The 103,524-nt window shown below is 45.3% G+C and overlaps 1 protein-coding gene across 2 annotated transcripts; it reads left to right on the forward strand.

The window, feature by feature from the left end:
* Positions 1-46,851: 46,851 nt before the first annotated feature.
* N4BP3 (NEDD4 binding protein 3) lies at positions 46,852-86,662 on the forward strand. Of its 2 annotated transcripts, none has more exons than XM_066591359.1 (5): positions 46,852-46,957; positions 77,621-78,052; positions 79,940-80,509; positions 81,418-81,678; positions 84,043-86,662. In XM_066591359.1, the coding sequence occupies exons 2-5, from the start codon at positions 77,648-77,650 to the stop codon at positions 84,583-84,585; spliced, it is 1,779 nt and encodes a 592-aa protein (XP_066447456.1). In that variant the 5' UTR covers positions 46,852-46,957; positions 77,621-77,647; the 3' UTR covers positions 84,586-86,662. The 2 variants fall into 2 exon arrangements, with proteins under 2 accessions (XP_066447456.1, XP_066447457.1); XM_066591360.1 differs by lacking the exon at positions 46,852-46,957 and adding an exon at positions 53,845-54,003.
* The last annotated feature ends 16,862 nt before the right edge of the window (positions 86,663-103,524 follow it).

A 103,524-nucleotide genomic window follows, 5' to 3' on the forward strand; every position in this document is an offset into this window, starting at 1 on the left:
CCCCTTAAGCTTTACGTATAAGATTGATAAGTGTGTTGAGTGTACATGTAATGGGTGGTGGAGATAAGTGGCTACTAGAGATGAGCGAGCGTACTTGGCCACGCCCCTTTTTCGCCCGAGCGCCGCGATTTTCGAGTACTTCTGTACTCGGGCGAAAAGATTCTAAGATCATATAGTAGGAAAGCCACAAAAAGCAAAATGACAGCAGGTATCCTGATCACAATTCCATGGCACAAGATCAAGGACTTTGATGATCCAACTGCTGGCCTGTTCTATTGCCTCACTCAGCTATGAAAACTAATGTTTGTCTCACCGATAGAGCACAATTCCGGTAAGGATCTCAAATACGCAGCCTACAATATTATAGAATGAATGGAGTTGGCACCTTAGGAATTAATCTATGTAACCGTCACTTGTCAGATTGCACTATAGAATTTGCAGCTGTCAACTAACTGGGAGTCCCATGCAAGAGGTGCTTATGCCATATTATGGGCTGCTGGTTGAAGAACATTGCTTTGAACACATAAATTATGACATATTATAAAAGCTGAATAGTTCCCAGCAGCACACTTTAGTCATCAAACGGGGTAGGACCACAGAAATGCATCAGCCACAAAAGAACATGAACAATGTCCACAAAATCAATCTAGAGCAAAGGTAGCACGGAAGCATAAGTAGGTGCAAAAAGTTATAAAAAACTTTATTCTCCCATAACAAAAATGGCAGCTACATTTCAACCTATTGGTCTTTAACAAAAATGGAAGTTACATTTCGACCTATTGACAAAGGCCAATAGGTCAAAACGTAGCTGCCATTTTTGTTATGGGAGAATAAAGTTTTATAACTTTTTGCACCTACTTATATTGCCGTGCTCTATATTGTAAAAGAAGATTGATTCTTAAAGGGGTTATACAGGAATGGAAAAACATGGCTGCTTTATTCCAGAAACAGTCCAACATTTGTCCTTGGGTTGTGTATAGCATTGCAATACCACACACAACCTATGGACAGGTGTGGTGCTGTTTATCGAAGAAAGCAGCCATGTTTTTCTAAGCTTATGCAACCCCTTTAAGTGCAGGTGTCTGTCATAGGATAACAATTCAACTATTCATTGAATGAGTCATTGTAGCCAGTGTTACAAGATGGCTTATATTGTGTTTATCTAACAGCCACAAAAAAATGAACCTTCAACTATTAAAATAATAAAGCTTTGATTTTGTTGTGATTTGAAGTATCATGGATCGAAATGTGTTTTCAATATTTTTTCCCACTTGTCTAAGCATGCCAAAAGTGGCACCGACTGTGGGAACCTCAACGTATAAACAAATAATCACTTCTATAGTTCTGGAAGTTTACAATGAGTTTATGATTTCTGTAGTGCTGCAGCATATATTGGCACTATATAAATAAAGAGTATTATCGAACCTGTTTGTTATTTTTCTATATGGAGATCACTGGACTCGAGATAAAAAGTCAGGGAACACAGCCATAAAGCGAAGCAAAAATAGCTGTGAACCCTGGCCAGTTTGGAAAGGGCCTAATGTCTGACTATGAAAGAAAAGATACCCAAATGATCTCATCCAAAGTGAAATAAACTAGGTAAAACATTGTCCCATACGAAAAGTTCAAAGGTTGTATCGTCTAAATGTTACCTAAGCAATCTGCTGGATATTTAAAGAAGCTCAGTTACCTCTCCTGTCTGGTTTAGTAAATCAAGGCAACCAGCAACCACCTTCTTCTATGCCCAGATAATCCAGAGCCCAGAATGGCATAGCCAGGGAAAACTTCTAGTAGACAGAATGTATCCAGCTCTACCAATAGGGAACCAATGCTTCATTGGAGAACTTTAAAATGCAGACACTGACAAACATCCCAAGAAAAAACACAGCAATGAATACGGATGTGTCATATGTCTGACACATGTCTGTGCTTGGAAAGTCAAGGTTTGCACTCTAAAGTTCTCCAATAAAGGATTTGTTCCTTATTGATTGAGTTGTTCTAGTAAATACTTGTATTGCCCATGAAATAACAATTCTGGAGAATTTTTTCTTAGACCTCTGCATTGGGTTGTTCCTCTATTATTTTTGCCAAAACGTTATGAAGAACTTGGCACTGGGTGCTATCAGTTGGGGGTGCACCTACATAGTATGACACTGTCCAATTAGTGCTGACAGAATCAGACTGTAGAGGTACATAACCCTTTGACAAGCCGAATGGTAATGCCCAGTTGTCAATTTATTCTTACATTTCCAGGAGGTATAATAAAGGAAAGGCACAATGCAGAGTTCAATGTAAAGATGTTCCAGCATTATTAATTCACAGAGAATACAATTATTTACTAAAACAAACATGTAAGGAGAGCTAATACCCTGTTTCCCCGAAAATAAGACGCGTCTTATATTAATTTTTGCTCCCAAATATGCGCTACGTCTTATTTTCAGGGGGTGTCTTATTTCGCCGCGGCAAATCCGTCTATGGCCGCTAATCCCTCAATTGGCCAGCTTTGTGGACGAAATTTCTCCGAAATCTCATCCAAATGGGACAGCAAATCTGTCACGGCAAAGCTGGGAGAAGCCGGTGTTGTGGTGCAGATTCACCGGCCACAGAAACGGAAAAGCGTGCAGCCAGGTCGCTTCAAAACAAGCGGCTGAGTGCTGTGGGTTTTGAAGCAGCGCTTTCCCGGCGGAAATCTCGCTGTTTATTGCTGTGGCCAAACCGCGAGATTTCCGCTGGAAATACGCTCTGTGAGAACCCAGCCTTAAGAATCACACAGGGTGCCTGACTCACACAGAGCCATAAAAATATTAAGGGCTGTAAAGTAACGTACCTGTCTGCAGACAGAAGGTCCTGGACCACCTGTAAGCAGGGATGGTATTGCAGCTTCCGGCCACCAGGGGGGAGCTCATCACAGCAGACATGTACAGCAGGAACAGAACGTACAGTATGGACTTTTCCAGCCAGCAAGGGGAGCTCACAACAGCACACTGAACAGCACAGCAGGGACAGGATAACAGCCGACTGTCTGCAGATCTACCTATACATCTGGAGGTAGGAGACAACGGGGATGGCAGCAGGCGACAAGCCTCTTGACTTGGGGGGTGCCTTATATTTGGGACTTCTGCAAATTTCAGGGGGTGCCTTATTTTCAGGGGGTGTCTTATTTTCGGGGAAACACGGTAAGTTCTCTTCACGGGATTTGTTACAAGTAATACATGGGTGAAGTGCAGCAGTTGCCAACAGGATCTGATCAGATTCCTGCTCTCATTTTCAGAGATCATTTGATAAATGGAAGTAGGAACCTTATTCAGGGATGCCATAAGGACATAACAGATGGTAGTGTAGTCAGGGACCTAATGTGTCCAAAAAGGGCGCCACTTACCTCCTGACAATTACTGATTATTTAAAGGAGATGTCCCGCGCCGAAACGGGTTTTTTTTTTTTTAAACCCCCCCCCCGTTCGGCGCGAGACAACCCCGATGCAGGGGTTAAAAAAACCACCCGCACAGCGCTTACCTGAATCCCGGCGGTCCGGCGTCTTCATACTCACCTGCTGAAGATGGCCGCCGGGATCCTCTGTCTTCATGGACCGCAGGGCTTCTGTGCGGTCCATTGCCGATTCCAGCCTCCTGATTGGCTGGAATCGGCACGTGACGGGGCGGAGCTACACGGAGCTACACGGAGCCCCATAGAGAAGAGGAGAAGACCCGGACTGCGCAAGCGCGGCTAATTTGGCCATCGGAGGGCGAAAATTAGTCGGCACCATGGAGACGAGGACGCCAGCAACGGAGCAGGTAAGTATAAAACTTTTTATAACTTCTGTATGGCTCATAATTAATGCACAATGTACATTACAAAGTGCATTATTATGGCCATACAGAAGTGTATAGACCCACTTGCTGCCTCGGGACATCTCCTTTAAGAGGCAAACATGCAAATGTTAATTTCACAGAACCCAGTTAATCTTAAATGGTCAAACAACTTGTGATATTATTATTACCTTTTTCTCCTTAAAAAAACACTCTAAAGTGCTGCCCACGAGGGGTCTCACTTCCTTCTAATTTGATATTCACTGCCAGTTCTCAAGTGAAGTCCATCTCCAATAACAGAGATAACAAGACAGATAACAAGAAGTGGAGGAGAGTGTTGTCCCATGCTGTCCATAGAAGTCTATGGAGAGAGGAGGGGGAGGAGAGAAAAAACGGCAGAGAGACTTAGACATAGCTGCAGCTAATAGTAAGTGATTTACATGTTCTCAATTCACATCTGTGCTGCTTAGTACTGCTGTATAATGTTTCTCCATGATGTGTTCATATCTCAGTGTGTGCTGCAAGCAGTTAAGGAGCAAAATCTGTTATTTTCAGTGTATAGAAAACAGGCTCATCCTACCAGCTCAGAAAAAACTGAAAATTAGATAGAATAGCGAGATACAGTGTTACTAGTTATGTGCACACAAGGCCGCTTATTCTGAAAAGTCAAATAAAAAGTTAGGTACACTTTGAACCTTCAGAGGCTAACTAAATATATGATATAGATCTAAAAGAGTGCACATATTATGTACCATACTATTCTGCTATTCCCTCTTCAGTTTTTACCAGGCTGGCCAAGAATGGAGAGAGGAATTAAATGATCTTTATGCTGCATTATGGTTATATTATTTCTCTCTTCCCCAACACCTTCCCTGAGATGGCGCAGGAGAGAGGATAGGAGAATTCAGTGGGCCCTGACCATTTGACAATATAGGTTCAAATATTTGATATGGTAGTTCTTCTCGGACTGGTTACTATTAGGAAGTGCTAACCTCTTGCCTAGTATCAGTTTTGATAGGGCAGTCCATATACTTTAGATAAGAATAAGCTGAATACTCATTTGGCCAACAGCAATCTCTCACAACCAGCAGTGGAATAGGAGGACTACATGCCCGGGGCTACTTACACAATTTAGCCCACTATTACACACAATGCCTTGATGCACTCCCACTCCCACCCCCCTGCAATCCATTGCAGATTTATCCATGTAGCCATAGGGAAATGTTGTGCTCAAGCTGCTTAACAGTCTGTACAGATAGTGCTGCATTTGGAGGTCCTTTTTTACAGCTAGAATGAGATTTGTCATTTTGGTCTTGCAGCAGGGATCTGATGTTTTGATGTGGACCATGAGATGGTTCTTCTGCAAGCACTGTAGCATAAAAGCATGTGTCTCAAAGTCCTTAAGGGTTATGGCCTCCATTCTTTGGGGTCAGGCCCAACAGTGTCCTCTGGCTGGTACCAACATCCACGTAGAATAGCTGGGGTTAGTGATGGATGGAAGAAATGTTGCATGGCCCCCTCCCCTGCCTCTGGACTTATATTATCCCCCTCCTCTTCTTCCTGCTCCTGCTATTCTTCCTCCATATTTCTTCAGTGAGTGAAGAAACTTGTTGAAGAATATGTCACCCTTTCTTGCCCAAAACCACCCTCTTTACAGTGTTGAGTAATGGCAGACTGGCCAGACATATGGGAAATGGTTATCCTTTCCTCCTCCTTCTCCTCCTATGACAACAACACATAATTGTCCCTTAGGCCTTGTAGCATGTGTTCCAGCAGGCAGACAAAAAAATGGTCATATTGATCAGTATGCTATCACAACTGACCATTTTGGTCACTTCCTCAAAGCAGGCTAAATCATCACAAACATCTTTGATTTGCAACCACTCAAGAGACATCAAGTGACCGACCTCCATACAGTGTCTGCTAAGGACATGCGCAATCTAGTACTCTAGATCTAGATCTAGATCACTATCTGCTGCTGGCTGAGCCTCTGCAACATATGCAACGTGGAATTCCGCCATGTAGGCACATCCCAGATGAGACGGTTGGGTGGTAACCCAAGCTTTCACTGCACCTCCACCACTGTGAATGCTGAAAGTGTGAGCTCAGTTTCCTGGCCTTTTCCAGCACTGGATGTAAACCCAGGTAATTGTTTCAGAAGTGCTGCAAAACCAAGTTCACTACATGGGCCAGAAAATATATGCAAATAAGGAAGTTAGAACAATAACTCTGCAGCGCCACCTATTGGATGGCAGCATTCCTTCAAATTAATACCGTACCCTTCATACAGGTCTTTACAACAATGAATTGAAAACCAAACCAGAATCTATATACATACAGCTATTTCAGGGGTTTTGCCCCTCATCAGTGTCAGTAGGCTAGAGAGAGGCCTATGACGTGGGTCAGAAGGGTTATCATCATCACACTGCCATCCAATAGGTGGCACTGCAGAGGTATTATTCCATTTTCCTTATTTGCATATATTTTCCAGAGAAGCATGAATGGCCTTATAAGTCTCCTCACTCACCATCTAGGTGCTCTCCTTAAAGAGTGAAGATAACTCTCCTGACCCACATCATAGGCCTCTCACTAGCCAAGCCAGAATCCTATTGCTCACTGATGGGGGGCAAAAACTCTGAAACAGCTGTCTGTGTATGGGTTCTAACTTGGTTTAATCTCCAATCATTGTGAAGACCTGCATAAAGGATCAGACATTGATTTGAAGGAATGCTGCCATCCAATAAGTGGCACTGCAGAGGTATTGTTCCATTGTCCTTATTTGCATATATTTCCCATAGGAGCATGAATGGCCTTAGTCTCCTCACTCACCTTCTAGGTGCTCTCCTTAAGGAGTGATGATAACCCTCCTTAACCATGGGCCAGGAAAGATATGTGTGTGAAATCGTGGAAGCAAACCGCTGCCAGCAGGTTGGCCACATTGTTATACAAGACCTTGTCTGACTTCAGATTGTGTGGGGTTAGCCACGTGTCAGCCTGGGGCTACAGAACTGTCAACATCTCATATGAGTTTCAGGATAGCATTTTTCGTTTGCCCCATGCACCGCTCTATGGAGGCTGGTTTTTGTCACATATGGATATCTGTGTGGATGTGGAAGGTGTGAAGAAGTAAAGGAAGAGTAGGAGGAGGAGGGAGGGGGGTGAGGAGAGGACATACAAGGCTGAAACCAAGTAATCTTGTAGGTGGAATACCTTTTAATGGCTAAAAAAAAGAATTATGCTACAACAAGCTTTTAAATCTACCTACGATTCTTCATCAGGCTTCTAACAAGACAAATCCAAAGAATCATATATATATATATATATATATATATATATATATATATATATACATATATATATATATATATACATGCACGTGAAAGGTCCCAGATATAGTGTAATAAATTGCATGTCAAACAATAACAGATAAGAATGAGGGGGAAAGAAGTCCTTAATTAGTCCACAGATAAGAATGTGAAAGTTTTATGGCCTCTAAATGGATGTTTGTTCAGAGCCTCAGTGCCCTCACTCTTGTCCATATCTCTCAGACATTATAGATTGCTATAAAAACCTGACAAATATTTAGACCTGTGTTCAGAGTGTCAAAGATGGTCATAAATGTGTACTCTCAAATTTGTAAATTTCTTGGGGATTTGAAGTTGCTTTTTAATATAACAACCTTCATGTGTCCTATTATGTGTCTCTGCCTAAATACTTTACACGTCAAAGCTATCGCTAATGCTGTCACCTCTGTTCTCATCCTTGCTCTCAGTTTCAGAACTTCTTTAAAGTGCCAAGCTCTGGGGCACTCTATTCACATTAGCCCCTCTCTCCTTTCCTCACCTATGCACAGCTCGCATGCACTCTTCAGCTTCTTGCTTAGCCTCAAACCCCCTAATGCCACTAACAAAAATAACAGTCATCCTCATAAATCTCCTAACCATCTGCTAACCCTCACTATTCTGCTGTTACTAGCTGCTGGGGATATCTCTCCCAATCCTGACCCACCCTCCACTGCTCCTAGCTGTCACCCCCTACCTGACTCACTAATAAAATCCCCGAGCCCAACTGCTAGCCCATGCATACCCTCCCCTGATTCCTTTAAATGTGCGCTCTGGAACTGCCAGTCAGCATGTAATAAACTCCCCACCATCCATGACTTTTTTACTGCTAAATCTTTAATTCTGCTTGCTCTCACATAAACGTGGTTACAGCAGTCTGACACAGCCTCCCATGCTGCACTGTCTTACAATGGCCTGCAGTTGTCTCATACCCCGAGACCAGATGACAGGCGTGGCGGAGGAGTAGGTGCTCTTCTCTCCCCAAAATGTACCTACCAGGTCATCCCCCCTGTACCCTCACTCACTTTTCCATTATTTGAAGTACACATGCTATGGCTTTTTCGTCTGCTCTCCATGCGAGTAGCAGTTAACTACCGCCCCCCAGGTGCTTCTCGTCTGTTTTTGGACCACTTTGCTGCCTGACTCCCCCACTTCCTATCCTGCAAAATTCCAACCCTCATCTTAGGTGATTTTAACATCCCCACTAATGACCCCAACTCCCCATCTGCCTCTCAGCTTCTTTCGCTCACCTCCTCCCTTGGTCTCTCTCAACTCACAGCCTCTCCCACTCACAGGGATGGCAAAACTCTTGATCTGGTCTTCCTCCATCTCTGCTCTGCTTCCAACTTCACTAACTCCCCTCTCCCGCTCTCAGATCATAACCTCCTCTCTTTCACTGTCACGCTCCCTAACATCTCTCCAGACCCACCTACCTACATTACCTACAGGAACCTTAAGACCGTTCACACCCAGGACTTTGCTGAATCCCTACAGTCCTCTCTGTCCCCTATCTCTCTCCTCTCCTGCCCCAACCTGGCTGCCGCTCACTACAACACCGCTCTCAAACATGCCCTGGATGAAGCGGCGCTTCCCATGACCCGAGCCATCCGATGTAGAACGCGGCAACCCTGGCTTACGCCTCATCCGGCGGTGCTCTAGAAGTGTTGAACTTCTGTGGAGGAAGTCGCAAACGTCCGCAGACTTCCTCCACTACAAATTCATGCTCAGAACCTACAACCTCGCCCTCCAACATGCCAAACAAGTCTACTTCATCTCTCTAGTCTCCTCACTATCACACAACCCTAAACAGCTCTTTGATACTTTTCACTCCCTTCTCAGCCCTAAACCGCAGCCCCCTGTGACAGATCTCAGTGCTGTAGAGTTGGCTGTTTACTTTGAAAAGAAAATTGATGACATCCATCAGGAAATAACCTCCCAATCCCAGACTAGCCCTGACCCTAGTCTTGTCAGCACTGCATCTAGCTCCTGCTCACTGTCTGTACTCAGATCAGCGACAGAGAAAGAAGTCTCAAAATTGCTCTTCTCTGCTCGCCCCACCACCTGCGCTAGCGACGCCCTCCCCTCACACCTCCTCCGATCCCTCTCCCCAGTGGTCATCTCTCATCTCACCACTATATTCAACCTCTCTCTGATCTCTGGCATCTTTCCCTCTTCTTTCAAACACGCCATTATATCCCCACTGCTAAAGAAGCCGACTCTGGACGTGACTGATGCTGCCAACTACCAACCCATCTCTAATCTAACCTTCATCTCCAAACTACTAGAACGCCTGGTTTACTCCCGCCTTGTAAGCTATCTATCAGTGCACCCTCTCCTAGACCCCCTACAGTCTGGCTTCTGACCTCAACACTCAACAGAAACTGCCCTTACATGGGTATCCAATGACCTGCTGACAGCCAAATCGAGGGGTGATTACTCCTTACTGATCCTCCTCGACCTTTCCGCAGCATTTGACACTGTTGACCACAAACTCCTCATCAGCATGCTTCGCTCCATTGGCCTAAAGGACACTGCTCTCTCCTGGTTCTCCTCCTACCTATCTGACCGCTCTTTTAGCATCTCGTTTGCTGGCTCTACCTCCCCTCCTCTTCCCCTTGCTGTTGGGGTCCCCCAGGGCTTCGTCCTCGGCCCCCTTCTTTTCTCTATCTACACAGCCCCTATTGCACAAACCATCAGGAGATTTGGCCTCCAATACCACCTGTATGCTGACGACACCCAGCTATACAGCTCTCTGACATCTCTGCACCTTTCCTCCAAAACATCACCGTCTGTCTGTCCGCTGCCTCTAACACTATGTCCTCTCTCTACCTAAAGCTAAACCTCTCTAAAACTGACTTACTGATATTTCCACCCTCCACTAACCGACCTCATCCTGACATCTCCATCTCAGTGTGTGGCGCCATCGTAACTCCTAGACAACATGCCCGCTGCCTTGGGGTCATATTCAACTCTGATCTCTCTTTTACCCCCTACATCCAATCTCTCGCCCGAACATGTCAGCTGCACCTCAAGAACATCGCAAGAATCCACTCTTTTCTCCCTGTGGACACGTTAAAAATGCTTACTGTTGCCCTCATCAACTCCCGGCTCGATTATTGCAACTCGTTGCAGATCGGCCTCCCCTGCACCAGACTCTACCCTCTCTAATCCATTCTGAATGTGGCAGCCAGGCTCATCTTCCTGTCCAGCCGCTACTTGGACGCCTCTGGCCTGTGCCCGTCACTGCACTGACTGCCTCTCAAATAAAGAATTAAATTTAAACTCACTACCTATAAAGTTCTCCATAGAACTGCACCGCCCTACATTGCCTCTCTCATTTCAATCTACCACCCAGCCTGGGTCCTACACTCCGCTAATGAAATCAAATCCCTGCTAGCCATCATAAACGGCTCCTGCAGTCATACCGTTTCTGCCGTCACACGGCTTAATGTCTGACCATTCTCTATGTCTATAGCATCATATTATTATGTGCCTTTGGCTACAAAAATGTTCAACTCGATCTTTCTTTCTTTAATCATGTAGCGATGAGATCTCATCCTCACTTTGAGTTTTTGACCCTTTTTTAGCAACAAAAACCCCCCAATGGGACATTGGCTAATTGGGTGCACAAATTTAGGTATACAACATCGGACGTGGAACACATGAATGTCCCAAGGATCTTATAGTCCTGCTGTGTGTTGGGAATCCGTATCCTGTCTGTGGTCAGTATATGTGAGCAGGTTTTGCAGGTCTTTATATTGCAGGCATAAGTTTCTTTTTGTGTGTTGGAGGGTAATGTGCTTATGATTATAAAGTTTCTCAAATTCAAAGGTTGTCTGAAGCATAAGATAGGGAAGGGGGCATGAGCCAAGAATATGTTTTTAAGCGGTTATCCTTGTGTAGGGTATAATGGAGTTTCCTTGCCGTTCTCCTTAGTACCTGTAGCTGTGGACTGAAGGTCACTATTAGAGATGAGCGAACGTACTCGTTACGAGTACTTACGCACCCGAGCGCCATTTTCGAGTACAGCGGTACTCGCGTGTAAAGATTCGGGGGGCGCCGTGGCGGCACGGGGGGTAGCTGTGGGGAGTGGGGGGGAGAGGGAGAGAGAGAGGGCTCCCCCCTGTTCCCCGCTGCTCCCCCCGCACCGCCGCGCCTCTCCCCGCCCCCCGGCGCCCCCCGAATCTTTACGCCCGAGTACTGAAGTACTCGAAAATGGCGGTACTCGGGTGCGTAAGTACTCATTACGAGTACGTTCGCTCATCTCTAGTCACTATTAAAGGCACACAATTGTTTTTCTCTTTGTCTCTGTATTGGAGCAGTTGACTTCTGGTAATTTGATCATCAATTGAAGATGGATGGTAGCCCAGACTTATAAATGTCCTTTTAAAATAGTGTACATATGCATCCCTGTCTGTTGGGCTGGAACAGATCTAGTTGTATCTGATGGCCTGGCTGTAGACGATGAACCTTTTAATGTGTTTGAGGTGGAAGCTGTCCCATCTGAGGTATGTGGACTGATCAATGACTTTGTGGTACAGGGATGTCTGTACTGAGTTGTTCTGAATTTTGATGGTGTCCAGAAAGTTGATTTCTGTATATGATCAGCTTAATGTCAAGATTATGGTGGGGTGAAATGCATTGAAGCTTTCATGGAATTCTATTAGTTATTGTTAAGAGTTGGTAGAGATGATTGCAGTGTCATCAATGTAGCAGAAGTAGACCAATGGTTTGATGGAGCAGGATGCCAGGAAGTCACTTTCCAGTTTGCCATAAAAAAGGTTGAAATGTTGCACTGCTATTTTGCCACCCATGATGGTTCCAGTGATTTGGAGATATGTGTCTTTGCCAAAGAAGAAGTTGTTGTGCGTAAGAATGAATTTAGTGAGTTCTAGGACAGGCTCAGAGCCAGTGCCATTAGTTCCAAGGTAGGCCTTGTGTGGGATGTTGGGATATAAGGATTCCACATCCATAGTGGCTAGGATGGTGCCATTGGGCAGAGGACCTATGGTTGACAATTTGTTTAGTAGGTCAGTGGTGTCCTATAGGTAACTGGCTGTGTTCCTTATCTGTGGTTTGAGAACCCTCAGCTCATTCTGAGATTCCTTCAGTTAGGGTTTTCACTAGCCTCCCTGTGTTTCCAACTTTGTGTATTTTGGGAAGCATTTAGAATATTCCAACCCTGTGATTTTCAGGTACAAAGTCCAAAAGTAGGATCACCAAGCAGACTTCTGATGACCCTTCTTAACTCCCTCATATATTTCTAAATTGGGTCTTGATTCAGTTAGTCATTCAGCTGTCTGTCTGCTTCCTTCATATAGTCCGATGCGTTCATGAGGACTATAGCACCGCCTTTATCTTCAGGCTTAAAGGGGTTGTCCCGAGGCAGCAAGTGGGTCTATACACTTCTGCATGGCCATAATAATGCACTTTGTAATGTACATTGTGCATTAATTATGAGCCATACAGAAGTTATAAAAAGTTTTATACTTACCTGCTCCGTTGCTGGCGTCCTCGTCTCCATGGTGCCGACTAATTTTCGCCCTCCGATGGCCAAATTAGCCGCGCTTGCGCAGTCCGGGTCTTCTTCTTTTCTGAATGGGGCTCCGTGTAGCTCCGCCCCGTCACGTGCCGATTCCAGCCAATCAGGAGGCTGGAATCGGCAATGGACCGCACAGAAGCCCTGCGGTCCATGGAGACAGAGGATCCCGGCGGCCATCTTCAGCAGGTGAGTATGAAGACGCCGGACCGCCGGGATTCAGGTAAGCGCTGTGCGGGTTGTTTTTTTAACCCCTGCTTCGGGGTTGTCTCGCGCCGAACGGGGGGGGGGTTTAAAAAAAAAAAAACCCGTTTCGGCGCGGGACAACCCCTTTAATGATGATCTCCTTGTTATTTTTGAGGCCCTTCTTTCCTGCATATTGATGTTAAAGGTTTCCTTTTTCTGCTTATACAGTATGATAGACTGCACCACAAGTCTGAAGGAGTAAATGTATAAGTCCAAAGTGGCATTGCGGCCAAGTGGCCATGTCCAGTTAGATTTCTTCTTGGCCTCTAGTCACTCCTGGATGTTTGAAAGTTCTTTATCCTCATTATCATGAAAGAACTCTTTGGTTGGGTTCACACAGGGCGGATTTGCAAATCCGCCTGCGGTCGATAATACAGGAATTAGCCAGCCATGTGGAGGAGATTTCTCAGAAATCTCGTCCACACGGGACGGCGAATCCGTCGCAGCAAAGCTGGCAGAAGCCGGCGTTGCAGCACGGATTCGCTGGCCGCAAAATGTCCTTTTTTTTCTGCTGCGGCCGCGCTCTCCTCTAAGGGAGCGCCAGCCACAACGGAAGAGTGTGCGGCCAAGCCGCTTCAAAACCCACGGCTAAGTGTCGGGGGTTTTGAAGCAGCGCTTTCCCGGTGGAAATCTCATGGTTTTTCGCTGTGGCCAAACCACGAGATTTCCGCTGGGAATATGCCGTGTGAGAACCCAGCTTTTTAGTCTTAATTTGCTGAAGTATTCCTCCATGTCAACGCAGAATGCTGTTTTATCCAGCGCTTCAGTAGAACAGTGCACAGTCACCTACAAGCATCACTTTCACCTATCACTGCTTGAGTTCTCAGAGAATACAATGCACACTGTGTAACAAATACCACTAAAGTCAATAAAATGATTTCAAAAACTGGGATTGGCTATTTCCCAACACACCTCTGGCAGACATACTGCATGTTTATCTTACTTGGTGGAGTCACAGAACCTAGACATGGAAGCTACATCATGTGGGAGATGAGCAGAACATACTACTCATTGTCCTATTAACTGTGATTGTTGTAATTTTGGTTTCCATTTGAAGCCTCTATTGGTGATCCTGATGGATGTACCAGGAATAAAAGAGTTCTGGTAAGAAAAAACTTTTGAAGGAGAGACCGGTACTTGAGCTCAGTAAATCTTGTTGCCGCAGAGACCAGAAGAACAACTCCACACATTGTGTGGGAATGTTTTCAGTTGCTGAGGGGTTAATAGGGAACTATTTGTGGGTAAGAGGAGTTAATGTTGCAACTTTGATCTCCAGGTTCACAGACAGAAACACACCTGACCTAGTTCATAACAAGTGCTTGTATTTGCCATTCCTTTTCAAGCAGAACAATGGCCTTATTGCTGTGTCCAGTGCGGAATCCAGTGGAGAAAGAACAATGATGCAAAGTTGTTTGCAGTGCGAGCACGGGTGATTGCTTCAGAGAGAAGACTGGGTTGCTCAATGCAATTGAATGTCGTCTGCAGCCTGTCGTTATTTAGATGCTATTAGGCTAACTTCAAATGGGCAAGCGCGATATGGGGTTGTGAATCCCACCCCCATTTTGCACTCCTCACTATGTGAAATACCCAGGAATGCAAGGCATTTTCATGACAAAACAGCCTTGCAGCACTTTGGGGTGCAGGGATCCTGCGTGGCTATCACAGCTGCAGCGAGGATCGAGGAGTTTCTCCCATTGCTTTCAATAGGGCGGGCGATGCTGCTGTCTGCCCTATTGAAAACAATGGGCGCTAAGATGCGAGAGCACGCAGGGAGATAGAACATGCCACAATTTGTTTCCTGCATAGCATCGCATCATGGTGCCATGAAGGAAAATATCGCTCATGTGTATGATGACCCCATTGAAAAGAATGGGGTTCATATTTGCGCGAGATTTGTGCGTCTAGCAACACACAAATCTTGCATGATTTTAACGCCCGTGTAAAGCTGGCCTTAGTAGTAAAGGCGCTAGCATTGCAGTGTCAGTGTGATTTTTACATCACCCCTTATATTGCATATAAGTACACTATACACTTGCTACATCTGTAGGCAATGGCACAAGGTAACGGTTTCATGTTTTTGTGTTTGCCAAATTTAATTGATATTTTCCTCCCAGTAGAGTCAACAAAAAATGTATATAACTAGAAGAGACCCTTTCATGTGTTCTACTACAAGTCAACGGCACATACTGAAGTGACACATGATACTTCTGTGCCATGAAAGAAAGACTAAATTCATGTAATTTATTGCTGAGCCTCATAGATCCCTGTGCTAGTATTAGGAATAGAATAGAAAATAAAATAAGGCGGAGAGATAAGAGTAGAGAATACCTTACAGAAAGTTAAAGGCCATGTTTATACTGTATGGGGTTGATTTGCTCTGGATTCTGCATGCAGACCCTCCGCATGAAAATCTGCAGCATTTATAGTAGCAACAATGTGGATGAGATTTTCAAAATCTCATCCACACACTGCAGAAAAAAATCTGTACAGAACCCGTGTGGAAATTGACATGCGGTGCGGAATTTAAATCCACAGCATGTCAATTTTATCACTGTTTACACTACGGACATTCTGTAGCAAATCTCCCCCATGTGAACATGCCCAGAGGGATTTTACGAGAGGTTTGTATTATATAAAATCCTGCTCCGCCTGTCATAAAATAACAAATAGTCACATACTCACCTCTGCCCACTCCCTGCATCTCCCACGCTGCTGGTGCTTGCTTACAGACTGCAGTGCCGCCCAGTTTACGGAACGTTACAGGTGCTGCAGCCAATGACGGAGCTCAGTGCTTGATCGCTGAGCTCTATCATTGGCTGCAGCGCCTCGCCTGTGACATCCCGTAAACAGGCTGGGGAAGCCTATAAATGTGATGTCGGAGGGGAAACCCAGAGCAGCAGGGAGAGGTGTGTTAATGAATATTTCTTGTTTTATGGCAGGGGGAGCTGGATTTTATATAAAACAAAAATCTCGGAAAACCCCTTTAAGAAAAACTAGATGTTGATACAAATATGTCAGGAATTTCTAAATATTGAATCAAGACCCTTCAACTAATATTTTTTCCTATTTTGCTAGTAAGCATGATCGACATAATCGTCTGCTTGACCAACTAGAGTCAACAGATTGGGACTTCCGAAATAAGCTATAGCTATTTAAAGGGAACTGGTCACCAATCTACTGGTATCATGTTATACAGTTAGAGGAGCCGAGTAGATTGATATACATATTTAAGTGAAAGAATTCAGAAAAACTTGCGTTTTAAAATAATGAATAAAATGATTAAAAATTCAGAAAAAAATGAATAAATAAATAATAAAACAATTAATAAATACATTTAAAACTCTGCACTTTCATTGTTTTGGGGTCCACTGTGCGGCCTTACTTGATCGGCAGTTTACCCTGTATGAGAGTTTATACATGGATAACTATCAATCACTAATAGGACCTCCCACTAGACTCCTAAACCCAGAATGAGTAGAGATTTCAATTAATATGATACAATATTTTCCTACAAATATGTGTCACGGCTGGTCCGACTTTCAGTTCAACTGAAGGTGACGAATTCCGGATCCGAAGACACAATCAAGATCCGAAGACACATGATTCAGGACTTTCTGGAGTAGCAAAGAGTGCTACAGCAAAGTGCAGTGGGAAATGGAAACATTTGCAAAGTAGTATACCAGAACCACCCAAACTGGACTGGTCCCTTAAGTGGAGCACCCACCCTGAAAAGGGTGATCTCACTGCAAGAGAGAGACTGAATACCAGAAGAGTAATGGCAACACCTGACACTCAACACTAAACTATGGAGACTAAAGAAACTAAGAAGGTAACTAGCTACATTGAAAAACTAAAACATAAGAACTCTCAACTTTAAACCACTGAACACACTTTAACAGCTTATAGCCAGCTTACAGGAAGTGTAACCAGTTAAATACTTCTACATTACAAGAATAGAAAAAGGAATAGGTTGCAGGAAGGTGTAAAACGTGAGCGTGTAAAATGAGATTTAGGGCCAAAACACACGGGCCTATGCGTAACTACGCTCGCCACCACGGAGCATAGTTGGTGGACAAGGTTTTTTTTCCCCTTCTTGGGCCATTCAAAGTCCGCACTATAGCACAGGAGCTTGAAAAAACTGTGGGAGGATAGGTCCTGCCCTATCTTTCCTGCACGTAGTATTAACATACAAAGGAGCTAGTGAAAATGAAAGCATTGAAATCAATGGTTTCGTTTTGTAAAAAAATATATAAAAATTTAATCCGTTATTTGTAAAGCACCAACTTATTCCACAGCGCTTTCAGGTAATTTTTATTTATTACTCCCCACCAAGCTGGGTACTCATTTTACCAACCTTAGAAGGATGGAGGGCTGAGTCAATCTTGAGCTGGCTACCTGAACCACACAGGAATTGAACCCACAGCCTTCAGGTTGTGAGCAAGGGCTTAACACTTTTGTCCCATTATGCAGCTATGACAAAAACATGCCCATGTGTTTAGGCCCCTATATTTTAAATAATTTAAAACCTAATTTAAGGCGATATGTGCAATAACCCAGAGAGCGGCGGATAAACTACACTATGGTTCCACAATATAGAACTGGAGGTGCTTTGTTGTGCCTCCATATTTCTGTACCTCCATACAGCATGTACTGTATTGTGCCTTTTTTTCATAGAATCTCACAGAATCCATGAGAAAAAAATCCTGCGTGCCTCAGAGAGAGGCACACTGAGGTATAATATGGACCCATAATTGGAATCCGCGTGACACAATTCCGTAATACAGTCATGTGCATAGGGCCTTAAAGGGATTCAATCCAAATAATCCATGAAGACTATAGCTGAAAAATTGTACAACATTCTTAAATATTTTTGTGTTTTAATTCCTCCCTAATTTCAACATACTGCATTTGTTTGTTGTCAGTGAATGAATATGTCCTTGTTTATATTCAAAGGCAGTAAAACTCTGCATGCCTAGTCCTGCTCTTAGAAAAGTACGTAGATACAATTGTATCCAGTCTAGGCAATACTTTGTGAGATCAGCCTGTACTCAAGACTGATACATTGTAGCAGAACTAGTTGTGTTCACAAAAGGGCCCTTTCATACCTGCATTAGGGCTCTGTTTGGGCTTTCTGTCTCTGTTCCACTGTTGAAACAGAAAAACGGAAATAAACATTTCTATTTTTTCCCATTAATTTCAGTGGATTTTCAAAAAAATGGAAAGCAAACAGAATATTAATAATCTTTATTTGTATAGCGGCAACATATTCCGCAGCGCTTACATAGACGGGGGATACAGAAAGACAAAAAAATACAAAAATTACAGAACCACGGTTACATAGTAATCAATTGATGGAAACAGTAGGGGTGAGGGTCCTGCTCCAACGCGCTTACATACTACAAGTAGTGGGGTGATACAGAAGGTAAAGGGCTGGAGATGTGCATGGTATGGCGGGGTGGAGAGTGTGGGATGCTATACACATAAACAATGGTCAGACATTTAGCCGTGTGATGGCAGAATTGGTGTGACTGCAGGAGCGGTTTATGATGGTTTCTATTAAGGTCTATTAAGGTTTCTATTTGCTTCTGTTCCATAAGGTTTCCATTTTTTACAGAATGATAGTATAACATCCATTTGCCAGGTTTTAAAAATTTTTAAACCCATTGTATTAAATGGAAATATTTATTTGTGTTTTAATTCTGTTTCTCTATTCCAGAAATGCGACAAAAAGAGGGAAGCCCCTAACGGAGTCCGAACACAGGTGTAAAAGAGCACTAATTCTTTTCCCACTATAGATAACATTTACAACACAGATGAAGAAAACTATCCAAAAAGAGCCAACTGTGGCATTAGAATGAGGGCTTTTTCACATGGGTTGCATTTTCATTAGCGGTACCCTCGCCCGTTAACTGTACGGATGATAAAAGATAGGACTTGTTTTTTTCCTGCGCGGATGTACGCAAATGCAGTGTCAATCATCCACGTGGCAAAAAAATCTGCAACCCCACCTCCAAGCCTTTTTCCCACCTCCCTAATTACTTCCAACCTTCGAATCCGTAGCAGATCCGCAAATGCATTTAAATGTATTTGCGGATCGCTGCGGATTCGCGACTCCCATAGACTTTAATGGAGCCAGATCCGTGTGGGATCCGCGATGAAAATGGAGCAGGCTGCGATTTTAGATCTGCGCGGATAGTAAATAAATACCATAAAATCAAATCCGTGGACCTAAAATCAATCACGGAAGCTCCATTCATTTCTATGGGCGGCGATCCGCAAATAAAATCAACCCGTGGACATTGGGCCTAAGTCAAGCATTTCTGGATGTGTGATGGAATCCGAATATGTTTTCCTACTAAATTCTTAACCAGCTAGCCAGGGGCGTAACTAAAGGCTCAGGGGCCCTGATGCAAAAGGTGAGCTGAGACCCCTTCTCTATCTATATCTGTACCCAGGGGCATAACTAAAGGCTCAAGGGCCCTGATGCAAAAGGTGAGCAGCCCCCCCCCCCTATCCGTATCTGTACCCGTACCCATACCTAAACCATGCTGCACAGAGACATAACTTGAAGCTTCTGGGCCCCAATGCAAAACCTGTAACAGGGCCCCCAACTATAATGCTTTATTCATAGTACTGGGTTCCCTATATGGAGAAGAGAGGCTTTATGGGTCCCCTAAGGCTCCTGAGCCCGGGTGCAACCGCATCCCCTGCATCCTCTATAGTTACGCCCCTGCAGCTAGCGCAGCATGAAGAGTACTGAGCCATTTACAACTGCCATTACACTGTTATTCATTCCGTCCTATTTTCCATTCATTCCAATGCAGAAGAACAGTCATTATAGATGGACTGAGCGTCAGCAAAATCACACATATAATCCACTTCCAAAATGTATGTTTACTGTCTACAGTTTACCAACCAGTTTCTTCTTTCAGATCTGGATGCCCTCCAGGCTCTTGAAAGCCATCAATACAGACTGACTAATAGGCATTTTGAGCAGGTGAAGAAGTGCTTGGATTATAGGCGTCTGCATGGAGCGAGGATTTGTTTACATCTGTGGAACAATTTGTACATTTTGTTTTGTGCTATACTTGCAGAAAAAATTCTGAGCTCTAGAGGCAGCTAATTTACTGGACCGTTCGGCTGAAAAACAAGAAATGTCACAGTCCAATATTTGGTTCATTGTTCTGATGGTTTGGATTATAGATATTTGAAATAACTGAGTAAAACTGCGGAAATGTAAAATTTATTCTATATTGGTTCTAGGTGAATAGTAGTTTATTGTGGAGCTCAAATTGACATAATATCACCTAGAAACAGACAGTCACGTTATATGTCATCTAGCGATAGGTCATGTTATACATCTCCTACGGACAAGCAGCCTTGTTTTACAAGTGTATCTATACACACAAGGAAGTAGTTGTTGCAATAAACATAATGATACTCAGGGGCATAACTATAAGGCCTTCTGTCCACAGGCCATATTTCACTGCGTTACCTGCGGCGATAATCTGCACGTGGGTAATGCAATCAACGCTTTCCATAGGCTATGATAGGTTCATCATGGAAAATCATGCGGAAAATTGCAGTGAGATTATGCTCCCCTGCGGCGGCTCCCACGGTGGAAATCTGCGGCGGTATATTGCACCGCCCGTGGACAGCCAGCCTAATTCAAAGGGCCTCATAGCAATTAAAAGGGGTTCCCTCAAACTAATGACATGAAGCTAAAAGCAGCAGCATAATTAGCAATAATTCAAGGTATGAATAACAGCGCCATGTACAGTATAAGAGTGCTAGATAGCCGAAAGCCACCAATGTCTTATTCCTTCAAGGCACAATGTTCTCGCACTTGAGTGGAACCCCTGAACCTCTGAGTCCAATAGCAGCCACTATGGCTATAGTTACACCCATGATAATGATAGTCATTACTCCACCATTAGATCTGTTTCACCCATGGATGACATGCAACCCTGTTGCTGACTCATAGCCACAGGTCACATGATGTGTCATGGAGGTCACATGACTGATACAATGTTCAGTCCTATTCAGTTGTATTAGCAAATTGTATGATTTCCTATACTATAAATACACTTTTTTACATTCAAACCAGATAATCTTTTTAACATTTTTTTTAATTTTATCTATGGCCATTGAAAGGGCTATTTACTCAACATGTTAGACTACATGGTGAATCATGGCATTCAGTCCGGCCTACATGACCACTGCGCCCTGTCATTCGGTGCTTCGTAACAATAAGTGCCTTCTTCCTGTCACTGCAGAAGGTCCCTGAGGTGCCGTCTGTTGGAAATCCCTCAGTGCATTCAGTGTATAATGTGCCCTTCTTCCCAACTCTGCTACAACCTCTCCTGTGGTGCATGGACTGATTGGCTGACAGGGAGGTGTTTCACCTATCCGACCAATCAGCCATAACGGAAGTGTATTTATTCTGGGCCCGCCTCTACATGGGCGCCAGTTATTGTTCTGCCTGAGGTGTTTAGTGAGACAGCTAAGTACAAGTGGTTATTTATTCTGTATGAGGCTTCTTCAATTTGACCAAATACTGTGTTATATACATTGCTCTTTCCATCTTAATTAAACATTTTCTCTATCCTCCGTCTAGGGACAGACTAGGCCCCCTAAGTTCCTTCTGTTACTGTTATTTGCTCTATTTTGTGTTCCCCGTGTTTTAATGATATAATATAGGTCTATTTCGATTGATTGAGGTAATTAATTACGTCTTGGTCTGACGTGTTGGTGACGTCCGTGAAGGGTGCCGTATTTGCGCCCTGCACGAATGTAACACCCAGGACATAGTCTTAAATGTGGAATGAGTATATCCTGAAGTGTATGGCAGCAGTTTACCAGGCAGTGTTTTTCAGCAGCTATTTTTCCCCTCTTCCCAGTGAAATAAATGTGCACACTAAGCTTATGTCACTTTATGAAGGTGGGGGGTATTACCTGTCAGCTCAACAATTGTGTATGGCAAGCTTAACATTTCAAACACAAGAGTGTCAAATAAATTAGTGAACCCGCTCACACTCTCTCTTTGTATGGGATTTAGAGTCTGATTATCTTTACAATAAGGAAACCCTTTATTATGTTGATAGAGAAACTGCTTCTCTTCCTGCTATAATGGAAGTTTTCCTTTAACCAACAGGATCTGGTATAAGTAAAGTTCATTAGTCACCTGTTTGTATTGACTGAAGTCATATTCTGTTAGCACCAGATCTTGTAATGAAGATGAAGGTTTTGACTTGAGAATAATTTGAAATATATAATGCACAAACTTGTACTTTTTCCCAAGGCCAACATCTGCCCACGGTGCTAAAAGTCAGACGGCACTATGACCATTCGACTCTTTGCCATAGCTTGCTTCACTCACCCTACTGACACTCCCTTAGAGACTATTTCATATTTTACTAACATTTTATTACACTAGTTCCACTGAAAGTAAAAAAAAAAAGAGAGAACTTACTTAAGTATCCTACAATTTTGTGAATGCGGCATGGAGAATATGTGTCTCCATAGTAACAGACTACAAACAAACCCGTGTAAAGCCGTCTGCACACAAACGGATCGGATTCCGCAGCAGAATCCAACCCCGTGCCCGGCTGCCATCCGTGCCTACCTATCTACAATTGATTTTCATGAGTGTGCAGGAAGAATTGATTTCCCACAGCATGTTATGGACAGTATTTGCTGCGGTGAGCATGCCGACCACGGATTCCGCAATGCAAATCCATTCGTGTGCAGGTGGCCAAGTTATTTCTGCAGTCATATTCTCTTCCATTTATCTTCTACTTCTTGGTAATATACATTTAGTAGATCAAGGGCGCACTTGAAAGAGATCAGGAGAATGTGTTCCCAGGGTCCTGAGTATCCCTGAATAAATGTAGTGGTCGGCATGCGCACTCTTGGTTGTCCAGTACAAGTGCTGGACTAGCTGCAGCAATGAATAGAGTGGTAGTACAGATACATTTATACATAATTATTCTTTGTTGCCACACTTGTTTCTGAACAGGGAGAGGCCTGTCAGACAATATTTTGCCCAGGGACTACCACAAATGATAAGACACTATCCCTGCTAAGGCTATTATACTGTAATCCATAAAAATTAACCACTCATGCTGGATTTTAAACTGGGTGTACATCATATTTGGGCTAACATTTAGGGAAATATACTCTGGTAAAGTCTCCTGACCTTTGTTGGAGTAATCACCATATTTTTCGCTGTATAAGACACACCTGATGATAAGACACAACTAGGTTTTAGAGAAGAAAGATAGGAAAAAATATTTTGAACTCACCCAGGTGACAGTGCAGGTGATGGTACAGGGCAATGGAGGGCCACTATAACTCCTTTTCTTTCTCTTCCACAAGAGGAGCAGCAGAGCTCTGTAACAGCGGAGCTCATGGTACGGCGGGACCTAAACTGATTGGTGGAGATGGGGGACCAGCAGCAGTTCCTGTTGGCGCTCACCACCAATCAGCGTTATCAATGGGCGCGAGTTCAGAGGAGAAAGAGAAATGCTCTCTACCTTGCTATGGTGCCTACACGGCGTGCAAACGTGCGGATGTGCATACCTGCCAGCCAGCTTGAATTTTGGCACATTTTCTCTATAAGACACACTGACTCTTCCCTCCAAGTTTGAGAGCAAAGTGTATCTTATACAGCGGAAAAATAGGGTAATTTAGGTGATACTCAAAGGGTATTGTAGCCTTATTAATCAGGTGTGCCTAATTGTATAAATATAACACATCGAAGAAGAACACAGTGAAAAACACTCAAATGAGTTTTCCAAGATCTTCTGAAGCATGTTTATAATTGTACACTTTATACAGAGAAATGCAAAGCAGTGCTAATACTCATCCGTCTATTGTAAGTAATGTAAGTGAAGTGCAGCCATTCTCTCCAGCTTTTTGCTATTAGTTCATTCCCCATCCCCTCCACAAACTGGTTCTAGCCAGCCTGACTTTCATGAGTCTTTTAAGTGAACTATATTAACCCTGGGGGACAATGTCCAGAAGTCAAGTGAATTCTATTAGCCTGGGGGATAATCTGCAGAAACAATTACTAGGTTACTCTTACACCTGTATGTTTAAGGTACCCATTATTCAAACCTAAGCCAAAAAGTGTCCTTTAGGCCTTTTAAATAAGTCCCTTAGTAAGCCATAATTTGAAACACAGCCTGCACAGAAAAAAAGTATAATGGAAAGATTTACATCTCTTCTTTGTTCTGGACTCAGTCCTAGTTTTGACATATACTAATGTCAAATTGTAGCAGCAAGTCTTCTTTCGAAGACCAGCAGGGACTGTTCAGTCAAGGATCACTCGCACGTATTTGTGTTTTTGGAAACCAATGAGCATTAAGGTGGTTTTCCAGAGACTGGCAAGAATTTCCAAAATTTCCCTACCGTTTCCACTTACTGCCGTTTTTTCAAAGTCCATCTAAATCATCAAACTGAACTCCAGTAACTTTTTTTTGCCAGCCTGCGCTACCGCTGCATTCTAGCCAGCGCCATATTTCTACATCATTATTTAAAATGGCCACCAGGGACTGCAAGAACTACATCTCCCACAATGCGCCATTTACAGTTACTGACGTGTGCATATTTACAACTGTATGAACTGTATCGTCATTAGCAAATTTGAAAGCACTACACATGCCTGACTAGTAAGACAGTAGAGCATATAGGTCATAATCATTGGATACTAACTGAGAACTAAGCGGGGGCAGACCATGGGTAAAGCAATATCTCTGCCGCTTTGTAAAATAAGTAATAATATTATACTGCAAAATTACATGTCGCATTCTTTATGAGGCATATAACTTTTATTTTGAATCCCAGAGATACCCCTCTTAGTGGGAGGACAAAATGTTTGAAAAAAGGTGGGAGCCAATCAACATACAGTGGGAGATGGACTCCGAACAAGCGCACACCCCCCTTCAAAGTTCTGGCTAGTCACTGAAAGAAAACGATTACCTGTTTACACCCAATGATAATTGACCAGGGATTATTTTTAGGTGAGCGGAAATGAAGCGACTAGCACCTATTGAATGAATTGTCGCTCTTTACATAGTTCGTGGCCTTGTTTCCATGGAACAACTGTTGCTTACATTCATTCTAAAGGCCCATTTACACGGAGTGATGATCGCCCAAAGATCGCTCAAACGACAGTTTGAGTGACAGCTTTGAGTGATCATTTTGCATAAACTATTAAGTAGCTATTTAAAGGGGTTGTCCCGCAACAGCAAGTGGGGTTATACACTTCTGTATGGCCATATTAATGCACTTTGTAATATACATCGTGCATTAAATATTGGCCATACAGAAGTTATATACTTACCCCCTCCGGCGTTGGCGTCCCCGTCTCCATGGCTCCGGCATGCGCAGAAGACCTGTGCAGCGCGAGCACGCCAGAGCCGGACAGAAGAGGGAAGACTGCGCAAGCGCGTCTAATCGCGGCAGGAGAAGGCTTTAGTCGGAGCCATGGAGACAGGGACGCCAACGCCAGAGGGGATAAGTATATAACTTCTGTATGGCCAATATTTAATGCACGATGTATATTACAAAGTGCATTAATATGGCCATACAGAAGTGTGTAACCCCACTTACTGTTGCGGGACAACCCCTTTAAGAGCAATTTAGTGTGCAAATGAAGCCTTAGCTGAAAGCAGTTACTAGCCCCAGGGCTCTTATCTGCTTTTAGTTATTTTGTTCTCCAGTGGGAAACAATGCTATCAGCACTACCCGCGGAGAACTCCTGATAAGGCTGAAGGACGATTTTTAGGTTGGCTGAGTTTAACGATCAGCTACAAAAAGTGCACGATGGCCACGCGTTTAGACGCAACGATTATCGCTCAAACGATCGTTATTTAGCAATTTTTGAGCGATCATCGCTCCGTGTAAATGGGCCTTAAGAAGTGACGATTCAGACATTAGCTGTCACTTGTAAAGCCACCCTAGGTAAAGGTTAAGTCCCCTGGTGCAAGCACCGAGTCGTGACCGACTCCTAGGATGACGTCACATTGTGACATTTTCTTGGCAGGCTGTTTTTGCGGGGTGGTTTGCCATTGCCTTCCCCAGAAAGCCACCCTAACTTAGGTTACATACCTTGCTTGCACACAGCATAATCAACATTTAAGTGCTAACTGCAACCAAATGGGTTTAACATTAACAACTAAAAGCTATTGATACTTGCAAACAAAAACTACTCTAATAATAATAATTTGGCACAATTTAAAGGAACCTCAACTTTAATTACTTCATACAAGATTTAATTTCCAACCTTACATAAAACTGCATTCCTACATAAAATGTTATTCTATAGAATGTTACTGCTATTGTCCCTTTCATTAAGTGAGCATATGGATGAGAGCTGTAGTGGTGGAAGCAAATCAGCATGTGTAGACTATCACACAATAGAAAGAATGTGTTATGTGAGAAAAGACGGGATGAAAGGCAGGAAACAGGATGTTATTCAGTGATTGCCATCTTTATTTTACTAACACTTGCTGCTCAGAGCAAGTGCACATCTACTGTATATATACAACAGTAACGTAGAAGAGAATTATAATATATGCACATATGGTGCTATATGTTATACTTTTGTCCATCAACTGGTGCCCAGCCATTGATTAAACTAAAAGTGACAAAAGTAATTGTTTTCCATTTTACCCATGTCTAATCTGCTGAAGAATGTGAAGAAGAGTGGTCAAGAAAGAAAGAACAGAACTTCTTATCATTAAATAAGACTTTTCCCTTTTGATGATGTCATGTATTCAGCAGTCATTGACATAATCCACATTAATAATCAACCAGTCAGTTGAACAATAAGAAAACAGAAGCTTTGTGCTGGACTGATAGAAGCCCTGTTTCATCTGGTTTATTCAGCTTCTGGCCTTTAACCTTAAATGGGGGATGGTATGGAGTAGTGATTGCCAACCATTGTGCCAGGACAAGTCTGTATCTCAATATCTGCCTGGATGCATACTATAATCATCACAAAGGGCAAACTTGCAATATGGTGCGACCATTCTAAACATATGTGAAAAATAGATGGCTGAGAGGTATTTCAATCCGCTGTATATAAAGTCACCATAAGGCTAAGTAAAAAAATTACAAAAAAGCTTGTGTGCGGAAATTCATTCCATGGGTGCTAATTCTGCATCATTTTTGGACCGATTTTTCGGTCTGAAAATCGGACAGAAAAAAATACAGTGTAAATGTACCCTATAGGTACATGCAAACGGGATGTATAGAAAGTTGCGGCTGAGTTTCTCGGGCGCAACTCGGATTGGACAGCACATGGACATCCCATCTCTGTTTTGTCTAATGGGTGGTATAATGCACATTAAAATGTACTATTTTCATCTGAGAATTGGTAAAAAATATGACATGCTCCATTTTTTTAGTCCTACTATTCGTCCAAGTGAAAAGAGAAGTTCATGTGAATACACCCATTCAAATGAAGTCCTATCTCCATCTGATTTTCGGACTGATTTTCTCTTCAAAAATCAAACATGTACATCTACCCTCAGGATGAATTTAATAGATTCCACGCCGGGCACATCCGCCAGCCCGAAGAAAGAAGATCTGGCCGTGAAGAAGAGAAGATCTGCCCGGTCTGCTGCGGGTAAGTTATTCTTATTTTAGGTCTCCCGCGGATCCGGACGGCTTCCATAGGCTTCAATAGAAGCCTGCGGGAGCCGTCTGTGCAGGAGACCCGCACGAAAATGGAGCATGTCCATTTTTTTTCATGCTCCATTTTTTTTTTATTCACTTTTATTGACCATCCGTGGGTATTTATCTACCCGTGGGTGGTCAATGCATCCCTATGGGATGCGGATCCGCTGCGGATTTAAAATCCTATTTTGCACGTGGACATGAGGCCTAAGGACTCCTTCACAGGGGCGTATTTGTGCACATATTTGCACATGCAAAAATTGCACACCACAATTCGCAAAGAATAGAGCCCATTGAATATCAGTGGGTTAGGCCGCCTGCAGACGAGCGGGTCGGATCCGGCAGCGAGAAATCTCGCCGCGGGACCCGACCCGAGAGCCTGCTGGGATGAGCGCGTACTCACCTGCGCCTGGCGGCCCCGGCTCTTTCATGTGCCGGCTGCCGCGCAGCCGGCGCATGCGCAGACCGGAGTCGGCGGCCGGGTGAGTGCGAGCCCCGCACAAAAATAGGACATGCCGCGGTTTGTTTGCCGCGCGAGATTTCGCGCGGCCAAACCGCGGCCGTCTGCATAGGAGTGCGTTTTGTAATGCACTCCTATGCAAACTTTCAGTGGCGGAAATCCCGCGGGAAATACCGCCGCGGGATTTCCGCCCGTGTGCAGGCGGCCTTAGTTCACATTTCCATATTTTGCGTATGCATTTCGGTCACGCAACAAAACTGACAGCATGCTCTACTTTTCTGTGCATTTACGCTCCAAAGGTCCCCATAGAAGTCTATGGGGGATGCGCATATGCATACATATTACGTTGCGTAATTTTGCTGGAAAAAGAGCAGATCTGGAACTCTGTAGACGAATTAGCCATTTCAAGTGGTGAGTCTTTGGATGACAAGCACAAATGAACATGCCCTGTGGGTGAAAAAAGTAGAGTAAAATATGCCAATATGCACGCAAAAAAGGCATAGTTCGTGTCGCAAATACGTTGCTCTGAAGTGCGTGCAAATACGCATACGCCCATGTGAAGAAGCCCATAGATCTTTTTACATGTCGATTATCCTAATGACCCAAGCACCAGTCAATGAGATTGGTGTATTTGAGTAGCCTTCACACACTGACTGATTCAGACAGTATGGTACATGACTGATTGTTCATCCCCCTTACAGTCTCATCAATGTTTTACATGGGAAGATGTGATGTCGACAACAATGATCAGGACACTGAATGTTCAGATGAATATTAGTTTACGATGATCTGCCTGTGTAAAAGGCACTTTAGAAATTAGTAATTGCTGTGTCTTGCTAGCCAGCACATATTTTGTACATTATGGTGTATTCTCTGCAGTAACAGCTATCAAAACATGAAATGCAGTTAATACATAAATTAATTGAATATATATAATTATTGGCACGGCTTATCGACATGTGCTCCCTGTGATACTGGTGCTAGGGCACTTCTATACAGGTGTTAGGTTGATTTTATTGGTTGTGGGGTGGATTTGCCCAGCTAATCCCCGTTTGTGTGTGCACATTTATTCCTGCCCCTCCTTTCAGATAGCACCGGTTATTCTCCAGTCTGTTTTCAGCATGCATGCTGGTCAGATCTCTGTTTGTCTATTTCTTGTTTAAGTCTTATCTGAACCCAATGAGATGTCATGTCTGACTTCTGTATGAATCCACTCTGATTCCTGTCTGAGTCCTGTCTGAAGATTCTCTGTCTAAATGTGTTTCTGGTCTCATTGTCTGCACCTGGTTCTGTACTGCAGCTCTATAAAAACAAGTTTGTCCGTAATTTTACTTATATGTTGGGAGTCTTAAAACTACATGTTCTTTGTACTCTGGGGTATTATATTTTATGTAATCTTTGCCACTGTTCCCTGTTATCATATAAGGAGTGTCATGGTCACCCCAACTTCCTAACATGGGGAGGCCCTTATCAGGGCAATCACTCCACTTATAGATAGGGTTTTCTGTACTTAAAAGGTCAGGGTTGGTTTACCTTTATTTCCTGTATTTATGTTGCCTTATATACCGTTTTATGTTTTCCACATTTGTTCTAATAAAGTCTTTACATTTTTTCTATCTGTGTTTGTCATGTTTCTATTAGTTTGTATATCGGTCCTTTTAGAAAATTTTATTTATGCCCATGTAGGCCATATAAGACTAAGCCCTGCAAGGACATAACAATTATATTCCTGGATCTCCATAAAAAAACTAAATAGAATGTTCAAACATTTACTAAAGTCCCGCCTAGCTGTGAGTTTTCCAAAACTGTCTAGGGGTTGGGAATAGAATAACAAACTAAAAAGCATTCACCAGTTAAATGTCCAGCCGTTCCGGTCCCTGCCACTCTGGTCCCAGAAGCTCTTGTAGTGAACATGAGCATTCATCATTATAGCTTCAGCAATTATGTTGCCATCTACGGCATCTAACTTCTGAGGGCAGTGATTGGCTGCACCAGTCACATGAATGATGAATGGCATGGGGCAGCTGCAGGAGTATCTGGGACTTGAGGGATGGGGACCAGAGTAGTTGTGCTGGGGCAGCATGACATTTAACAGTTAAGTGCTGGACATTTTATTACTTTACTCCATTCCCTGCCCCTAGCCAGTTTTTGAAGTCCCGTAAACCCCTTTAAATATGGGCAGTGAAATAATACAATTGACGAAGAATGCGCAGCAATTTCACACTAAATCAGATTTCAATCTCAACAATCAGCTAAGTAATAGGAGCTAAAAGTGACAACCATTCTACACAATTCCTCAAGTGGATTTCACTTTAGTTCCCTAATCAAAAGGTTTGGAGATTTCCCAGGCTGAGCAATTTGAAATAATGTTACCGCAGAGAATAAGTTAATGCCAGAAATTTTTCTCTCCCCATTGAGATAAACATGCACGCTCTGCCAATACAAAAAAAGGGGTTGCCTACAGCAACATAAACTAACTAACTTATTGTGCTTTTAGGGGTGGTAACAGGGAGCCAGGTGATGTATTTTTTTATACTGATCTGCTCCCTGGATCCCGCCACTGAAGTCAACACGGCGCACAGAAATCTCATTCTTTTCAGAGTTCCGTTTAAGCCCCTTTAACACAGGTTGACCACAGCCATTATAATGGGAAACAAGATCTTAAAGGGGTTTTCCAGGGAAAGGTCATCAATAGTTGATCAGCTGCGGTCCGTCGTTTGGGAGCCTGAACGATCAGATGATTGTGCACCCGCTGACAGCACTGCAATCACACAGGTGTAGGAGCGGAAGCAGAGGAAGCCTCTGCTCTGACCCCTGTGTAGTGGTTGATGCTCGTAACTGTAGGCTCAGCTCACATTGATTTCATTAAGAGCTGCAGTTACAAGAGCCAGCTTCCGAGCGACGGACCCCAGCTGATCAACTATTGATGACCTATCCTGAGGACAGATCAGCAATAGTATTTTCCCTGGAATACCCCTTTAATCAACAACATTAGCACTTGTTTAAATGGCTTTACACATTATCATCATTTTTCAGCACATACCCCATTCACATGGGGAGACATACCACAGACAACAATGATTTTTTTTTTTTGCAGCATAAACAACCCCATCAGCTGACAAATCAGTGTTTTGCCCATTCATCAGCTGACTGGGCACATAATGATCTGACATGATCTGATGATTGGGTGAACTAACATTTAGACAATTATTCTTGCCTAATAATCAGGCCATGTAAAAGGCTCTTTAGGCTCCACGTAAGAGCAGAGATGTGTGCCTGGTGCCTGTGTGCAAAGTCATGCACACAGGCACCAAAGGGGATCTATTTCCCCTGCAAGTAATTATTTTAGGGCACACAATTTACATACTATAGAAGCATAAAATAGCATAAATAGCATAATTCCGAGAGAAAAAAATCTGTTTGCCCTAATATGAAATCTACATACATGGTTATAACATGGTCCTTTAGACTTGTACATACATTTTACTAGGAATGTCTTATAATCATCTGCTTGTACATTTCTTTTATTGGTAAAAGCTGAAGACTGTATTTTTCTCAATGCCATGCACTACAATAATTCACATCTGTAGAATGCAGAAAGCACTTCTTTGCAGGTCACAGTTGAACGGTCTTTCCAGCAGTTTGACCCTACAAGCGGCAGCTGGGTTATGACAGTGGGACATCTGTCCTCCTTCTCCCTACAAACACTCAATTCTCCTGATTTGTTTGACACCTTGCCTATGTTTGCCAATAGCAGTGTGCCATAAATAAACATTAAGCAATGCATCCTCCTTAAAGTGTACCTGCCACTTGCTGTAGGCACGTGTTCTGCAGCTGCAAGCTAAGGAGCATCATGTATTCATGCTTTCCTTTTCCTATAGTGTAAAGGGCCACTCCGGTGATTTTTTTTATCCATTCATTATATAGCTAACCCCCTAGTATATATATAAGTGTAGGGTTATCTTGGTTATTTCTGTCTGAAACTCCCGGTCTCTTTTACCTCAGATGGTCATGTGATCTAAATTCTGACCAGCTGAGATCTACTTGTTGGTTATTGATTCATTTTCTAGTAAATGTGTGGCGTTGTTACACGGATCTACCACAACAACTGCCTTGAGGGGGGACACAGATTCTCCTGACACTGTTAGTAATGATGATCAAACAGCTGCTGTTACACAGTTATAATAGAGGAGATCACGGCTCATCCTTCTAACTGTATACTTATGGGCTGTAGCTTATTTAAAAGGCTATAGGAGCTAATGATAATTAAGCTGTCCTCTAAGCAGGCAAAAATGGTATAGCCTCAGCTAATGCTGTCTGATGCATCGTGGGATAGATGTGAAATTGAAAGTAAAAAATCTCAGGTTTAATGGTGGCTGATAAGAATTAGGTAGGGGGCTACACTGAAGGAAAGTGCTGGAATACATAGAGGACACCTGACAGGCAATCAGGTCAGGGGGCAAAGATGGAAAAATGTGTTTTTGCCTGATTGGCCTTTTAATCTCTTAGTGACTGTCTTTACGCCATGTGATGGTGGTGAGCTTTATTCTGATGTAGCGTCCTTTTATGATGTTGCATTAGAATAATGGCATGGCACTCCCATGCGTTAGGAACGGGGTTGGGCTGTCTGGTAACAGCTCAGCACCTGTTCTTACACCGGGGGCTGAAGAAACATACGATATAAAGGACTGACAGAGGAAGGGAGTTCCCTCTGTCACCCATCCGATCCCCATAATGTGATTGTGGTGGTCCCGATGGGCTGCTAAGGCACACGTAGGTATAAATATGGCCTCTGGGTCTTAGTGATATGGTGGCGTATGAAGTTCAGACTCTGGCTGAGCTTCATAGACTTTATAATACAACGCTGTACTGATGTATAGCAGTGTATTATAAAAATGATAAAAGATGCTTATATTCAAGTTTCCTAGTGGGGCAAAAATGAAAAGTTAAAAAAGTATTTTTAAAAATTGTAAAAAGAATAAATATGTAAAGTTAAAATAAAAATGTTTAAACCCCACCTTTCTTTTTTTACTAATCTATGAAATCCCTTTTATATGAAACCCAGAGATTTTGGTTAATGTTTATCTAGTGTTTGTTTTGTGGTTAGCACTGTTGCCTTGCAATGTTAGAGTGCTTGGTTCAAATTTCATGAAGAGCAACATCAATTTTGTAAAGCTCCATACAGCCATCGCCCTTGGTCAGATTTCAACCTACAACTCCAGCTCTGCAAGGTAACATTGCTAAGGAGCTACTATGCTTGTTCTTCCATTGCCAGAGAATAGAAGAGCAAGGATAATAAACAGAAAGAGAACATAAAAGGCCAATCATCACCCTTGGTCAGATTTGAACCAACAATTCCAGTGTGCAAGGCAGGAGTATGAACAACTGAGCCACCACACCTTGTAACACTGGGGTTCTAGGTTCACATCTGAGTATGGAAAACATTTGCATGGGGGTTATAGGTGCTGATTATGTTTACTCTTCTCCAGCATGAGAAGAGTAAACACCTACAATTCATTAGCACTGTTAGAATTGTAGGTTAAAATCTAACCAAGGGGGATGATTGGCTTTTTATGTTCTCTTTGTGTTTATTCTTCTTGCTCTTCTATTTCTCTTCTGTTTCTTGTTATGAAAGAACACGTGTGGTGGCTTAGTTGTTAGCAGTGCTGGAGTGGTAGGCTCAAGAGTGATGGTTGTATGGAGTTTTTCAAAGTCGATGTTACCCTTGATACGATTTGTACCTAGGACTCCAGCATTGCAAGGCAATGTAACAGTACAGGTAAAGTCCCATGGTGAAGCACTGATTTTCTTAGCAGACTGTTTTTGGAGGGTGGTTTGCCATTGCCTTCCCCACTCAACTTTTACCCCCCAGCAAGCTGGATACTCATTTTATAGAAGGATGGAAGGCTGAGTCAACCTTGAGCCGGCTACCTGAACCCGCAATCTTCAGGTCATGATCGAGAGCTTAAGACTGCATTACTGCTGCCTTAACACTCTGCGCTACACAAGACCCTTTAACCCTTTGCAATCCAATTTTGGATTCATGGTTTCCTAGGGGTTTTTCTCTTTCTGCCATTATACAATGGCGCGCCGTCTGCTGGCTAGAGCCAGTACTGCGGTATGGGACATGCTGGAGAGGCCCCCCCGACAACAGAGCAGCCAGTAATATACAGTAAGAATACCCTGCCGGACGTCTTACAACATCGGAGCTGTACAGCCTTCAATCAGAATGTCTTTAGACGTCAGACAGTGGATTGGAAAGGGTTAAGGCAACAGTAATAATCACTCAGCTACATTCACTGAAGGGGCACAATAATGAAAAATGGATGTAAGTAGAAAGGTTACAGATGCTTTCTGGTTTCCAATTTTAGTTCCAAAAACTTTTTATTGAAATTTTATAAAATGTTTGCTACAGGTAGAGCTGCAGATTTACACCCCTCGCAGGGGGATCTTCTGTTTATAAGAATTGTAACATAAGCAAAAATGAAAACATAAACAAACAAATAAACATTGCCTCAGAATAATATTCAATAAGTCGTATATTATCAATAGTACAGTAGAATTACCTGACATATTGGTACTACATCTAGTCAGCTAGCTCCACCATAGAGTAGAATCGTGGGTCCCTCCTCCCTGCGTTCCCCCACTACACATCTGCACCGTTTCACCTCAGATGGTAAGTGTCCGGGGCAGCCCCGGGATAGTCAGATACGTGGCCCAGGATAGCCAGGTCCTAAGGAAACTCTCCCTGCGGTCTTCCCTCATGGCGAACAGCTTCTCGTACGACATTATTCTGGAGATTCGAGCTAAAATTGGTTTCATATGAAGAGAATGCGACAGCCACTGGCATGCGATGTAGACCCTTGTCACCATGCAAATATATTGTGAGAGCTTGTGCTGTCGGTTACTGTAGCCTGTAGGTTTGTCCGCCAGGAGGCAAGCCGATGGGATAAGGGGGAATGTTTTACCCAGGACTTTAAATATCAGATGGACCACCTGTCACCAGAGGGCCTTCACTGATGGGCACGTCCACCATATATGAGAGACTGTACCCAAAGCTTCACATCCCCTGTCTGATTTCCAAAACCCTAGTGTGAACATAGCCGAAGTCAGCGAATGTCATGCTGATTTCCAATACAATAATGATAAATATAAACTACAAACTGTGAAAAAGAAGATTATCAGGTAACTAGAACTTATTTATTAAGGTAAATGAGCCTCAATGAGGGGGTCTAGGAAATCCACTAAACAGAAATTCAATAAAGATAAAGGAAGCCGTTGTTAAAAGTCATTTCTTTATAAACATCTTATATACTAGGTATTCTGAGGATATTGTCCTCCCAAAAAATTACTATAACCTTTTATGTTTTAACAAAGCTGGATAGATACCTTATCAAATCAGCCTCCTGGTGCATCCCCTGCCATCAGAAGATGAAGTGTCAGCATTCCTCCGCTGCTTCAGAGCCAAGTACATTAACCATGCATCCCACTGCAGATACTCTACAGTGTCAGGTTCACCTTTATAAGATCACTTGTAGTTCTCGTTTCCTAAATGCGCCTAATATTTTATTATTCATACACTTCTTTTCTGCAAGACAATATGTACTTTATATTAGCAGAATAAGGGCAAGCAGCATCTGATTGTATTGATTATAATGAGTAAGCTATCGTTTCTGGTAGCGCTAATTCAGATAGAAAGCCGTCAACAGTTCTGCGGTCAACGCCAGCACACATCCTGAACATATGAGCACATCTTTTGACAATCTTTATGTTTGTACTTTAAGGCTGGATTCACACAGGGCGGATTTGCTGCAGTTTTGCCGCAGTTTGCCGTTGCATATCTGCACTGCGGCAAAACCGCTGCGTTTGCAGTGCAATGCAGCACAAATGTGTTTGGCCAAAAAGCTGTTCTCACAGGACGGATTTTTTCCGCACAGTCGCAGTGCGGAAATGCAACTGCGGTGCGGTTTTTCAAGACGCAGCATGTCCATTCTTTTGTCTTTTCCGCAGCGCTTTTTTGTCCATAGACCTCTATGGACGCAGCAACATCTGCACCAAAATACGCTGCAAAAGTAAAAAAAACGCTGCAGAAAAAAAACGCTTGCGGATTTGTCCGCAAGAAAATCCGCAAGATAAAAATAACCATTGAAGCGGTTTTGCTTCTGCGGCAAAACCGCAACGGAAAAAACGCAACAAATCCGCCCTGTGTGAACCCAGCCTAAGGGCTTCAACGGACGAGCGTGTATCGTAATATGTTCACTATTTTTTTGTACAGTGATTGAGTGTATTTAGCGCATGTGCAAACACGAACAACATATGGCAGGTCCTATTTTTTTCTGTCGCGAAAAAAACATGAACACAAAAAAAAAGAATGAACCCATAGAAATCAATTGGTTCTATTCTCCATGTCATTCCTGCGTGCATAATCGCGATGCTTCACGCTCATCTGTTTAAGCCATAAGGGTAAAACAAACAAATGTGAATGAGTTAATAAAACTGATAAGTAAAATGTTTATCGAGGCTCGGTTCGGTTTGTCCATATGTGTGGTTTTGCCTCGTAGTGCAATTCGGCTGCATTCAAGTGAATTGGGCTAAGTTGCAGCACCAGGCACAGCCGTATATACTGTACATCCCTTTATTCTGCTGCTGGTGAAAGTCCTAAGGGTTGGACCACTACTAATCGTACATTGATAGCCTATCCTAAAGGTGATCATACATCTTGGATAGCTGTTGGCTAAACTCTTACTTAGCCTGGAGCCTCTGACATACTAGCGACCTTTTTTCTATCGGTATTGGAAAAAAAGTTACAGTGTTGGAATTATCCATTATCTTTTGATGTCTTTTGCGATCAGCTGTATTGTGTCCATGCATCCAAAAGGGTTTTCCTTGGAAAGCAATGTTCTGGATTTTGCAGTTACCACTTGAAATCCAGCATGCTTGATCTTTTGTCACCCCCCCCCTTTCACATCTGCCATCGACAGTGTTGGGACACCTCCTTACCAATTAGATGGTCGGCTGGTCTTGCCACATTCATTGGATTTGTCTGGCATTTATCCAATGTGTATGGCAGCTTTAAAAGTGTGGACAACTGATGGGAACCCCATAGACCATAGAGGTATTAGTGTATCTTGACGCCACCAGGAACCCCTGGTGGAGTCAAGATTGATAGAGGGGAGATGCCCCCTGATGCTAATTGGCTGCACAGCTGGCTGGAAAACTAGGTTCTGGAAGGGCACTAAAAGCAGTGGTAAAATGAAATGCAGCTGGCCATGCTGCAAATGGAGAAACACTAATATGTAAGTCTCTGCCGCCTGCCCTGTCAGCTCAGTGGCCTCAGCTTGCCCACTGACATTTTGCCTGCTGCCGCCGGGAGTGTCAGCTCCGTACCCAGCGCTCTGCCACTGAAATTTGCCGCCCTCACCGCCGCAGGGACTGTGAGATTTCTGGCTTGCGCTCCTCCACTGACAGCTGCCGGGCTGAGCGCTTCTGCTTGGCTGCAAGGGAAAGCTGCATTTCTGCGATTTATCCCATCCCGCTGTCGTCCTCACAGCTCCATCCTTTCCACCGGTGGTTTCTGTATTGGGTGACGGCTGTGAGCTGTGTTGCGGCCGATGGCTGTCAGTTCTGTGCTGGCCGGTGGCTCAGAGCTGCATTGTGACCGGCAGCTGTGAGCTCCATGGCGCCCAGCGCCTGTGAGCTCCGTGGCGGCCGGCGCCATGCCTCCATGCTGCCCATGTACCGCAAAACGTGTGCATTGACAGGGGGCTTCTGGCCTCTGGCGCCACGGGGGAACCTACTTGTAGCTGTGGCTGGACCCCTGGCGGCCGGTGTATGCCTTTTCCATCCTTTCTTTAGTGCCCTTCCAGAACCCAGTGCCCAAGATGCTGTGCAGCCAATCAGCCACAGGGGGCGTGACCCCCCTGTCAATCTTGACTCCACCAGCAATTGCTGGTGGCGTCAAGATACACTAATACCGACCATAGATTAGTGAACTTTTCCATTGAAGACCAAGGCATTTGCCTGCAATCTGAAGTGGATGTACAATGTATTTAGTAACTGTTGTAGAGTGCCACATTCAATACAATAAACCACAAAAGTGTGTTGATAATTGCAAATAGTTATGCAAAAAAATGATATAAGATCTGGTAATAGATAGTTAATCAGTCACACAAAAAAAGAAAATTCTAGTAATCTGTAGCCTGACAACTTTGTTTCCTTTAATTTAGTGCACTACTATAGTGTATAGGGGCATGCTTCCAGGATACATCAGTGGGTCAATGACAGACTCACCATATACATTGTGTAATCAAATAAATGGCCTAAACTGCTTTAAGACTACAAGATGCCTTCACAAAGCCTAGACTTGCTATCCATATTGCAGCTATGAAGAATTCTAAGAGTTTAGAAAGATGTATTGTGCCTGGTTGAGCTCGCCTCTTTGGGTTTATTTGCATTGCTCCTGTCACTGCTCTGCAGTAACCTAACCCAGTCTACCGCCACTCACACAAATGGAATTTGCTTATGTACACATACTATTTATTTAAACTGCATGTCCTCTGAAAATAGTTTCTATTTCTGCCAATATTATGCTTAATGGATTAACTTTCATGTATGTTTATTCTTTTTGTCCCCTGCCTGATAAGAAATAAAAAGCCGTAGTATATCAGTATTACCTAAAATAACCACATGATTTTGGCCGTCTGCACACGGCACGCACAGATTCTGCGTGGGGAATCCCGCACGGAGACCACCCGGGCCCCCTGCCGGCGACCCTGCGTATCTGTCTTTTCTTCGGTACTGTGGATGGGCCGCCAGCGCACATGCGCACTACAGATTTCCCCATGCCGTTGCTAGGCGGTGATGCGGATCCCGCCTTTCCAAAATGATGATTGCAGAAGAGCCGTGGATCGGCCAGCTATCCATTGACTTCAATGGAAGCCGTCCACGTGGAAAATGCTCTTAAATAGAGCATGCGGTGATTTTTTATCCGCGAGCAGAAGCTACAACTGGCTTCCCCTCCTGTGCATGAAAAATCACTTTTCCACTGTATGCTATGGATTTCTCTCGGGATAAATGTCCCTTTATAGTCAGAAAAATACGGTAATTCACTTATAGAATAGATCCCCCCCCCCCCTTCCCTAGGCACTCCATCTATGCTTCCTTATGTCCGCAGACTGGAATATCTACCACGAACTGTGTCTGATCACTCTGACCTCTATCTGTCATTGAATGGTGGGGGATTTGGTTTGGAGGTTAAATCCAATAAATTAAATACATAAGTCTAAATCTCGGGATGTCATTAGGGCCCTTCAGCGATGAGCTTTGGATACAAAGCAAGCATATAGATTCTCCCATTATTCAGACAGAAATCAATTGGGAAGAGGCACAGTCTCAACTTGCGGATCATTTGCAAAAAAGAAGCGTTTTTTTATTTATGAATATGACGTTTTTTTAGGAAGGCGAAGCACGGGGTCATTTTTTGGCTTCTCTAATTAAGGCACAGGAATCATCATATAACATGGCAGTATTCTATGGTTATGATAGTAGGATAAAATTTTGGAGATTTTTTTTCTCTCTATTTTAAAAACCTGTATGCCTTTAAGTCAAGTTAAGATCTTAATGAATATTTGGCTCGGGTGTCATTGCCATTTTTGTCTGATGATCAGAGAGAGATATTGGAGACTCCTTTGACACTGATTGCGATAAGGGATGCAGTAGCACACTGTCATGTTGTGTTTCTGGGACCCGTGGTTCCGTGGGTTCCCAGGAGCACACGGCTGCAGGCTGGGTTGATTTGGCTGCCAGATCGTGTGGAGTTCTCCAGCCAACCAATCACCTTTAGGGTGCATTCAGACGACTGTATATCGGCTGGGCTTTTACGCCCAGCTGACATACGGCGTCTCTCTCTGCAGGGGGAGGAGGCTGGAAGACCTGGGAGCAGTGATCTGCCTCCTCTCCACCCCCCTGCACTATTTTCAATGAGGAGAGGCGGGATGGGGGTGGAGCTAATTCCCCCCAAAAAAACTTAGCCCCGCCCCGTTCTGCCTCCTCTCATTGTGTATAGTGCAGAGGGGGCGGAGAGGGGTGGAGAGGGGCGGAAGCTCAGAGCACTGCTCCCGGCTCTTCCAGCCTCCTCCCCCTGCAGAGAGAGACGCCGTATATCGGCTGGGCGTGAAAACCCACCCAATATACGGTCGTCTGAATGCACCATTAGTCTGTGCATTTAAATACCAGCCCCTCTTCCTAGACGGTGCTGGTCATGTATACCTTTAGGGCGCCCACCCACTGGCGATTTTTTTTCCCTGTGAAATTCGCAGCATTTTTTTCTCTGCAGGGGTCTATGGGACTTGTAATGTTAAAATCGCGATCGCGCAAAATCGCGATTTTGCGGTAAATTGCGATTTTGCGCGATCACGATTTTAACATTACAAGTCCCATAGACCCCTGCAGAGAAAAAAATGCTGCGAATTTCGCAGGGAAAAAAATCGCCAGTGGGTGGGCGCCCTTAGGATGCATGCAGTGCAGATCTTTTTTTCTGTGTGGCTTGTTCTATTAGTAGCCCTTGTCGTCTGCATGCATGCTTTTCAGTTTGATTTCTGTCTGTATTTCCCTTGTCTGAATTCTGTCTGTTCTGTTTTGGCTTATGTCTGAACTATGTCCTATGTCTATTTCACCTGTCTGTTGGTTGTTGGGTGCCCAGTTCATGCTTGTTTGTCCTACCCATCTGCTGGTGGCTGGATGCCCAAGCCTTGTCCTGGCCCTTTCGTCCATTGATAGCCGGACGCTAGGGTCTTGTTTTGTCTATCTGTAAGTGTGCAGACACCTTATGTAAACTTGGTCCTGCTTATTGGTTTACTGCTTTGTTTGTATTTGCTCTGTTCCTGCCAGTAACCATCTAGGGAGAGCCAGGCCCATAGGTTCCAGTAGTGGGACGATTGTCCCGCTTGTAAGCAGGGCTCCTGGGGTTAACTTGTCTTGTTACAGTAGGGACTCACGATCCCTCATATTCATTGGCTGTTCCATCTGCTTATGTGTCTTGGTAATATGGGTAAGTGTTTTGGTGTTTGTCAGTCGTTGTTGGATGTCTGCTTGCATGTCCCGTTTACTGTTCAGTTTGTTATGGTGTTCAGCATGTATGCACGTTCTGGTTTGTTGGCGTCCAGTGTGTATGCACATTTCGCCTATCCCCATCCATTCCCTCCAGCCCTTATTTGGGTTGCATCCGTGTAGGTCGTTGTTCCCACAGCCTGCACGGACGCGGCACACACTTCCTAATGAAAAGTTGCTTGGGTTGAACGGTCTCCCAAATGGCTTCTTTAAGCACTACCAGGATATGCTTCTGCCACATTTATTGACAGTGTTTAATAAATCATTGCATGAAGGCATACTTCCACCACCAGTGAGAGATCTTATGATTGTCTTCATTCCTAAACCGGGAAAGATTTGTCTCTTCCTGATGCCTATCATTCAATATCTCTGACCTCTGATATTAAAATCTTGGAGAATGCAAATAGATTACTTTTAGTAATGACTCTGTTGTTGCGGATGAAATAAGGTAAAAAGGGACCATATTTGTCAGTTATTTTAATAATTAAACTATGGAATAAATTTAAGTAAATTTTGCAACTAGATGGATTTATTGTATATTTAATGCATATGTTCTCGGATTAAGAAAAATGGCTGAATTTTGGAATGAGGTACTATAGATAATTTAAAAATATATATCTTGTCGATATTGGTCTTAATCCCAGAACTCGTGTATTGTTGATGGGCATACTCTTGGGAATTCAGAGAGCAGAAGCGGCTTACTGCCTGTTGAATGTAGCATGCCCCCCAAAAGTAGGAAATTTTGTCACAAAAACAAGAGAGGTTATATCTTTGGAGAGGGGGATATATCAAAAGAGGCTGTTTGACTAAGGCTGAATGCCCACGAACGGATTATCGCTGCGGAATTCACGGTCAGGCACCTGCCGTGAATTCCGCAGCAATGTCAGTCCATGAATGTGCCATGTTAAACGATTCTCCCCTGCCCACTAGCAGAAATCAACTGTGATTATCCGCTTGCTAGGGAAGAATCGCAGCATGTTCTAATTTGTGTATAAAATCGCACGGACGGCTTCCATTGCAGTCAATGGACGCCATCCGTCCCACGATACTTTGCGTCACCGCCCAGCATTGGTGCGTCATTTGCTGCACTGCGCATGCGCACCGTCCCAGAATGCTTGCGGCAGATCTAGAGAGGTTAGTATATGGTCTCTGGGGGGCGCTGGGTCTGATTCCGCTGTGGGATTTCGCAGTCGGAATTCGACCCAGCCATGGGCATGAGGCCTAAGTTTGAGGAAATTTGGGGAAGATGGTCTAATACATATAAAGGATAGTTTATGTCGAGTGCTGATTGAATTGATATATTTTATAAAATTTTATGAGATTGAGAGAGGATGAGGGAGAGAGGGGAGAAGGTGGGAGAAGGATAAGGGAGAAAGGGGAGAAGGTGGGAGAAGGATGAGGGAGAGAGGGGAGAAGGTGGGAGAAGGATGAGGGAGAGAGGGGAGAAGGTGGGAGAAGGATGAGGGAGAGAGGGGAGAAGGTGGGAGAAGGATGAGGGAGAGAGGGGAGAAGGTGGGAGAAGGATGAGGGAGAGAGGGGAGAAGGTGGGAGAAGGATGAGGGAGAGAGGGGAGAAGGATGAGGGAGAGAGGGGAGAAGGTGGGAGAAGGATGAGGGAGAGAGGGGAGAAGGTGGGAGAAGGATGAGGGAGAGAGGGGAGAAGGTGGGAGAAGGATGAGGGAGAGAGGGGAGAAGGTGGGAGAAGGATGAGGGAGAGAGGGGAGAAGGTGGGCGAAGGATGAGGGAGAGAGGGGAGAATGTGGGAGAAGGATGAGGGAGAGAGGGGAGAAGGATGAGGGAGAGAGGGGAGAAGGTGGGAGAAGGATGAGGGAGAGAGGAGAGAAGGTGGGAGAAGGATAAGGGAGAGAGGGGAGAAGGATGAGGGAGAGAGGGGAGAAGGTGGGAGAAGGATGAGGGAGAGAGGGGAGAAGGTGGGAGAAGGATGAGGGAGAGAGGGGAGAAGGATGAGGGAGAGAGGGGAGAAGGATGAGGGAGAGAGGGGAGAAGGTGGAGAAGAGTACCTTTTTTGTTTGTTTTGTTTTTTTCCTTTGTATGTGTAAATTTTTTGGGAGGGAGTGATTGGGGTAACTATGATTTACTTACATATAGTTATGAATGATTTCATTATTTGGGTGGGGTAATGATATGGTTTCTGTATATTATGCTTATGCATGTATAGATGTGCAGAAATGAAGGCATGATTGTATTCAACAATATAATTTCAATAAAAATGATCTGATTTGAAAAACAAACAATGGCTCTGCACCAGCATCTGACAGGTGATGTCACCCAGCCTTCCGTAACCTGTCACTTGGGCCTCTAAAATAAAAGCCCCGCCGCAGGTTAACATGATATTACTGATCAAGTTCCTGATGGCCTCCCATTGGCTGCAGCGGTCATGTGGGTAAACGAGGGTGATGCCGCACACAAGTTCTTTTGAGGTAGGGTTTCATGCAGTTTTTTGAACCAAAGCCAGAAGTGGATCCAGCTAGATGTCCTTCCTTTATATACCTCATTCTTCTTGAATCCACTTCTGGCTTTGGCTCAAATACTACATAAAAAACCATCCTTACACATCCCTTTCAATAATTAGAGTCAAATTATTGGCTACAGTTAACGGCCCATTTACACGCAAAGATAATCTTTCAAACGAATGAAAGATTAGTGATCGTTTTGCATAAAGTACTAATGGGCACTAATGCCCATTAGTACTTTAGCAGCTTCATTTGTGTGCAAATAAGTCTCCAGAACTGCTTGCAGAATTCAGCAGGTGGTCTGAAGTCTGCAGTTAGCTCCATTGTTCAGCCTGTGGTCTGTTTTCTTTCATGGGCTGCAGAGAAAATACAATGTTATCTCCTGCTCCTGTAGAGAACACAGCGTGCAGTCTGAACGATGGATTTTAAACGTAACTAAAAATCATCGTTCAGCAGAAGAGTGAACGATGGCAGGATTTATACACAACGATTATCGCTCATATGTCATGTTTTGAATGAATTTTGAGCGATCATTGTTGCGTGTAAATGGGCCTTTACATTGGGAAAAAAATACACGACCATGTTTACTTTTGTCAACATCAATCCTATTGTTTTGCATTTGGTGACCAGAAGTGAAATTTACAATTCCTGCTCATAAGCTCTCTAAATATACCTCTTAAAAGGAAAGTCGTAAATCCTGTGACTCAGAAGAGTGACATCACTACGCAGGATGAACGTGTTTTGCTCGCCTTATGCGGCCATGATTATCAACAGGACAAAACGGAACTACGTGTGGGAAATATACGGCAGGACCTATCTTCCCACTATTTTTTTCAAACTTTTGCACTATAGAAAAAAACACACCTCGTTCATGCGCAACTACGCTCTGTACTGACAAGCACAGTTGCACATACAGGCGTATAAAAACCACTCTGAGTGCTTCTTCACACGAGCGTAAGTGCAAAAACGCAGTGATAGTGTGACGTTCACTGCAAAAAACGTTGCCCAATTGCGTGCGTATGTGCCCTTTTTATTTTATCTTTTGCCCTGCTGGGGCCGTTCACACCGCTGCAGGACACACCCGCGCCATAATTTAAAAGGCTGTGCAGCCTTATTTAGTCCCTGCTGTGCTGATTTACCTGTGAAATTGCGCAGTTCATTGCGCAATGATCAAGTGCTCATTTGCGCACACCCAAAGACTCCGATGGTGCCTTTAGTGCGCAAATGCACATCAAAATAGAGCATTCTGCGGAAAATCAGAATGGCGGCCGCACTTGGGCACATTAGCGGGCATATTTACGGCTGCAAAATCTGCGCACGGAATGAACAGCGAATAGAACCCGTTGACTTAAATGTGTTCCGTCAAACAGTATTTTTCTGCGCACATTTTGAGCACAGGGAAAAAACGGAACATGCTCTATTGCGCACCAAAGGCCCCGTCTGCACAGAATCCCAAACACCTGGGGCAGAGTAAGCTGGCCCGCGCACCTAGTTTACGGTATTGTTAGCGAGTGTGCGCTTACATCCATTTGCGGCCGCCATTCAATTTGTGATTTTGGATGTGCGCGATTGCATTTCTGTACTTGTGTTTATTATGTGCATGCCTCACCACAGCGTATTTGCGCACTGAACTAGGCTCTTTTGCCTATGTATGGTCGTATTTCACGCATCTCCTTGTATATTGCACGCGCATTTGTGCACCCCCTCATTGACTTCTATAGGAACATATGGTGCGCAAATATGCAGAATAATAGAACACGTTTAGGTTTTTTCTGCATGGCCAAAATATGCACACAAAATACGGAAATGGTTCTTTTCTCTGTGTATTGCGCACGCCGGCCTTAAGACTCCATCACACGGGTGTGTGGTGACAGTGTATTATGTGTGCGCCTTTTTTGCGTGTAGTATGCTGCACTAATCTGCCATAAACTTCCATGTTGCCGCTCACACATATTGCGCACAAGAACGTTTGCGGCATGTTCTATCTTGGCGTGTATTATGTGAACATATATGCCACGATAGTGCATGGCAATTGGCGTTGCCTCTCGGGCGGCACACAGTGAATCATACTACATTCAGGGCTACCACACACTTACGCTTTTTAACGCTGCGGTTTTCTATCGCAAAAGTCAGTGGGAACTGGAAATATAGGGAGGAGGAGGGAATTCAGCAGCGTCCAACGCAGGGAGAAGCTTACAGGTACCTCTACTTAAAGGCTCCTTCCCACGGACAGATTTCCGCCGCGTAATCCATTGCGGAATTCCGCACCGTGAAATCTCCCACCCTCACCCACGGCATGCTCTATTTGCGCGGGTGCGCATGCGGACGGCCTCCATTGCAGTCAATGGAAGCCATCCGTCACGCTATCTTTCGCTGTAGCACAGCAGAAGATAGCGTTAAAACGCTTCCCCGCCTACCGCCAGCTGCGTCATATGAGGCGGCCGGCGCATCATGTGACGCTGTGGGCGTGTCATATGACGTGGCCGGCACGTCATGCGCTCTATTGCGCATGCGCGCCGAAGCGTCGTGCGGGACGTAGAACGCCGGATCCGAGGTAAGTATTGGGGTCTCTGGGGGGGCTCCGTGACGGGCTCTCCGCAGCGGGGCCCGTCACGACCGTGTGAAGCCGGCCTAAGACATTAGAAGTCATTCCGAGGATTTATGCCGAGCCAGGGATTTACGGGCTGCGGCGTATTTTTTTTGCTTATATGGCCGTGTGAATGGATGAGAAAACGATAATTAAGCTCAGGATTTGAATGCGTATTCTCTTCTTCACGCGATTTAACGGTGCGTGCGGGCGACCGCAAAAACACATACGCACGTGTGACGGAGCCAAGGATAGGAACGCATGCAGAACGGTGATCCGTAAAGTTACCGAAAGTCGGCCTCGAATAAGCGGATCATTAATATATTGTCATGTCACTACATAGATAGTGATGGTCACACTGGGCAGGGTCAGGCACTCTGTGGCCATGTTTATGGTAATGGCTAGAAGGCCAGAGTGACGGCTGCTCCAGCAGAGGAGACAGCCGCGGGCTCCATAGCGCTCAGCACCCTTCCCTGCAGTGTGACTGCAGGCGCTCCAGCCCGGGATTTCTCTGTGCTCCAGGCCGGGATTTCTTTGAGCTCTAGTCCGGGATTTCTTGGCAATCCAGGCCGCGGCTTGTGTGTCTCCGCGCTCCGCTGCCGCCCGGGTCTCACTGGCATCTTCCTGAGAGGAGTGTTCAAACCTCAGAGAGGGAAGTGAGAGGAGAGGAGCGCTGCGGACATCTCCCGGGACCGGCCGACCACCGGAGCATGGTGAGGGGGACTACACACGGGTTATAGTCCGGGGTCACTGCTGGGTTATACACTGCAGGGGAGTCATCCTACAGCGGGCGTTATACCCACCTCTCCCCCATCCCAGGAGCTCCACTATATGGGCTGCGGTATGTAGTCCTCTATGTGGAGCTGAAGGAACAGAACAGGGGGGGGTTCTCTCTCTATGGAGCGGAGGGCACAGAACAGGGGGCTCTGCATAGAGCCGAAGGTACAGCATAAGGTGGTCTCTCTATGGACCTGAGGGAACAGACCAGGGGGTCTCTCTCTGTGTAGCGGAGGGCACAGAATAAGGTGGTCTCTATGGAGTGCAGGGCACAGAACAGGGGGGCTCCTCTCTCTATGGAGCGGAGGGCACAGAATAAGGTGGTCTCTCTGTGGAGCGGAGGGCACAGAATAAGGTGGTCTCTGTGGAGCAGAGGGCACAGAATAAGGTGGTCTCTCTGTGGAGCGGAGGGCACAGAACAGGGGGGCTCCTCTGTCTGATCTGGCAATGCACTGGTTACACTGTGGAGTATCTGCTGCTCTCTGCTTCCCTACGGAGGAGCAGGATGAGATCTGTGATCACGGAGCACCAGGATGAGATCTGTGATCTCGGAGGACCAGGATGAGATCTGTGATCACGGAGGACCAGGATGAGATCTGTGATCTCGGAGGACCAGGATGAGATCTGTGATCTCGGAGGACCAGGATGAGATCTGTGATCTCGGAGGACCAGGATGAGATCTGTGATCTCGGAGGACCAGGATGAGATCTGTGATCTCGGAGGACCAGGATGAGATCTGTGATCACGGAGGACCAGGATGAGATCTGTGATCTCGGAGGACCAGGATGAGATCTGTGATCTCGGAGGACCAGGATGAGATCTGTGATCTCGGAGGACCAGGATGAGATCTGTGATCTCGGAGGACCAGGATGAGATCTGTGATCTCGGAGGACCAGGATGAGATCTGTGATCTCGGAGGACCAGGATGAGATCTGTGATCTCGGAGGACCAGGATGAGATCTGTGATCTCGGAGGACCAGGATGAGATCTGTGATCTCGGAGGACCAGGATGAGATCTGTGATCTCGGAGGACCAGGATGAGATCTGTGATCACGGAGGACCAGGATGAGATCTGTGATCTCGGAGGACCAGGATGAGATCTGTGATCTCGGAGGACCAGGATGAGATCTGTGATCTCGGAGGACCAGGATGAGATCTGTGATCTCGGAGGACCAGGATGAGATCTGTGATCTCGGAGGACCAGGATGAGATCTGTGATCTCGGAGGACCAGGATGAGATCTGTGATCTCGGAGGACCAGGATGAGATCTGTGATCTCGGAGGACCAGGATGAGATCTGTGATCTCGGAGGACCAGGATGAGATCTGTGATCACGGAGGACCAGGATGAGATCTGTGATCACGGAGGACCAGGATGAGATCTGTGATCACGGAGGACCAGGATGAGATCTGTGATCACGGAGGACCAGGATGAGATCTGTGATCACGGAGGACCAGGATGAGATCTGTGATCTCCGGCCACATGCCCGCCCTCTTCTCCTGCACTAGAATGGGGGTCATTAGCTAACCATATTCTGTGACCCGCGCGGACCCTTGTGTAGATTATTGCACATAAACCGGTTGAATGTGATTCAGTGAAGTATTACGGAGGCGTTTTTATGTCTGATTTATAGCACCTGCTTTATTAATGTTATTCCATATTGTTTGTTTGGCCATGTGATATCTTGGATGCTAGTGGATGAGCGCGGCGTCAGCCTTCATTAGGGTTCATCTACACGAAATGATTTATCGTTTGAACAACGCCAGAGTTCGCTCGTTCAGCCAGTTTATACAGCAGATACATCGTTGGCTCGACTGAATGAGAATCGTTCAGTTGTTCATTCGCTATATAAGTGAATGAGAAGGACTAATCAAGCGCTATTTAACCTGAACGATGAGTGAACGAGCCAGCGATGGTTCTTGCGCTGCGTATAATGAACGATGCGCGAGTCGTACGATCGTTGGCGGCCTTTACACTGAACAACTTATTCATTTGCGCACGTTTGAAGATAATCGTTCCGTATAAAAGGCCCTTTAAACTTGTTCACATTCTTCGGTGATTACGATCCATTGTTTCAGCCTCGGTTGCTCACTGATCAAAACTCCTGGTGAGCTTTATTTCTGAGACGTCTGCTGATCGTTCACGTCATCTCGGAGGGAGGGGATTGGGTTTCCTCTTCTGATGTTTCTCCCTTTCCCAGTGACATTATGGGGCTACTTCTGTTGGATTCAATTTAATTGTCTGTTCAGTTGAGATCCGGTTTTCGGTCATTCAGTGGATCGTTCTCCTCTGTACAGATCTTCTTGTTTTAAATCGCCTCCCGGTAATCCAGAACGTCTTCCCAGCTCGGAGCAGCAGCACAGGGACTTCACATGGACGGGGTTAGCCCGTGGGACGCACGGCAAGTGTCAGGAAGTAGCGCATCCAGATCCGCATGGCTCTGGGCAGATCTTAATCAAAAATGACTTAATCCTGCCAGCAAATCCGCAATGAGATTTGTTGGTTTTGGTGCAGAATTCTCAACTCCTAATTAAGGTGTGGATTTGGGTGCTTAATGTGGGCAGATTCCACCCGTGTGAAATGTCTCTGAGGCTTTCAACACACTTGCATTTTTTATTCTGTGTTGAGTCCGCTTAAAAACGTATCATACTTAGAGATGAGCGAACGTACTCGGTTCGGGTGTTTTTTGCACTCGAGCACCGCTTTTTCTGAGTAACTGACTACTCGGGCGAAAAGATTCGGGGGGCGGCGTGGTGGAGCGGTAGGTAGCAGTGGGGAGCAAGGGGAAGCTCTCTCCCCCCACCCCCACTCCCCTCTGCAACACCCCCCCCCCCCCCCCCCCCGCTCACCCCCGGCGCCCCCCAAATCTTTTCGTCCGAGTAGTCAGTTACTCGGAAAAAGCAGTGCTCGAGTGCAAAAACACCCGAACCGAGTACGCTCGCTCATCTCTAATCATACGCATCAGCGCAGCATGCAGACCCATATTCAGCTCTGCATGAAAAAACTCTGGGCTTGCAGTATCTTGATCCAATTTACGGATGAGACTCCAGTTTATGGGGGTGAGACCTGGAGGGTACCCCCAAAAATGGAGAGCTCTCTAATGCTAACTGTGATGCAAAAAAGAAGAGGCGAGCCTGTGTCCAGTTGTTTTTGGGTTTTTTTGGGGGACATAACTGGCGGCATAAGGGAGTACAATCCGGACACATAGACTATACAGATGGAAACATATATATATATTTTTTTTCTTCTGACACAACATGCAAGCATGCACATAGCCTAAAACAGACTTTCACAAGTGAGTCTTATATACTTTTTCTATGAGTATCCGATAATCCAGAAAATGTGATGACTGTAAGGTCCTGTTGATGCCGGACCACAAGAACTTTACAAATTACTTTCCCTTAAATCTCACATCTGTCCAGACGACCCACAACCCGGTCCTAGTTGGCTCCTAGATCCCCCTGTTACCACCGATATCCAAGGCTTCTTCACAGATGTAGTCTTTCATAAGGTTACAGAAGGAGCCGATCATCAACAATCCTGGCACTTCGGAGGTTAAAATACTCAGTTGCTTACAGATTGAAGCTCTAGTTTGGAGCCAGAATTAGGAAATGAGTAGTAATTTCAGGAGCAACGTGGAGGATCCCTAACCCTCCCTGCAAGGAAGGGAGCTGCGGTGCCAAGCACCTCATACCCACCCGTCCACCATGGTCCTATGTGCAATGCTTATTGGATGGTTCGCACTTGAAAATGGGAAGTAGCGCATAATATTTTACTAGAGGTGCTACTTATGTAGTTCTCTACTATATTTATTGTCTTCCTTCCTGAAACCTCATTTTTATGCAATTTTATCCATCATCTTCTGAGATCCTTACTTGTGACTTGTGAATAGATGCCTGTCTGCTTTATGTGCTATACGGACTGTGCAGACAACATATAGAACTGTCATTGGGAATGCTTGCACTGAGCTGTCAGTGTAGGAGATCCGAGCGGAGTGTTACAAGGCGTGATCGCAGCTGGTGTAGTAAACTGGGATGAGCCGGAATACACAGCCGGCACGCCTATGCAGTGTGACCAGATTATCACAAATTGATGTTTGGCACAGGATCCCATTTAAAAAAAACCCACAGGATGTCCTAATTTGGTGCATAATATGCTTCAATATAGGCTATAGTGATTAACTGTGTACTGTGCATTTTGGGTACGTGCATAATATTTGGGACACATACGCCCATGTGAGGGAGACCTTTAGCTACTTGCGACCCGTATTGTCACAAAGGGTGCCAACCACCATCTTGTAGGCTGGGGCGATGAACTGCCTTAAGTAGGCTTGTCCAGATGATCATCTTTTTCCCTGTGGGTATACATTAATCCTCTTGGCTCTGTCTCCTTTCGTCTGATGTTCTGAATTACTGCTGTCAACCCAACAGCACCTCCTTATTTATGCTACTGTATGTATAGTATGAGCTTGGTTCTGGTGCTGTATTTATACTATGAGCTTGGTTCTGGTACTGTATTCACTGAGCTGTTTTTGTGCGAGTCTCACTCGAGAATTGCACATACAAATGTGCAGTGTCCTGCAAATCGCACGTAATGCGGTGTCCATGTTCTGTGCAATGCGAGTCGTGCCTGAGAATGTCGGCACAATTTATTATCGGCCATGTGGATACAGCCTAAGGGGCTCATGCCCATGAGCGTCGTGGGATACGCCTGTGGATTTATACCGCGAAAGTACCACGATTAAAAACAAAGAAGTGCCTGTGAGTGATCGCAGATTTCCGCGATCCCCATTAATGCTGCTGTCACCTTGGCCATGCTGCTGACGGGGAGAGCTGCCGTGTCCCACCTTCTTAACTCAGGATCTCTGTTCTGATTCTCCTACAATGTGGAATGACTTTTTTACTTTGAAAGCATGATGACGAATGTCTTTTTGTTAAGAACTGAAATAATGACAGTAATGACGCAGGATTCTAAAAAGTTGAGTTTGAGCTGTTTCTTAGATATTACTTTAAGGCATGCTGGGTGATAACTTATATATGCGCCATTACAACTGGCATGCAACTAGTCACCCGGCTTGTGCAGATCTTCCGCTGTGTTCGTGTGCGACTATGCAGATTTGACATGAAGTCTGGAAAGCTGGGTGCAACCCATGTGAAAGCTGTAAATATAGGTCATACTGATTGTCACCAATGTTCCTAATAACTAGCGCTAAAAATATGTGCTTAGTAATGTCGCAGCCCAGCTTTCTCATGCACCTGAGCAGCCAAGCTGCCTAATTGTATAGCATGTGTGTCATTTAAAAAACAGTTTTTTGGTGTGCATTTCTGGACTGCAGAAAAAAAGCACATAAAGCAATGCAATTTTCAAAAACTGCATCCATTTTTTTTTTTCGTTTTTTTTTATTTTTTTTTAATGCAATTTAGAACTGCACAAAACCACAGACCATGAATTCAGTGTGTGAACGCAGCTGTACTTCACAAGGTTTGCCATTAGGGACTTGTTGACATGTAAGAACTATATTGGTGGTTTTTATACGGATGTGAAATGGTTTTCTTTAAAACAAGAGGAATATGACTAGCTTGGGCCCTCTATTTACTGCTTTATATATGCCAACTCTACAGGGAAATGCCCTTTTTGGTGTATTAAAGGGGTTGTCTGGGTGTTGTATAGCTTTAAAAAAAAAATAGACCCAAATCTATTAAAATAGTAGAAGCAGCAGTCCTCGCCCATCTTCACCCTGGCGATGCAGCCCAGCAGTCCTCCCGGGCTTTGTTGTGGAGCTGCTACACTCCTGCAGCCAATCAGAAGCCACAGCAATCAGGTGATGACATTGTGACTCCCAGCATCTGACCAATGATTCCAGGAGAATGGCACCTGACCCCCGGGGCCTCTGATTGGTTACCACGTGAACACTGCAGCCATTCAACAACAAAGACCAGGAGGACTGGGGGGTTATTTTAACACTTGGCTCTATTGTTAAGCAGTTGTCTATCACCCGGACAAGCTCTCTAGTAAACATTGATTTGTTAATATGAAAAATAAGAGCCATGTAATTAGCCTCCTTGTGACTTATTTTTTATTAAATCAGTGAAGTTAATCCATTTTCCTCTATTGTGTACTCCGGCTGTAATTGTTGCTTGTACAGTCTTCACCTAGGAGCCATTCATTATTCTTCATCAGCAGTAATGGGTGCATTCCTATTGTGCTCAGAGTACAGAGAAGTCATTTCCGCCTACCTACATGTGAGAAGTTCACTGCGCCCCATCGGCATGTCTGAACTGCCAGCTGCATGCAGGCTTCCTGTCATTCCCTGCTAGGTTTTCATTGTGAGGTTATGACTTACGTTGGCAGATCACAAATTCCTACAGTCTGCTTTATAGTGGTGATCGGTATAACATCTAGTTGTAATGTGAGAGTCTGTCAGTATTTCATGCCGCCTGTGGTTAGATTGTTACCCATGTACAGTATTTACTGGCCATCCACACCCACTGTCACTTTGGCCAGGACAGCATGCCCTGGGTATCGGGCCCCTTCAATATACTTGGTACGATACATGGAACACACAAAGCGTGGCTAAGATCCATTCTAGTAAAATAGTCGCAGTCATTCTAGTAAAGCTGATGTGCAGCCGGTCTTCTGCTATTGGGCTCCTGAGACTAGTAAACTTTCCCATAGTTTGCAGTCACACAAGGGTGTCACCATTAGGCGCAGCTCATTAGGAGTCCAGCCTGACTTGTCTGGAAATGTAGTAATCCGGGTTATTTATAGAGCCGGCCGGATTATGGAAGCTCCAGCCCTGTTGCTTCCTCTGCACAGCTGCTCCCGGCGAGGTCACCGCATGAAGAGTTTCTGTTGGAGATCAACCAGTTTTGCCTGCAGGTGGACTTGTCTTCTGGGTTTTCACAGTTGATACTTCTCCAGGAACACATCGCTACATCGTACAGCTTTTGTATCCGTCGGTCATGGAGTGCCCCGGATTCCAGGTAACAGAATCAGTCCGTGAGATGACAGGACCTCTGACATCACTGCCGGGAAACTTTGGACGTTTTCCCTGGTTTTGTTTACCTTTGTTATTATCATCCATGCGGTACTGAGTGAATACGGGTCACTTACTCCTTTGGGCGGTGGGAGTTTAATTGCGCTGCGACTGAGGTCATCTCAGTGCCAAGTTATCGATTTAAGAAGTTGACAACTAATCTTTTTTTGGAAAGTTTAACTAGTTGGCTGCTGCCTGTTTTTTTTGTGTTTTTTTTTTTAATGCTGTGATCCATAATATAGTAACCACTTGTTAATAACCACCTAGAAATGAAGCGGCACAGACAATCGCAGAGATGCAAACGGGGCTGTCTGATGTCCCTGAGCGCTGATCTCAGGGATCACACTTGATTAGAGTGATGACTAAACGCACCTCGGGGTCCTGATGCACATTAGACGTTAGTTTTGTGACCCCCACCAATAACAACGGGCTGGACAACTCTCTGATGTGAATGGGAGAGACTCCACTTATCCCTGATGCCAGGAGACAGAAGATTGGCAGCTTTACATTTCAGTGTCCGATCGCCATAGTTTAATGGGGCTGTACCTGAATACTGTCTACAGGATAGGTGATAAGTCTGATCAGTGGTGGTCTCACCGCCAGTAGAATTTATTCTGAGGGCCTTCTGGACAGTTCCATGCTAGTATTACCCTCCTGACAGGCTGTACGCTGCCAATCCACTTGTAGTGCCATGCACCACTCATGTGGTGGGTGACAGGCTGGTGGCAGACTCCTGGCTCAGAGCCGGCTAAGGGATCCACCTGCTCCCCTGTGAGCCAGTCTGAATCTGCTGGCATCTGCTAACCTCCAATGGGTTTGCATCTAATGTGTATGAGCATGTTACAAGGACAATTCTGCACTAATCCCAAGGACCTTCTCTTTCCGCAAGAGGTTACTCATCTATATGGGCGGATGTAGATCTTTGACTGTATTATGGCCTGATTTATTGATGGAAAGTAGAACGTTCTTCTGCTTGCATATATTGAAGCCAGGACACACACAAGTGGAGTGGAGTTTGTTTTCTACACCTCACCTGCAGTTTGATGTAAAACACCACCTTGCTTTTTGTACTATTTTTGCATAAGACCCCATTGCATATTCTGTAACCTTAAGATGTTTTGAAGACCACCTCAATTTAAGGCCTTTCTCCTCACATTGATGTTCGCCTTCAGACAAGTTGATTTCCGGGAGCCTGTATGGTCAGCTGCTAACTGTGAGGAAGCCATAGAGCAGGCCTGCACAGCCTATGGGCCACATGCGGCCTGGCAGAGGATTTCTGGCGGCCCTCTTGGCTGCAGCATGACTGTCTGTCTGCGGGATAGTTATTTGCTGCTAGCAGTAAAGTCTAAACTTTTACTGGTAACTGTTACTGTTAGTGTGACATGATTGTGTCGGGTTGGGGACCTGCAGGGATGGCCCGGGAGCAGCTGTGTGAAGAATCCCTCAACCTGTTTGGAGCCGTGTGTATGTGTAAGAAGGGTAATTATGTGGGATTCTACCTGGGCTTTTTCAGTAGGCCCTCTTTTTTTATTTTTTTTAGTATTTTGTAAGTTTAAATTGTTTTTCAAATGTTTATAATTTAGGCCGCCTGCACACGGGCTATTTGCATTTTGGAATCTGGAGCGGGCGTCCGCCCCGGATTCCGCAGCAAATACCACCCATAGCATACTATTGAAAAGCACTTTTTCCTGCACACGAGCAGAAATCCATCGCAATTTTCTACTCGCTGGGGAAAAAAATTGCAGCATGCTCTATTTCAGTGCGGTGTCCATACGGATGGCTTCGATTGAAGTCAATGGAAGCCGCCTGACCCATGGCCTGTCCACAATTAACATTGCGGACAGGTCAGGGATGCCACGTCGTCGTCTGGCAACTGCGCGGGAAAACCTGAACTGCGCATGCCCGACGGCGAGCTGTCCGGACCATATGCAGCTCGGATAATAAATACGGCTGACAGGTACATGGAGACCCTGGACGGGCGCAGGGTCGGATTTCGCTGTGGGATCCTGCACCTGGAATCCGGCCCGGTCGTGTGTGGCCGGCCTTAATCATTAAACTATAGAACTTGCTTACAAAGTAAGCCACTAAAAACTTATCTGCAGCCCCAAGACGTTTGCCGATTTTTAATTTTAGCCCCTACCTACTGCCAAGTTGTGCCCGCCTCGTATAGAGCAAGGTCTCATGCATGTGGACTGTTTTTGGCATCTGTGTAATGTGGCGTTTGATTTTATAGACCGTGGTGCGGAGATAAGTAAAAGCAGGATGCCACATTGTACACTATATTAGAGGGGTGTTCTGTTCTCATAACATTGCTCTCAAGGGAGAATACATATGGTGGCACATGAAGGGACTGTGGGCACTCTGTGCATGTTGCCTAGACGGTCAAGGCATCAGAGAGGTCACTGATTTCAATGAGCAGTGGTGGTCTATTAGCCCCCTCTATTAGCCAGGCCCGTCCTAGCTCAGCGGGGAACGGCTGTGTGTAGTACATAAACACTTGTAACTATTCTCCCATAGTCCTTACATATTATGCAGGAAACCAGACACTAATGTTAATGAGGCTTCCTATGAATACTTCTAGGCAAATCAGCAATGTGGCGTTAGGAAAATTCTACACAGACTTTGCAGGGTTTCCATTGATACTGAGGCTGTATTATTATAACCGACTATGTCTGCGTTTCATCCTATACTAGCCTAGTATGTTACTATGAACATGCATGCTACCTGATAATGCCATATTCTGGGCCTTCCTTAGAGGGGTTGTCCAGACGTTAAAATCTTTAGCATAAGCCTAGTGACTTAAAATAATTATGGTGCTTTCGTACGCTCCAGTTTGGATATGGTAAAAACTGCCCCCCACCCGGTAAAAACTGCCCCCCCAATTCACTTCTGGATAACTCTGCCCCAAGGCCGTCTAACCGCTTGCCTGCTTCGGCCAATCACTGGTCACAGCTGTAGTAGTGCCAGGGATTGGACGCAGAGGTCACATGCTTGCACAACACATGACTGAGCACAATTGAGCAAGTCACTGGGCTCATGCTAAAAAAATTGTATTCCCCAGACAACCCCTTTAGAAACTGATGCCACTTGTCCTTAGTAAAAAGTCATGGAGGACATCAGAGGAACCTCCTTCATCTGTGGGACGGGTGGAAAAACTGAAATTCGAGTGACTGAAAATAAATGTGGGATGTGAAGAACCGTCCGTCCCAGCTGAGACGTTAGCACATGGACTGCAGTGATGCCCTACCTACACTTATACAGTCCCGTAATGGGGATCCAGCTACTGAGTATCTCGTGAGCAGAAGGAATGTGTGTATGTGGATGACACGGGGACCGCCTCTGGGTGCGGTTCATTCACAAATCCAGGCTTTCCAAACTTTATTGCATGAAGCTTAATTACTATCAATTATGATGCTTAATGAGAAGTTATGCAGCGTTCTACACGGTGTATCACAGGAACCTTGTTTACAGCGATAGGATGAAAACCCCTTCTGACATTAGTCCTGTTCACACAGCTGAGAAGTTGTTGCATTGTATTGGTGCATATCAATCAGTTTATTAAAATCATGAAAAGACTGACAATAACTGTGTCCCCACACACATGTATAGTGCCGCCTTTGTGTGGCACACAGTGATGGTGTACCCTGACATTATGGATGTCCCCACTAGTGCCCACCATACAGTAGTGATGCCGCATGACAAGAATGGCTGTGTTGGTGCTCAGTGAGTCACTAGTAGTTTCAGCTTGCTGATATCTGTCATGGATCCTGTAAGGAGGACACTATGGTGCCTGGATCCTGTAAGGAGGACACTATGGTGCCTGGATCCTGTAAGGAGGACACTATGGCGCCTGGATCCTGTAAGGAGGACACTATGGCGCCTGGATCTTGTAAGGAGGACACTATGGCGCCTGGATCTTGTAAGGAGGACACTATGGCGCCTGGATCCTGTAAGGAGGACACTATGGCGCCAGTGTGAATGCAGGGTAGAGATTGAAAAATAAAATAGTTGCCGTATTCTGCTGACAGAAGTCAGCGCCATTAACTCTAAGATAATAGCACTAATTGCTGAGCTGCACTTGTGCTTGCTGGTTCAGCCCAACAATTGCCAGGCAGCCTCATGTACAAGCTGCAGCCATTGGCTCTCATATAATGGTACCCTGGGGGTTACTATTACACAAGTGTTAGTCCCCTGCAAAACGCGGGAGTCGCTACTCTCATCTGGACTTGTCAGTTCAGTCACTATAGAGTCTGCCGGCTGCAATCAATGTTTCTCCTCCCGGTTTTTGGCAGGGAAGAAACGCTGCAGTCCCTTATAAATAAATGTATTGCAGATGAAACCCTTCTTCATAATTTAACTGCAGGGATTGCAATAGTGTGCATTTGGCCAAGGAGGGTTTTTTATTTTTTTTCCTCTCACTGCGAGGCCAACATTCTCATTTAAAAATGTTTTTTTTTTATCTTTGGGTAACTTTTCCCTGCTCCTATATGGGAGGAGAACAGAACCTGAACCCAGGACATCATATGCTGAAATTGAATGATGCCCATTGGCTATAACTGGGTCCATTTAGTTCTCAGATGGTCTTTTGCAGGCCGACCTAGAGCTGCATCCCACTTGTTTCCAATCTTGGACCATCATAGGGAAGTATGCTCCACTGGACTCCATATTTATGGGGCTAATCTCACTTGGATCAAGCAGAAACGTTACTTCTCGCCGAGTGTCTGTAATACCACACCCAAAAGGGCGTCACATGGAGGCGCTGTGCTGCCCAGTGCAATGGGCTCTGCCATGTGTGTGAATGCTAAGGCTTACTGTGTATCAGAAGAGATTCAGTGGGAAGCTATGAACATTGGCGCAGTGTCGGCCTTGGTAGGTTTCATTACCCTTTATCTACTGATACGGTTTTAGAACCTAACGCCTACAAATATTCGGTGCTCTTCAGAGGATGCAGTGATTACACAGTACAGAGGCGGCAGGGAAAATGTGAATTGTATCTGCAGGTTATAAAACTGCTTTTCCATTATTTTCCCTCGCTGGTGGAGACCGTGACCGTATGAATGTTTACACATCTACTTTGTCTTTGTCATTGAAGCTTGAAAATTGCAGGAAGCTAGTGAACCGAGAGACGGGTAATATTGCATACCGTCACCAGGACATTCCAAGGAGCAGGAGGGTCTTATGTCCTGCTACATGTAGTGACATTCATTCATCAGACACTTCATGGCGGAGCCATTAGTTTAGATCCGTGTGTTTATTGGGCACTGAGTTAAAGGACTATACCGGGGGATTTTAACTGATGACCAGTGCTCTGGATAGGTCATCAGTAGTTGGATAGGGGTTTGCCATCAGCTGATTGCCCAGCAGGCTGGATGTAGTCATCAGCGCTCACCACAGGAAGTGGGACTGCTGACTTCGCTCCCATTGAATGCTGATGACAAGGTCCAGCCCGCTGCACTGACAGGGGGACAGGCAATTGGCTGATGCACAAGGAATAGGTCATCAGTTAAAATGGCCTAGAATACCTCTTTAATGGGGTTGTCTGGCTGTTTGAACAATTTTGTCTTTTTTCTTAAAAATGTTTTTTTTTAATTAACTATTGGTGCATATGTGTTAAAGTAATAAACCCAGTGGTACTTACTTGGCGGTCCTTCCTGGTCTTTCTTGTCGAACGGCTTACCAATCGGTGGCCAGAGCTGTCTGAGGCTGTTCTGTTCTGTCCCATGACCTTTTCATTTTAAGCAATTAGGAGAAAATAATTGTCCATTAAACCCCTTTTAAAGTAGGTATCAGGAAATGGGACCAGGAGTGAACAGTAGCATGGAAATGGGATACAGGGATCCATCAGTCGCTCATACATGTTAGATAGAAATTTGTCCAAAATTTCATATGCCTGTATAGAAATTTTTTCATTGAGATGTCAAACTACTGTTTGCTAAAAAAAAGCAATAAGTCATGTTAATCTGGAATGTGTATGGTGTCATTGACTCTTAGCATTGTGGTCATTAAGGATGTTATTGCATGAGTGCTGGTGGCTAGCGCTTATGTTTTCCCTATGGCTGCCTGTCCATGGGTGTAGTAATATTCCGCGGCGGGAGCCGCTGCCGGGGAGCAGGAGCCAGCTGACTGTTCTCCGCATCTGACAAATGGGCTCACCCATAGCAATGCTAGGGAAAGCTTCAGACAGCGTGATTTGCCGGCGATTTACCGCTAGCGGAATCACGCCTGTGGACGTGCAGCCTGGCAATTGGTATTATTACACAGGCGTTAACAGCACACGTGTTAACGCACCCTATGGCTGCTATTATGTGAGCTCATGTAATAGTGCTGTTTGCTGGGCTGCACCTGCTCTTGCAGGCAATTGTCGGGAAAATGCGAATGCTAGCAGCTCCTGGTAGCGCTCATATAGCAGCAGCCTATGGGTTTTCCCCTACATTCATGAGAAGTATCACCTGATGCCACTCGCAGTCTAGTTCTCCAGTCTCAGTCGGGCACACCCGAGGGCTTATTGTTGTTTGAAGCCAAATTATGGCTGCTTTTACATGGTGCAGTCAAAAACCCTTCGGAAACGAGGCACTGTTTTTCTAATGTGGTTCTTTGCAGTTTTGACCACACTGTCAATACAGATGCATTTTTGGGGTGTCAGAGGGAGCCCACACAAGCACTGCGAGAACATAAAAACTCCATGCAGATGTTGCTGGATTACCCTGCAAGACTGGTAACTGCCACTGGTTTAGGGACCCTGCCACATCTTATAAGCACCATAAACTAAGGGAGTCAAGGGTGTGCTTATACTTGCCCAACTCCCCACGCTGTCACCCCTAGTGGTCAGTCTGAAAGTAACCCTTGCCTTTTAGTCAGTGCATGCCCATAGAGAATACTGTGTACGGACTGAAGAAAGGTGTTGTCGTAATAGGCTTCCAGGGGTGACCGTGTGGGAGCCGGGTAAGTATAAAAATGACACCCCTGGACTCAATGTTCCCTGTCTTATAAGCACCAAAATGTAATTTATGTATTTTAAATGTAATTTTATGTATTTTAAAGGAGTATTCCCATCTTAACTTTTCATAACTGAGATGGGAACCCTCTGCTGTAATTGCCGGCCGGAGGCTATAAAGACCGCCGAGAACCTCAACCCAGCACTGTTTCCATGGCTCTAATTGAAATGAGTTAGAGTTACGGAAATGGCATGCAGAGTGCTACGTTGTTACAGTAACAGTGCGGGAGACTGTTACATTATGGTGACGGTGCGGGAGACTGTGTTGCGTTACGGTGACGGTGCGGGAGACTGTGTTGCGTTGCGTGACGGTGCGGGAGACTGTGTTGCGTTGCGTGACGGTGCGGGAGACTGTGTTGCGTTGCGTGACGGTGCGGGAGACTGTGTTGCGTTGCGTGACGGTGCGGGAGACTGTGTTGCGTGACGGTGCGGGAGACTGTGTTGCGTGACGGTGCGGGAGACTGTGTTGCGTGACGGTGCGGGAGACTGTGTTGCGTTGCGTGACGGTGCGGGAGACTGTGTTGCGTTGCGTGACGGTGCGGGAGACTGTGTTGCGTGACGGTGCGGGAGACTGTGTTGCGTGACGGTGCGGGAGACTGTGTTGCGTGACGGCGCGGGAGACTGTTATGGTGTTTCCATTGTTCTTATTCTCTTCAATGAAAACAACAGAAATGGCGCTGGGTTGGAGCATTTGGCTATTTCCAAGGTGGGGCTGAGATGGGAATACCCCTTTTAAGCAGGATCTCTTCATCTTTGAGGGTCTGCTGACTGATCATTCTCGATAGATAATTAAGGATATTTGACTGATAAGTGGTAGGATCAATTATCTGTTGGGCCAAAATGATTGGTTTTGCCAGATGAAAGTATTTTTTTAGTCTGTTGGTTCAACTCCAAGACTGTAAATATATTCACTTTGTTCGCCAAAAGCAAAGTCTCCGTAAAATGCTATTAGTAATGGGGAACTTCAGGAATGCAGCGCTGATGACAGGAGCCCGAGAGCTACTGGGGCAGCAATAAAACATGAAGTTTTCCCAAACCTGACTCACCTCTTGTATCATCATTACGATCATTCCCTGGGTGTTCTGCCACCACCTTGCCTCAGGAAGTGTTGTCTGTGGAGCCAGCGGATGACACTCTGCTTGTATTCATAGTGGCTGAAACTTAACCCACCAGCCTGTTATTGTGCCAGCAGCGGGTATGGAGCAGTTTCTGTTTACAGTTAACTGGCTGCAGCTTCCCTGCCAGATGACTGATGGCAGAGACGGGAAATGCTGGGGGTTAAAGCTTCCATAGCAGTGAGTCAGCCGCGGGCTGCACCACTCCTGACGGCAGGTTTCTGTGGGACTAGATGGTTCCAGGATCCTTCTACATTTCACAGGGACCTTTCACACAGGACACAGAGTATACCGCCCTTCGGAAAATTCCACATCGGAATGCACAAGTCTAATGGCTGCTCTACAATAGTGAAATCGCTCTCTACGTGGAAACGACCCCCTAATGTGCAGATTTTGATGCAGAATTAAAAATGGCTTAATTCTCCCGCAATTCAGCATCAAAATCTACATTTAGGGCTCATTCACACAGGCATATAGTCAGTGAAAGTAAATGGAATCTCATCGATCCATTCACACTTGTGTATAGTGCGTGAGGACAATTTCAGCACGCTCTAGTTTATTGCATATTACGCGAGTAAGAGCCCTGTTCTCTATGGGTGCGTATAATACGCATTGCGAACGCAAGTACTAGTGTAGCAGCTGCGCTTTTCACGCATTTTGCTAGGAAACATACTAATGAATTTAAACAAAAGCATTTGGAACATAATTCTAGGCTGTTTTCCCTGCTTGCGTTTTTTTTTTTTTTTGAGTGCGTACATAGGTATGCTCAGGTATACGCGCACACGAAACACGCGTACACGATCATAGGCAAGGAAAATTAAACAGTACGCAGTTAAAACGCACCTGTGTGAATGAGCTCTTGGACATGCATATTTTTGTAACAAAGTGGGTTGTGTTGTGGAAACCCTCCATCCCATGTGACGGGTCTCTAATGATGCAGTAAGGCCGCCTCCCCATCTGCATTTGGCTTTCCTGTCAATCATCATTTAATTTTTCAGTTTTGTCTTAGAAAACAATTAGCAAAAGCAAAAAATAAATGGAAATTTTCATTCGGCTTTTTTTTTGTTTTTTTTTTTGGGGGGGGGGGGGGAGTATGGAAACCAAGTTGAACCATAAACAACCTTCCACATTGTCTATGGGAAATGGAAGCAAATGGAGAGGCTTCAGTTTTCCTCAGTGTTACCCTCTGGTAAACAGATCTGTCATTTTCTACTGAGCATGCTCAGAAGGGGGAGATCACGTGACCTCAGACTGGGCAAATTAGAAAAATAAATTGGGTCCTAAAAACTGATTTGTTAATAATGGAATAGTAACAAAAGCATGATGGAATAAGTGGAACTGTCAAAAAAAACCCTATTGCATCCAAGTGACTTCTGGTTTTGCTTTCAATTCTATTATATTTACCAGATCTGTTTTAAATGGAAGCCCAACGCAGATGTGACTGGGCCCTACTACTATGATGCTACAGACTGATTCTCCTCTTATAACATGCCTCCTAGGGGAATATACGAAACGCTTCCAATGACCAAAAGTGGTTAATATTTCACATATTATGTCTGACCTAGAATCGGCTTCTATGACTGATTTTATCTCGAGAGACAAATCAGAAGGGCCACACAATTTTGGAAACTGATTCAAGTCCCCCCATTCCTGGGAAGAGTTCCCACCCATATGCAGTCATCCTCCATCGAAAACCATAGCGTTCATATAAGCGAAAACACCCTTCTCTCATTGATGTGTTATGAAATCCATTCCGGGAAAATGCCTTTACTATGTTCCTTCCAGGACTGTAGTCAGCCAATCCTCCGACCACTCAGTTTTCCCAGACTTGGCCGCCTTCTATCTGACTCATGGCTTTTGAAGTGATACATTTACTGTATTAGAATGGTAACATCAGGGTTGTCATCACTTTTATGACTGAGTTATCAAGCTATTTACATATTAGATAGAATACAGTTTTCTATTGTGGTTTACACATCCTAGTTAAGCAATGATTTATGATAAATGGGGGCTTAGGTGAATAGAATCTCTATTTATAGGACATTTCACAACTTTCCTAAATTCTTATGAAAGGCAAGAAATTCTGCATTGAATGAATTATATATTTTTTTTTATAAGCCAGTCAGTACATTCTTTTCCAACTCCATAACCCTGCGTTATTCCTTACGGAAAATGTTAGGGCGGTGTTTCTCACTTATGTGCTGATAAGAAAAATACGCATGCCTAGAAGTTGCCCCTTTTGCTTCAAACTCGGCCTTCAGTTCCATCCAGATATACAAATGATTAGAGTTGTGGGTGATTAGATGAACGGTCTTGTCACCTGTGGCCCTAAAATTGGTCCCACCCTTGGCCTATAGAAAAGCTCAGAGGCTCCTTGTGTGTAGTGGCCTCTTTTTCCCGCTTATGTAGAGCTTGTGGACCACTAGACGCCTCTACGACACAATCAGATTTCATGCAGTTAACAGTGTCTAAGAGGAGACACCTTATTGGAGTGTGAGAAGCTGGATGGTCGTATCGACCAATTACCCGCTGCCTGGGCCATTCTGACCAGACTGTTAGGCTGTGATGGGACCAGTGGATGAGTGAGGGCAAACACAGAAGGCAACTGGGCTAAGAATACCCTCGACAGACCACCAGTAGAGAGGAGGGTCTGACAAACACAAGCGGTTCCAACTGTTTGGTTGTTCGCCATCCAGAGACAGGTGGCACCATCGTTACAGGCCACTGTGTCTGTTGGAACCATTACCAGGCGCTTGGCTGAAGAATATTTGGCCTCGTGGTGCCCATTACATGTACTGCAGTGTTGCCCCAGTTTGCAGTAATGTCATGAACGACACTGGACCGTTAGAGTAGAACCGGGTTACTTATTTACCGAAACTGAAATACCACGTTGGGGAATAACAGATGTTCTGTGCAGATTATAGTGGATGAGATTCTGCACAGAAACTGCTCTTCTGTAATTTTTTTTTTTTTTCCGGGATGCCAATTTTTGCTGTGGGTTTTACTCCTTTCAACATTTCAGGGGTAAATCTGCTGGCGGATTTGCATCTGATTTTTCAATCCCAACCTCAGGCTAGGTGCACACTGGCCGTAATGCGAGTTGTGCACTGGTGACTTGGGTGCAACTCCCATCAAACAGCACTTGGACACTGGTCCGTGTTTCCTCCCACGTTCACAGGCATTGCATGTTATAGTTGTCATCTATAGGGCATGCCATGAGTTTGGTTTTTATTTTTCCAGTTGGACCTTCAGTCAATGTGAAAAAATCTCCATGTTTATAATAGCCCTATAATAGGGCCGTGTGCTGTCCATGAAATTACAGACAGCATAGTCTCAAAGCAGGTTGGTGTGCCGGAGGCCTAAAGGAACCACTTATTAGTTCTTGAGTCTCACCTTCTCCTGATGGGGCTGACAGTATGTGCTGCCAGGTTCACTTTATTAACTTCCCATTGTCTGAATATTACAAACATATTCTTACAGAAGAGCAAAAAGTTTTTAAAACACAACCTTTTATTGGTCCTATTAAAGATCCAATCAGCAATTTTTTTCGGCTAGTATTACCTTGGTTATTCATTTCTATCCGAATCTTCCTGGATTTCTCCTCCTCGGGTGGTCATGTGATCTCATTCTGACCACCTGGCCTTTACTTGGCTTTTTATTCCTTTAAAAGCCGTTTTTTCGGGCAGCATAATACCTGCGTAATGGACCCTACCACACAAGCTCTTCAGAGAGGGACTCGCCCCCTTATACTGCTGATAATTAGAGGTTCCTGTCACAGTTATAATGAAGGCGATGACCGTTCAGCTTCTGTCTACTTATGGTCTGCAGCTTATTTAGGTGAATATAGAAGGTAATAATTACACTGTCCTGCCAACAGGCAGAGATGGTACAAGCTCTAGCTGCTGGTGCTGATGTATCATGGAGTTGATGGCACAAAATAGTGAAAAAGAAAGCAGGGAGAAATCTCAGCATCAAGATGATGCCTGATGAGTATCGGACAGGAAGCTGCACTGCATGGAAGGGACTGCAGTATACATAGGAGACATATGGGTTTTTATTATGGATTGGTGAAATCTCCTTTATAAATCTAGTATTTACTGGCTTCACGATGCAGTAAGTAATGCTGGAACATGACAAGTGATTACCTTATACCATATTTAGAGAGATTTAGAGATGTTTGATGTTTAGTCAAATTCTTCACGTTGCCAATTACCAAAAAGCTGCCCGTGCCGTGCGGGAAATCGGCTGAAAGTGACACATTAAGGCCTCCCTCACACAGGGCGTTTGCAGAAACGCAGCGTTTTTCAATGCTGCGTTACTGCAGATTCCGCCCCGTTTCAGCAGCGCTGGCATACTTTATGCCAGCGTTTTGGCTGCGTTTTCAGAATGCTGAAAAGAAAAAAAAAAAGTAATACTCACCTAGCCGCTGCAGTCCGGGTCGCGGCCGCTGGTCTCTGCCGCTGATCCGGGCTTCCTCAGCACTCCCAAGTCTATTGACGGAGGCCAGGTTTGAGAACCCGGCCTCCGGCAATAGAGTGCTGTGATTGGGCATCGAGCCAGCACCGATAACCAATCACAGCCCTTCATTGACTGTCTCAGCCAAACAGGGCTTGCCGGCGCTGATTGGCTGAAACAGTCAATGAAGGGCTGTGATTGGGCATCGAGCGTGCCGATAACCAATCACAGCACTTTATAGCCGGGGGCGGGGTTCTCAAACCTGCCCTCCAGGAATAGACTTGGGAGTGTTGGAGAAGCCCGGATCAGCGGCAGAGACCAGCGGCCGCGACCCGGACTGCAGCGGCTGGGTGAGTATTAACTTTCTTTTTTTCTGTCTACCTAGCTGGGGCAGATTTTCGGGGTAGGGCTTCTATTGCAAGCCCTCACCCCGAAAATCGGCGAGTGGTTAATGCTGCCAAAAATGCGGCACAAAGTGTTGCCGCGTTTTCAGCAGTGCTAAAACCGCTGCCCATTCATTTCAATGGGCGACACAGGGCTGAAAACGCCCAAAAATAGAACTTGCATCGCTGTCAAAGCGCAGCGTTGCAAGGCGCTGCGTTTTCAGCCCTGTGTGAGCAGCCCCATTGAAATGAATGGGAGTGTTGTACAGCGTTTAGCGCTGGGCTGAAAAGGCAGCGCTAAACGCTGTATAAAACGCCCTGTGTGAGGGAGGCCTTAGAGAGTGACTCAGATCGTAACTTTGTGTCCCATTAACTTTTTCAAACTTCCGGATTGCATAGGAAACATGTTCTGTAGGGATCAGGAAATTCTGATGATATTGACATCGGTGGCCGTTTGACCCAAGTTGGATCTGTTTTGTATACATTGATCCATCCTACGGCTTGGCACATGAAACCGCTCACCTTTTTTTGGCGTGTGAGCATTATTTGGGCCTGACTAATCCAGCGGCTTGTAATGCTTTTCCCCTGGTTTATGTGCATTATATTATCAGCAGGCAGGGTTTAGTGTTTAATGTTCCTATAACATGGCACGCCTAGAACAAATTGTACATATAAACCACCCACTTACTTTGGGATGTACACAAGAGCCTTTGTTGAGGACGAAATAAAGGAGTTCTGCTTAATGAAGCCTGATGTACCGTAATTACTGCGGACGTAATAAACTTTCCTCCATACATGCAGAGGAGTGTTGTGACTGGAGTCATAGGGATTATGTTGTCTCTATAGGTCATATAGGTAATGCTCCAATAACTGACGCCAGCCAGGTTAACAAAATGTTTTGCTCCGGTTGGGTGTGTGTAGGACTTTGTTATATACTGTAGAATACATCTGGCGCATTGTGTCATGTTGTCTCCTTTTACTGTGATTAGTATGGGCTGCGGGTCGGACGGCCTCCATTGACATCAGTGTAGGCCGTCCGCACGGATTCCATGGCCATAGAATAGAGCATGCCACAACTTTTTCTTCTGCTTGCTGAATCGTGTGTGCGTGCGTGTGTGTGCGTGCGTGCGTGAAGATGCACGCCTTTCAATGCCCGTAATTTAATCTCCTGCGCAGACGGTGATCGCGGAATCCATACCTTTAATCCATCCGTGTGAGCCCGGCCTTGATTGATGGTCTTTGTGATTGATTTTTTTTTTTCTCTTGATTTCACTGATTGCATTGATTCATTCATGATCTAATTTAACTGCCAGAAATGAATAAATGCATTATGCTAATTTGTCTTAACTCGATTCCCATTGGCTATTTTAGCGCTGGAACAAGCATGCTCCAAGCTCATGCAGTGCTAGAAGGATCTTTTGCCCCTGGATGGGTATTTCTGGGGACACCCTTTATAAGCAGCTGCTAACTTGTTGCAGCGGTAGCATTTCTCTCCTCCAAGCCCTGGTGCCGCAGGAAGCCCAATGTCCTCGTGTATAGAAGCCCCCAGTATTATAGATGGTAGGTGGGGACTGTTACAGATTTTGTATTGGGCGCGCATGACATTCCGGATGCTCAACGGCTCGTGCTTCTAGACACTGTAGTCATGACTGTTGCCTCTACATAAGCCACCTATAGCTTGGCTACTGGGTTGTCCTTGGTCTGGAGCTGGTTGATGGCCCAGCAGTGCCGGCAGGGCTGCACCGCTCATTATATGGCTGCAGTCGCTCTACAAACAGCCCCTATGCCTCGCTGCACAAGTAGAAAAAAGGCCATTGTTCCTGCCAGCATCTCCTGGCTCAGTATCCACAAGACAGTTCTCAGAAGATTAGTAGGGCTGATCCTGTAATCTCTCCCATCTCTAGTTTTAATGCTGGTCTAGTGATTTCTATTGCATGGGCATATGAGGGCTCTGCAGGGTATTCTGCGCAGCCGGGGAGCAGGTTGTGCAGCTCTGAGATAACGCAGGGTTTACGCTTGGCTATAAACGCAGCTGGTTGCCGTTTTGGTGGGAAGTATTCATCAGTCCCAACGTCTTCAGATGTTTTGTGAGGAGGAAGGAGATCATGTGCTTGATCCAAGTGGCAACGCGTAAACCCCCATCTGTAAATTAATGAGTCTTTCTAATATTTGGAACTCAATTTGGCTTTTTAAGTATCTTGATCTTATTAAGGCGACTTCCGCAGCGCTTTAAAAATAGAGTTCTAAGATATTCTGATCTCAGGGTTTATTTAAATGGTTACGAAATTTCTTGACCTTTTCAAGAAGTTTGGCAGAGAAAACTGGGTGTATCCACCTTGGTAAAAAGGGAAAAAAAAGTTTGGTACGGTGTTAGCCAGTAGAGTTCAGCAGATCTTTTGCAACAGTTAGTCTACAAGCGCATCTGAGATCTACTGCGTGCCGTTCTTCACCACAAAGAGCCGGAAAAACTGTTTAGGGAGCAAAAGTGTCGCTGAATATTAAAAAAATCTGCTATAAAAGAATAAGGGGTACAGTTTTCTACATGAATGCTTTATGTTCTTGCTGGGGTGTTTTTTCTTTAAAATTGACCTTCCAGTCTCGGGGCAAAATTCTGTCTGGGGACCAGAGGGGGTAGTTATATTACCTGCTGTCTTCTGTGCTTTTATCTCCTGGTTCAGCAGTTACTGGGCTCAGTTTTTGGTCTTGCAAGATGGGCGCCGCAATAGTTTAAAGAACCACTCTGGTTTTTTTGTTTTTTTTTTAATCTTTACAGTTACTGCTATTTAGAGACTTCTGTCACACAGTTATAATAGAGGACACTACAGCTCATCCTCCAACTGTATAATTATGGCCTGTTTATTTTTAGCTGAACATAGAAGGTAATAAGTGTGCGTCCAGCAGGCATAGATGGTACTAGCTCTAGCTGATGCATCATGGGAGTGTTAGCAAAGCGAAAGTGAGCAGGCAGAAATCTCAGTATCAAGATGCTGCCTGATCAATATCAGACAGGAAACTGCACTGCATGGAAATGACTGCAATACACATAGGAGACCTCCAGAGTGCAACAGGCCATCAGGAGAGGGGGTAGGAATGTAAAAATGTGTATTAGCCAGAGTGACCCTTTTAACTATCTAATGCATGCTGTACATTGGTGGTGAGTTAAACTCCCAACATACTACACCTGCTCCCTGACTGGCCAGCACTGCTTGCCTGATCTGTGCTGGTCTGATTGCTGTTAAAATACTGTTGTGGCCATCTTGTAAGATGAAAAATGGGGTGCAGGAACCGGTGGGCCCAAGTCATGACAATGCCTAGGATCAGTAGCAGGTAATAGAACTACCCCCTTTTAGTCCCTGGACAAATGTATTTTCCAGGACCTGAGGGTCACTTTAAAGGGAGCGTGTCACCTCCTATAAGCACCATAAGCTAAAGCTTTCATACTTGCCTGGCTCCCCATTCCCATGGTTCCACCCTGGGAAGGTGGCGCTCTGGTTTTAAATAAGCGCACCTCTTCTCACTCAGCCCATGTGCGCACATTCCCATAGAGAACAGTGGAGTGCTCAGACTAACTGATAAGCCATACTGATAGATGGAGCGCCGATGTCCTGGGAGGACAGCACAGGAATGGGGAGCCGGGTAAGTATGAAGATTACACTCCCAGACTCAGCAGGACTTGTCCTATAAGCATCATAACGTATAGTAGGGGACGGGTTCCCATTAACCCTTTCCAATCCACTCTCTGACGTCTGAAGACATTCTGATTGAAGGATGTACAGCTCTGATGTTGGAAGATGTCCGGCAGGGTATTTTTACTGTATATTACTGTTGTCGGGGGGGGGGGGGGGGGCTCTCCAGCATGTCCCATACCGCAGTACTGGCTCTAGCCAGCAGATGGTGCCATTATATAATGGCAGAAAGAGAAAACTCCCTAGGAAACCCTGAATCCAAAATTGGATTGCAAAGGGTTAAGGCTCTAGATAGTGTAGCATGCAGTGCTATTCATCACATTAAAAAAAAACTAGTACAGCACATACCAATTCACACAGGCGTAATAGGGGTACATGTTTAATGACTCCAACAGGATCCTAGACCACACAGCCAGGCTGCAAACAAAATGTTACTGCGCTCTCTGCCTAGATGAGTGTGACCGGGACACAATGTCATGTATAAACCTTGTGACTATCGACTCCACAACAATAGCACAATATCCTACATGTGATGTACCTGACAATAATAACTCTACCAGCTGCCCGAAGCTTCACCGGGTGAGAAGCACAAGTACAGAGGGTACACACTTAGGTCGGGCTCACACCAGCGGGTCGGATTCTGCGCGTGGATATCTGCAGCGGAAGACCTGCGTTTCATCGCCGAAGCAAATTGCATGTGGGACTGGTGCAGCTCTCGCCTTCTCCCGTGGCTCTGGCTCTGTGATGTGCCGGCCAGCCCGTGCATGCGCAGAGAGGAGCTGGGGCGAATGCACTGCAGATTAAACGTATCCATAGAGATCAATGGAGCTCATGCGCACAGAATGGGCGGTAAAATAGAGCATGCTGAGATTTTTCTTCCGCTCGCAGAATCTGCAATATCCACACGCAAGTGTCAGCGAACTGGCGAAAGTCAATGCATTTCAATGCCCATGTATTACAACATATGATACGCACGGACAGCAATCACGGAATCTGCAATTCAAATCAGTTTGTGTGAGACCCGCCTTATACTAATTCCACTTCACAGCCGGCACCACACTCTATACAGAATGCGCAATTCCATACATTTTCTTCAATATTATGCCATGTACAACCATGAAAGCGATGTCACATGGGGGGGACTTCTGGAGCTCTAAGTGTAACACACCCCCCCCATATAAACCGCCATCGGTATCTGTATAGCATTGTGAATGATGTACACTTCTTTCAGGTGTATGTGTAGTAAATGTCATAGGAACACTAGTATATTGTATTTTTACAAGCTCTGAGGAGTGTCCTAGTCAAACAGCCTCTCCTGCTTCCTCTTTAATCCTCCCATTTGTGTAAATCAGTCCTGTTCTCTCTTCCTTCCCCCGTCTGGGCGATGAGCGCTGCCATATATCCAATACAGTACATATGGCGAAAAGATGCTTCCGGGGCGATGGCTGCGAGGAAGCGCCCAAAATCTCCCCTTGTAAGAAAGAAAGAGTAGGGAATAGAAGTAATATGAAATGTGTTCTTGGGTGATTCATATCCCATTCAGTAATGTTTGAGTGGGTCAGTTTTATAGGCACTAGTGGCGGCCATCAATGTGCCTATTTGTGAAATAAATAAATATAATATTGTGTATATATGACACGCACGCCCGTCTCCCTGTCACATCACCAAACGGCACCATAACTTAGTTTACGGTGCTGTTCTGTGGTGAAAGCGTCCGCCTATAGTCTGTCAACTGGGTAGCAATAAAGAGCTATAGGCACGTTGATGGCCACCGGTAGTGCTTGTCAACTGGCGTCACTCATCTACACAAAAAAACAAGACAACGCAAACCTCACTGAATTTAATGTTAATCCCCTGAAAATAAGACCCTGTCTTATATTACTTTTTGCCCCAAAAGATACACTAGGTCTTATTTTACCTATCTAGCGTACTTGGGCCATGTCCCTCACGCCACTCTTCGTAGGTCTGCGTTGTTCTTCAGGCCTAGCCGTTTGTACATTACCACTTCCTTGTTATAGGATTCATAAATCCCGCCTCCAGGATGTGATGGCTGGGATTTGGCTCATTGAGTGATGCTCAACCAATCAATGCAGCGCTCGATGAACCAATCGCAGCCATCGTATTGGTTCATCCCGAATCACAGGCTAGTGCTGTAATGTATGGAGTTGTGGGACGCAGAACAATGTAACACATGACTCTTTGCATTACCTCTTATGGCCGCCTGCAGACGAGCGGGTCGGATCCGGCAGCGAGAATTCTCGCTGCGGGACCCGACCCGAGAGCCTGCAGGGACGAGCGCGTACTCACCCGCGCCTGGCGGCCCCAGCTCTTTCATGAGCCGGCTGCGGCGCAGCCGGCGCATGCGCAAACCGGAGCCGGCGGCCGGGTGAGTGCGAGCCCCGCACAAAAATAGGACATGCCACGATTTGTTTGCCGCGCGAGATTTTGCGCGGCCAAACCGCGGCCGTCTGCATAGGAGTGCGTATTGTAATGCACTCCTATGCAAACTTTCAGTGGCGGAAATCCCACGGGAAATACCACCGCGGGATTTCCGCCCGTGTGCAGGCGGCCTATAGCCGTATAGATTATCCAGTGGCAAATTATGGATTAGATGTGCCATCTATAATACTTGCGTATTATAGGCAACAGGGTTGCTTAATGGCTAGCACTCTTGCCTTCTAATGGGCATAACTTTTTTTTCCCCTCCATCTATGGAGCTTAATGAGGGCCTGTTCTCTGCATGATTAAGTTGAAGTTTTTCATTGGTATCAATTTTGGGGTACAAACTACTTCTTGAACATATTTTGGTACACCAATGACCAAAAATGGCTGTGGGCCCTACTGGGAGCCATGTGTGGCCACCTGAACCGCCCATATTGTAAGCCGCCTCTGGGAGTTTCAACCAGGTTTACGTGGATTTCCTCCCAGGTACTTCTATTTCCTTCCACACTTAAAAACTGATAGGTTAATTGGCTTCCTATAAACTTGGCCCCTGTGTGAGATAGCGAAATTAGCACTTGAGTCCCATGAGGACAGGCAGACGTGCGGGAGTGAATGTGTTAGCTTAGCACCATGTAAGCAGTGGGAATTAATAGAACCTGATCCTGTCAGCCAGGTACTTGGTACAGACTGTATTGTGCCAGTCCTCGTAGACCCATCCAAGTTGGCTATCTGTTTGACAAGATGTAAAAAGTTTGCCTACAGAAAAGTGTACAAAATGCCTATATTTTCAGTTTCTTGGATCCGAGGTACTTGAGACCTGCCAACAGAACTGAATGTAATGAGTATGTAGATCCTCGGTGGCAGATGCTAAACTGGCTCGGTGGGCTTGTTTAGTGGTGGTTTGCGTCTTGGAAAGCCAACATGCACATACGGAGGGCTGAAGAGCCTCCTGTAGTGTGAATTAATTATTCTGCTAGGAACGCTTGGAATTCGCTCAGCGACTCTCTTGAAGACCGGCTATTGTGTTATGACAATTGAGGTAAAAACCAACACATTCCAGCAAGGAGCAGGACGGACCCGCAGCTTACATATTAATGCTTGGCCTCCTGCTTAATTACACAGCATATCGGTAGAGGAATGTCTGATAAGCAGAGGCTGTGGGAAGTATCTGACCATGCAGGTGTATTAACTCATTATTATGCTGCTTTCCAAGGCATAGAAGAGTAAGCAGTAAGGGACATTCATTGCACTGTTCTATAATATTATGGTTAACCTTTCATCCCATCATGCACCAGTCTCCCTTAATAGATGCACTTTTTCCCCAAAAATCAATACTGCAAGCAAAGATAATAAACTTTGGGCCCTTTACAAATAATTGTTGAATTGTGTGAAAATGAACACTAGTTGGTTGCTTTATTCTAGCGTCGTCCCCACCCCACCCTCCCCAAGCGTCTTCTTTCTTCGAAGACTTCTACAGGCACGCCGATACATACAGAATGTTCGGGAACATGTGCTCACTCTTCTGTATGAAATCCCGTGGGCGGCCTTCAGCTGTCACTGACTCAAAGGCTCTTTCAGTCTTTAATAATCTTGTAGCAACTTTTCGTCTAATTCCATAGACCTTAACTTTCTCTATGATTCCCTCTTACCGGTCGCAGAATCCGGTGTGCCAGGAGGACGACTAAACTATAGCAGCTCGTTCTATTATTTCCTTTATGCACCAGGGTAACATATGGACACGAGCCCAGCAGTGCTGGAGTGCATTCACATACTACATACCAGAACTTTAAGGAGAAGCAGATTAAACTCCCCATCTTTGAACTGTGGGAGGATTTGGAACTCTTAATCTTTGTCTCTCTGTCTTCCTAAGACATCTGTGACTTGAGTAGGTTTTCGTATCAGGGATCCAGCTAGCTTGTGAACAAATAGGGGTTGTAAAAACAATCTCAGATCAATGTCAAATCAAAAAAATTGTCTTCTACACATTCCTTGTATGTATAACAAGTAACTGTCAGTAAAGGGTTAACCACTTTTTTATTTTTAAACCTTCTTTTATCTGGAGAACTTACAGGCTTTTGCTGCTCCTTTTAAAATGTCACCAACAAAAAAAAAAATTGATGTAATCAAAATAATATAAATATAATCTGTACTTTTGCTGTGCAGAGTGTTTAGGCAGCAGAAATGCAGTCCTAAGCTCTCGCTCACGACCTGAAGGTTGTAGGTTCAATACCCACACGGTTCAGGTAGCTGGCTCAAGGTTGACTCAGCCTTCCATCCTTTTGAAGTCAGTAAAATGAGAACCCGGCTTGCTGGGGGGTAAAAGATGACTGGGAAAGGTAATGGCAAACCAGCCCGCAAAAACAGTCTGCCAAGAGAATGTCGCGATGTGACGTCAGTCATGACTCAATTTACCTATTCAAGGGGTTAAGGGGTTTTCTGGGCATTTACTATGCATGACCTATCCTCAGGGTAGATAATGGTTAATTCGATAGGATCTACTGCTCCAGACAGCTTTCAGCTATGGCTTCTATGACACTTCCAGCTGCACTGACTGAAGGCCTGAGGATCAGCTGTGGGGCAGGTCATTCCTCCCTTACAATTAACTATTGATTATCTATCCTGGTGATGGGTCATTATTAATGCTTGGAAAACCAACTGGAGTTTCCAGATACTTTTTCAGTGTATGTGTATATTTTGATCACTGCATTTCCCTACATAAGCCATATGTTACATTGTAGTGCATGGGGTTGGGAGAGACCTAGATGGACACTTGTGCATATCCTAGCCATATGCCAATCAGTCGAACTGCAAAATGAAGGGTTGTTCCCATGTAGTCATGGCATTTTGCTAAGGATATGCCACCACATCGACTGGCTGTCCGACTTCTGGGACCCACACCGATCCTGAGAATGAAGGGGTCGTAGTGATTCATTGTTTTCCTTCAAGTGAATGGTTCCTTGCTAAATCGCTGCCACAGCCCCTTCATCCTCAGGATTGATGGGGGTCCTGGAGGTCGGCCCCCCCTGATCATAAAGTGATGGCATTTCCAAGCAATATGCCAGGTTCCCTGTGTTTAAAAGAGCCTTAGTTTTTTTACAATTACCTGGGCTAGATAAAGTTTGGGCAGCCTCCCAGTTTTGAGAAATGTTAGATGTATCTGCACAGATTTGCAACTTTCACATTAACAGTAAGCGGAGATCTTAAAAATTAAAGTGAGGCCGGCTTCACATCTACGTCGGAACCTGCGGCCAGACGGTCCCTCGCAGATCTGGCTGAAAATACCAGAAGAGAAAACTCTGCGTGCAGCTCTTTTTGTTTTTTTTTTTTATATTCCGTCCAAAAGCCTGGCAGACCCCATTATAGTCAATAGGGTCTGCCCGGCGCTGTTCATTTCCGTCCACAGGGATTCGCCTTTCTTGCTCGTCGAACGGCGCAGGAAAGCAGAATCCCCAGCGCAGATGTGAAAGCGCCTTAAGTGATCTGCAAAGTAAATTAGAAAGTTACGTAACCTTCCATTATACAGTGATTAAGGCTTATTTATAGAAGACCGGACAGCCACTTAATTGTACTTCTAATGACACAAGACGGGTCACAGGTATAACACGTGAATCGTGGCATCGTACACCTGTGATATTTCTATCAGTGATGGACATCCTATTGTACACGTGTTATCCTAATTGACACTAATAAAGCTTCTCGTACTGTAATATATTTTATTTTCATTAGTTTTATTGGCAAGTTGAGAAGTAACGTGTAATAGTGCTGTGCATCCACTTCAGCCATGCTTCATTACACGAGCGGGCCATGGCCCCAGGTATTTTACAGGCTTTCTACTTGCTACTGCCCAAATTTAAAGGTTTCTGCTAGAACTGTGGCATATGGATGTGCTGATTAACCCATTACTTTACTCTGGCCGGGGAACATTGTACATGTGCCAGAATGCTGGTGACATAGAAGGCGGCCATACTGGTGTTCAGCAGAGCATTGAGATCTTCCATGGCCCGCTATGGAGCTTGGACGTCTTGCTGGAGAGTTGCCCCTACTCCTATAGGCTTAACCAGAGCGCCCTGTGCAGAATGGCACCATCCTTCCATTGTTGAACCCAGTTTGGTGACAAAACAATGATTATAATTCATTGGGAAGTTCTTATAGTTTCCATCTATTTTTTTCTTCATTGAAACACTACTTTAGGAGTTCAAAATTGGACTACCTCCATGCACAATACCTTTGTGGGATTTAAAGCCAGTCTTCAATAGAGAGAGTATTTATTATATGGCAACATTTTATTAGTACGCTATTTCTGTAGATCTATGGGGGGCTAAACATGGATCAGTCCTAAGGTTCTAGTACTACATAAAATAGTATTTCTATGCAGTTTCCACATTTAGATCCTCGGTGATCATTGGATCATATTGAGTATCCATTATATATCTGTCCAAATGACCCAAGCACTGTAAAGTTCTGGCTAACTGTGACTTTCTCTTTACAGACTTGTCAGGACCTTTGTTGACTCTCCATGGCAGCTGCACAGACGTTCAGCCTGTCCTGTGACGCCAGGAACCATCATCTCCGAGCTTTCAACTCAGACGTTTCATACAGGTGCAACATGGGTAGCGTGAGCAGCCTGATCGAGAAACAGGTCTTCTCACCAGATGATATTAACCTAGACTTCAAGCCCCTCTCGGAGTCACATGGTCCTGGAAACTTCCTCAAGAGGGGTCTGAATCAGCAGGAACTGCTCAGTTACTTAAACATCACGAAGAAAGATGGTAAAAGTGGGAAGAAGTTCTCCTCGGGGCAGGTATTCCGTAGAGAACACAGTGTCGATGGAGAGAATGACTATCCAGTCTTGTACCACAAAGAACGCCGGGGGACAGACTTCAGCAAGGGCTCCCTTCCAGAAAGAGGACGGTTTGAGAAGGTAATTTCCTTTCCTGTCTTAGAGAAGAATTTGGTCTTTAATCTGTTGTGGAACTTCTCGGCTACAGTGATCGGAGTAGAAAACTGTTCTAAAACTTAATGAACACGGAAAAGTGGTGTGTGAACGCACAGAAGGCACACTGATGTGTGTATATATAAATATGTATGTGCGTAATTAACAGTCTATTAGCAAAGCATACAGACAACTGCAGACATTTACATGTGGTCAAAACCCCCTGAGCCCTGAGGAAGCCATTGTTGAGTGGCGATACGCCTAGGGCATCAATCAAACCCCTTTGTCTGACTCATTTATCATGGTGCCTAATGGAGAACTGTTTGTTCTGCCTTACCTAGCTTCTTTCTGTGTACGGGGCTGGCTTTGCTCACTAGCCAAGCTTTCTGTGCTCAGTAATGGTATTTGACTGGTTGTTTTTTCTTTAGCTCTGATCATATACAGAAGTCATGTACAGTAGTTTGACGATAAGCACCCATTTATTTGCTCGGCCATTTTTGTGGTTTATATGGCTGCACATTGTTAGTCTTTTACAGTGATTCATGCTGTATGAGGGGGGTTGCTCTTCAGGGTTCCCTCTATTGTAATAATGTACTCCTTGGGTTATTGGATGTTATTTTGTATTTAATTATTTTTAATGGTCTGCATTATTTATGCCCAATGCCCACGGATGGAAATTCCGCAGCAAGATTCCCGCGGATTTTCAGTTGTTACATGCTGCCAAAGGATTGCATTAGCTTATGCAATCCTATGCTGACAGCTGCGATTTGACCGCGTGAAAACTCGCGCAGTATTAAAAACGCAGCATGTCCTATTTCTGTGCGGGCCTTGCAGAGGCTCGCACAGAAACGTCACCGCTGACGTGCCAGCTCTGCTATGCGCGGCGGGGCGCCAGCTTGCACATCATAGAGTGGAGCGAGAAGATATTTATATTTTGTTTTGCCTTTTTGTGTTTTTCACTCACAATTTTTCTGCGTTCATTAACTTTGTGTGTAACCCTTAGCACACCTATGAAGTATTTTTGCGGTTCCTGCCCTGACATGAAGTGGCATGTTACACAATCAAAAGCTGAACCGCCTTTGCTCGGTGTGCCCATTGTTTTACCTTATGAGCATCATATCGATGCCCTTAAAATGTCCCAGTCTTGACATGGTAAAATGCCCAAGCAACCTTAATACCTGATGCCAATAGGTATTAAGAGGTAATGAATAGAGGATTCCGTTTTACCTTAGTTCTTACTCTTGATGATGAAACTTTTCGTTATTCTCTTTTATTCTGTAGTTATCTGCCATTGAAGTGTCATGAAATGCTTATGGAACTTGAAAGTCAACCTTAACCTGCATACTATAGTTTTAGGGAATGTTCCCACGTAGCAGAAAATGTAGCGAAATGTCTGCAGTGGAATATCCGTCAACATTCACACCATAGATGCAGATTTTGATGCGTTTTTGTTGTGGATCTGCAGCAGATTTCACCCCTTTCACTTAAAAGGATGAAATTTGGCTGCAGATCTGCTACAAAAATTGCATCAAACATCCGCACCTATGGCTGATTGACAGGTTACCGTCTGCGTTGTGATGCGGAATGTCTGTTGCCGACATTCTGCTACATTTTCCGCTAGATGGAAACATTCTCTTATAGGTTTATACAGCCTTGATCTTTATGAAGGATCACAAAATGACAGCGCTGCTTTATATATTACACACATACCTATATATTTATTGCATTGGATTCATAGCTTCATAGTTAGGAGAAACTAACTTATGTTATGAAGCTAGGAAGTTATGTTGGATAGGACATTCTTCTGTAAAGTGCGTCACACTGCATGAACTGTCATAATCATATTGACTTTAAATTCATCCATTTCCTTTTCAGTCTCGCTTTGGGCAATCTGCTTTGAAGCCATCGAATGCGAAGAACTTTATGTCAATGCAGAGCTTGTGTTCCTCGGGTGGACAGAAGTTATCCAAAAGCAACGGCAGCCTGAACACATTAGGCAGCCTGAACAGTCCTCCTCGTCGGGGGCCACTAAAGTCAAACAACTTTCATCACAATCAGCACGAGCGGGAAAATGACGAGAACGAGAGCTTGTCTGATTCAAGACAGAATTCCATTAACAGCTTCACCACTTATAACGCGGGGTTTAGTGTAGCACGTGGTCAAATCAGTGCTTCCACCGGACATATTAATCACATTGGGGGATCATTAGACAGAGCTTCCCGAGGGGTGCGAGACATGGTATCTGGAGAGAAGAAACCCCTATCCTGCAAGAGTATGGCAACTTTAAGTCGCCTACATAGCTCAGGAGAACCACCTCCTCCATATGAGTACTCGCAGTCTGTAGAAGATGTAGCCCGCCAGCTGGAAGAAAGGCTGAATGAAAAGGGTATGGAACTAAGGCAGCTTAGAAGGAGTCCAAGCGACAAAGATGATCCTTTCACTCAGGTGAGTCAGTTTACTGCTTGAGAAAAAGAATCCAAAATAGTTATCTTAAATTGTATAGGCTGTATACTCCATGGTCACCGGTCACTGAGCAACTTCACCATTCAGTCAGACCTTAAATGGAAACCCAGTGAATAATTCCTAGCCACTTTTATGAGGCGTGACCACATCACCCTGGTGTGCCATTCAGCTTAAAGGGGTTTTGTCATTAAAAAAAAAAAAATACTTACCTATTCCTCCCCAGGCAGTCGTCTCACCGCATCTTCTTCTCGCTGATCTTCTCCAGTCCCGGGGTCACCTCACCGCAAGCCGGACAGGTCCTCTTTCTCCGCCTTCTTCTTCCAGCAGCTCAGTGTAGGTTATGTCACTAGTGACGTAATGTTCACTGCCTAGCAGGGAATGCCGATCTATTGCCGAGACTGTGCATGAGCACTATCTTGCCGCGAATGTTCATATTCCATTTCAGAGAGACCGCGTACATGTGCAGTCTCGGCAGTAGATCATCACTCCCTGCAAGGCTGTGAACGCTACCTCACTAGCCACATAGCATACATTGCCCCCAGGAAGGAGACTGCACAGAGTAAATGCTTTATCACCAGAAGAAGAATCAACCTGCTGGAGTGAGGGGGACTGCAGGAGACAGGAGAAGATGTGGTAAGAAGACTAACGAGTGAGGAATAGGTAAGTATAGAAGTTTTGTTTTCTAATGACAGAACCCCTTTAACTTCTTCACTTTGTCAATTAATTTGTCAATCTCTCCATCTGTCCACTGATATAGAAGCGCCACCTTCACCCTTACCTAGGTCTTGCCTATAGGCCATATGTTTTTGCATAGTTTTCTTAATTCATTTTATGTAATTGCAGCCTAAATTAATGTTGGTTGTCTTACTATTTATCTACTCTCTATGCAGGTATTTGAAGACAAGCGTCGTCTTTGGATGGAAGAACTTGATGAATTAAAGCAGATGTACATAACGAAGCTGCAGCAAATCTCTCAGCAGGCGTTGCGCAGCCAGCGGGCCTTGCAGCTGCAGCTCTACAAGGTTCAGCAGGAGAAAAAGCGTCTTCATGAGGAACTCAACTGCATCAGAGCAGAATGTGAGCAGCTGAGGCAAAAACAGCCGACACAGATTGAAAATCTTAATCCTAGCCTTGAAGAATCTAAATGGGAGGTAGGAGAGATCACTGATAAATTATCAAGATTTTAACTTTCCCATCTATTAGTTTGATTGCTGTAAATACCCGTACTGCTAGTCATTTCACTCATCCACTTGCTTTACCATTTGAATGTATCCTTCTTTAGATACATTATGTCTAGAGATGAGCGAGTATACTCGCTAAGGCACATTACTCGAGCGAGTAGTGCCTTAGCCGAGTATCTCCCTGCTCGTCTCTAAAGATTCATGGGGCGGGGAGTGGCAGGGGAGAGCAGGGAGATCCCTCTCTTTCTCTCCCCCCCCCCCTCCCCCCGCTCCCCGCCGCAACTCACCTGTCACCCGCGCCGGCCCCCGAATCTTTAGAGACGAGCGGGGAGATACTCGGCTAAGGCACTACTCGCTCGAGTAATGTGCCTTGGTGAGTATACTCGCTCATCTCTAATTATGTCTTATTTACTAATACTGCCTAAGGCCACTTTCTCTCGCACCATTTTTTTACAGCGTTTAGCATGGCGTTTGAAACTCCACGCTAAAAGCTGTAAAACTCCTCCATTCATTTCAATGGGGCTTCTCAGATGAGCTTTAGAAAGTGCTGTTTCCAATGCCGCGATTTTCGAACGCTGTCTGCTTTATTTTAGTGCGTTTCAACCCTCTGTAATAGCAGTGTTCTCTGCTCTATCCTGATCTCCTCCACCATCCCTCAGCACTGTCATACAGCCATATGTAATAGTAGTGTTCTCTGCTCTGCCCTGATCTCCTCTACCATCCCTCAGCATTGTCATACAGCCCTCTGTAATACCAGCGTTCTCTGCTCTCTCCTCCTGATCTCCTCCTCTACCACCTCCTAGCACTGTCATAAAGCCTAATGTTATAGTAGTGTTCTCTGCTCTGTCCTGATCTGCTCCACCATCCCTCAGCACTGTCATACAGCCATATGTAATAGTAGTGTTCTCTGCTCTGCCCTGATCTCCTCTACCATCCCTCAGCATTGTCATACAGCCCTCTGTAATACCAGCGTTCTCTGCTCTCTCCTCCTGATCTCCTCCTCTACCACCTCCTAGCACTGTCATAAAGCCTAATGTTATAGTAGTGTTCTCTGCTCTGTCCTGATCTGCTCCACCATCCCTCAGCACTGTCATACAGCCCAATGTAATACGGTAGTAGTGTTCTCTGCTCTCCGTCCTCCTGATCTCCTCCACCATCCCTCAGTACTGTCATACAGCTCTCTGTAATAGTGTTCTCTGCTCTATCCTGATCTCCTCCACCATCCCTCAGCACTGTCATCCAGCCCTCAGTAATAGTAGTGTTCTCTGCTCTCCATCTTCCTGATCTCCTCCACCATCCCTCAGTACTATCATACAGCCCTCTGTAATAATAGTGTTCTCTGCTCTATCCTGATCTCCTCCACCATCCCTCAGTACTGTGATACAGCTCTCTGTAATAGTGTTCTCTGCTCTCTGATCTCCTCCACCATCCCTCAGCACTGTCATACAGCCCTCTGTAATAGTAATGTTCTCTGCTCTATCCTGATCTCCTCTACCACCCCTCAGCACTGTCATATAGCCCTCTGTAATAGTAATGTTCTCTGCTCTGTCCTCCTGATCTCCTCTACCACCCCTCAGCACTGTCATACAGCTCTCTATAGTAGTAGTGTTCTCTGCTCTCTGTACTGATCTCCTCCACCATCCCTCAGTACTGTCATACAGTCCTCTGTTATATTAGTGTTCTCTGCTCTGTACTGATCTCCTTTACCATCTTCCAGCACGGTCCTACAGCCCTATGTAATAGCTCAGTGGAAAGGCAGTGAATGCACGTTCACAACAGGGGAGGGGGAGGCGCTGTCCGTTTACACTGACAGAATTTGCTAATATTTCAGTCCTTCGGTCTGCAGTGCCTTGGAACACAATACAAGCACAGAAATCAAACAATCAGAAATGTTTAATGAAAACCAATTACAAAACGTCTTCATTTCAAAAAACAAATTGATTAAAATAATGAGTGCAAATGCGTAAAGAAGCCTTTATTTTTTAATTGCTAGTTAGAGAAGAGATGAGTCATTACTGGGACACATCTGGCCTTTTGGTGTGAAGTCCAGTTCTATCATGCCAAGCTCTTGTTATATCATCCTCCTCCAGGAGCCAAGTAACAAGTGATAAGTACTATCTGCAGCTGCTAAAACTAGGGGCCAACAAAAGCTACAGGCTGGGAGCAAAACTGGTTTAGAAAATGACTACACTTCACTACCTGCAGAAAGCCGGTCCCTAAGTAAACGGCCCCAAGAAGACCACATATAGTTCTGTCTGCACCCTGTATTATTGTTGCACACAAAGTATTCTGTAACATCATTGTGTTACTCATTCATTTGTTTTCATTTTGTAGATTTCTCAGAAGGCTGGTGAGATTTCACTCCTGAAACAGCAAATTAGAGACTGTCAAACTGAGATTACTCAGAAAATGGGGGAAATATTCTTGATGAAGACGCAACTCCGGGAAGCAAAAGCTTTAGCAAGAGAGCGAGAGAAAGAGTCTACAGACTTAAAAGCTCGCCTTCAGTCTCTGGAGGCTGCCAAAGAAAAACCTGCAAGTACTCAAGGAAACCTTCCTGGCATGGATGACTCAAGGTGGGGTCAAAAAGAAGGTTCAGAAGCGTCGGAGTTGGAGAGGATAAAGGCTGAGCTGATGCTGGAGAGACGTCAGAATGAAGCACAGATGTTGAATTTTGAGAATGAAAGGAAAATTTGGAAAGAGGAAAAAGATAAAGTCTTAAGATACCAGAAGGAGATCCAGGCAAGTTACCTAGAAATGTATCATCGCAATCAGGCTCTTGAGAGACAGATGCAAGAAATTAGACCAATTCCAGTTCAATCTCCGACTACCCCCTCACTTTGGATGGACGCTGTGGAATCATTTGAGACCACATGAAACTTGGAGTACTTTCTGAGAGCTAAGTAAGCGCTGGTCGTAGGAGCAGGTCGTCTGTTTATTTATGAGTTTTGACGATGTGAGAACCTCTGCAATCCTCACAAACGAGTCTATTGCTTTTTGTGGTATGGAGAAGCCAGATCACTCTCTCTGGGTCACGATTATTTGATCATTAAACTTTTCTGCCACTATGCCATGGTGAACTAAGTGGACAGATGTTGGCATCACCCATCAGATCTTCAGTTTTCGGTATGACATAAGGGAAAACAAGTCATAACTCTCAATATTATAGAACATTTGGTTGGAGGATGATAATCCATAACTAAAGAACGGCTGTGTTCCGGACACTCTTGACTGTAGACTCATTGCAGCACTTTATCTATTGCCTCAGGTCAACTGTTTGTTGGGGCTTATAGAAATGTTCAGAGCTGTGAAGACAAACCTATATTTGTAGGAGCTTTTAAACCTTTAACTTCTACAATGTTGTGACAATAGTTGGATTATAATGTACACTATTTTAATAACTGACTGTAGTTTGAAGACTGGGCCCATAAACACCTTGGTCTGGCGAAATATTGATGGGCTGAAGAATGATCCAAGAAGCATAATAGTAGTCAGAAGTGACATGAAGGAGGTGGTTCCTCTAACCTTTTTGAGTCTGCTTACAATATTCCTTAAGATTCCAAAACAGGTTATACAGGACCGGTCACATGTAATGTTATGGTTGAGCAGGGTATAAGCATCTGTCCTGAAATAACAACCAATACAAGAAAATGGGCTATTAACCCTTTCCAATCCACTGTCTGACGTCTGATTTAAGACATTCTGATTTGAAGGCTGTACAGCTCCGATGTCGGAAGACGTCCGGCAGGGTATTCTTACTGTATATTACTGGCCGCTCTGTTGTCAGGGGCATCCACAGCATGTCCCATACCTCAGTACTTGCTCTAGCCAGCAGATGGCACCATTGTATAATGGCAGAAAGAGAGAGCCCCCCTAGGAAACCTTGAATCCAAAATTGGATTGCAAAGGGTTAATCTGGAAAAGCTTGTGGCAAATTTATTATTTTTACATTGTATCAACCTCATCACATTTGTGTAAGGCCGGTTACAGACTAGTGTATTTTAGCTCTATTTGGCCGTCTTTTGAAGACTGCAATACAGAGCTAATGTATCTATTCACATGGCCGTAGTTTTACAACTGAAAACACAGTATGACCTGCTTTTTTGCCTCCATATTTCTATTCTTTTCTATTGGGCAACTACTGATCAGTAATTAACCATTAAAAGAAGAAAAAACGGTGGCAAATACCGATGACCTACTATTGTAATGGCATCTGGAACGTCCGTAATATGGATCCGTATTATGGAAGGGTTTTCACATTCTCGTCTGAACTCGGCCTTCAGCTGTGTTTGATATTACTGGATCGCATGATCTGTCTCTGTTAGCAAATACTTGTCTTCCTCATGAAATTAAAAAGGCTTTAGCTGCTTTTCTATGAACTCTGTGATGTGCCATTCCTCTGTAATTCCTCCTAGAAATGTGTGAAGAAAATTTAATATTTTACTTGTTAGTATGGAGCGGCCCTACACTGTCAACTGTATCACTGAATGGGCAGGATCCGATGTAGGGACAAAAGACCAGTGACAAAAGTTAGGGTGAAACAAAGTTGGCTATTTGGTCATACATTTCCAGGAGAAATAACAGAAAAATGGAACAACTTTAAGTTCTAAGAAAAGATCCTACTAGATTGATATGTTATGGAAAATGCTATTAAATCCAAGAACGGACATGTCAGGAGATTGACGGGTGCTCTTTAAACAGATTGCTTATGTCATTGTAGCCGATCATTAAAAAAGTATAAATCAAAAAGATTTAACTATAAACCTATGTCCTGAGCAGTGGAACGCGGTGCTGTTTGTGTTAAACATAGTAAATCTTACCGTTTGATACTGTTCATTTTAGTGACCATGGCAAAAAAGGGACTTTGCCGATACAATGTACGAGGTCACACACATTGTGTGCTTTATTATGGATTTTTGAGATTGTTTTTATTAAACAATTTTCAAACTTGAAATGTGAAAAATGTGTGTTTTCTCTTAAACCTATATATCAATCAATAGCTATGACTATTTTTCTACACCGAGGAACCAGGGAGTGTCTACACTTGTCTGCATTAAATCCATTAAACATAAGGTTAGTACTGACGGTTATTTGACTTCAACCAGGTCTTGCTTGTGGGGCTTATCACAGAATTGACATGTCATCAGCCTGCAGATAAGTGTCTGATCACTGGGAACTCCAGCGATCACAAGAACAAGGGCCTTTCCCTGTTTGAACAAAGCAGCTCAGTGCATACTCAACCATTGCACCATTCAAAGGCTATAAACTATGGACTGAGAGAGATAGCTGGGTGCAGCGCTTCTTCTGGTAAAGTCCTTCTAATCCCGGGAGTATTTTTTTTTTTTTTTCCCCTCCCCATTTTTAAGGCGGTCACTACAGATTTTTGTAGGGTTATCTTTGAAAAGCAGCTTCCTTTTATTTACTGGCCATTGGAAAACTTAATAATCACAAGATAAACTATTTGGGGCAGACTATAGAGCTCCAGTTCCAAAAAAGTTGGGACACTGTGTAAAAAGTAAACGTAAAGAACGGTACAGCCATTTGATTGATTGCAAAATACATTACCATATATTCCGGCGTATAAGACTACCTTTTAACCCCGAAAAATCTTCTCTGCAGTCGGGGGTCATCTTATACGCCGGGTATACAAAAAAAAAAGCAGTACTCACCTCCCCCGGCGTTCTGCGGCACTGCTGCAGGCTGTCGCTCCCTCCTCCACATTGGCTGTGATTGGCTGACGCTGCGTGAGTTAGCCAATCACAGCATTAGCTTTCTGGAGGCGGGGATTTCAAGCCACGCATCCAGAAAGCAATGATCTGTCGGTGATGAGGAGGGAGCGACAGTTTGCAGCAGCGCCGCAGAACGCCGGGGGAGGTGAGTACTGCCTTTTTTTTTTTTTTTACACACCGTATTCCCAGCGTATAAGGTGACAGTTGGGGGGGTCATCTTATACGCCCAGTCGCCTTATACGCTGGAATATACGCTAATTTAAAAATGAGGAAAAAAGCCAGACTTTTATACCGGGAAAGATCTTTGAACAAATTATTAAACAGCATGTATGCAAATACTTTGATGAGAATGGAGTAATTAACCAGAGCCAGCATGGGTTTGTAACAAACAAGTCATGCCAGACGAATCTAATTTCTTTCTAAGATAGAATCTCCAACTGAGTTGATCAGGGAAATGCGGTAGCTATACTATATCTTAACTTTAGTAAAGCATTTGACAAAGTATCTCATACTATACTTATTGAAAAAATGACCAAATATGGGATTGACAAGGCAACTGTTAGGTGGATTCACAACTTGCTGAGTGATCGTACTCAGAGTTGCTGCACATCCAAGTGGAAGAATGTATCAAGTGGGGTACCGCAAGGCTCTGTCTTAGGCCCAGTGGTGGTCAACATTTTTATAAATAATCTGGAGGAGAGAACCGATGGGAAACTGATCAAATGTGCCGACCACACAAAGCTAGGAGGGATAGCTAACACTAGGGAAGAGAGAGAGAGTATTCAAAAAGATCTAAAAAAGCTTGAACAGTGGGCGGCGACTAACAATGGTATTTAACAAGGAGAAATGCAAAGTTCTACGTCTGGGCAAGAAAAGTGAAAACCACAGAATGGGAGGAATTGGGCTAAGCAGCAGCACATATGAAAAAGACTTGGGTATACTACTAGATCATAGACTGAACATGAGCCAACAATGTGATGCAGCAGCCAAAAAGGCAAACACAATTCTGGGATGTATTAAGAGAAGCATAGAGTCTAGATCACGTGAGGTCATTATCCCCCTCTACTCTTCCTTAGACAGACCTCATCTGGAATATTGTGTCCAGTTCTGGGCACCCCACTTTAAAAAAGACATCGACAAACTGGAGCAAGTTCAGAGAAGAGTTACCAAGATGGTAAGCAGTCTGCAAATCATGTCCTATGAGAAACGGTTAAAGGATCTGGGAATGTTTAGCTTGCAAAAAAGAAGGCTGAGAGGAGACTTAACCCTCTCCAATGCAATTTGTATTCTAGTTTTCCGGGGGGGCTTACTCTTTTTCTGCTGTTATACAATGACGCTATATGCTGGCTAAAGCCAGTACTGCATGAGGTGACACATTGGATAGGCTCCGACAACAGAGAGGCTGGCAATATACAGTAAGACAACCCCAATGGACTTCTTCCAAAATCGGAGCTGTACAGCCTTAAATCATAATGTCTTTAGCCGGCAGGCAGTGGATTGGAGAGGGTTAATAGCTGTCTACAAATATCTGAAGGGCTGTCACAGTGCAGAGGGATCAGCCCTATTCTCATTTGTGCAAGACTAGAAGCAATAGGATGAAACTGAAAGGGAGGAGACACAGATAAGATATTAGAAAGGACTTTCTGAGAGTGAGGGTGATCATTGAGTGGAACAGGTTACCACGGGAGGTGGTGAGTGCTCCCTCAATGGAAGTGTTCAAACAAAGGCTGGACAAATATCTGTCTGGGATGATTTAGTGATCCTGCACTGAGCAGGTGGGGGGGGGGACCAATGACCCTGGAGGTCCCTTCCAACTCTACCATTCTATGATTATTCATAATCTAGTACGGACACTGTCAGCAGGCAAGATTGGGCAAGAATCGCATCATGTGACGTGATGTGATTCACTGAATTTTTGTCATTCTGAGTTGCAGAGTTTACTCATTTGTAATGTTCTCTGTAAAACAACAAGCTGTCTAGTTTCATTTCAGGATGTGACTTACATGGAGCTGGAGCAAGTACCCACTTGTCACCAGCAGCTGCAGAGCGATGAGGATCTGAGACAGTGAATCGCAGTGGGTGTATACAAAACTTGGCAGGCTGAGTAGAAACAAAACCTAGCTATAGCTCAATCCTACAAAAGAAACCCCCACCGGAACTGTTTCATCACATGCCCAAAACTATTGTCAGCACTTAACTACAGTTTTCCTATTTTGGGTGAGGTGTCAGGAGTTTAATCTCACACATGATATTTAAACCCTTGATCCAAGATCAGAGACTGCTACTAGCTTTCATCTGTACAGGGAAATCTACAATTAAAATAGCTTTCGCTTTACTCATGTTAAAGTGACAGTGCTTTATTACACTAAAAAAAATTTTGGGGGGTGAAGGCGTGAAATCTTCAAAATGAATTATATATACCTTTTTTGGAACTTATTTATTTCATTTTTTAAGTGAAGAATATTCAATGCTGCAATAGCTTAAAAGGGGAGAAGATTAGCCCCCATGCAAAATAAGGAGGCAGTGCCAATTTGCAGAATTTATTACTAGGATATGTTTACTGGAACACTAGAATTAGTTTTTGGGAAATATATAGTGTGCAAAAGTTTTAGAGGTGTATAGAAAAAATGCTGTTAAGTAAGAATGCTTTCAAAAATAGAAGTGTTAGTTTTTTTTTTTGTTAATTAACAAAATACAATTAAGTACAAAAGAAAAATGTAAATCAAATCAATATTTGGTGTGACCACTCCTTACCTTAAAACAGCATCAATTCTTCTATGTACACTTGCACACAGTTTTTGAATGAATGTGGCGGGGAGGTTGGGCCAAACATCTTTAAAGAACTAAAAACAGATCTTCTGTGGATGTAACTTGTTCAGATTCTTCCGTCTCTTCATGTCATCCCAGACAGACTCGATGATGAAATCAGGACTGTGTGGGCATCATGTCATATTACTTTCAGGACTCCTTTGGGTGAAATTCTTCTATTAAGGCTGCTTTTGCCGAGACTTCACTGAAGAGTAGCCAGGTGAACCTGGGTTCCACTGGTTTCTGCCAGTTCTGAGCTGATGGCACTGGAGATATTCTGAGTTCGAAGGGAAGTAAGCATGATTTTTTTTTTCATCTGCTGCACAGTTTCCTTAGCCGACCACTAGGTCTCCAGTCCTCAACATTGACAGATTCTGCAAAAGAGCTTGAACAGCACATCTTAACACCCCAGCCTGCTTTGCAATGTTTGCCTGGAAGAGACCTTTCATATACAGTATAACTGCCTTGTGTCTTGCCGTGGTGTGACATGACCTGTGACGTAAATTGTCTTCCACAACCTGACCTTTTGTAGTAGAGTTTGGCTGTTCCTCACCCAATTTTAAGCCTTCTATTTAGCTGATTTTGTTAATGACCAAAGTTCATTCTACATATGAAAATTAAAACTCATTGTCACACTGTTTGGTATAACTTGTTAATCATACACCTGACTACAGTCCTACAAAATCCCTGTTACCTGTGTACCTAGAATTGATGCTGCTTTGAAGGAAAAGGGTGAAGTCCTGGTGGAGTCCAGATTGACAGGGGGGTGGCGCCCCCTCTACCTGATTTAAATGCACAGCTGGCTTGGCTGCAGAGCGGGGTCGCAAGCAGGGAGGCCACACAGCCCTGAGGTGCCGTTACAGGCGGCGCCGCCCCCCCATGTCACATCTCTCAGCCGGCAGCAGAGAGCCGACGGTGTCGTGAAGACACACATTGAGAGGCCGTGGCTGCATACTGCAGGACCAGAGCACAGCGGCGGATCACTCATATTCCGACCGTCCTCCATTGCAGGATCTTCAAGGACCTTATTCCGCCAATCAGGAGCTAGGGGTGTGACAGGGGCGTTCCTCCATGGAAGCCCTGTCAAACACCTAGCTTCCGGTGGCATCGAGAAACACTAGTACCCACTTAGTGTTAATAGCATTTTGTTAATTGACAAACTATTTCTGAAAGCATTCTTAATTTGCTGTATTTTTCCACACCTGTCTAAACCTTTTGCACAGGACTGTATCTCCCACTTACTTTTATCATTCACTTCTATTTGTCATTTTACACGATTTTTAGTATATTCCTGGAGCTCTTGGCCTTTTAGATATCCTGTAGGGGTTACTATCCTGCTGATCATTACAGATTTGGCTGGGTAATGTCTGCAGGGACAGGCTTAACAATCCTTACAGAGGGGGGGAGGTTCCTGCTGCAGCCAGCTGCGTTACAGTTAATGAGGGGGAGGAGATGCAGAAGATTTATTTTTATAAGACAAAATGGTTTTAAAGGCGAGGAGGAAATTAGGCAAGGCATGGCTGGGTTTTGTGTGTACTTGCTGTATGAAGTGTTCCTTTTAAAGTGAAGCAACATAATATGTTAGGCTGAATAAAGACAATGTCCATCTAGTTCAGCCCGTTTCAATCCCCTAGATCAGTGATGGTGAACCTTTTAGAGACCGAGTGCCCAAACTGCAACCCAAAACCCACTTATTTATTGTAAAGTGCCAACATGTCAGGGGGCGGGGCTTATCACAACGTATGATTTTTACCCCCATCGTTCTTAAAAGGACAAGGCTGTTTCAAAATAGACCGGGTGCAGTTTTTGACTGCTTTTGGATGCGGAAATGCTGTGGAATTTGCCACGGAAATTTCCGCTGAGGACATTCTGCAGCATTTCCACCTCGTGTAAACATATCCCAGCAGTGATATGGACCCCCCAGAGCAGCCCCAGCAGTAAGGGTGACCGCCCCAGAGCAGCCCCAGTGCTAATAGTTACCGACCCCAGAGTGGCTTTAGTGGTTATAGTGACCCCACACAGCGGCCCCAGCGGAAATAGTGACACCGCACAGTGGCCCCAGTCGTAATAGTGACATCCCACAGTGGCCCCCCAGTAGTAATAGTGACACCACACAGTGGTCTCAGTGGTAATAGTAAAATCCCACTGTGGCCCCAGTAGTAATAGTGACATCCCACAGCAGCCCCCAGTAGTAATAGTGTCACCTCACAGCGTCCCCAGTAGTAATAGTGACATCCCACAGTGACCCCCAGTAGTAATAGCGACATCCCATAGTGGCCCCTGTAGTAGTAGCGCCCCCCTCTGAGACCCAAATCCCCCCCCCCCCCACCTCCTCTGCTTGGTGCTGTTGCTGCCACTGATCCCAGGAGCACAATGTGACGTGCTGCCGGACACCTTCTCCCCTCCCCTGCTCTTGCGGAACGAAGTAGGAGACTTCAGAGGAGGGGGAAGGAGGATCCCGGCTGCACACTGACATCACAGTGTGAGCCGGGATCAGCGCCTCTAGCAGCGCTGCTGAGTGAATACCAGCAGGGGAGCTGCGGCACCTCTGCCGGTATTTACTAATGTGGTGAGCGGCCGATGGTGGCGAGTGCCGCCTCTGGCACGCGTGCCATAGGTTCGCCACCACTGCCCTAGATCATCCAGAGGAAGGCAAAAACCCCAAAAAGGCAGAAGCCAATTAGCCCATTTGGGGGAATATTCCTTTTCGACTCCATAATGGCAATCAGAATAATCCCGGGATCAACCTCTGATAGTTTCTACTTGACTGTAAGACCCGAACTACAAACCCGCTGGTCACCTAATGTCTATGTCTGTAATATCCTTCCGCTCGAGAAAGACGTCTAGTCCCCTCTTAAACTCCCCTATGGATTTTGCCATCACCACATCCTCAGGCAGAGAGTTCCAAGTCTCATTGCTCTTACAGTAAAGAACCCTTTTCTGTGTTGGCGATGAAACCTGCTTTGTTCTAGACGTAGCAGATGCCCTCTTTGTTACCGTCATAGTCCTGGGTATAAACATCCTGGGAGAGATCCTTGTATTGTCCCCTCATGTATTTATACATAGTTATTAGATCGCCCCTTAACCATCTTTTTTCCAGGGTAAACAATCCCAATTTGGATAGCCTCTCTGGGTATTCCAGTCCTCTCATTCCATGTATTAGTTTAGTTGTTCTTCTTTGAACACCATCAAGCACGGCAACATCCTTCCTGAGCACCTGTGTCCAGAACGGTGCGCAGAATTCCATGTGAGGCCTGACCAGTGCCTTATATAGTGGGAGGATAATGTTCTTATCCCTCACCCCTATGCATATATTGTATTTCAGCCGCACTTCAGTAGCGGGGAGCGATTCCAGCAACCTCATTGGTTGTTGGGTACACCCCCCCGTTTGGAGATGTGCACGAGTGCTAGTTCAGGAGACCCGTGGCCCGTGCACGAGTGCTACCTCACGAACCCTGCGGCCCGTTAAATAAGCAGTAGCATGCCCGTAGGAGGGTCGGCAACTTGTTCTCTGTTGGCCGATGTTATGAACCCCTTGCAGGCTGCCTGTTCCCTGCTGTGAGATCAGCACAGCAACTCCCGGTCACTTAATGTACTCAGCCGTGGTGTGACCCCTGACCGGCTGCACCGATCAACCCTTCAATAATAAGCCTGGAAGAAGTATATTCTGATCGGCAGATCTGCTACATCCCGTGTGTCTTATCATAGAAGGCTGGATCGGTGCGGACAGTCGGTAGTCAGACCCGGGCTGAGTACATTAAGTAACCGGGAGTGCTGTGCTGATCTCACAAGAGGGAACACCAGCCTGCAGGGCATGAGAACAGCGGACAACACAGTAGAACTGTAACGCTGGCAGGCGCTGCAGGGTGCCGCCGACCCTCCTATGGGGCTGCTAGCAATTATGTCACAGGCCGCGGGGCTCGTTAGGTAGCGCTCATGCGGGGCTCGTGCACATCTCCAAAGGGGGGTGTGTACCCAACAACCAATGAGGTTGCTGGAATCGCTCCCCGCTACTGAAGTGCGGCTGAAATACAATATATGCCACCACTATACCTCTTTTAATGCACCCCAAAACTTTATTAGCTTTTGCAGGAGCTGACTGGTATTGGTTGCTCCAGTTAAGTCTACAGTCCACTAGTACTCCCAGGTCTTTTTCCATCTCACTTTTCCCTAGCAGTACCCCGTTTAGTGTATATTGGTGACATCCATGTCGTCTGCCCATGTGCATAACCTTACATTTATTAACATTGAACTAGTAGTTTATTTTTTTTAATTCAGATACATCCATAATTTGGTGCTGATTTTAATTTCATTATCTTTTTACGATTAGGGGGTCTTTTAAATACCCTGCTTCCCTTTACACTTCCATAGTTACATAGTAAAATGCTGACTACCACCACTAGGGGGAGGCTTACTGCAAACTGATCTATCCAGCGCTCATGAAACTCAATAACATGGCCTCTAGTAAGTGTCTAAGCTCCCCCTAGTGGTGGTTAGTGTACAGCAATGATAAGCATGTATTATATGCAGATCATACAAGTTCTGGACCGCATGCTAGCTTCAATATCTAAAGCTAAATATACACAAATAAACACATTTAATCCTGGAAACCTCCAGCCCTTTATTGACCAGTGTATCTCAGTAATAAATGGCCAGCCACTTTTAAGCAATTTTGCACACATGGTATAAAGGACTTCTCTATTGAACTACCAAAATTCCCGCAGTGCATTTTAAGACTGGGTGGGCTCCTTTTTCTAGTTGTTTTGAGATGCACCCAATTATACAAATTATTTATGTATATACACTCATTGTATAAAGACTAATAATAATTATCCATGCCCTGGGAGTTGTCAAAATCAAATGAAGCTTTCTCTGTGTGATTGTAAGGTTGATATAAGTGATTACAATATCGGAGCAAAAGGATCATTTATTGCATAAACTGAATGCTTGAAGGGAGGCTCTACTACCCTGTTGTACCGCCTCAAGCTAGGATACAAGATATGATACAGGAGGCTCTAGTACCCTGTTGTACCACCTCTAGCTTGGATACAACATAGGATACGGATGGGCATGGGGGCTCTAGTACCCTGTTGTACCGCCTCTGGCTTGGATACAAGATGTGATACGGGCAGGCATGGAGGCTCTAGTAGCCTTTTCTTCTGCCTCTAGCTTGGATACTAGATGTGATACAGAGCAGGCATGGAGGCTCTAGTACCCTGTTGTACTGCCTCTGGCTTGGATACTAGATGTGATACAGGTGGGCATGGAGGCTGTAGTACCCTGTTGTACTGCCTCTAGCTTGGGTACGAGATGCGATATGGGCAGGCATAGCGGCTGTAGTACCCTGTTGTACCGCCTCTAGTTTGGATATGCCAAGGGTGGATATGCCAAACCTTTTATATGCCAAGGGTGGAATCGCTTTTAAGGCTTCAGGTGACAAGACTGTTCAGCTAATCACCCCACAACCCTAATCATTTGTATATCTGCCTGAGATATAAATACATACCAAGTTTTGCAGCAAAATAACTTCTAGGGGTGTGACTTATTTATTTTAATTTTGACAGTGTAATTTTAGAAGCCAGATGCGGAACTATAGAGGATGCAGGGGATGCAGTTGCACCCGGGCCCAGGAGCCTTAGGGGGCCTATAAGGCCTCAGTTCACCATATAGGGAGCCCAGTACTATGAATAAAGCATTATAGTTTGGGGCCCAGCTACAGGTTTTGCATCGGGGCCCATATGCTTCAAGATACGCCTCTGATAGAAGCACTTTTTAACTTCATATATATTGCCGTTTACTCCCCTGAAACTGAGGTGGGTATAGGATCCCTAGTTACAAGGACAAATAGTCTCCTGCCGTGATAATAGCCACTGGCAGAGATGATCTGGGAAAGCAAAGACCCAGCAACTCAGCCATGCCAGGGGGTACATGTGATCACCACGTCCGAGAGCTAGCAGCAATTATCGCATAATGCTGAATGAGTATTATGTAGACTGTAGAAAGAGGGGTTACAAATTACTTCTGTCTTCTCCGCAGGGTCCCTGGCTGTCTCTTGATACCTAGACACTTGATCTGCTCCTGCTAGACTGCAAGAACTTTTATACCTGTGCCATAAATATATGATTGGACCTATTAACCTTTTAACCCCTTAGTGACGGCCCTATCATAAAACTACATCCTGCTGTTGAGATGGGGGATCCGTGCAGGTGTCATGGCAGCCGGGGGCCTAATGAATGGCTCCAGGGCTGCCTTAGCAGACTGCCTATCAAGCCATCCACACAGGGTGGCTTGGAAGACTGCCTGTAAAAAAGCAGTATGACGTAATGCTATAGCGCACAAAATGACCGCAGAAAATAATTGAAAAAAAGTAAATATCTTAAAAAAAAAATAAAAGTACTACAGCAAACAAAATACTATACAAGTTTGGTATCGTAGTAATCGTACTGACCCATAGAATAAAAATATCAGGTCGTTTTTGTTGCAATTTGTGTGCTGTAGAAACAGAACGCACCGAAAGATGGTGGAATGTCGTTTTTTTTCCATTTCTCTCCGCTAAGAATTTTTTAAAAGTTTTTCAGTAAATTATATGGTACAATAAATAGTGCCATTGAAAAATACAACTCATCCCTCAACAAAACAAGCCCACATACAGCGACGTCGATGGATAAATTAGGAAGCTACGATTTTTTAAAAGGGAGTAGGAAAAAACAAAAATGGAAAAAAAACAAAAAGCTCCGTCACTAAGGGGTTAAATGCCGGTCAAATCTGACAGCGGCATTTAAATGCCCCTATTAACGTTTGGGGGTCCCGAATGGCCTGCCGCAATGATATCGCAGGGGTGTGGGTGGTGGCCATGGCAGCCGCAGGCCTTCTGAAACCCCAAGGGCTGATAACATTATACTATGATCTGACAGGCTGTCAGCATTATATTATACCGCAATCTATGGCATTACATTGTACTCCTGGAACAATCAAACTAGTGCAAGTTCTTGTCTCCCTATGAGGACTAAAAATAAATAAATAAATAAAAATTAGTTTTAATTTTTTTTTCTTAATTATAACTTTTATTACTAGAGATGAGCGAGCACCAAAATGCTCGGGTGCTCGTTACTCGGGACGAATTTATCGCGATGCTCGAGGGTTCGTTTCGAGTAACGAACCCCATTGAAGTCAATGGGCGACCCGAGCATTTTTGTATTTCGCCGATGCTCGCTAAGGTTTTCATGTGTGAAAATCTAGGCAATTCAAGAAAGTGATGGGAACGACACAGAAACGGATAGGGCAGGCGAGGGGCTACATGTTGGGCTGCATCTCAAGTTCACAGGTCCCACTATTAAGCCACAATAGCGGCAAGAGTGGCCCCCCCCCTCCCAACAACTTTTACTTCTGAAAAGCCCTCATTAGCAATGCATACCTTAGCTAAGCACCACACTAGCTACAACAAAGCACAATCACTGCCTGCATGACACTCCGCTGCCACTTCTCCTGGGTTACATGCTGCCCAACCCCCCTCCCCCCTGCACGACACAGTGTCCACAGCGCACACCAAACTGTCCCTGCGCAGCCTTCAGCTGCCCTCATGCCACACCACCCTCATGTCTATTTATAAGTGCGTCTGCCATGAGGAGGAACTGCAGGCACACACTGCAGAGGGTTGGCACGGCTAGGCAGCGACCCTCTTTAAAAGTGGTGGTGCGATAGCCCACAATGCTGTACAGAAGCAATGAGAAATCCAATCCTGTGCCACCTCCATCAGGAGCTGCACACGTGGGCATAGCAATGGGGAACCTGTGTGCCACACACTATTCATTCTGTCAAGGTGTCTGTATGCCCCAGTCAGACTGGTAATATGTACCTTAACAGTAACCGCGTTGGTGGTAATGTGGTGGTGACTGCGGACCTAGTAGCGCGGTTTTATTTTGTTGGTTTTCGGAATGTGGCCAGGATTAAGTGGGCCGTGGCGGGGGGATGGTGGGGGGGCTCTCTTGTTGTGTCGGTAAAGGTGAAATTCTTGGACTGCCACCAGACGAACCAATGCAAAGGCATTTGCCAAGAATGTTTTCATTGTTGGAGGAGGAGGGGGATGTTTTTGAGGCACTACGTGTCCTCTCCACGTGTCCGTGGTTATATGCACCTTAACAGTAACCGCGTTGGTGGTAATGTGGTGGTGACTGCGGACCTAGTAGCACAGTTGTATTTTGTTGGTTTTCGGAATGTGGCCAGGATTAAGTGGGCCGTGGCGGGGGGATGGTGGGGGGGCTCTCTTGTTGTGTCGGTAAAGGTGAAATTCTTGGACTGCCACCAGACGAACCAATGCAAAGGCATTTGCCAAGAATGTTTTCATTGTTGGAGGAGGAGGGGGATGTTTTTGAGGCACTACGTGTCCGTGGTTATATGCACCTTAACAGTAACCGCGTTGGTGGGAAATGGCCTCGCCGCCATCATGTCTTTGGGAAGCCTCTGTTTCCACACCCCAGAGACATACCATTAGCAGCGGTATAGGCAGAGCCCATAATTCGTAACATTTCAGCCGTAGCATTAGGACAGGCCCCACTAACATATCACTAGCAACATTATAGCGGGAGCACAGTATTAGTTCCATTTCAGTAATAGTAGCACTCAAGACAGGCCCCAGTAACAATTCCGAAGCAGCAGTATAGGAGGAGCATAGTCTAAGTTCCATTTAAGTAATAGTAGCAGCCTACACAGGCCCCAGGAACAATTCCGAAGCAGCAGTATAGTGGGAGCGCAGTCTTAGTTCCATTTCAGTAGCTGCAGTATAGCCAAGGCCCAAGTTACATTTATGTAGCTAAAGTGTAGGCCAACCCCACACACCTTTCTGTACCATAAGTGCAGGCGAAGAACATAGAAATTGCTATGATTACACTGTAGGTGAGGGCCCAAAAAAATTGGTGTACCAACAGTACTAATGTACCTCAGTAAAAATTGGCCATGCCCAACCAAGACGGCAGGTGAAACCCATTAATCGCTTTGGTTAATGTGGCTTAAGTGGTAACTAGGCCTGGAGGCAGCCCAGTTTAACGAAAAATTGTTTCAAGTTAAAGTTCCAACGCTTTTAAGAGCATTGAAATGTATAAAAAATTTTTAGAAAAATTATATGAGTGAGCCTTGTGGCCCTAAGAAAAATTGCCCGTTCAGCGTGATTACGTGAGGTTTCAGGAGGAGGAGCAGGAGGAGGAGGAGGAATATTATACACAGATTGATGAAGCAGAAATGTCCCCGTTTTGGATGGTGAGAGAGAACGATGCTTCCATCCGCGGGTGCAGCCTACGTATTGCTTAGGTATCGCTGCTGTCCGCTGGTGGAGAAGAGAAGTCTGGGGAAATCCAGGCTTTGTTCATCTTGATGAGTGTTAGCCTGTCGGCACTGTCGGTTGACAGGCGGGTACACTTATCTGTGATGATTCCCCCAGCCGCACTAAACACCCTCTCCGACAAGACGCTAGCCGCAGGACAAGCAAGCACCTCCAGGGCATACAGCGCTAGTTCAGGCCACGTGTCCAGCTTCGACACCCAGTAGTTGTAGGTGGCAGAGGCATCACGGAGGACGGTCGTGCGATCGGCTACGTACTCCCTCACCATCCTTTTACAGTGCTCCCGTCGACTCAGCCTTGACTGGGGAGCGGTGACAGTCTTGGTAGGGAGCCATAAAGCTGTCCAGGCCCTTAAAGACTGTTGCACTGCCTGGGCTGTACATGCTGCTCGATCTCCGCACCTCCCCTGCTACCTGGCCCTCGGAACTGCGCCTTCTGCCACTAGCGCTGTCGGATGGGAATTTTACCATCAGCTTGTCCGCCAGGGTCCTGTGGTATAGCAACACTCTCGAACCCCTTTCCTCTTCGGGAATGAGAGTGGGAAGGTTCTCCTTATAGCGTGGGTCGAGCAGTGTGTACACCCAGTAATCCGTAGTGGCCAGAATGCGTGTAACGCGAGGGTCACGAGAAAGGCATCCTAACATGAAGTCAGCCATGTGTGCCAGGGTACCTGTACGCAACACATGGCTGTCTTCACTAGGAAGATCACTTTCAGGATCCTCCTCCTCCTCCTCCTCCTCAGGCCATACACGCTGAAATGATGACAGGCAAGCAGCATGGGTACCGTCAGCAGTGGGCCAAGCTGTCCCTCCTCCTCCTCCTCCTCCTCATGCTCCTCCTCCTCCTCCTGAACGCGCTGAGATATAGACAGGAGGGTGCTCTGACTATCCAGCGACATACTGTCTTCCCCCAGCTCTGTTTCCGAGCGCAAAGCGGCTGCCTTTATGGTTTGCAGGGAACTTCTCAAGATGCATAGCAGAGGAATGGTGACGCTAATGATTGCAGCATCGCCGCTCACCACCTGGGTAGACTTCTCAAAGTTTCGAAGGACCTGGCAGATGTCTGCCAACCAGACCCACTCTTCTGAAAAGAATTGAGGAGGCTGACTCCCACTGCGCCGCCCATGTTGGAGTTGGTATTCCACTATAGCTCTACGCTGCTCATAGAGCCTGGCCAACATGTGGAGCATAGAGTTCCACCGTGTGGGCACGTCGCACAGCAGTCGGTGCACTGGCAGATTAAACCGATGTTGCAGGGTGCGCAGGGTGGCAGCGTCCGTGTGGGACTTGCGGAAATGTGCGCAGAGCCGGCGCACCTTTATGAGCAGGTCTGACAAGCGTGGGTAGCTTTTCAGAAAGCGCTGAACCACCAAATTAAAGACGTGGGCCAGGCATGGCACGTGCGTGAGGCTGCCAAGCTGCAGAGCCGCCACCAGGTTACGGCCGTTGTCACACACGACCATGCCCGGTTGGAGGCTCAGCGGCGCAAGCCAACGGTCGGTCTGCTCTGTCAGACCCTGCAGCAGTTCGTGGGCCGTGTGCCTCCTATCTCCTAAGCTGAGTAGTTTCAGCATGGCCTGCTGACGCTTGCCCACCGCTGTGCTGCCACGCCGCGCGACACCGACTGCTGGCGACGTCCTGCTGCTGCTGACACATCTAGATTGCGAGACAGAGGTTGAGGTTGAGGAGGAGGAGGAGGAGGGTGCTTTAGTGGAGGAAGCATACACCGCCGAAAATACCACCACCGAGCTGGGGCCCGCAATTCTGGGGGTGGGTAGGACGTGAGCGGTCCCAGGCTCTGACTCTGTCCCAGCCTCCACTAAATTCACCCAATGTGCCGTCAGGGAGATGTAGTGGCCCTGCCCGCCTGTGCTTGTCCACGTGTCCGTAGTTAAGTGGACCTTGCCACTAACCGCATTGGTGAGGGCGCGTACAATGTTGCGGGAGACGTGGTCGTGCAGGGCTGGGACGGCACATCGGGAAAAGTAGTGGCGACTGGGAACTGAGTAGCGCGGGGCCGCCGCCGCCATCATAGCTTTGAAAGCCTCCGTTTCCACAACCCTATACGGCAGCATTTCCAGGCTGATAAATTTGGCTATGTGGACGGTTAACGATTGAGCGTGCGGGTGCGTGGCGGCATACTTGCGCTTGCGCTCCAACACTTGCGCTAGCGACGGCTGGACTGTGCGGTGCGAGACATTGGTGGATGGGGCCGAGGACAGCGGAGGTGAGGGTGTGGGTGCAGGCCAGGAGACGGTAGTGCCTGTGTCCTGAGAGGGGGGTTGGATCTCAGTGGCAGGTTGGGGCACAGGGGGAGAGGCAGCGGTGCAAACCGGAGGCGGTGAACGGCCTTCGTCCCACCTTGTGGGGTGCTTGGCCATCATATGTCTGCGCATGCTGGTGGTGGTGAGGCTGTTGGTGGTGGCTCCCCGGCTGATCTTGGCGCGACAAAGGTTGCACACCACTGTTCGTCGGTCGTCAGGCGTCTCTGTGAAAAACTGCCAGACCTTAGAGCACCTCGGCCTCTGCAGGGTGGCATGGCGCGAGGGTGCGCTTTGGGAAACAGTTGGTGGATTATTCGGTCTGGCCCTGCCTCCACCCCTGGCCACCGCACTGCCTCTTGCAACCTGCCCTGCTGCTGCCCTTGCCTGCCCCTCTGAAGACCTATCCTGAGTAGGCGTTGCACACCAGGTGGGGTCAGTCACCTCATCGTCCTGCTGCTCTTCCTCCGAATCCTCTGTGCGCTCCTCCCTCGGACTTACTGCCCTTACTACTACCTCACTGCAAGACAACTGTGTCTCATCGTCATCGTCCTCCTCACCCACTGAAAGGTCTTGAGACAGTTGCCGGAAGTCCCCAGCCTCATCCCCCGGACCCCGGGAACTTTCCAATGGTTGTGCATCAGTGACGATAAACTCCTCTGGTGGGAGAGGAACCACTGCTGCCCAATCTGAGCAGGGGCCCGAGAACAGTTCCTGGGAGTCTTCCCGCTCCTGAGCATGTGTCATTGTAGTGGAGTGAGGAGGCTGGGAGGAAGGAGGAGCAGCAGACAGAGGATTCGGATTTGCAGCACTGGACGGCGCAGAACTCTGGGTGGATGATAGCTTGCTCGAAGCACTTTCTGCCATCCACGACAGGACCTGCTCACACTGCTCATTTTCTAATAAAGGTCTCCCGCGTGGACCCATTAATTGGGCGATGAATGTGGGGACGCCAGAAACGTGCCTCTCTCCTAATCGCGCAGCAGTCGGCTGCGACACACCTGGATCAGGAGCTCGGCCTGTGCCCACACCCTCACTTGGGCCTACGCGTCCTCGGCCGCGTCCACGTCCTCTAGGCCTACCCCTACCCCTCAGCATGCTGTATTACCAGTGATTTCCAAGCCAGGAAAGAAATTGGCGCAAGCCTGCAGCCAAAATAGAATTTTTTCCCTTGTTTTTCAAAGGAAAAGCCACACTGCGTGTATTCAATGAATACTACTAAGTTTAATAACTGTGTTGTGGTCCTGCAAATGTGTCAGAGAACTGCAGTGATGCAAAGTTATTCGCTACAGCAGATCAGGGATTTCCCATGCAGGAAAAAAATTGGCGCAAGCCTGCAGTAAAACGTAGCTGGCTGCGTCTGATTTTTTTTAACGTTCTGCACGCAGCACACACGTACCCAGAGCCCTGAGGACTGTCAGAGGCAGGCGAAATAGAATTTTTTCCCTTGTTTTTCAAAGGAAAAGCCACACTGCGTGTATTCAATGAATACTACTAAGTTTAATAACTGTGTTGTGGCCCTGCAAATGTGTCAGAGAACTGCAGTGATGCAAAGTTATTTGCTACAGCAGATCAGGGATTTCCCATGCAGGAAATAAATTGGCGCAAGCCTGCAGCCAAAATAGAATTTTTTCCCTTGTTTTTCAAAGGAAAAGCCACACTGCGTGTATTCAATGAATACTACT

This window comes from Eleutherodactylus coqui, chromosome 2 (genome assembly GCF_035609145.1).
Source record: "Eleutherodactylus coqui strain aEleCoq1 chromosome 2, aEleCoq1.hap1, whole genome shotgun sequence".
Lineage (NCBI taxonomy): Eukaryota > Metazoa > Chordata > Amphibia > Anura > Eleutherodactylidae > Eleutherodactylus > Eleutherodactylus coqui.

Excerpts from the sequence above, each read along its gene's own strand:
- N4BP3 (XM_066591359.1), top strand. The coding sequence starts at position 77,648 with ATGGCAGCTGCACAGACGTTCAGCCTGTCCTGTGACGCCAGGAACCAT. Across the intron at positions 78,053-79,939 it reads AAAGAGGACGGTTTGAGAAG|TCTCGCTTTGGGCAATCTGC; the intron begins GTAATTTCCTTT and ends TTTCCTTTTCAG. Across the intron at positions 80,510-81,417 it reads AAGATGATCCTTTCACTCAG|GTATTTGAAGACAAGCGTCG; the intron begins GTGAGTCAGTTT and ends CTCTCTATGCAG.